Source organism: Mytilus edulis, chromosome 7 (genome assembly GCF_963676685.1).
Source record: "Mytilus edulis chromosome 7, xbMytEdul2.2, whole genome shotgun sequence".
Classification (NCBI taxonomy): domain Eukaryota; kingdom Metazoa; phylum Mollusca; class Bivalvia; order Mytilida; family Mytilidae; genus Mytilus; species Mytilus edulis.
The window spans coordinates 32,002,662-32,146,840 of NC_092350.1; the positions used below are offsets into that span (position 1 = coordinate 32,002,662).

Consider the following 144,179-nt stretch of genomic DNA (forward strand, 5'->3'; position numbering starts at 1 on the left):
TTTATCACTAAAACGAACATAAACATTATAGTCAACACTAACTGCTGGAGTCATTTCTAAGCATACAGTTTTGGAACCTAAAATATATCCTAAACGTAAAATCACAAAAATACTGAACTCTGAGGAAAATTCAGAATGGAAAGTCCCTAATCAAATGGCAAAATAAATCAAATGATAAAACAAATCAAACGAATGGAAAACAACTGTTATATTCCTGACCTGATACAGGAATTTTCAAATGTCGAAAATGGTGGATTGAACCTGGTTTTATATCGCTAAACCTCTCACTTATATGACAATATCATCAAATTCCGTTATTTTTACAACGATTCGTGAACAAAACAGACATATTTGGTAAAATAGTCAAATGATACTGACAAATGAGGGAAACGTGATGAATTATTATGTGACTGATTTGACTTTTCATTTCAACCAACACAGACAGATCTAGGATGTTAAGATAGGCTGATTTCTTTAGGTTTATTTGTCTTTTTTTAAATGTGTTGAATATATCGTTCCCAATTCTTTCTTTCTCTTAAATATAATATCACTTTATTGGGCATGGTTTGTCTGTCTTTGTTTGACCTTGTTGGCCAAAGGCCATAGGTACTCTTTCCATTTTGAATTTTCACCAATAGTGGCGCATATGTTGACAACATATTCTCTTAAGTGTTGGTAAAACCAGCCCCACTATCCCCTTGCGCAAGTGAATAACAGGGGCAGGCCTTGGTCAGATTGTACTCTCTCTAAATAATCAAGATTTCTTTTTCAAATATTAGAAATGTTCTTACTAATATACCAATTTAGGAATATGGCAGTCGTCGGATGTGTTTGAGCTTTTGATTTTGCTATTTGATTATGGACTTTCCATTTTGAAGTTCAGTATTTTGGTTGTTTTACTATATTTTTGTACTTTTCAGATAGTTTGTCTATACTAAACATTAAAAATTAGGATACATTGGAAGTATCTTTTTCTTTCCTGCTGTAAATATTCTTTTCTTGATGGTTATGTGTTTACAGAGATGTCTAATATTTTAATAATCGTAATGTTTGATCATTAACAACATTCACAACAGGAATACGGATATCATAAATTGGTTAAAACCTTTGTTCAATTGTAGCACTAATATCGGAATTTACTGTAAAAGCATGATTTCATTTTCAGAGATTTAACAAATAATCTTTAACGCCGTGAGTGCATGATACGCCCGTTAACAGCAATCGTTACATTTTTTTAAACACTTACGTTCTACAATTCTGGAACAAAAAAATATCAAAACGAATACAGACAATCAGATCAAGATTCCTAATTAGTTGATTACATTTCAAGTAAAAACATCAAAAGCATACCTGAGATCGTGCCCGGCATTTTAAAATTTTCTTATTCTAAGAAAATCAAAGACACAAATAACTGGAACAAAAATAGCGAAGATAGTCAAAAATTTAAATCCCCAACACGCTTGAATTCCTTAAAATTAGGTAAGAGTTGGATTAAAATCATTCAAGGCATAGTTAATGTGTGACATGTTAAAAAGTTGTCAATGTAAATACTTCATGTTAGTTTTCAAATTATAAAACAATAGACATAATACGATTTGGTATAAGTGCTAATGATACAACTCTCCATGCATGTAAAGCTTCATAAATAGAATGAGCATTATCATGTTTCTGTAACTTATGCAGCTAGTTGAAAAATAAATTTAGGTTGGTACGAGAAAAAATAATTCTCATTTACAATCAGACCAAACTGGACATGATGTACATCATAACGGATCTCCTTGCATTGGAACCATTATTATAATATACATTTTGAAGATTACCTGTTCAAGACGCAAAGATAATCCTTTATATTGAAAGTGTCTGTCGGCGTACTCGAAAACTTAGCTGTAGATGGCTGGAAATTGTATCATGCTAAGGAAAAACAAACTGTTTATGTTTGTCTCCTTAATCACACGAATAGTTACGTATCTTTTGTTCTTAATACACCAATGATCCCCGCTTTTAACTTGAATTATCAATTGACATTGGTCGCCGGCCTTATAAACTGGTGTGTTGCGTAGACTGGTAAAGGGCCGACCTGTTTTAATTTATTCAACAGTGAATAGTAAGAGGATGCAAAATTCCACTTATAATTAAAACATATAAAAAAGACGATTGCCAATAAGGCAACTTTCCACAAGAGACCAATATGACTACCAGGAAAATCAAATATACAGAAACGTGTACGTTAACGTTGACGGCTGTTTGTCGATTTACATAACTTGCATTTTATTTTGTGATTGTTGCATTTTCATTGATAAAAAATATTATCTTTTGTAGTTTGCATTTTCTTATTTCAATATATATAAAGTATATTTATTTGAAGTTATCATAAAGATTATATAGAAGGCGTATTAAGATATCAAAGTATTTTACCAGATTATACCAGGATTACAAAGATTACACAGAAAATTAATTAATGTTTCAATGATCGTATGAAAATATTAATAGAAACATTGGAATTTATCATAAGTTTGTCATATTAAAGAATATTAAGGATGAGCAGATCAGGTTTATAAAGGTTCGAGATGGAGAGTCAATGCATTGATTTCAATTAGAATTCATGAAGATTAAACCACAATAAATATATTTCCCTTTAATTGGTCAAAAGATGAGAATTGTAGCATATGTCAAAGCAATTACTTCATCCCCTTAATAATGCCATAAAGCCTTTGATACGATAAGGTAATCCTCAAACCTCGGCAATATGGAACAATAAATAGAATTTGACTATATTCCTGGTTGATTCCTTGCGTTTCGGGAATTTTTCTGTGTACTGAACCAAGAACATACTTTTTTAATTCCATATTTCAACTCGCGAAAGCGTTATGTAAGGAGAACAAAGTCTGTAGCAGAGTATAATATGGTGAATTGATTAAGAAAGACAATGAGGTGTTTTGTTTATGAAACACATAAATTCTACCCGAACATTGAATGTGAATATTATTTCTCAATTCCAAACAATATAGTTTTAAAATTTGTAAATTTTTCATAGTTGAAATAAAAATGTCCATATGGACAAATATCGCCACGCAAGAGATTCAGGCCCTGTTTCTCTCGTGATATTTAAATGGAATTTATGTAACTGTTATTCAAACGTTCTTCAGTTGTGATTTTAATAATTCTTCTGCTTTCTGTATGACAAATTCCGGTATGGTTGCATTTCACCAATATATCACAATGGCAAAGCCGATGATATTTCAAGTCACATGAGAATTTTCACAAGTAAAGAACCGAAAATATCAAAATACCGACATCAAACCATATATTTTGGAGTTGAAATCAGAAAGTCGAAGTTAAGAGGAAAATTCCAATAGGCTAATACACCGACCATTCATCCTTTAGAGGCGGCATAGGTCTTTATCTTCGGACTAATTTTTTTCCGACTTTTATTTTTTTTTAAATCTAAAATAACGATCCTTTTTTTCCTGTCTTTGAAAATGTGTATTATTAAATTAATTGTTTTCGTTTATATTCAATGGAAACTTTTATCACTTCTACTAATAAATATTTTTATTGAAGAAATGTATATTTAAACAATGGATTTTAAACCTCCTTCTTCAACAAAATAAAAGACGTATGATCTGTGCCTAACCAGATATGGATTGACTTATTCGTGATGGTTAACAGTTAAACAATCATTACTTGAGGTTGCATATAAACCTACCCAAACAAAATTCACATCATTAATAAAATTTATCAACCGAGTTCAAAAAAATAGATTGGTTAATAGAAATTGGTGTACCCTTTTGTTCAGAAATAAAACATTTATGAAATTTTACAAAGTGTAACCTGCATGTTCTTGCATTTTGGACGAACCTGTGAGATGTATGCCCTATAAAATGAAGACATTGGTATATCACAGTTTGTAACATTCTATCAACACTGCCTACTTTATAATTAACTGCGAGCTCGTCCAGGACAGTCTCAAAATCATCTATTGGTATTGTCATGTATGTAACTGAAATCAGTAAAGCCATACGGAGCATGTACAAACCGTATTATAACCTATACAAACAATAAACATATTAGTCATTCAGTCTCGATCCATTTCCACTAATATAAAGTGACTGGCCGACATCTACTACAATTTACATTATTTCAGGACAATTAAAACAACAAATTTAAGATGTACGAGTTTCTATCATCCAATTTTGCCGATAATTCTATAAAGCGTGGTTTTTTGAAATCCAATTAATACTTCAAATGGACATAGGTTTTGTAGCTAATTGAACTTTTATAGTGTTAAGTATGTGTAAGGTTTCAATTTGTATTGCCTAACTATATCAATATTAATATAATTTCCCACGCCACACAAAGTCTGTCATGGCAGTTTAATTACTCGTTGAGTTAGTCACATGTCCCAAATGTATATTTCCGTCCAAAGTAAATGCCATATCTGTCGTTTCATTGTGTAAAATTCTATTTCCTTGAAGGTTTAATTCTCAATTTGAGTTTTATATTTTTGCATTTGAAGTTAACGAATTGGAAGTCCCTGGCTAACTGGATTAACCTGTATTTGTGATTTTAAACAGATCCAACACCACTTAATTTCGTATCAATCAACCTGCAATTGATTTCTACGAATCTTGTGTTCGGTTAAAACTGAGGAATGAATATTGCGACAGCTATTATTACCCTTTTTTCAACGCACAATCTTGAAGTATATATTTTTTAGTATACAGATATTTCTATGTATTTTTCTTAACGACAGAAATCGTATACAAGGTTTGAAAAAAAGACATACATCTTATTTCCAAACGAGTATACATTCAATCAGAACTCCCACGTGCGGCATTTAAGTTGTTTTTTTGATTTCAAAGAAAACAAAACCTAGCAAGAAATGATAAAATTCTTACAACATAGAAATCGTTCCTTTTCTGAAAGTTAAAGGTAAAAAGTACAAAATGACATTATTGTTGTTTTTTTCGATTCCTTTCGTATAATAATAAAATTGATTTAGCTGTATGTGTCACGGGAATACCTCTATATATCATATACCTATTATTTACATCAAAAGTTCTAGTTAGAATTAGTAGATCGGTCTGACCAAGAACACATTTTATGAAAAAATAATGAAAATAATCAAAGAGGTTATTACTTCGAGAGCCGAAGAAAAAAACTGTTTTTTAAGTATTTATATCAATGATATAATATAGCTACGTGTTATTTCTCAAAAAGTTTTCTATGCCCAACATGTTTGTAAATGGTTACGAATTTTTTAAAGGTCACTATGATGTTCATCTGTTATATTTAGTTACATATTGAAGTAGACAAAATAGTGAAGTCTTGTTTACTCATTATTAACAATCACAACACTCTTACAAAATTCAATGGAAATTGATTCCCCTACGACGGTACGACAGAATTTCAGCCAAAAAAAAACCAAAGTTATGCAATTATGTGTAAGACCATAAGATATTCTTTGGTGTTGGGTGAGGACTGATGCAGACAGATTTTTTAGCCATGGCATTGTCACTTTGGTATCTTTCGCTTCTCATTTTCAAGTAGTTCTGGAAAGAAACTTTCACTTTTTTGCTAAAATATCTATATTTTACAGGGGGGAAAAAGGGAAAGGCCAAATGATTAAAATAAACTCATCATAAGTGGGAAGTATTTAATGAATTTTTGATATAATTATCTGATACTATATATATGCGTGTTTCAGTAACATGTCCCTTTTAATTAAGATATATATTGAGCTTAAATAATCTATTTTAAATGGTAAGTATGGGTTTGGTCATTGTAATTATTCTACGTTTGATGAAAGTCGGCTGGATAGTATTCATGATCCGATTTACTCCAAACTATTCTTAATTACTAATGGTCACGTAAAGAATGGCGTAAAGATCGTTTATGTGTAGTTTGATGACATAAATTAAGGCGATAGTAGTTTATCGATGTTTAAAAAAAATGATTTAAAAGAGAGAACGTGTGGTTTTTAGATATAAATCTGGACATCTTTATTTACATATTTTGACATTAGAATAAAGTTGATAAATTAAAGACAAATAACACCACATAGAAGTAAGAGCTTGTTCTGTTAAACCATTTTAAAGAGAAACAACCTTTCAGACTGTATAAAAATTTTAATAGTTGCGTAAAGATCAGGCATGTGAAGTTTTTATACATAAATTAATCCGACACTCTCAATTTTTTAATCTCGATATCGATTAAAAAGAGACAAATGAAAAAAAAAAGTGAAATCGCATGAAATTCAAAAGGAGCGCGACCAGGTTCAACATCTGAATAAGCGCCCCCTGCTATGCATGTATCCTCCACAATACAAAATCACAACGTGTATTTTCTGGATATGAATTTGTATCAGAACTTCATTTCTATATTAAGACAATAATATAAAGTTCACAAATTATTAAAAATAACGTAACATAGTAGGGAGAGCTTGTTCTGTGCAACAATGTTAAACCCATAACCTTTCAGATACATAACAATTAAAATAGGTATTCAAAAACTCAAAAAATTACACCTGGTCTTCAGTATTGATTATCAGTATTGAATGTCTTCTTGATAATAACGGTATAACTGAAACAATTTTAGTTGATTGTGAGGGTCTAAGAAGGATTGAGACTTCCAAACAGTGAGGACGTCACTTTATAACCAGCGTCGCGACTATCAGTGAAGACGTAACCCCTGTTACGGAGTATATGACGTTGTGCTTCACGGCAAACACTACTCATTGGTGTTCAATTACACAGTTGATCATTTGAATTCGGACATATTCCTTGCTTAGTCTGACTTCAATATCAAAGTCCAAAAAAATATAAAAAAAAACCAACCTATGATCCTCTTAATTTCAGTCTGGGTTAAAAGTGTTTCATCTACCGGAAATTCATTCCCCTATTATTTCATTTGAAAATATATTTTAATAATAAAAATATACTAAAAACCATTTCATGTCCTTACTGAATGATTTTTTCCAATTAATACAGAAATGTTAAATTTTGTATGAAATTATCATATGGTTATATAGGAAAAAAATACACTAAATTTCAATATTTGCATGAGAACGATTTCTCTGTAATGACATTTAGAACATAAAAAACATTTAAAAAAACTGTCCACATTTGTAAGTTTATCATTATTATTATTTTTTTGTTTGTATCAAAATCGAAGCTTAAAATATATTTGGACAATGTTTAAAAACCAAATGTGTTTTATACAAAATGATAGGGGAATTTGGTACACTTGTGAACAACGACTACAACGACTATGTAGCTTTACGCTGTAATCGAACAAAAGAAATTTTGTAAGTAATATCAATAATAACAATCAAAAATTAAAAAAAATTATTAAAATATATGTGAAGTTAATCTATAATTCTAATATAATGTATGTGAAAATGGGTGCATTCGTATTTTTTCATAATTTTAAATTGTGAAATTCCGTCCAATTAATTAAAAATAAGATGTTTGCTGTAACCATTTTCGTTTTAATGATATGAAAATACTGGAATTCTCTTAATTCATGTTTGCTGTCTAAATTATGTTTGAATGTTGCATGAAGGAACTCCAATAAAAAGATTTTTGACACTTTTCTATATTCTAAAAATAAAGACTTATATATTTATAAATATTGATTTCCCGTATATAATTCTGGTGACATGTAAAAACTTCACACCATTAAACAAAATATTCATTGCAACACCATATCATTTTAAACAAAATTATGTGCAGGTTTTTTTTTTAGAGAAATGACACTTCATGTCAATAAAAATATATTTTTCAATTAATTTTAATACATTCTATATATTTGTAAATCTATTTTCCAACCTTCATTCACTATATATCTTAAAGTGTAAATGCTACATATAACAATTTTGTCGATATCTAGATGCAGTTCAACGAGGCCTAAATGCTTAAAATATTTCATAAAAAATACGAAATGCTGTCCCATTACGTCTACTTCACCTTAAATACAAGATTGATGTTAACTGTTCTGTCTGGACGTTACATCTTTGTTTGGGATTTGTCTGCCATACATCATACTTCGTAAACTACAAATCAAGAAAGATAAGCAGGTGCGTGATCTTGATGTATTTGGTCATGACATTAGGGATGACACGGAAACCACCAATTAAACATCTATATTGAAAACAAACGACTGACCATCGATAGATACTATTATGTTGATAGTGTAAACATCCTCACCGAACTTTGATTTATTGTCTGTATTGTATGTAGCTCCATTTTAATCTAGGTGGAGAACCAATTTATGACCATTTACGTGCTTGGTTAAGATTTGGTATTGAAATGAAAGTTATGCAATGAATGTATTAGGTAATTCGTTAGATAATAACTCATCAAAGATTAAAGGCTACTAATTTGGTATGTCAGACGCGCGTTCCGTCAGAAAGACAAAAGAGCAACAACGAAATTTGTATATATTTATGAAACTGAAATTAGTTGACCAAATTTACGCTCCCTTGTTTTGATATATGTAAAAAGAATGCAATCTCCCCCCTAACCAAAGTTGTCTGAAGTATAACAAGACCAGGATCCAATACTGGAAATACGGTACTTTATATAGTTAGAATGATTGAAAAAGTAAAATCACAAAAATACTGTTCTCCAAGGAAAATTCAAAACGGAAGGTCCCTAATCAAATAGCAAAATCACAATCGAATAGATCACAAGTGTACCTAACTTGGTACAGGCATTTTCTTATGAAGAAAATGGTGGATTGAACCTTTTTTAATAGCTAGCTAGACCTCTCACTTGTATGACAGTCGCGTCAATTTCCATTATATTGACAAACATGCGTGCACAAAACAAACAGACAAAATAGGTTAAAATGTCAAAAATACAGCAGTTAACATTGTGCTATAATTCTGATCACTAAATAAACATATATCTGTTGTTATTTATGTATTATTGTCATTTTGTTAATTTTGTTTGGTTACATCTTCTGACATCAGACTCGGACTTCTCTTGAATTGAATTTTAAATGTGCGTATTGTTATGCATTTATTTTTCTACATTGGCTAGAGGTATAGGGGGAGGGTTGAGATCTCATAAACATGTTTAACCCCGCCGCATTTTTGCGCCTGTCCCAAGTCAGGAGCCTCTGGCCTTTGTTAGTCTTGTATTTTTTTAATTTTAGTTTCTTGTGTACAATTCGGAAATTAGTATGGCGTTCATTATCACTGAACTAGTATATATTTGTTTAGGGGCCAGCTGAAGGACGTCTCCGGATGCGGGAATGTCTCGCTACATTGAAGACCTGTTGGTGACCTTCTGCTGTTGTTTTTTCTATGGTCGGGTTGTTGTCTCTTTGACACATTCCCCATTTCCATTCTCAATTTTATATATAACAATTAAAGAACTGATGTAATGTTACCAGCTAATATTGACAGGTGTTATTTTTAAAAAGGATTGTATAGGACCATTTCCAAATTTTAAAATGAAACAAAAAATCAATAAAACCAAACAAGAAAATTTTAAATACAAGAAAACATTAAAAAAACTCCAAACAAAACAATTATTTAAGTGGTAGATTCCAATTTAATGTCATACCATTTCTCAAATAGCGATTGTGAAACTTTCATACCCCCACAGTAAGGTACTAGTATACAGAATTTATAATAATGTTATACTGTGCACTTTCTGTTTTATAATCTGATGCGAATTATTCTATCTCAATTTAATGAAGCTATACATCATATATTTCCAAACATCCCTATATTTAAATTAAAAGTAAAAACTGAAATAGTTTTGTTGGTATCTGATTATTACCTGTTTTGAAAAAATAAGAGAAAACATTTCACAAACCATAGATGCCACCCCTTAAATAAAGGCAACAATAGTATACCGCTGTTCGAAATTCATAAATCGATTGAAAAAACAAATCCGGGTTACAAACTTAAACCAAATGCAAGAGGAGAACTGTGACACAACAGAAACATAACATTAAAATGTAACACAAACAGAAACGAACTATAATATAACAATTTTTAATTTCCTGATTTGTTACATGACATTTTAAAGAAAAAATGGTGGGTTGAACATGGTTTTGTGGCATGCCCAACCTCCCGCTTTTATTGCAATATTAAATATAACATTAAAATGACAACATTAAATGACAGGACTACAATATAAACAAATAAATGGGAGAACAAAAAGGACAGAGGAACACACGAATAATAGCTAACAAAAGGTACCAGGTTTAAAATATAATACGCAAAGTTAAAGAGCATTGAGGACCCAAAGTTCCAAAAAGTTGTGCCTAATGCGGCTAGGGTTTTCTGCCTGGGATAAGAACATCCTTATTATTCAGAATAATTCATACTTTTGAAAACAGTATTTTTTATAAAATGACTATATAGTAGATATACATGATAAAAACGAAGTGGTAAATAACTACATAATAAAAACGGATACAGAAAACAACATAAACCAGCACATAAAAAATCACAGCCGAGTTAGCCAAACTGACAAAATGACGTCACATTTGACTTTTTGAAAATTTCACAAAAATAGGATAGAATTAGGATAGAATTCAAGATTAGATTTGTAATACTGATATATAACATTTAGAAATGACAATGAAAGTTACAATACTAATTAATATCAAATTGTGGTAGTAATTAGATAATTAATTGCATTATCTAGCTATGTCGGTATTTATTCTAAATCAAACTGTAAACCAAATATATCGTGGTTGACCCGAAAAAATATGCGCTACGTATAACCCTTATATATGTTACGGCGAATTTGTATAATCAGTGATTATGTAGAAACCCCACAATTTTCAGGGATTATGTAGAATTGCTGGTTAGTTAAGGAATCATATATAATCACTAAAAAAATCAGAGATTATGTATAATCACTTGAAAAAATACCAGGGATTGTGCATAATAACTGAAATGAAGAATTAGTTTTATTTATATAAAAAAAAAATGAATAAAATTAAATAATTTGTTCTATAGCATCCTATTAAAACATCATTGTACACATACATATATATATATCAAAATGTTAGGTACTATACGCACTATTTAAGAATGTTAAACATAATATTTAAAGAACAATCATTTATTTTTAAAACTAAATTTGGATGGCATTGACTAATGCACGTTTGCTCTGCTTTCTACAGGCACATCTACTTGATTCACATCTATTGTTTTACCATAACATCCACATTAAAAAAAAACCTTTGTCCTTCACATACCGAATCAGATTTTACAGCACGCCTAAGGAAAATAAAGTTTTTAGTGCACACATTTGAATATACAGGAATCAGCAACTTCGAACTGATTTCTTGTATAAAATCCGAGCAGGATACTATGCATTGTGGCCAAGCGATATCATTTTTTTTTAAATAATGAGGTTCAACAGTTCAATAAAATATCACTAGAAAACTGTTCACTTAAAATTTCAAGGAATAAAAAAATAAAATAATAATAAATTGTCTATATCTTTTTGTATCAAACAAAGGATCTTTTAATTATTGATAATTCCTGTAATCATATTAGGGAATTTGTAGAATAATTATTAAAATGTTCAGTGATTTTGTGAAATCATTGGTCATTTTCAGTGAATATATATAATTACTAATAATTTTAGTGATTCTACATAATCTCTGAAAAATCAGGGATTCTACATAATCCCTGATTATACAAATTCAGTGTAATATATATATAGGATACATCTGGTTAATGGTTAAATCTATTCTTACAGGTGTTAAATATAAGATTTGATCCATTTTAATTTCTGTGTTAATTCAGGATATCGATTATGTAAAACTTTATTCTTAATTCCAATGGTCATTCTAAGTTGGGAAAAAAACACTGAAAAAAAAAAACATTCTCTTAAAGAGATGTACGAAGTTATATGCGCTACGTATAAAAACGAGAAAAAAAAATAACTTATGTATTCTAACAACATGTGATGATTTTCAAAAATGTAGTGAATGATAAAATCCAACACGAATTAAGACATATTTATATGTATCATATCAAATATTTATACATATTAAGAATTATGTATATGTATACATACATAATATCAAATATTATTGGATGTTGAATTGACCAACTGAATGCCAATATTTGTTGATAATTAAACATTTATATGTGTCCCTTTTTTTCCCCTACTACCAAAAGGCTGAAAACAGAACATTAAGACTATAGAATTGCAAGTATGCTTAATCTGCGTTGCACAAATAAGAGAAGTTAGTAAATTTGGATATATAATATAAATTAAAGATGATTTTTGTTTAACGAACTGCAATGAAAGGTGAAACACTTGATATTAAAAAGACAAACAATGGTTTATAAAACACTTCATATATTTGTTATTCTCGTGGGATTTTGTCTGTTGCTTGGTCCGTTTCTGTGTGTGTTACATTGTAGTGTTGTGTCGTTGTTCTCCTCTTATATTTAATGCGTTTCCCTCAGTTTTAGTTTGTTACCCCGATTTTGTTTTTTGTCCATGGATTTATGAGTTTGAACATCGGTATACTACTGTTGCCTTTATTTATTGATAAAAACAAGACTTGAGAAAATTATCGAACAGGCATAGTGATAAAAAATAAAGTGCTTAACATATGTCCGATGATTCTGCCAAAAGCAAAATGATTAATAAAACACAACAAAACACACAGAAATATTGTGGATCATCATTCGAATACATAGGCAACCACACGCAGACGCATTGGATTTTTTTTTGCTATTCTAAATGACGTCATCATGTTACTCATGTTACAAGTCAGTCATTGGTTAGGTTGTAAGTAATGAACTAGATAACAACAGGATTGAGTCTCCAACAATTGTAACAGGGATATTTTATAATCAGAAACAAAAGTCATGATTGCAAATGTAAAACTTTTACCTGATACGCACTTGCTAGTTTTAGACTTAATTTCAAACAGAGCGTATGTACACGTTATAATTATCCTATGTCTACTTACTTTTTGTACTTTTAGGGATACCAATAAAAGGCATTTCAAAACGAAAAGTCCCTAATCAAATGGCAAAATCAAAAGCTCAAACGAATGGATTACAACTGTCATATTCCTGACTTGATACAGACATTTTCTTGTGGATTAAACCGGGTTTTATATCCAGCTTAAACTCTTACTTGTATGACATCAAATTCCATCATATTGACAACGATGTGCGAACAAAACAAACAGACAAAATAGGTAAAAAAGTAATAAATAGGGGTACAGCAGTAAACACTGTGTTAGAATCTTATTCACTATAAAAACAAACGAATATGTAACATAGAAGATCAAAAAGGCATATAGACAAAGCACACCAGCAAAAATGAAAGGCAAGAAACATTTTACAATAGCACAATGACACAATGACGGGATCTATAGGTACAGAGCCATGTCGTATGTATCAAAGAAACACAAAAAGCGATATAGACAAAGCACATTAGCAAAAATGAAAGACAACAATACAAAAATTAGTATACAACAGTAACACAATAACATGATGTATAAGTAAAGAGCCACTCAGCCACTTCATATGTATCAACGAAACACAAAAAGGCAAATAGACAAGGCTTATTAAAAAAAAATGAAAGACAAGAATACAAAAAGTTGTGAGAACAATAACACAATGACGGGATGTAGAAGTACAGAGTCACTTCAAATGGATATGACCAAAACAAACTAAACAGTAAAAGTTATATTCATAAATACAAATTAAAAAAAACTAAAACACATTGAGATGATAATCAACGTCAGTAACCAGAATCTATACTTCAAGACGATCGTGTATTATTTGTGAAGTTTATCCGGACTTTTTATCAACAATGTCTTGGTACCTACCGCCGATGGTTTTTAAAAAAAAAGGATGAGTCGTATTTTGACATACCCCTGGTTCATCAACTTTCTGCTCAGACACTGTTGACGTTTAACAAAATATATGAGTAGCAGTTTTAAGTTATTGAATACAGAAAAAGTTGGGAAATGTATATCCCATGTACAGGGCAAGTTGGTATATTGCTACTAAGGTGGGGGAATATTGATAATTTCACAAGCAAAATCGTCTCGTTTGTCATAGATTCTGGTACTGAGGTGACTGAGTATGTCAAATTCAAAGTAAAAAATCGTTTGTCATAGATTCTGGTACTGAGGTGACTGAGTATGTCAAATTCGAGGTAAAAAAAATAGGCAAAGGAAGACGTGTCTGTGGTTTCTATAATTTTTAGTTCTGGGCAATATATTAATGGAACCCAATCTGAAAAGTTCGGATTGTTAATGGAAAGAACATCATCAATATATCTGAACGTGAAATTAAATAACCTGACTTTTTTTTATCTTTAGGCAGAGGTCGGCAAGGAGAGGCGCACAGTTCCTTCCCATAGGAATGCCGTCATTTGTTCAAAAAGCCAACCTCCAAATTCAACAAATATGTTGCCAATAAGAAACTCCAGCATACTGATCACTTGTTCCTGTGTAGAATGTTTCACCTTTTTGTTCACTATTACCCAAAAGATGCCGTATGGTTTCCAAAGTAATAAATTCATAATGCATGCTAGTTTTTTTTCTGTTAAAAAGCCTGTTGGATTATTTACTTTCGACGATTTTTCAATTTCACATGGGAAATGGTGGTATACAGGGTTGCAAAATCAAAATTTTTGATAGAAATAATTTCAGAAAAAGATTGAGATTTAAAGGAGTAGGTCCGGTAAGACCCCTTTTTGGCCCCAAAATATAGCAGTTTTACAAAATTGTTAAAATGTAAACTTTTAAATATATATTGGACAGTAGAATGCTTCTGCTACATAAATATTGGTTGTTTTTGGCAATACAATGCACATATATCGAGTACTAGCACCATTAAGTCACGCTAAATTACTGAAATCTTCACAATTCTATCATTTTAGCTAAATTTTAGACGGTTTTCATGTAAAACAAAATTGGCCACATTCGTGTTCATCCTTAATATTGAAATGTAAGTTGTATTTTATGATAATACATAACATATATAAAGATTTTGGATGAACACGGATGCGGCCACTTTCATTTTTGACAAAAACTATCTAAAAAGTGACATTTTTCGACATATTTGGTAGATTTTTCATATTTGAGCTTGAATCGGATCGTTTTCAATGACTAAATCAGTTAAAATCTTTCACATAAACTAATTGATTCAAATGAAATAGACACTTAAGTGTTTAAAAAGAGGTCAAATTCATTCGTCAGATGAACTTGAAATTTGAGGCCAAAATTGATCCTTACCGGACCTACTCCTTTAACCAGAAGTTAGTTTGTTAGAATCCACATAGGAAACCAATGCAGTCTTGATAGATGAATTACCCGATCTACTCCCTAAAACTGCTTGAAGGAGAAAAATAATATGGAAAACTCAGATCAGTGCAGTATTTTCAGTCAAATAACTTAACACAGTCATGTTTTGACATCAGATGTTATTTCTGACATTGCAGCTGATTAATAAGATTATAAAATAAATTGCTTTGCGACCCAAGAGGTTCAACCCTGAACAGTTGGGGCAAAAATGGTCACAATATCTGTGCTTGATCCAGGGGGCTGAATTGGGATTGTTATTAAATATTTGACACATAACAGGTTTCTGACAAAGAATAACTGTAGTCAAAGAACATAGAATTGGTTATATGATTTAGGTATAAATGTTTGAATACAAATGGGGCTAAATTTCAAGTTTCAAATTGGTTGGACTTTAACTTCAAAAATTTTCGCTCATTTTTTTTTTACATAAATAAGGCCGTTAGTTTTCTCGTTTGAATTGTTTTACATTGTCTTATCGGGGCCTTTTATAGCTGACTATGCAGTATGGGCTTTGCTCATTGTTGAAGGCCGTACGGTGACCTATAGTTGTTAATGTCTGTGTCATTTTGGTCTTTTGTGGATAGTTGTCTCATTGGCAACCATACCACATCTTCTTTTTTATATTAACCAAATACTTTAACCTGAAGCTGGACAGACGGGTGAATTGCTGGACAAATGAACAAAAGAACACACAGACCAGAAAACTTAAAACTCCTAGATGGGGCATAAAAAATAAATAAAAAAACCTATGCAAGAATGTGAAACTTAATCAAGCTCAGCAATACTGCTGTTAGGAAAATTGGACACTCTCTTCAGTACTGTGTTCTCTTGTTAAATAACCATAAATAGCACTAAAAATATTTGACAAATTTATTCAAATATAAAAATAAACAAATAACAATTAAAAACTATATACTATTATGAGTATCTTATTCTGTTAACTTACATAAGTATAATTATGGACCTAATCTTCATTGTTCTAAACATAACATATTTACAAATAAAAAGCAGCAGATATCAATTTACTAATAAAATTTTAAAAAATATAGTAGTCAACTGTTACCACATAAGAACAAGGCATTAGAAGTAAACACTGTTAGATACACTATAGTTCAGTCTATGTCTATTTTAAAATAGACAGACCTATGTATTTTCAGCTCTATGTGCAATACAAGTATGTCAGGGAGATAGGTAGCAATGTTTTAAGCCTTTATATTGTTTATCACAAGTCCGTTGGGAAGATGTTTAGCAATGGTCTCAGTCTTTTAACACTGGTAGAGACTAGAGATGCCCTCGGTGCCTTTCCTGCCATTTGTATGTTGGTATTATACTTTGATGATGATGTTAACACTTCTCTATTAGTATTCTGGAAAAGAGGCGAATAAAATTATGATACAGCGGTTAACATATTAATAAAGTTTAAAGAAGAAATAGAAATAAAGAAATTTATTCAAAACTTGAAATAATATTACACATCTCATAGTGATCTTATAATTGAATTCAAGAAAAGATAAAAGTAAGCTGACAAAATATGCATAAATTTATTTAGAATAATTAATCCATCCTGTTAAAATGTGTTAGAAAATGACATGCTATCAAATCAAGAACTTAACCTTTATTTTGTAATGTGTATTGAATTTGTAGAAATTTGATGATTTATGAGAAGAAAACATAAACGTAGTAATATGAATAACTTAAAAGGTTATCATCCTTGCTATTTCAATGGAAAATTTGAAGTGATGGCCGTGCGACTCAGTCTTTCATTCCTTCATACTACTTTCTGTTGACCTTGTGCCTTTTTTTAAATTTTGTTTTGTTTGTGGATTTAATTCCCCCCAAAAAAGGAACCACAATCCTTAGAAGTGCAATAAGTCCTTGGTTTAGAGTCTAAACTTTTGGACAGAAAATTGACAAATTTGGAAGCATAAATTTTTCAATTTGTTGTTGGCTTCGATTCCTTCAATCGCGTAGTGGAATTAACTATTTTTGGATTCTTATAAATTCTATATATAACTTTCGGACTAGTTTAAATCTCGGTCTATTTCTGAAATTTATTCTTACATACTTTTGATTTTTTAACCCTGTATGCTAACATTGCCTATGTAAATTTTAAAATTGTTTGTATGCACATTGAACGACCAATTTATGTGATGTATAAAATTTTCTGACGTCAGACACTCAAATCAATGAATGTGTTCGTAGATAGTAGATGTTTTTGTGTTCTGTTAAATTGTTCCTTTTAAAATTGTTATACGATGATGACTGATGTACCCATATTTTGACTATTTTATTTATTGTGTCTGTTTATTTAACGCATCAATGTAAATTTATCGGAATTTGATGAGACTGTCATTAAAGTGAGAGGGTTAGTGCTATAGAACCAGGTTTAATCCACCCTTTTCTACATTTGAAAATGCCTGTACCAAGTCAGGAATATGACAGTTCTTGTCCATTCGTTTTTGATGCGTTTTGTTATTTGATTTTGCCATGTGATTATGGACTTTCCGAATTGATTTTCCTCTAAGTTCAGTGTTTTTGTGATTTTACTTTTTTCTATTATCTATATATGTCAATAAGGTCTTAGTTCCTAAGTGACCAGAGATTTTGGTGCTTGTTGAAAATTTATGTTAAAGACATCAAGTTCAACAGTTAAGAAAAATAAATCTGATTTCTATGACTTTATAATGACCTCACGATATTGTAAGAAAACAGTGGTTTTTGGCAAAATTGGAAAACCTATGAGTTATTTAACCAAAAAGGGAACTAATATGAGTAGCCAAATTCATTGAAAGGTCAACTTTGACAGAGGGAGTAAGAACCTTAGGTTTTCAATAATACTGTTTTCTAGCTAATAAACCCTTTAGGGACTAAAAGTCTACCAGCAGTGGCATCACCCAGCGCTACTGTGCTAATACTTGAAAATAACACTTAGGAAATGTCATGCTATTTAAGGTTTACCTTGAAATGTATAATTATTTGAAAATTATAGTTAATCCTTACATTTTCTGTTTTTCTTTTTTGCTGTTTAGGTTCAGGCTTTTTGTTTTTATTCTTCAAACACTGATATAATCCTGAAGAGGCCATTAGAGGGTTATAACTATCAAATTCTTCTATCTGTAAGTAAAATGTAACATGTGACAAAAATGCATACTTTTGTGAATTGTTTGAAAACAGTTTCATAATCAGGTTTCAAATTTATGATTTCATAACCTGCACAGAATAAAAAAAAGGTTGTACTTTGTTGCATTTATGAATTATAAAAGAAATCAAGCTGGTATCGAATTAAATATTGAATTTTACACATCTTCAATTTACTGTATTTCTTAATGAAGATGTTAATACCTCTTTATTAGTATTCTGGAAACAAGTTGCATACAATTATGATACGACTGTGAACATATTAATAAAGTTTAAATAATGAAAATAAATAAAGAAATGTTATTCCTAACTTGCAATATTAATAGCGATCTAATACTGACTTTTAATACTTAATTCATGAAAAGATTTAAGCAAGATGGCAAATTATGCACATTTCCTAAAATTTCGCAACTTTTTGTTTTTGGTTTCAGACTTTTATTTGATAATATAAAATTATTCATACAGCATATTTGATAATATAAAATTATTCATACAGCAGCTATACCGTTTTCTGTTGTCATTGTTCTCCAAAACCGTAACAAAGTAATATTTTGAATACATCATGCCATTTTTCTTTAAAAGCAAATGTTCATTTAGTGATAGAAAATATTCTTTTTTTTTAATAGCAATTAACATTTTGTAAAGTTATTATTGTAGTCCTTATAAATTGCAGTATAAAAACAATATTTGATCCAAGTCAAAAATTAAATGATATGCTTTAAGTAATTAATATGAAACTGCTGAAGGGCTTGGTAACCTTGGCCTTTCCCAGTTTATTGGCCTCATAACAAAAATGATACTTTAATAACATTGCCCTAATTTATATATTGTATTGTGTACTTGTATTTTCTCCTTAAATATAAAAAAGAAGATGTGGTATGCTTGCTAATGAGACAACCTTTTACAAAAAAATCAAATCACACAGAAATTAACAGCTATAGGTCACCACATTGTCAGCTATAAAAGGCCTGGAAAAGGCCCCGAATTACAAATTAAAAGTAATTGAAACGAGAAACTATAAATTTAATTTTAGGATTATACTTGGTTCTGTTTGCAGACCAACAACTAGATGAAATCAAATACAATTTTTAATGGCTAAGTTTAGTAGAAACCTATAATTCCAACCAGATAATCCAAGAAGCAACAAGAGTTACACCTGATTCTAGTACACTAATTGATCATGTCTATGTCACCAATAAAAATTTGATACTAGAATCACATGTTGCTTAAATTCTCAATAAGTGATCATTATTCAGTTTTTTTAACTAGAAAAGACAAAAAATCCACTTATATCAAAAAAGATATTCATACTTCCATTTCTTACAGAATTTAAAAAAAATTCATTGAGACAAATTTTCTTAGTGACTTAGCTATTGCACCTTTTGATAAAATTGAACATGAAAGTTACCCAAATATATGTATTCAGATGTGGTATGACATATTTAATGGAGTTCTAGATAAACATGCACCAATTTTTACTAAAAGATTAAAAAAGAGAAAGGCAACCTGAATGGTTCAATAATGAAATTACATATGCCAGGAAAATGAGAGAGAAATACCATAGATTAGGAATGTGGTTCGAGTTCAAATTTTGACCAAACAGGAAAAAAACACATAATCGATGAATCCAAAAGAAACTTTTATTCAAAGATGGTAAAAAATTCAAAAGCTTCAAAAGATTAGTGGAAATGTATTCACAGTCTTAACCCATCCCAACAAGAACCAGATGCTCCGCAGGGCATAGCTTTATACGACCGCAGAGGTTGAACCCTGAACGGTTGGGGCAAGTATGGACACAACATTCAAGCTGGATTCAGCTCTAAATTTGGATTGTGATTAAATAGTTGACACAGCATAGGTTTCTGACACAGAATGAATGTGTTCTAATGAACTTAAAATTTTTGTTTTCTCTTAGAGCAATTCACTATGCTGTTGAATATTAATCCTCTCAAAAAAATGTTTGAAGAAATTTTCTTTTTTATTTATGAAATTTCAAATGAGAAAAATTGAACCCAATTTTTTTAATCACATCCCCCTTTCCCTTATTCCAAAACTAATCTCAATTAAAATTTCTAATGGAGTTTGCAACAATAACTACTCATTTAAATACATCATTAAATATTAAGATGTAAAAAAACTGCTTGTTATCACTGAATGGTAAAGATTATTTTAATTTATCAGTTGGTAGTAAAAAGTGAATATACCGGGGTACATTGTATATTGTATATAACAAAGATTTAAGTTGATTCTGGACAAAGAAAGATAACTCCAATTAAAAAAAATACTTGTTATTGCACAATATTTTGCAATTAGATATTTCTTGCTTACTATTCTGGACAAAGAAAGATAACTCTAATTAAAAAAAAATTTGCTATTTCACAATATTGTGCAATTAGATATTTCTTGCCATTGCGCAATACTGTGCAATTGAAAAGACTTGCTATCAAACTCTGCAGTCAAAGGTACAAGAAGATTCACATGGTGTTGAGGAATGGTGCAATGATAACAATTATGTTCATCAATGAAAATAAAACAAAATTTATGATTATTGGAACAAAGCAAAGAGCAATGCCACATTACAATGAGAGTTGTTTGACTATTAACAATCAAGTGGTACAATCTTCCACATGTGAAAGTCTCTTAGGCATTAAAATAGACCCTTCCTTCACATTGACAAACCAAATTGATGTGATCTGCTCAAAAATTTCATCTAGGCTATATCTACTGTTAAAGATTAAGAAATTTCTAAATCTAGACTGCAGAAAATTATTCTATAATGATTATATCTTGCCACTAATTGATTAGTGTTGTATAGTGTGGAGTAGTTGTAGCATTGAGGGTTTAAATAGGATATTAAAATTACAAAAAAGAGCTGCTAGATTAATACACAAAACAGACCCTTTTGCTCCTCACGAGCCCTTATTCAAACACTTAAACTGTTGACAGTTGAACAGAGAATAAAATATAACAAGTTTGTGATGACATTTATGTGCATTAAAAATGATGCCCCATCATATCTTACTGACAAGTTTTATTATGTTTCAGACAGAAATCCATACCCCTTGAGAAATGCTGTTCAAGGAAACCTCATACTCCCTAAACCAACAAGAATGTGTCCCCAGTACACGAATGCCCCACTCACACATTCATTTTCTATGTTCAATGGAACAAGGAATTGGGATAAAAACTCTAATTTGGTATTAAAAATTAGAAAGATCATATCATAAGGAACATGTGTACTAAGTTTCAAGTTGATTGGACTTCAACTTCATCAAAAAGTACCTTGACCAAAAACTTTAACCTAAAGCAGGACGGACGAACGAACGCACAGACCAGAAAACATAATGCCCCTCTACTATCGTAGGTGGGGAATAAAAACAGAATAGTTCAAAAAATCTATTATGTATTTTGGACCATTCTTGTGGAATAATTTGCCAATACTGTTAAGAAATATTACAAATGTAAATTCTTTAAAATACAAAATAACAGATCATTTATTGAATTCAACCTAGCTGTATAAATAATATTGAAAACTGATTATGTCATCATGTTTATTTTTTCATAACATTTTATCAAGTTGTATTGAACTTTATTATCACCCTTTACTTTTTATACTAATGTATGCAAATGTGTATGTTTGCATTTTGTTTGATTTTACATGATGTCAGGGTAAAGTATTGTTGTTGTTTCCAAAAGTATTCAATGACGACAAATTTGAATCTTCGTCAGTTTTATGAGTAGTCCTTGTTAATGTCAATCAGTTTCAAGAAAACAAAATATGAAATGGGGTCTTTCCTGGACTATTACTTTCAAACAAAAATCTAAAACCACTTAAAAGTGATTTTTTATTCTCACCACTGTAACATTTAAGCAGCTGAGTTCCATCCTAATTTCCAATAATTAGTCTAATGAAAATCCCAAGGAAAAGCTGTGACAACTACCAATTGTTTACATGTGATGGAAATATACCAGTACCGTCATGTCACCATCATTTGTTTTGGTTTTATAATAAAGTGACTTTTGTACTTTTAAATGCATTAATTTATATCAACAAAGATGACAATATTGGATAAATTTGAACTATTTTAGTTTATCAAACATTAGAAAGTGATGTTAGTATGGAAACCCTCGAGGGACAAAAGTAATCTAATCTGTATTGTTATTAAAACAAGCAGTGACTTTAATGTAAACAGAGCTTATTTTCACATTATTGACATACTTTGATGATTTAATTATGTTTTACAGCAATAAAGGCTTTGTTATGACATCATAGAAGTGCAAGTGAATGACATCATTGACCAAGCAAATGCTTAAAGCAATATAAAATATAATTAACATCTCTATGATTTCTTTTAATTTCCCTTGTATACCTACATGAAGTTATTTCCTTTCAGAATGATAGGACTTTCTTTTGAAGAAACAACTCGGACAATATCTAGTAACAATGAAATGTGATACAAGCATAAAAAATGACCTATTTAAAGTCATTATTTAACCTGGTTTAAATGCAAATTACAGTATTTTCAATGTTAAATTCATTTAAAACTTATTGTGTTTTGTTGCGATTTGAAGTTATACTACATCAACAAACCTTCTATAATTGCTTTTATCATTGTTAGTTGTCTGATTTTCAATCATACCACATCTCCTTATCTTTATATAAAATGTGTTCAGCAAGAGACTTTATGGTATTCCATCATTATGAGTCCTACAATAGCCATGCATGGAGAAGGTTCCCTCCTCACATATAATCTGTTTTGCATGAGATTTTTTTGTGTATTAATGTGAATAATGGGGTAGGGTTAGTATAACATTAGAAATCACATTCTGATATGTGATACATGCAGATATTTGTGAAATCGCAATTACTAATTTGCATTTTTGTCCATTTTTGAAAAAATTACAATATTAAATGCATGCAATAATTTCTGACTTTACAGAATTACATCAAACGGTTAGGTGTGATAGACCTGGGAATGTATTTTGTATTTTGCAATAGCATCTCTGTATTGTATTTTAAGCTTGGCCTTAGATAAAAAGCTAAAAATAAGGTTTCTTATAAGTCACATTATGCATTATTGTGTTTAAGTCTCTATTTTCTTTATTTGGTTTTAAAAACAATCAGTGAACAAGTGATCTTTTATTTAGGTATAAGCTGAAGTATAAAATTTTACCTTTGTATCAGTGACTTACATTATTTAATCATGAAATACCTTGAAATTAAGTAGAAACTGCAGAATATTTTATAAATTAAGTAGAAACTGCAGAATATTTTCTTAGAATAAATGCAATAAGAAATGTTAACAACTTATCAATATATCTATAGATATACTACTGCAATGATATCAATGCCCACATGGTATATAACTTAAATGTCTAAAAAATAATGTCAAGGATGAAATCTGGAAATGAAGGTGAATCTATAAAGTTGGAAATGAAAATAATACTTTATAAACTTTATGCATCCAAAGGGCTTTTTCTGCATTTATCTTTATCAAACAGAAAAGCTCTAGTGCTAGTATTTGAAAGTCACAGGTGAACAAGGGCCTAAAGACATTTGGATATTTTTTACCAAATTGGTCTGAAAAAGAATAGATTAAAATTTATTTCCTGTCAACTTTTTCTGAAAGAGTCGGAACCTTAGATTCTTAGTAATATCTAAGTCTATAAACCATGTATTGAAGAAAAGGACTTAAAAAGAGGACTAAGACAAAATGTTTCAAAATATAGAATTCTGACATTTTGCTACCTTTTTCAGATGTTGTTTATTAAATTATGACAAACCTGATGTAAGGATGAACTTATAAGGTCTATAGATTCTTCTGTGGCACCGCCTAGTGATGTCCCTGTCTGACATGGAAGTAAATATTGACAAACCTGATGTAAGGACGAACTTATAAGGTCTATAGATTCTTCTGTGGCACCTCCTAGTGATGTCCCTGTCTGACATGGAAGTAAATATTGACAAACCTGATGTAAGGACGAACTTATAAGATCTAAAGATTCTTCTGTGGTACCTTCTAGTGATGTCCCTGTCTGACATGGAAGTAAATATTGACAAACCTGATGTAAGGATGAACTTATAAGGTCTAAAGATTCTTCTGTGGTACCGCCTAGTGATGTCCCTGTCTGACATGGAAGTAAATATTGACAAACCTGATGTAAGGATGAACTTATAAGGTCTAAAGATTCTTCTGTGGTACCGCCTAGTGATGTCCCTGTCTGACATGGAGGTAAATATTGACAAACCTGATGTAAGGATGAACTTATAAGATCTATAGATTCTTCTGTGGCACCTCCTAGTGATGTCCCTGTCTGACATGGAAGTAAATATTGACAAACCTGATGTAAGGACGAACTTATAAGATCTAAAGATTCTTCTGTGGTACCTTCTAGTGATGTCCCTGTCTGACATGGAAGTAAATATTGACAAACCTGATGTAAGGATGAACTTATAAGGTCTAAAGATTCTTCTGTGGTACCGCCTAGTGATGTCCCTGTCTGACATGGAAGTAAATATTGACAAACCTGATGTAAGGATGAACTTATAAGGTCTAAAGATTCTTCTGTGGTACCGCCTAGTGATGTCCCTGTCTGACATGGAAGTAAATATTGACAAACCTGATGTAAGGATGAACTTATAAGATCTAAAGATTCTTCTGTGGCACCTCCTAGTGATGTCCCTGTCTGACATGGAAGTAAATATTGACAAACCTGATGTAAGGATGAACTTATAAGGTCTAATGATTCTTCTGTGGCACTGCCTAGTGATGTCCCTGTCTGACATGGAAGTAAATATTGACAAACCTGATGTAAGGACGAACTTATAAGGTCTAAAGATTCTTCTGTGGCACCATCTAATGATGTCCCTGTCTGACATGGCAGTAACAACTCCTGAACAGCAATAGATTTAACCAACAATGTGCCATTAGGAGCAGGCAAGAATACAAAACTTCCATTGGGTTTTACTTCCTGGTCCGACCTTGATCTGTTTGATACAGGATTCTCTAATTCACCTATTATCACTTGATCCTAATCATAAAAAAATTAGACTTCCCAATTATTTCTACTTTTTTTTCTAGTATATGTCTTACCATTATATTTGTTTTTAATATTATATAATTGCCCAATATTGGTTATGCCAAATGTTTCTTTTGAATTTTCAAATGAGATGAATTTGGTAATTCTTTTAACCCAGTGTGAGCATATAACTCTAGTATCTTCATAAATCAACAGCATAAGTGGACTGAAAATTGAAACAAATTTGCTATGTTTAAAAAAAAAATTGTGGACATTGCAAAAGGTAAGGTTTAGCAAAATAAAACTTTTTTTTTTATCAGCATCATAATAGTATGTAGCATTATAAGAAATTGTCTTATATTTACTTCTTTGTTTAACAATCTGAATAAAAAATGTACACAAACATTACTTCATTCTGAATTAACACTTAGATGCATCATTGTATAGATTATGAAGACATGTAATGTGTAGGAGGATAGTATACATCCTAACCTAATTAAATAATTCTTATAACATTAATTTTTGTAAACAATAACGAAAGTAAAATAATGCGGCCTTAGAAATTAAATCTTACTTGTACTACCAGTTATAACATAATGTGCCATTCACTTTTATAAACCATGACAAAAGTAAAATAATGCGGCCTTGTAAACTTAATCTTACTTCTTTTACCAATTATAACATAATTGCATTAATTTCAGTATACAACGAGAAAAGAAAATAATGTGGCCTTGTAAACTAAATCTTACTTATTTTACCAGCTTATAAAATAACATAGCGCATTATCTATACAATGGCTCTGAATAAGGAAAGAAAAGCCTCTATCTTTTTATACAAGTTATAACTTAATGGGTATTATTATACAATGAAGAGGGGAAATAATGCAGCCTTTTAAAATTAAATCTTACTATTTCTACCAGATTTTGCCATAATGCATTTTTTATAAAGTGGGGAAAAAATTAAGTAGCCTTTTTAAACTAAATCTTACTTTTTCAACCAGCTTATAGCATAATGCTTTAAATAGCTGTTGATTTTTCTCGAGATCATCCCAATCTATTTTCCAACAGTTTGTGGCTAAAGCTATCATTGGCTGCAAAAATAGACACATCATGTTAGATGCAAGCATAATAACATCAACAATTTGATATCTATATGGGATTTTCTAATTAGTTTTTCAATTTTAACTGTTCAGAATAGTATTACTAAATATAACTAAAAACGCTTTAAATTGCCTTCAGCATTAATTTAAAAAACAAAAACATGGTTGAATATATCTTTTGACACATGATTGTAAATGTAGATGGCATTGATTGGTATATATGGAATCCAATTAAGGTTAGGAGGAGGGCTGGATAATCGATAGTTTGTTAACCAGCTACATACCTCATGCTCTTGAGCCTATTAGACAATGGCAGTTGTACTCTTTCCATCAAATTTATTTTTTATTTTACAAATGACCAATATTGGGTTGCAAGTTTCTTTTGAATTTTTAACATCTGGTTTAGATAAACTTTGTGATATTTTTAGGCCCTTGTGATCATTTAACTATTGTTTTTATTTGTTTTAATCAAGAGTGTCACCAAAGTTACATGTAGGAGGAGGTTTGGGCACTGACAATGATATGTTTAACAATGCCACATTCTGTATGTGCCTGTCTCAAGTCAGGAGCCTGTAATTTAGTGGCATTCGTTTGTTGCCTTTAATACATCATACTTATTTTTCTTTTGTTGTTTTGTACATATCTCAGGCTGTTAGTTTTCTTTGAATTTTTATTACATTTGTAAGTTTTGGGGTCTTTTATGTCTTACTTACAGCTTTTAATCATTGTTGAAGGTCATAAGGTGACCTGTAGTTAATTTCTACACCATTTGGTCTTCAGAGGAGATCAGATGTCTTATTGACAATCTCATCACAACAGCACAACTTTTTAATTACCAGTATTAAATATATATAGTTTACTCTAAGTAAGGTGACAATTTTCAACACTAATGATTACCTATATCTATGCTGGTAATCATACCATATGTTGAATTTTTACAGTATAGTCCATGGAAAAAATTTATTATATTATCATTTAATTTTACAAACCATTCCATAAACAATAGAATCACACAAATCTTGAGAAGACAGAAGTCCCAGAATTTTGATCCTGTAGATAGGAATAGACATCCCTAGGGCTTTACTGGTGGATGGGAAGGTCTTCATTGTGGCAGAGTCAGGATGGACAGTCTTAAAAAACCCAATACATATACAGACTAATTCAAACTACAAAACATATGTATTTTTTAACAAATACAAGCAAAAAATACATTAAACAAATAATCATTTTGTATTAACATGGGCTAACCCTTACAATTGACTTCAGAAAAAAACCCCACAAAAACACACAAATTAAAACTGGGAGTAAATGGCTTACACATTTAAAATGTTCAACTTTTCAACAGGAAATATTTATCAGATAAGTGCAGTCTTAACTGATATAACTTACAAAATTTCCATAGAATGGAAGCTGTGCTGGGTTTAGTATTCTCTCTCTTAAATCACACTTAATCACCACACTTTTCTCATCTGAAAAAGAAGAAAAAAACCTACTGTACATCTTCAAAACAAACATTTCTAAAGCACAAAAGTACCTATCATTGATATATTATAAAGCATTCAATCATATCATATTTATTACTACCTGATGAATACTTATAAAGGGAATGTGGTGTGTCACATCAATGAGATCGCAGCAACTCAACAATAAAAATCACAAAAAGACATGTAGTTTTTAATCATATAAATGCAGCAAGACAAAACTAGAGCCTCTAAAGAGCCTGTGTCGCTCACCTTGGTCTATGTACATATTAAACAAAGGACTCTGATGGATTTATAACAAAAATTGTGTTTTGGTGTTGGTGATGTGTTTGTAGGTCTTACTTTACTTGCTGCTTACAATTATCTCTATCTATCTCTATCTATGATGAACTTGGCCCAGAAGTGACAGTGGAAAATATTTTGTGAAAATTGACTATAAAGGGCAATAACTCCTTAAGAGGTCAATTGACCATTTCAATCATGTTGACTTATTTGTAGTTCTTACTTTGCTGTGCATTATTGCTGTTTACAGTTTATCTCTATCTATAACAATATTCGAGATAATAACCAAAAGCTGCAAAATTTTCTTAAAATTACTAATTCAGGGGCAGCAACCCAACAACAGGTTGTCCAATTCATTTGAAAATTTTCAGGGCAGATAAATCTTGACCTAATAAACATTTGTAACTTCATCAGATTTGCTCTAAATGCTTTGGTTTCAGAGATATGAACCAAAAAATGCATTTTACCATATGTTTTATTTTTAGCCATGTTGTCCATCTTGGTTCGTGAGTGGGATCAACGGACAGATTTTTTTTAAACTAGATACCCTAATGATGATTGTGGGCAGGTTTGGTTAAATTTGTCAAATAGTTTCAGAGGAGAAGATTTTTGTACTTTGTTGTAGATCTTACTTTGCTGAACATTATTGCTGTTTACAGTTTATCTCTATCTATAATAATGTTCAAGATAATAACCAAAAACAGTAAAATTTCCTTAAAATTACCACTTCATGGGCAGCAACCCAACAACCAGTTGTCCAATTCATCTGAAAATTTCAGGGCAGATAGATCTTGACCTGACAAAGAATTCTTCCCCATGTCAGATTAAATGCTTTGGTTTCAGAGATAAAAGCCTAAATCTACATTTTACCCCTATGTTCCATTTTTAGCCATGGCAGCCATCTTGGTTAGTTGGCCAGGTCCCCGGACACATTTTTCAAACCAGATACCCCAATGATGATTGTGGCTAAGTTTGGTTAAATTTGGTCCAGTAGAAAAGAAGATTTTTGTAAAAGTTAACGATGACGGACAACAGACAACGGACGACAATGTACAATTGGATGCAAAGTGATGAGAAAAGTTCACATGGCCCTTTGGGCTAGGTGAGCTTAATAAGGCGGAATCTGTTCCTAATAATTTTCATAATTCCTTTTTTCAAAGATTTACGGAAAGTTGATTTCTGTACATGTGTTGTCAACAGGAATGGTCACTTTTTTTGCTGACGTCACAATAGAAAATTTTAGAAATCAAGAATATTTGACACCATATTGGAGCAATCTATTGCTGAGAAAAAAAATTTCACTAGGAAGGAGAAATATTTTTCTCACACCGATCAAGAAATGTCAAAATAGCACAAAAATTAGAAAAACAATGTTTACTCTTCTGGAGCACCTGCTTTCACAGTCATTATTAGAGCTTATATCTCCCATACTCAAATTTAAGATAGATGTCTGCTTTTTACAGAGGTCCTTTAATCTAATTAATGTATTTAAAACTCACCCTTTTGAAAAATTGGTATCTTATGGTGATATTACACTACCATGTTTTAACAGATGCCAAAATTAATCTTAACCCCTTTTTCTTACTTGATTCACAAATGAACTAAAAAATCTTTACCTTTGCTGATTTAACGTAATGGATCCTCCATCATAAAATGTAAACTAGACAAAGTGATGCCCCACTTCCACTCTGAAGTATTATAATAAAGTCAGTCTGAGACAATGCAAATGTAACATTTTATTTTAAAATACACAAAATTGAGCATGAGAGCACATATAGGTTTATTGTCATTTCTGGGCCTTTTATAGCTGACTATGCTGTATGGGCTTTGCTCATTGTTGAAGGCCATACGGTGACCTATAGTTGTTAATTTCTATGTCATTTTGGTCTCTTGTGGACAGTTGTCTCATTGGCAATCATACCACATCTTCTTTTTTATAATTATGGTTCACTGTAGGACTAAACTTTCTCCAAAAAGAGCAATTATTAATAAAAATAAAAAACCTGATCACATGCACATCTTCAATATATGTACAAACAGCAAGCAAAGTGAAAAATAACCTTATATTCAAACTGTAGGAGAAGTTATCCAGAAATGCTATGCAACTCTTATGCAAGTATATATTCCAAAAATGACAAAGTTCAACTATCTCCCAAAAAAGCAAATATTAATAAAAATCAAAACCCTGACCATATGCACACCTTTAATGTATGTACAATCAGACAGCGAAGTGAAATCTTCCTAGGATTCAAACTGTAGGAAGAGTTATGCTAAATTACTATATACCCATAATGGGACGGATGGACAGACAGGGGTAAAACAATATGCTCCCCAACTTTTAGTTGCGGGGGCATAAATATCATGCATAGATGACTTAGTTAAGTTTATATTCATACATTAGTTCAATAATTTCCTTATCATTATCATTACAAGAAAGTCTTTTCATATGATTTTAAGACAGTAAGTTGACATTTAATTATCTTTAAGGAAGTTGATATATTGTGTTGATATTTATTTATGTATTCAAACTCAAAACTTACTAAAGTACAAGCTTTGTACGACGGTCTCATCTGCACGATTCTTATCAACCCAAAATACTATTTCTTAGAAGATTATTTTGTTGCATGTAGAATCTAATTAAAGGTGGTGATTTTTCAATGTACAATCCGTCTTAAGTTAAATATATTGGAAATAGCTTAAGATACCTAAGACATTGTCATGTGGAACTTTAATTATAACGAACATCCTCAAATGATGTCTTTCTTCTACAAAGGAATAATGTATATAAATGAGATCATTTATCTTGGCTTTTTAATATATCTAAATGGATCATTTTTGCCTTTTTACTAGGCTTTTACAGATTTTTGCAATATTGTTTTTCTATAAATTTTGATTTTTCTACGTTTTTTTGTAAATGTTTACTACATATTTGTGAAACAACAAGATTCCCAAACCTTCAAATGATTATGAAAAATAATACCTGCATATATAGCATAAAATTGAAAAAAAACCCAAAAAAACTAGAGGCTCTCAAGAGCCTATGTCGCTCACCTTGGTCTATGTGCATATTAAACAATGGACACAGATAAATTCATGACATAATTGTGTTTTGGTGATGGTGATGTGTTTATAAATCTTACTTTACTGAACATTCTTGTTGCTACAATTATCTCTATCTATAATGAACTTGGCCCAGTAATTACAGTGGAAAATATTTTTTAAAAATTTACAAAAATTTATGAAAAATGTTAAAAATTGTCTATAAGGGGTCAATTGACTATTTTGGTCATGTTGACTTATTTGTAGATCTTACTTTGATGAACATTATTGCTGTTTACAGTTTATCTCTATCTATAATAATATTCAAGATAATAACAAAAAACAGCAAAATTTCCTTAAAATTACCAATTCAGGGGCAGCAACCCAACAACGGGTTGCCCAATTCATCTGAAAATTTCAGGACAGATAGATCTTGACCTGATAAACAATTTTACCACGTCAGATTTGCTCTTAATGCTTTGGTTTTTGAGTTATAAGACAAAAACTGCATTTTACCCCTATGTTCCATTTTTAGCCATGGCGGCCATCTTGGTTGGTTGGCAGGGTCACCAGACACATTTTTTAAACTAGATACCCCAATGATGATTGTGGCCAAGTTTGGTTTAATTTGTCCCAGTAGTTTCAGAGGAGAAGATTTTTGTAAAAGTTAACAACGACGCCGGACGACGCCGGACGCAAAGTGAAGGGAAAAGCTAACTTGGCCCTTCGGGCCAGGTGAGCTAAAAAACAATAAGATTTTCAGACTTAAAATTGCTTTGAAATATAAAACCATTTAGAATATATATTTTTTTGAAAAAATCAATTAAAAGTATTAAATTCTTCAAGATTATATTTCATTGTACTAACATTCATTAATCTTTTCTACTTAAAGATTAAGCTCCCAGGTCCAAATCCATACTGATATGAAAGAATGATTTTCATAACTTCAACAAGTATTGTTTTTAAAAGGTTTACTGCTGAATTCAGTTATGGCATTTATATTTATACTTTTTTATCTTAGTTTTAATTGTGAGAATTACTTTTAGTCATTTATACAATAATTAGCTACTGCATGAATGTTAGTTTTGCTTGTTTTTTGTTCGCTTTATACTCTTTTTTTTTAATTAATTGCCCTTATTTGCTGTGCTTGATATCAGAAAATATGATTTGCATGATATGCTTATTGTTTTATGTTATATATATATATGTTTGTCGGTTAAAAGCTCATCAGAGCTTATGCTGTATTGCTTTAAGTATACCCAACTTTAAATGATTTATCTAGGAGCGAGGAGAATGATTTTGCGGGCTTACACAGGTCTCTCAAAGATGAGGCCAGAAAAATTATATAGTTTCTCTCTATCTGATATAGTTTTCACCATAAACACAAAACTGGGAAATAACTACTATAAGGAGTTGTCAGACAATTTCAGCCTGATGATTTATTTGTAAATCTTGTCTTGTGGGTTTTTAAAAACAAATAAGGCAAAAATTGAATTTTTACCCCTATGTTCTATCTTTAGCCATGTCATCCATGTTGGTTGGAAGGGAGTATCATTGATTACATCTTTAAAACTAGATACCCCTAGTATGATTATGGCCAAGTTTGTTCCAATTGGACCAGTAGATTCAGATGAGTGGATGTTTGTAAATGTTACCGGTCTGCAAGTGAAGAGAATAGCTCACTTAACAGGCCAGGGGAGCTAATAAGTAGTCGATCAAAAAAAGTGAAACTGAGAAATAGTGTTTAGAATACCTTTAGACTTATTTACCTTCATCTTTCCATATAAAAACCAAGTACAACTAATTTAAAAAGTCAATGAGTTTTTCTTTTCTTTTGTATTTTAAACAACATGACAGAAGACTGATAAGGAATTAAGACAGCTTGGTTATTTATAGTTTTATAACAGATTCTCAATAAAGTGTTCAATATCATATCATCATTACAATTCATGAACATCCTATTCATTGAAAGTTCAAAATATCATCATATGTTAAAATATAAAGTTAATAATTGAATAGTTGCTTTGATGGGTTTTGTTTATATATAGTATGAAATTCTAAACAGTGTGGCTGTGGCCATTGATTGACACATTAAATTCATCCATTGACTGAGACAATTTACGTGAACGTTTGTCTGTAACGACCACTGTTCACGACGTACCTAGGATAGACATTTAAACTATGGGGTCACCAAAGGTTTCTTAACGCCTTTAATTATAAAGTAATTTGAAAAAATAATCAGAATAACCTTTATGTTTTGATTTATATAATTGGTATAAATCAAAACATAGTGTTATTTCTGATTAACTTTTTCGAATTACTTTATTGAGGTGTTGAGAACCTTTGGTAATAAAAGTGTCATTAAAAAGTACATAGTGATCAGTGGTCGTTACATACAAACGTTCACCTAAATTGTCACAGTCAATGGATGAATTTAATGTGTCAATCAATGGCCACAGCCACACTGTTTTGAATTTCATTCTAAGTGTCCAATTTTGTACTTGATGTTTCATATATCTAGTTAAAATTTAGGAATTTAGCCAAATATTTATTGCTTTTACTGCTGTCACATAACAAAACTTCTATCCTATGACATGGTTTGATAGACCATCCAATGTAATAGACCAATTAAAAATAAATAAATTTGGTGTATTTACTGTCTTCTGATTGGCTAAAAAATTGGCTTTATTTTCAATGTTATCAATTTTTATGGAGACACGCCCACTCTAACGTTGTGTATTCATACGCAAACATCTGTGTACGTTGTTATTAGTATTAATATATATCTTTGAGCATTATTTTTGATAGAAATTTATTTATAATGAATGGCAATAATTTATTTTGAATTTATTGAACCATAAAATTAATTTTTGACTGTTCACATTTAACATAATCCGCTTTGCGGATTATTCAATGTGAAGAGTCAAAAATTAATTTTATGGTTCAATAAATTCAAAATAAATAAAAGCCATTCATTAAATGTATAACCTTTTCTTGGGCATACAGATATGACCTTGGGTCAAGGTGTTATTGAATTATTAGCAATACATAAGTAAAATATATGAATCCAAAACTGTAGATCACAGATGGAGCATTGTAACACGTTTGTTTTCTTCTTTTGGAGAGCAATTGACTGCCCTTTTTAATCCATAAACTATAATATTTTGACATGGGCAACAACTGTATCAAGTTTGATCAAGACAGCCCACTTTAAGATATGACCAAGTGCCCAATACAACTGCATGTATCAGATTTGACTTTTGTATATGACTTTGGCAAGGTCATAGCCAACAGACCCTTGAAGCATGACTTTGATCCTAATATCTATAAATATACTCAAGACACAAAGCAGGATATGGCAAAAAAGAGTGGACCATCATAGAAATGTTTCCTTAATGTTGTGTTATTCAAAACAATAATACATCAAGTATACATTTGTGTGGGCATATTAAATTACTTTTTCTTATGAAAAAGCCCTTACATTTCAACTAAGTATAGACTGAAACTCTAAAATGTCCACATGTATTTTTACATTGAACTTGAAAAAAGTGGGATTGTAAGTACCAGTATATCTAAATGAAATAAGATTGCAATCGTCATCCCTATATTGTTTCAAATAATTACAAGCTATAAAATTACCATCAACTTCACACCAAAATTTAAGAGACATGACTTGAAAGAAACTTTCATATTGATATTTCAATGAAAGACCAGCTGTAAAGAATCTATCATTACACATAACACCAACAACAATGAATCCCCTGGAACAAAAATTTACCATTTCTGAGATAAAACATTATTATTCTCTCTATAACCTTGATATCTGGGGTACAATAAATAATTAAGTATGAACGTCATCAGTGTTTTGAAGCGGAACCATAAAAAGAACAATGAATTTATGTGATAATCTGTGTCATTAAATCTTTCTTCATGCAAACTGCGCATTAAATTAGAATTATTCTGGATCAAAGGTAATTAATTCTTTGTAGCATCTTAAATTATAAATCAATCTCTTTTGCAATCATTAAATTTCTATTATTTCCTTCCGTTATCACTTTGAGTCTTTTTGTCATGAAGACAGAAAATCTGATGTCACTCGCCATGTGAGCTCTTTAAACATGTTTTGTCTCTTTATTGGGTGGTTCAATATTGTCAATAACTGAATTACTTAAACTAGCCAGAGGACACAAAACTACACTCAAGTGATGTAGATTTTTTTTTTCATCATTTAGTTTATAACAATATCAAGACATGTACATGGAAGTACAAAGAAGAATAACTAGAGGCTCTCAAAAAACAACACTTGGCCAGCACCTCATAAGGAAAGGACTATTCATGCTATGCTTGATTTCATTCAATTCCGTGGTTCTCTCGAAGAAGACTTTTGTATGCATTTCCCATAGGGTCCTATGTTAAACTAAGCCCCCCGCTGGCAGCCATCTTGGATGATGGATCGCAGACAAAGTAACAACACTTGGTCAGCATCTCATAAGGAACATTCATGCTATGTTTGGTTTCATTCCATTCAGTGGTTCTCTAAAAGATGTCATTTGTATGCATTTCCCCTAGGGTCCTATGTTAAACTAAGTCCCACCCATGGCGGCCATCTTGGATGATGGATCAGCTACAAAGTAAAAACACTTGGTCAGCACCTCATAAGGAACAGTTATGCCATGTTTGGTTTCATTCCATTCAGTGGTTCTCTAAAAGGAGTCATTTGTAAGAATTTCCCATAGGGTTCTATGTTAAACTAAGTCCCCCACTGGGGACCATCTTGGATGATGGATCGGCTACAAAGTAACAACACTTGGTCAGCACCTCATAAGGAACATTCATGCCATGTTTGGTTTTATTCCATTCAGTGGTTCTCTAGAAGAAGTTCAAAATGTAAAAAGTTAACGACGACAACGACAGACGACTACGGACGACGGACACCAAGTGATGAGAAAAGCTCACTTGGCCCTATGGGCCAGGTGAGCTAAAAAGGAGAAATCAAAAGGCCAATGCTTTGTCCGTTAAGTTCTAAATTGAAAAGGTACTTTAAAATCTAATAAATAATATTCTTCAGATGTTAGTAAAATCCTTAAGTCTGTCTGATATCATGTATATATATTTAAATTTAGTCTTAAACATTTGCTTTAGACTTCTAGCATTTATAGAAAACCTGGTTAATAAAAGAACAGAGTTCCAATGTCCCAAACGTTGCGTGTATTTTATATTTGCAAGGGGCATAACTCTTTTAAAAGAACACCATTAAAATAGAAATTGTCTGAGATATTGCTGATATTAATCTATAGTATAAGTTTGATAAAAATCTGTCAAGAATTGTACCTGTCAGAGCACTAACAAGACCTGACGGACAGACACACTGATGGACAGACTGATGGACAGATGCCCAGTATTTCCATGTCCCCTGCAAAACGTTACATGGGTACAAAATGCCTTTTTATCATATCTTGTTAAAAAAAAAATTGATAGGATAAATGTATTTATAAAGGTTACTTGGGAACATGTGTATGTGTTTACTTTAAGCATGTGTGTTCAAATCAAAACATGTTTATGTTTAATTTGATTGGACAACAGTAATTTATTACCGGTTTAAGTTAGGGACAACATCAAATGTTCAATGAAGGATAAAAAACTTAATTCACATAGTTTTTTCACTGCAACCCCCCCCGTCTTAACTTAATTTGGGAAAAATTGATTGACCCATATGGATATATGTAAAAATCAATGTCGGATAACCAAATCTTGCATTAGTTCAACCCCCCCACCCCAAAACTATTTGAATTAAGTTTTTTTATCTTACATTGATCTTTTGATGTCTTCCCTTATATCAATCATGATAACTTCATGCTAGAATTTTAGTGCTAAATTATAGTATTATAGTCTAGAATTGTCATTTGAGGTTCGGCTATCCAACAGTACAGTTTTGTTTCCCACCCACCCACCCTTTTAAGACTTCATAGGAATGTACATAGTATGTTATGTAGTAAATAGTTTATATGATACATATATGTATTACTGTAAAGATTTTTTTCTTCAACTTATAGAAAAAAATTCTATTGTAGATTGTGTATCATGGCAGCGGTCGATGACAGCAAATTGGACATTTGTGTCATTATTTGTAATAAAAAAAGTTTTCTGTGCTGTCGAGGCGATCTCATAACAAATAACGGTGTTGAGTTTTACTTTATAAATGCTTTATGTTCGTTTGAAGTATTTAATAAGAACATATGAGGCAACATCATTACCCTCCCCCCCCCTCCCCCCCCCAAAACAAAAAAAAAGCCAACACCAAACAAACAAACAAAACCAAAAAAACTGATAAGAGAAAATATCTTTGGATACCTTTGGATATGGCTTTAACATACATCGTATTTTAACAAAAACCTTCTGCAAACTAGTAATTTAGGTAAAATTTATCAATTTCTATAGTATGTGTTTATGACATCAGAAAAGAAATTTCATTCTAAAGTGACCGGACAGTATCAACTATAAAATTTCTTAATATTATAAACCTATCATATCATCTCATTTAACTATAAAAGATTTTTCTTTACTTCATTGGAAAGCCATTTTTTACTGTGTTTTTTTTTTCAATAAAAAATAGATTTTTGATTTGCTATTGAGAATAAAAACCAACTATAATAGATCAGCAATTTATAGAACAGCAGAGCTATAGCACCATAGAATTTTGTGACATATTTATTTAATCCATATTCAGCTCATTCAGTTTAAGTTTATAAGATGGAGCGTGATGTCAATGTAATTTAAAACACTGATATAACTTGAACAGACTTTATAGTCAAATGAATTTATTTTACAGACTCTGCTTGAAATATTTTCAACTTGATGTTCAGTAAACAATAATCAATCAGTTGTATTACGTACATGGGGGGACATATACTTGCCTCCCCATGCCGCTAAAGTTATATTTGCTTAAGAGCAACAAAAACACATCTATTTCCATAGCACGTTTATTTCAAAGAGACAGATAACATCACATGACAAATATGCATCATCATCATACAAAGGGACACAACTCTCACGACTAAACTACAAAACACATACGACCATACAATACAGATACATAACAGTTGCGGTGTTTGTCAGTTATCTGTTGTTTGGAATCGTAGATCATTTACATAGATTTGTCTTTTCTGAACAACAACTCTCTACTACATTGTTTTTGCATGCACTCAAGGTTTCATAATCACAGTTGTCTCAGAATAAAGTGTCAAATTAATCTGCAATTTTAAGGAAGGTAAGAGATCTAGTCACGGTACCTGCTCAACTTTTTGGTGTACAGAAGGTCTACTGTGGATTCATTTATTTTCGTGGATACCAATTTTCGTGGATTGAGGAAATCGTGAATGTTCATGGATGTTTAATTTCGTGGTATGGGTTAAGTCTGTATATATTCCTTTGGAAAATTTGTAATTCGTTGAACATTTAAATTTGTGGTTTCCCTGTACCCACGAAATCCACGAAAATTGGTATCCAACGAATAATAATGAATCCACAGTATTACATTGTTTAGTAATGACAGATAACATTTTGCCAGGTCATCCTGGAAGAGCAAATCCAATATTAATAATAATAAATTCTTTAAAAATCTTTTAATTTTATAAAACAAGCTAATCTTCTCCGAAGCCCTCACATTCAGTACAAATAATGAGTTATGACTTTTAAAGTCAAGTGCTGAAAAAAATGAAAACAACTGAAGTTGTTAAGTACAGCACTGAAGATGTTAAGTCCAGAGGTGTGGCACTGGAAAAATATTTAAAAAATAGTGCTGGAGATAGATATACAGTAAAGCGCTAGAGATGTAAATGTTTTCAACAAAGAAACATATGTCATTATTTGTAAATATTTCATGAATATTTACCAAAAGGAAAACAATTGTATTAAAACAATTGTGTCTATAGGAGGGAAATGGAACAAGAACTCAAATGGCCAGGTTGCACAGAATGTTTCTTAAAATAGAGAATAGTCAATACAATCCATAAAATAATCTGTTATAATGTGTTTATATTATACAAAACTCACCAGTTTGTAATGCAGGAAGTATAATATGTAAATGTTCGCTTTCAGTACTGCTATCTAATAACCAAGTGTTGAAAAAGTTCTGTAAACTTAAGGCATCTGAAACACAATAAAACTCATGGTTGTAGAAAATATAGTTAATCGAATACATGTATATATGTATGCAATGTGCATTGTTGGTGAGTTATTTAAAGAAATCAGAATGAAGGGTTAAGAATGTATCAGCAAATCATTAAACATAAGACTTCAAGGTTGTGTTTAAAGCTGAACAAATTTCAAAATGTGTTACAATATAATTTTGACCAAAGACAATTTTTCCATTTGCATGAATATAATTCTGGCATCTTTAAATTGTTCTATATTAATTCAGATCCAAGTTTTTGAAATACATTTCATTTCAGTAAATTCAGACAATTAACGATATTTTTCCATGGTTAGAAATAGAACATTTTAAGAGATGAATAATTTTAATTCTGATTACAATTTAAACTTGAATAGCGATGTCAAATATTTTAGTAATTATAAATTTGACCACTCACAATGGCCATGTTTTTGAAGGGGTCATGAAATGTCCATTCAAAACGGTGATATCTCTCATTAATAAATTGTCCCCCAAATAGTTTCATATTATAGAAATGTTATTATCATAGAGATAGTTATGAGTAACATTAGACATATCTTTCAGAAGAGGGGAGATAATACAAAAAAAACTTAAGTTCAAATGATATGGTTGTACTGAAATACAGATTTTGCAACTTTTGAAAATCGCTATGGTTTTTTTTTAGTGTGAGACCAGTATATTTAAAGGTAACAATTTTTGCAGCATTTATGTGTGCACTGTTACTCTTAAAACAGTCTCATATTTCTTTTTTTTCTTTTGGTATACTGATGATGAGCTATTAAGCACTGATTTCTTCTATAAGCATAATTCTTGTACTTATTTTAATTAGCAAAATAACTTAAGAATAGAGAAAAATGGCGTAAAAAATAAAAGTAGAAAAGGAAGATCCCCTCCCTATCTAAAGACCTTCTTATCTTTTCACCATGACTCAAGCAACCTAAACCGTAACTTTTTAAAGTTAGAAGAATGAAGACAGATCTTGAGTTTGTCTATCCATCAGTAATGAGAATATGAATAAAATTTGAGTTATCTTTTAATACAGTATTTATCTTCAGTTAATTATGTTTCTGTCATAAAACTAGGTATTAGTTGCACATTGTTATTGTATGATAAATTGATTAAAATTGAAATACAGACTGACCGATTTTATTTACAAATTAATTAATTTTGAGGATCATTATGACCCATTAGATAAGTAGATTACCTGTAACAGCATTATTTTGCCACCTGTTGTGACCATTGATTAGCTTGGAGTTTTAAACTTGTCATAAATATGTCATAAGGTGAAATTATAGATTGATAGAAATTGTGCAAAAAAACTTCAAAATCGGTAACCTACTATATTTAGTGAAAATCACGAATTTTATTGTTTTACAATACTACTGTTGGGATTCAGGTTGAGGCCTGAAAATTTGGATGATACCACCAAAATAGTGATGGTTGGTACTTGATAGGTCTTGGAAAAAAAAGAATCAGTGCATCAAACAATGTTGTATGTATTTAGTGCAAATATGTTTTCAAATCAAGTTTAAGAAACTCAGAAATAATTGTTTGCAAATATTTGTTGATAATCAGCATTTTAAGTTTTATGTGGTCGACGAGTTCATATTTTTATTTAGGACCCTAAATGAAGTGCGGAGCCTCTGGCCTTAAAGCCCTTTGTTACGGTAGTCTTATATGATTTTTAATTTTAGTTCATTTATATGTTTTTGAGTTAAGAATGATGTCCATATTCACTGAACTAGTACATATTTTTGTTTAGGGGTCAGCTGAAGTCAGCTTTTGTGTGAGGATGTTCTCGTTATGGTGAAGACCCATTGGTGACCTTGTTTTTTTTCTGGTCTTTGGTTTAGGTATTGTCTCTTTTACACATTCCCCGTTTCCATTCTCAATTTTATAGTATCTAACTATGACCATACCTGGATCAAGATTAACAACCTCCACCAGTCCTCCTGATAGACTACTGTTATTGGATATATTAGATAGAAGGCTGTTTTGACTTCCTACAATGTCTGATTCTTCACACATAGGATGGTCTATTCCAACATTAAATACAACCACTTGTATTCTCTGAAGATTTTGAACAAAACATATTATATCAATTAAAAAGTCAAAAGCAATCCATTGGTTTACTGGTGATAAAACACTAAAACAGAAACAAACAGATGAGTAAATGTTAAATTTTGGCATCACACATGATTATGCCTTCATTCACTGTTTGAGACATTTCTCTATAAATTCTACTCCTAAGTCAAGACATTGCTCTATGAATTCTACTCCTAAGTCAAGACATTGCTCTATGAATTCTACTCCTAAGTCAAGACATTGCTCTATGAATTCTACTCCTAAGTCAAGACATTGCTCTATGAATTCTACTCCTAAGTCAAGACATTGCTCTATGAATTCTATTCCTAAGTTAAGCCATTGCTCTATGAATTCTACTCCTAAGTTAAGACATTGCTCAATGAATTCTATTCCTAAGTTAAGACATTGCTCTATGAATTCTATTCCTAAGTCAAGACATTGCTCTATGAATTCTATTCCAAAGTCAAGACATTGCTCTATGAATTATATTCCTAAGTCAAGACATTGCTCTATGAATTCTACTCCTAAGTCAAGGCACTGCTCTCATATGCAACTATTCCAGTCATAATTACGTTCGATCACTCTGCATGTTACTGGTTTCATTAGGATTATGTAAAATTTACTGGTTACCCGATGAATGATTTAAAGAAAATTAAACAATTATATTTATTTCACCTTGGTTATTTAAAAGAGGGACGAAAGATACCAAAGGGACAGTCAAACTCATAAATCTAAAACAAACTGACAACGCCATTTAATATTCATTTGAGGTCTTTTTTTTATAATTATAAAATAATATCGTAATGAATTCGTCGAGAACACTAATTAATCTACATTGGTATTATTATTATTTATTATTTAGGTATTGTCAAAACTTACATCGTGATTTGGTGCCATGTTTATTTTCGATCTTTGATCACGTTGATGTATTGACTTAATTAGTATCTCCTTTATCCAGCTATGCCATTGGCTATCATTATAGTGACTATAACATATCATATTTAATTGCAATGTAAACAGTACATGCATAAATTGAATTATGTGCATGTACAAAATAAGTGTCGAACATCGTCCATGTTTGAAAATTATTTGGTCGCCATTTTTTTTCAAAATTTTATAAAATAAACAGCATGTAACAGCTTTATCAAAAGGAACCAATGTTTGATTCTATGCTGCTTTAAGGTAAGACAATGACTGGAAACACGAGCATCAAACGGTTATTTGATTTTCAATGTAACAATCTTACAAAATATATTTTTACCAAGTCGTCTCACGCTGTCAATGAGGTCGCCATTTTGAAAAAATAATACCAGATTTTCTGAAAATGACTGATTTTCAAATCAATTTGGAAGGGACATAATAAAAAATTAAACTATTGCATATACGATATTTCTAATATTTATGAATATAGTAATAAGCACATATTCCCATAATTATTCCATCTGTTTTGTTTCAATCACAATTTTAGGTTTAACACGACAGAAAATCCAATATTTATCGGAGTTAAATGATTAACAGTGTGAACTTATCGAGGCAACAAGACAAATTTTCAAAAGCATTTGGAAGGGAGAAGACCAAAATTTAAACTTTTTCAAAAGGCATAAATATATTTCTTAATATATGAGGAATTACTATAAATTTCCACACTTTTTGTATCATGAACTTAAAGTACTTTATTTTATCGATTCTTGAAAGCCCCTGTGCATTTCTATACATTTTACTTGGGCTTAATACGGGTGATGTGTGACGTCGTCAAAGTCACGTGATGACTGCTATAGTTGGATATGATGAATTCTACTCCTAAGTCAAGACATTGCTCTATGAATATCATTCCTAAGTTAAAAAATTGCTCTATGAATTCTATTCCTAAGTCAAGACATTACTCTATGAATTCTACTCCTAAGTCAAGACATTGCTCTATGAATTCTACTACTAAGTCAAGACATTGCTCTATGAATTCAACTTCTAAGTTAAGACATTGCTCTATGAATTCTACTCCTAAGTTAAGACATTGCTCTATGAATTTTACTCCTAAGTTAAGACATTGCTTAATGAATTCTATTCCTAAGTCAAGACATTGCTCTATGAATTCTACTCCTAAGTTAAGACATTGCTCTATGAATTCTACTCCTAAGTCAAGACATTGCTCTATGAATTCTATTCCTAAGTCAAGACATTGCTCTATGAATTCTACTCCTAAGTCAAGACATTGCTCTATGAATTCTACTCCTAAGTTAAGACATTGCTCTATGAATTCTACTCCTAAGTTAAGACATTGCTCTATGAATTCTACTCCTAAGTCAAGACATTGCTTAATGAATTCTATTCCTAAGTCAAGACATTGCTCTATGAATTCTACTCCTAAGTTAAGACATTGCTCTATGAATTCTATTCCTAAGTTAAGACATTGCTTAATAAATTCTATTCCTAAGTCAAGACATTGCTCTATGAATTCTACTCCTAAGTTAAGACATTGCTTAATGAATTCTATTCCTAAGTCAAGACATTGCTCTATGAATTCTACTCCTAAGTTAAGACATTGCTCTATGAATTCTATTCCTAAGTTAAGACATTGCTCTATGAATGTGTTAGACTAATTTCTTTACCAGCAGTTTTAGTTCAATGAGTTTGCTTCAAATAGTTTTGAGGATTTTTTTTACAGCATAATAATTCATATTGTTTTACTGGAACCAATGTTTTAGTTGCTCCTTATAAAAATTAAGAGTCAAGTGGTTTCTCTGATCTCATTTTTATAATGACCAAAACAATAGGTATCCCTTTTGGAGCAAGAAACTACCTAACATTATAGAGCACTTGAAATCAAACACAGTTTGCAGGGTTTATGTTGCTCATTGTTTATGCAGTGTAACAGTATTTTGTTTTTATTTGTTTTTGGTTTTTTTAGATAATGTTAACTTTCATTTTTCTACTAATGATTTTTGACAGACATTTTGATATCTACATATTTTATTGACAGATATACCTTTACATTTTCCAGATTCATTAACATTATAGCTTCATCAATCTGCTTTTGAACTTTCTGGCTCTGCTGACATGTCATTAAAATAATTTCTAACTGATTACACAGGCCTCCTGTTTGCTGAAAATAATCAACATATTACACTAAAACCAAACTCAAAACAATCACTTCAAATAATTTACTTTGTACCAAAATTTAGTACTGCATTGTAGTTTTAAATTTTCACCACAATAATGAAGAGATCACATCAAAGCACTTAGGACCTTTAAAACAAAATAATTTAACCAAAGACCCATCTAATTATGCAATCTTTTCACTTGCAATATTTTTCTGATAATTATCTCCCTTACATAAATTCATATTTATTTTGTAAAAGGTGATAATTAACATAAAACAACTCTTTTTTTTGTGAACCTTAAATGTTGAAGACTGTATGTTGACCTCTAAATGTCTTTTGATTATAAGGCTTTTGGGTTACAACAATAAGTTCTTTCAATTCAAAGAGATTAAAGATTTTTTTCAGCATCTCTAAACAAAATTGAAAAAAATCATGAAATCTACAAAAAATAATAAAAAAATTCATTTTTTCAGATCTACAACCCCTTTTGTAATTAAATTAACAATAAAGCACATATCATAGCAATAACTATAAATGGTAAAATGAAGTTGTATGTTTACTTACAGGGACCGTGGTTTTCATCTGTCTGTGAAAATGGGCACATGCCTCTTGTATGCCCTGTACTATAGAACCTCTACCCTCTATCTGACTTTGACCTTTGTCTTGGATACCATCATAAAGGTCAGTGATAGATGTTTGTATTCTGCTGTAGTTATTCTTAACATGTGACAAAGGAAGATGTAACTGAAATATATTTAAATACTTTAAACTGTCAACTTTTAAAATGGAGATCTTAATTGCCATAAGCTTTTTATGCAAGTATATCTAAAATACTGTATATGTACGGGAAATTTTCTGTTGTGTCCACTTTTGCGATATGCAAACAAAAGCTAATATTTCATGTCCATTTTTACCTAAACATCATAGAATTCCCTAGTTCATTATTTAATGCCCCCTTTCTCTAACAGAGAGTCGGTGAAATACTTTTTTCAAAATCCTTATAAAAATATTCTGTTAAAAAATAATCTTGTGAGCACCAGGATCCCTCCGACAAAGTTGACTTGAGATGCTTTTGACCCCTTCATTTGTTGCTCTTTAAGTTTTGATAAACCTCTTTTAAAATCTTTGAGCAATATGTAACAAATTTGAACAATGAAACAAAAATCCTTAATAATAACCACCTAAATACATGTACTTTAAAACTAAAAAACTCAGTACGAAAAAAGTAAAAACACAAAAATACTGAACTCCGAGGAAAATTCAAAAAGGAAAGTCCCAAATCAAATGGCAAAATCAAAAGTTCAAACACATCAAACTAATGGATAACAACTATCATATTCCTGACTTGGTACAGGCATTTTCTAATGTAGAAAATGGTGGATTGAACCTGGTTTTATAGCGCTAAACCTCACACTTGTATGACAGTCGCATCAAATTCCATTATACATGTATTGTCAATGATGCGTGAACAAAACAAACAGGCACAATAGGTAAAAATGTCCAAAAAAAATAAAAACAACAAATGTAACGAAGAAGCACAAAAAGGCATACATCAAATTTAACATTCTCATTTTGCTTATATTATATGATTTTATTTATTTATGTTAAATCCACCCATGAAGGATGGAAGGTTTTAAGTACTGGTGTAAAATTGGGCGTTTGAAAGGAGTAGGTTCAGTAAGACCCCCTTTTTGGCCCCAAAATATAGCAGTTTTACAAAATTGTTAAAATGTAAACCTTTAGTTATTTATTGGACAGTAGAATGCTTCTGCTACATAAATATGGGCTGTTTTTGACAATACAATGCACATATATCCGGTACTAGCACCATTAAGTCATGCTAAATTACTGAAATCCTCATAATTCTAGCATTTTAGTTAAATTTTAGACGGTTTTTGTGTAAAATGAAAGTGGCCGCATTCGTGTTCATCTTTAATATTGAAATGTAAGTTATATTTGATGATAACACATAACATATATAAAGGTTGAGGATGAACACGGATGCGGCCACTTTCATTTTTACCAAAAACCATCTGAAAAGTGACATTTTTCGGCATATTAGGTAGATTTTTCATATTTGAGCTTGAATCGGATCGTTTTTAATGACTAAATCTGTTAAAATCTTTCACACAAACTAATTAATTCAAATAAAATAGACACTTAAGTGTTTAAAATCTTTCGTCAGATGAACCTGAAATTTGAGGCCAAAATCGGTCCTCACCGGACCTACTCCTTTGCACAGGTAGACATAAAATAGTTTTGTCGTTCAAAGTATGACGATATACATAAATACAGAGTCACTTAAAATAGATGTAAAAAAGAACAGACTTAACAGTAAAAGTAATAATGATAAATAAAATAGTTGTGTGGTTCAAAGTATGACAGGATACATAAGTACAGAGTTACATCAAATGTATGTTGTGTACAAGTTGTAATGTTGTACAAATTATAATTTGTACAGAATTTTTGTACAAGTTATCAGTGTTTAATGACCTGCTGAACAAAAATGAATGATGCAAGCTCACAGTCTTTTGCTCCGCATATTTCTGTCAATTTTTCACAACTTCATGATACAGTCTAATACTGAGCATTGATACAAAAACATTATAAGACCTCACAAAGATTTTGTATAGATATGAATATGGTATAAGGAAAAAAATAAAATTAGAATTTAAACCATTCAGGTATCATCATTTTCAGTTTGAAGGCAAGGAGAATAGCACTAAATGTTAGGTTGACGTATATTTTTTTGAATTGAAAACATTACACTGGTACATTTTATAAGTTAAACCTGTATCACCTGTTGCAAGAAGGTAAGTGTCAATAAACTTATAACTTGTACAAAAATCCTGTACAAATTATAATTTGTACAAACTTACATCTTGTACACAACATGTATATCACAAAAAACAGACTTAAAGTCATAAGAAACCTCAAATCCAAAAAAAGTATTGCATATGTTTTTTATAACTCAATGGATAGTTTTCATTGTAAAACTTATGTACATATACTTTTTTCTGAAGAAAATTCTTTAATTTATTCATATTTAGAAGAAGTTTACATTATTTGAATTGCTTCCTTCCAGCAAGCAATTCCCCCGATATATTTTCCGTATGCAAGATGACCTCAGTGTGACCCATCTCGTAAAAATCCGGTGACCACAATACGCCAATCTCATTAAAATCCGATGTTCTGATACGCTACCCTCCACTAACGTGAGGGTAGCGTATCAGAACATCGGATTTTAATGAGATGGTAGCGTATCAGAACATCGGATTTTAATGAGATTGCACAATACGCATGGATGTCCTTAAAATAAACTATTATCTGAATTTACATGTTAAACACGTGCTCAATTTCCATGCTTTTTTGTTTATTTTTCGTCAATTGTTGACAAACAGGTGACAATCGTTAAACTTCGGCTTTAAAACACGAACTTTAATTACCTGCCATATTTTCACAACAACACTGACCGATTGAAAAAAACAATTGACGATTATACGATATTTACACGAAAAAAATGATAAATTCGAGCACAGAAGACTAAGTTTATGATGTTTGTATGTATTGGTTTAAGAATTGGAAGAACAATATTTTTCACCGGTCACTCGTTTCTTATGACTTTAACAGTAAAAGTAGTATTAATAAATAAAATAATTTTGTCATTCAAAGTATTACAAGATACATAAGTAAAAGCAATATTAATAAATAAAATAATTTTGTCATTCAAAGTATGATGGGATACATAAGCACAGAGTCACGTCAAATTGATATCTTAAAAAAACAGACTTAACAGTAAAAGTAATATTGATAAAGACAAATAAAAGAATACTATAACACATTATTAAGATAATAAACAACGTGAATATTTAACATACCTCTGGATACGATCCAAGAGACATAAGACTGAAAAATGGCATCCTTGATGGTCCACCAATGTTTGTAGCAACAGAGAACACATTCTCTAAGGTCTGACATAAATCATTGACCAGTTCTCTAAATGTTAATAGTGGATAGGACGTGTCAACCAACAACATTCTGGCTGAAAAATAAATTATACTGTACTTTTATTTGTGGCATACCAATTTTTGTGATTTTTGTGGGTGGCTTCATCAACATGTCCCAACGAAATATATAGCAACTGTTGTCAAAATACAGACATGGAAAGGTCCCCATGTATACTATAGATTTGACTTGCTACATGGTTATGGGCATACAGTATAGAGAATACATCTAGAATATAAGCAAAATACTATGAACTATATATATACAACTTCAGACAGAATTTTACCAATTTAATCTTTAAAAAAAACAAAAGGATAAAATAAAATCCCATCTTAACACCTCAAAATACCTATCTTAAAAATAAAAATGACCAAAATAAAGAATTATGAACTATGTCATGACATTAAAAATTAGCATTCTTGAACATAACCCTACTCACATCAGATCTGTTAAAGGATAAAAAAAAAACCTCATAATAATCTAATTGGTGAAATTGCAGGTGGCTTCATGTCAAATAAATAATCTGCATTTGTAAAACATACTTACCAGGTTGTTTACCAAGCAGCATCCTTGTACCCTCTATTTTTTTCATGTTGCCTGCCATATCAGCAGATGATGTTTAAGTGACTAGATAATAAAATATCACATCTGTATTGTCTTTACTGCCATCTACAAAATATAACAAATAATAAAAGTTCTCTTAAATATATGGAGAAAGACTACATTTTGGTCTCTTGTGGAGAGTTGTCTCATTGGCAATCATACCACATCATCTTTTTTATATATATATACAGTTATTCAAGCAAAGTGATCATAACAATATATCAGAATAAGAAAATATGATAAGATTGACAATCAGTTAACTATCTATCAAAGACAAGGGATAATGATATTTAAGTCCTCAACAAGTTACCATTCAATGGATAATGATGTGTGATAGGTGTTTAACATCCAGTTGCAAATATTACATGCATATTGGGACCAAGACATGGTTTCTCACCTTGAAAAATAAAAAAAATGATTTCCTGTAAATAGATGAAACTTTGAATATGTTGTTATTTATTTGAACATGTCTTCAAAGTTTAATTGCATTAAATAACTTTTTATGGAAAAGGTAATACTAATATCCCTAGATGATATGAAATAATTTACGGATTGCGAATGTAAGTTGTTACTTGAGAGATGAGTAATAATATCAAATTATACTTAATATCTAATAATTTTGTCATTCATCTTTTCTTAAGTGTAAGTAACAATGAGTAATTTGGGAAGATGTATTAACTGATGTTTGCTAAATGCCCAGTGGCAAATATTTCATGAATGTTCAGAATAAGAATTTGTAAATGAAATACATTAATATAAGTGTACTCAAGTAAAAATGTACAGAGTCATAGATACATCTACTATGGTGCATACTTATACTCTGTAAAATGGGGATACTAATTAAATCAAAATATTATTAAATTTATTTCAAATATCTATGCATTGGATGAAAATGTACATGTAACTAATTTCTGTTATGCATTCATGTGTATCCCCTCTTAGACCCAAATGTTTTTTTTTCTAATTTGGGCACCAATTGTAACTGGGGAGCATGATTATTTGGACTACGGTAGATTTAACTAGATTCAACATACAAAAAATACAAAATCATCTTTGTCTCCTCTGGGAGGCAAACATGGGACCTCTGTGTTACAAGGAAGAGTGTAAACTGACTAAGCAATAGAAGAACTTCTTAAGCTCATCCGCTAAGGTAGAATATACTGCATGTACTAAGGAGAGCAATACACCTTATCGCTAATCCCGGCTTACCCAGCTGCTTGTACTTTTGATGTCATACACAATCACTTTCCATTGTGGAGTAAAATATTTTGTTTTATGACTTCAAAATTTTACATGGAACCTGTGTGATATCCAGTCCTAGCAGACAAATAGCGATAAGGTGTATCCTGTAACACTATCAAGCAATATATATCACTGCATGTGGTCACTAGTGCTTTAAAAAAATCCTGGGGAATGTCACCGTGAGCTCCAATGTTATTAAGATTAAACAAAGACATATATATACACATATCTTTCATATCTGAAAGAGGTGTCAAACAAGGCGATGTTCTAAGCCCTTTACTATTTACTATTTTTATTAATAATATTGTTGAAAATTTAAAAAACAATAGCACAGACCCTGAAACATTGAAAATAGATTTTAAATATTAACATGAAGCAAGTAGCACTAGTAATGTGTTCATATATGTCTTTTGAAATATATTGTGCAAAATAAAGAAAATAAAGATTGGTTTCCTGTCACGTAAACGGTGAATCAAAATGTATTAATTTTTTCTTAAAAAACTCAATTGTTCCATTAATACTATTCTAACACCAACACAACCCACAGAATAAAAGTTAAAGTTTTAGAACTTATAAAAAAAGGATACAAAAAGAAACCAAAGTCTGAATACTAAATTATGGTCCATATATCTGTATATCAAACTATTACTTAATAACAAGTGTAGAAAAACACTTAGATTAATATCATCTTTTATTAATCAATCATTTGAATTAAGGAAAAATGTACTTATAAATGAGTAATATGAACAATTTGAAGCTATAACATACAATATACTTATGTCAGTAGTCTATTAACCTATATATATTGATATTTATAACTGCACATTTCATTGTTCATAATGTGCACAATGATATACTATGTAATATTGTTTAATTGCTGCATCATTACTATTAGTATAATAGTTGTATGGGCCGTTGCCAATTATTGTAATTGAGTTTGTGCCAATACAATATTTGTATGTCTCTGGATTAAAATTGGGGATTGAGACTGCATGCATGCTTCTCAAAACATGGAATAAGTATTGCTGACTGGCATTAGGCACCACCAATCATTTACTTTGTAGAAATAATGTTTTAGTATCAACTCAATCTTTACTTGGCTAGTGCTTAACTAAATGCAGGTGTATCAATCTATTTTTGTTTTGCAGACGAAAAATTACAAACAGGAAGTTCATAAACTAATTTGAGAAATGCTTACTGAAACGGTCAAGATATTCCGGAAACATTTTTTATGAATTTTTAAAAATGCTATGGCACCACACGACCAAGTAGGGACCAAGTACACTATTGGTATTTGAGTAACAAAATATATAAATGTAAAAAACTCTTCAAGCCGCAACATTGTGGTGAATGACAAATTCAGTGAAATTGTGTTGAGAATATTCGATTTGTCGTATCCGATATGTTTCGCCTCCATCTCCGAAGTCGGTTTATTACCGGAAGCACGTGTTGAAAAAGCAAAACACAAATGTTTACCACTGTACTTCGTTTTTGTGAACATCGAGGCTCGAACATCTACATACTGCGTGACAAGTAAGACAGTATCTCACTGTAAAACATATTTTATATGTAAAACAATGTAAGTTATTCATACAAACCAGGTTTTAAAACAAAAACGTTTGATCTCAGAAAAACACCAGTTAACAGGTCAGGAATAACCACCAATTGGTGGATTATACCTCAATTGACGTATAATCCACCAATTGAAGTATATTGGTATAGACCAATTGACGTATAATGCAATTTTTTTGTAATAGAATGCTAGTGTGAGATAGGAGCATGATTTTGCAACTTGCAACCTATTTTATGGCCCTTATTGAGTCCTCTGAAAGTTTCAGTTTTGTCAAAGCCTGCTGCATCTCTTGTTACATCCCAGCTCCTTTGTTCTAACAGGGGTGATCTGAACCGGATCACCCCTGCCAGATCACCCTAGTTTGAGTTTCTTTGTTATGCATGCTTTCCTTTGTTCTGTAACATTTTGGCGGGAATGTCAAATCCACTATAAAACTTATAATTAATTTTACGGAAAAGACTATCTATCAAAATTCACGTAGAAAAATCCAGTAGATATGCTGGGATTCGAACTCAAGACCTTTAGCATATCAAGCCACGACACATACCACTACACCAGGACGACTTGATACGAAATAATAGTAATTTGACATACTTAAAGGAAGCAAGATATTTTTATTAGTGGGGCGAGTTGTCAAACCTTTATTCAGTGGGGTTTTAACCTTTTACGTTAATTTGTGAGTTTTCAGACTGATTGTTCAATTTGATTTTACACTTTTTCAAAGTGGGGCAAGTCGGTAAACAAGATTGGGAGGATATTTTTATAAAGTGGCGATAAAGCGTGGGCCGATTGGCAAGTGGGTCGAGTTGACATTGTTTGATATCTACTCATCGTGTTTGGGGGTCAAAAAGGGTATACATCATATAGTAATATATAAAGTATATTGTTATGGTTGTGTGGCGTTCTAAACTAGATTTTATGAATTGTAAATGGTTTTTCGTCTAATCTAAAACAGCTGGGATGTAAAATAGTTATCCCAGTCGGACTTGGTGTGTCAGTGTTAGATCACCCTCTGGCCTCCGGCCATCGGGGTGATCTTACACTGACACACCGCGTCCTTATGGGATAACTATTAAAGAATGCATGTGTACAACAATTCTTTTGTTGAAACATTTGTACTATTGACCATGATTGACTTTTGATAATGAAAGTCAAGTATTAACAAAGAGCTCCATTCACCTGTGGAGTTGTACTCATGATCGCATGACTGCAGACAGTAATGATGTCCATTGACAGGTGATTACAGGTAAATTTGCCAATCAAGAATTGACAAGATAACAATAGAAGAAACTGCAAATACAATTATTGATTAAATGCAATATGTTATGTCACTATACTAAACTAGGAATGTTTGACAAGTTTTCATACCATAATATGGTTTTAAGAAAACAATGCTCCATTTTGATAGAATAATTTCTTTTGAAAAACAAAGAATTATACACCAATTGGTCTATACCATTATACGTCAATTGAGGTATAATCCACCAATTGGTGGTTATTCCTGACCTGGTTAAGACAGTTTTCTCACAAATTCACAAATGTAGCCTAATCTTTCTTAATACTCAAGTATATAACCAAAACTCACACTGTTGCTTCTGTGTCGGTCTGAATAACTAGAAATATGAATTTGAATTCAGTATTAGTCGAAATAATTTTGACGTCTGGCAAGGCAAAATTAAAATAGCCTTGCCGTCATAATTAGTTGGACTAGTTCAGTATGTGACCGGAGAGCATAAATTTCATTACAAAATTGCTCGTCACCCAATGTCTGAACCTAGGTCTCTGTGTTATAAGTCTTTTTTTTCTTTTATTCAACAACAGTATTGCTCGCTGTTAACAATTACTACACTACTGTGTTACAAGTCAGTGTGTATACCCACTGAACTAATAAAAGTAATTCCTTAGCTCCACTGCTTACGGCTAACTTTGCATCTACCACATTTTACTATTTATGGAAGCAATCCTGTTACATGTCCCCACCTCAAGAGTGATTATACTCTACAATGATGATATATTCATTTTTATATATATTATTCCCGGGCTAGGTAATATTCCTCTAACCGTTGGTTTTATTGTTGGGTGCCAAATGTAATGGGAGAGCATGATTCTTGTTACAAAATCATTTGGGACTCAAACCAGGGAAGTCTGTTATAAGGCAGTGCGACAGATATGTGCCAACTGAGCTAAAGAAGTACTTCCTTAGCTGAACCGCTTACGGCTGACTAAGTATCTATTTTCTGCAACAAGTTAGATTTACAGTTTTACATGCCCAGGGAGAAGTGCTAACAACAGAATTGCAATGTTTCCCACTCCTGAGAAAGATATTATATAAAAATGTAAAAAGATGTCCGCAAATATCAAAAATCATCAAAAGGACCTTGTATTAAGAGCTACGTTTTCGCAGCTATGTGTATGGATGAAGTTACTCAAATCTTTTCATGTTGATAAATTGAGTGTAGTTTGCTTAACATCTAGTGACATCTTTTAATGCTGATTGACTTGAGTGAAGTTTACTTATTGACTACTGTGGATTCATTTATTTTCGTGGGTACCAATTTTCGTGGTTTGAGAAAAATTTGCATATTTGTGGATATTTGATTTCGTGGTTTTGCCAAAGTCTGCACACATTCCTTCAGGATATTTGTAATTCGTTGAATATTTGAATTCGTGGTTCTCATGTACCCACGAAAATTAGTATCCAACGAATATTAATAAATTCACAGTACATTGTACATAGTCTTGATGCATCTTTTAACACAAATATGTCCACACAAATCATAATATAAAGGCAAAACCATTGAGATGATGGTTCTCAACATATTTTATCACTGTCAGTTAACATTGATGCAATTTTAAATGACAGATTTAATGCAATTTGCTGTAGACAGGTTTGATCTACATGTATGGTATACAGAAATGATATTCAATCTAGAATAATCTAATTGTATTTGATTGTATACTTTCAGATAAAAGATGGTGAGAAAAAAGATAGATAACAGACTGAGAATATTGATTGAAAATGGTGTTGCAGAGAAGCACAGGAGTATGTTTGTTGTTGTTGGAGATCACGGTCGTGATCAGGTAAGATTACAGAGTATGTTTGTTGTTGTTGGAGATCACGGTCGTGATCAGGTAAGATTAGAGAGTATGTTTGTTGTTGTTGGAGATCACGGTCGTGATCAGGTAAGATTACAGAGTATGTTTGTTGTTGTTGGAGATCACGGTCGTGATCAGGTAAGATTAGAGAGTATGTTTGTTGTTGTTGGAGATCACGGTCGTGATCAGGTAAGATTACAGAGTATGTTTGTTGTTGTTGGAGATCACGGTCGTGATCAGGTAAGATTAGAGAGTATGTTTGTTGTTGTTGGAGATCACGGTCGTGATCAGGTAAGATTACAGAGTATGTTTGTTGTTGTTGGAGATCACGGCCGTGATCAGGTAAGATTACAGAGTATGTTTGTTGTTGTTGGAGATCACGGTCGTGATCAGGTAAGATTACAGAGTATGTTTGTTGTTGTTGGAGATCACGGTCGTGATCAGGTAAGATTAGAGAGTATGTTTGTTGTTGTTGGAGATCACGGTCGTGATCAGGTAAGATTACAGAGTATGTTTGTTGTTGTTGGAGATCACGGTCGTGATCAGGTAAGATTACAGAGTATGTTTGTTGTTGTTGGAGATCACGGTCGGGATCAGGTAAGATTACAGAGTATGTTTGTTGTTGTTGGAGATCACGGTCGTGATCAGGTAAGATTACAGAGTATGTTTGTTGTTGTTGGAGATCACGGTCGTGATCAGGTAAGATTACAGAGTATGTTTGTTGTTGTTGGAGATCACGGTCGTGATCAGGTAAGATTACAGAGTATGTTTGTTGTTGTTGGAGATCACGGTCGGGATCAGGTAAGATTACAGAGTATGTTTGTTGTTGTTGGAGATCACGGTCGGGATCAGGTAAGATTACAGAGTATGTTTGTTGTTGTTGGAGATCACGGTCGTGATCAGGTAAGATTACAGAGTATGTTTGTTGTTGTTGGAGATCATGGTCGTGATCAGGTAAGATTAGATAAATTGACATAATTTGTATGAAAAATTTAAAGCTTTAGGTAGGTTAAAAATAGTTTTGCAAAGAAATTGCTATTAGGCCAAATAAAATAATATGTGTGTTTCCTGTTTCATCTTTGAAAAAAATAGGGTAGGTAGGTAGGGATTTTTTTTATTTTACCATTTTTTTTTACATTGAGTCTATGGGAGAGAAATCCTGACTTTAACCATGTTAACAGTGCTTATTGAAAAATGACCAAAAAAAACTTTAGGGTAGGCTATTTCTAAGCTTAAAATATAGGGTAGGTAGGGAAACAGGAAACACACATGCTTTTTTATTTGGCCTTAAGGGAACTTAGTATAATACAAAATAATATAAGTAAAAGTAGACATGAGTTAGCACCTCTGAAAGTGCTGAACCAGTAACCAAACAACACAGTAAAATCAGCATGATCAGAAGAACGTTACTAAGTAGAAAAACTTTTGTCTCATCCATCTGTCTTTTTTGAACAATAAAATATGTTTAAACTAAACAGTAAAATCAAAAACATTTAAGTTATCAGCATACTGTGATTGACTAATATCCATACTAGTCAAAATATTAACCGAGAAAAACAGTTGTAGATTCAATAAAGTCGACAAGAAATCTGCCTTCAAAACGCATAGTTAATGTTGAAAGTAAGACTTTATAGTATTAGCATATATTTGAATTATCTATACCTTTTCTATATTTTTTACCCAACAGGTTGTTATATTACATCACATGTTATCTAAAGCTACCGTAAGAGCTAGGCCATCTGTATTATGGTGTTACAAGAAAGAACTTGGATTTAGCAGGTCAGATGCAGTGTGCATATATATATATTGGGATTAATTTACATTGTCATACTTATTACAAATTAAGTTGAATCTGTTAAACAAACAGTATACGAAAGTTAAACTTGGTGAACATGATGAAGCTGTTTGGAATGTATTTATAAGATGAACACGATTATATGTATAATGTGGTTTTATTATTATTTATTGGATACCAATTTTCTTGGAAACAGGTGAACCACTAATTTAAATGTTTAACAATATATTAATAACACATAGCTGAGAGGGTGATAGAGCAGATTGTTACCCGAGAAAACATTGTCAACCGTGTTGATGCCAATGTTGACAATGCTTTTACAAGGGGTACCAATCTACTCTATCATCCTCTCAGCTATTTGTTATGTAATTTATTATACTGAATATCCTATCATTATTATCTTTTGGAGATGAATTTTATTTAAAAGTATTTTCTATGGCAACCCTTACATAACAAGGTTAAGGGTATTAGATTCTTAAATCAACAGAAGTGAAGCAAGATGGGTTTTATTAATTTATTTTGACAGTAAAGTAATAAAATCTGAGCAAAAATGTAAAACTTAACTATTGTCGTTAATTACGTGTTGTAACTTCAATTGTCCTTTAAATAATCTTTTTATACGACCGCAAAATTTTTAATTTTTTGGTCGTATATTGCTATCACGTTGGCGTCGTCGTCCTGCGTCGTCGTCGTCCGAATACTTCTAGTTTTCGCACTCTAACTTTAGTACAAGTGAATAGAAATCAATGAAATTTTAACACAAGGTTTATGACTACAAAAGGAAGGTTGGGATTGATTTTGGGAGTTTTGGTCCCAACATTTTAGGAATTAGGGGCCAAAAAGGGCCCAAATAAGCATTTTCTTGGTTTTCGCACTATAACTTTAGTTTAAGTGAATAGAAATCTATGAAATTTTGACACAAGGTTTATGACCACAAAAGGAAGGTTGGGATTGATTTTGGGAGTTTTGGTTCCAACAGTTTAGGAATTTTAAAAGGGCCAAAAAAGGGCCCAAATAAGCATTATTCTTGGTTTTCGCACAATAACTTTAGTATAAGTAAATAGAAATCAATGAAATTTTAACACAAGGTTTATGGCCACAAAAGGAAGGTTGGGATTGATTTTTGGAGTTGAGGTCAGAACAGTTTATGAATTAGGGGCCAAAAAGGGGCCCAAATAAGCATTATTTTTGGTCCTAACAGTTTAGGAATAAGGGGCCCAAAGGGTCCAAAATTGAACTTTGTGTGATTTCATCAAAAATTGAATAATTGGGGTTCTTTGATATATGCAGAGGGAAACGGAGATGTGAAAAAAAGGGGGGGGGTTAAATTTTTCTCATTTCAGATTTCATAAATAAAAAGAAAATTTCTTCAAACATTTTTGAGAGGATTAATATTCAACAGCATAGTGAATTGCTCAAAGGCAAAAAAAATATTTAAGTTCATTAGACCACATTCATTCTGTGTCAGAAACCTATGCTGTGTCAACTATTTAATTTTAGATTTAAAAAGTTTGAAGAAGAAATCTTTAATTGATTTGTAAAATCTTGACATTTGTTTTGTGTAAAAAAAAACATGCAATGTCAAAAATTTGATCACAATCCAAATTCAGAGCTGTATCACGCTTGAATGTTTTGTCCATACTTGCCCCAACTGTTCAGGGTTCGACCTCTGCGGTCGTATAAAGCTGCTCATTGCGGAGCACCTGTTTTTTTATTGGTCTGGACAAAGGTTGCCTTTTAAAAAAATTGTTTTCCACTCAGCCATTGGATAGCGTAAATTGTCTCCCTCATATTAACCAATCAAAATATGGCATTTTAATGTAGCGTATAATAAATGATAAATATTCTTTTGCCTTGTACACAGACATTAGCAAAACCATGAAATCAAATATCCATAATAATTAATGCAAGTTTTCTTCTATCCATAAAAATTTGTACCCACGAAAAAAAAATGCATCCAAAGTAGTTTTGAGTAATTTAAAAAACATAGATTTAATTATCCAAATTTTCTTGCCTGAAAAGTATGACATATGAACATAATTCCATTTTTTTTATTTATTACTATTTCTATATAAAACGAGTAGTGACTTTTTATTTGATGTTTATTGATATGAAATTTAATGTGTGATTTTTTGTCTTTCAAGTCATCGGAAAAAAAGAATGAAACAGTTGCAGAAGAAGATAAAGAGTGGAAAATTAGATGTAAAAGAAGATGATCCTTTTGAGTTATTTGTAGCCTCCACAAATATTAGATACTGTTATTATGCAGAAACACATAAAATACTTGGACAGACATTTGGCATGTGTATTCTACAGGTATGGAATAAAAATTAAGAAATGGATCAAGATGTGGAATATACATCAAGGATAAAGTAATCCAAAGACAAGAACTTAAATATATGTGTAAACATATTGTCTTCACTGATGGAAAAGTTTTTTTTTCAATATGTCAAGCTTAAAAAACTAACTTCTTAAAGTTCTTTTGGAGGAAGATATGATTATGGTAACTGCAGCTATTATTACAGTTTACATAAAGAATAGAAAATGTGATGCTATTTTTCACATCATGTATAAATAAAGGCAACAGTAGTATACCGCTGTTCGAAGTTCATAAAATAGAGAAAAAACAAATCTGGGTTACAAACTAAAACCGAGAGAAACGTATCAAATATGGGAGAACTACGACACAACACTAAAATGTAACGCACACAGAAACATACTATTATGTAACAATGGCAATTTTCCTGACTTGGTACAGGGCATTTTATGAAATGGTGGGTTGAACCTGGTTTTGTGGCATGCCAAACCTCTGCTTTAATGGCATTGTTAATTATAACATTAAAATGACAACATTACACGACAGGGCTACAATAAATAAATGGGAGAAAATATAGGACAGAGAAACAAAAGAATAATAGCCATCAAAAGGTACCAGGTTAAAATATTTTTTTTAGCTGAGGACCAAAAGTTCCAAAAAGTTGTGAGCAATATAGCCAGGGTTATCCGTCTGGGACAAAAACATCATTATTATCAAGAATAATACATAGTTTTGCAAACAGTAAATTTAATAAAATGACTATATAATAAATATACATGATTAAACTGAAGTGGTGAGTAGCTATAGAATAAAAAACGAATACAGTACAAAATCACGGCTGTGTGAGCCAAAGCCATTGGAACGCCCAAAGTGACGTCACATTTGAATTTCTAAAACGTGTTCCGAAAAATAAGAAAGAATTTGGATGAAATTCAAGATTAGATTTTTATGACTTATCTAACTTATATTAATAACAGTGAAAATTATAATACTAATTAATGTATTAAATGCTGTCAGCCTAATTTCCAACAGTTTGGTTGTAAGGGCTTTTCATGTGAGATATATTTTTGATTATTTCAAATAAAGGCACATAATAAACAATATTTGTTAACATGGAGTCTTGTATCCCTTAAGAAATTCACGTTTATATTTCATTCTATACATGTACTAGAAAACTTAAACTGGAAGGATTTCTTTTTTATGTTTATGATGTCAAGATTAATATTAAATTGGTTGTTGGTTTTTAATGTTCATCTGCAATCATTTCTGTAATATTGAGGATGTAAATAATTTAAAACTTATTATTACTTTATGAGAACTATGGTCAAATTTCTCCATATGAAAAAAAAAATGGGTTGCAGAAATTTTAGTTATATTATTTTATAGGATTTTGAGGCATTAACACCTAACTTGCTAGCAAGAACAATTGAGACAGTAGAAGGAGGAGGTGTTGTTGTTATCCTTCTTAAGACAATGGCTTCTCTGAAACAGCTGTATACAATGTCTATGGTATGTATTATAAGAAAGGAATATTACTTTTGTACTAACAATCTTATTATGTTTATTGTCAATAAATTTTTAAAGAAGTTAATTTTTCTGTGCAGAATTTTATTCAAAATACTGGTATTACAATACTAATAATTCTTGTCAATAGAAATTATATGTACATGTATACAATATCATAGTTATCAAACAAAAATAATTTAAGCACAAAGTTAAATCATATCACAATTAAATTGCAGCCTTATCGTTTCAAAATTTAATAAGTATATTTGACAGTTTGAAAATAATATATAATGTTGCCTCATAAATGATATATTTTCATAAAGGTTTACTGTCAAAATTGTTAAATATGATAAAAATGGTGTTACATTTATAAGTTAGATTTTTTTTTTATTTAGGATGTGCATGCAAGATATCGAACAGAGTCACATCAGGATGTTGTTGGAAGATTTAATGAAAGGTATATTCTATACTGATTGAATTTATGATGCTGTCCATCATTTATTGTAGAAATGAAAAAGAAGAACTACACTACGTGGACAGTATTTTAATAGTTGAAAAGAAATAAAGAAAAACCAAACAATGATAAAGTTGTGAGGGAAATTATCTGGATGAAAACAAACAACTATGTTTTGTTTATTGCTCAATAATGTTAAATACAAAATCAACATATTTTGGAGAAGAAAAAAAACGTGAAATATACATCATTTATAGAAAGTATACTTTATGATTTCCACTGAAAACATGTTTATATATACTTGAATAAATATTGTCATGGTTAACTTAAAGAAGAAGGAATATGTAGTAAAATTTGAACTGTTGCCATATTACTTAAACAAATTTTCAACTACAAAAAAACTTTTGTATTATCAGTATATGAATGAGGCTTCTACACTGTATCATTGAGCTTCATTCTCTCTTAAATAGAAATTAAAACAGTCAGTGTTATTTCTTATGATTTATTTTAATTTGAAACATTTGAATCTGAGTTGTTATCATTAAACTTTTCATTTAACTTTTCATTACCATATGATTATTTGTTATTGTTTATTACAGGTTTCTTTTATCATTGACGTCCTGTAAGAACTGTATGGTAATTGATGACCAGTTTAATATGCTTCCAGTTTCTTCTCACATTCTTAATATACAGCCAGTACCAGCAAAATCTATGGTAAGAATAAAAATTTAACAATTAATTTTATTTTTGGGGGAAAATTTTACATGGAACTAATTTAATTTAAAGAAAACTTTGTCTTCAGAAATACAGTCAGAATAAAATTAAACAATTTAAACTTACTTATGTGTCTTCACCGAGATGGTGGGGGCATTACAGCAGAATGCTTTGAGTGTGTAGGTAAAATTAGAATCTTTGATTAGCTTGCTTGTTAGCTGAACCATGAAGTCATTATTAGGATATATATACTTATTGTTGTGTGTTTGATTTTTATACGACCGCAAACATTTATTGCCTGAAAAAAAAGTTAAGATAAAATGTTTACACAATGCATTTTACCACAAACACAGAGCTTGTTTGAATTTGGGTGTGTCACCTTGCTGCCTTAACTTTGCTTAAGAGAATTTTTTTCAGTGTTAAAAATTATTTTCCAAGGTGTAGTTCAATTTTTCTACTGCTCACATGTCTTATTTTTCTTGACAGGAAGATGCTTTATCCCCACAAGAACAAGAGTTACGGGACCTGAAAGATTCCTTACAGGACACACAACCAGTTGGATCTATTGTCAACTGTTGTAAAACACTTGATCAGGTAGGAAGTAATTAACAAAAAGTGGATTTCTGTAAATGTAAAGAGATGAATTTTTATGATAAGATGCTCATACAAAAGAAGAATACATACTTTATTTAAAAAAAAAAAAATTTTTTTAGTATTATTTATTCAAGTTATACACAGGATGTGAATATTATGTCAACCAAAAGTTTCACAAATCTAAAAGCAACAGGAACAAAACATATTAAGAAAATGTAAAGACTAAACTATAAAATGATAGGAGAAATCTTGAATCGATTTTAAAGTTCTCAATTAGATATTAATGATCTTTTTATGGCCATTTTGTGTGGAAATATGCCCTTGGAAACTGGGCAGAAAAGTTTTCCAAGCTGTTATATAGTTTTCATCAATGAGTATGAAATTTTTTTAGTAAATATGAAATTCTTTCCAGGCAAAAGCAGTTCTGAAATTTGTAGAAGCTATATCAGAGAAGACTTTACGCAGCACTGCTGTTATGACAGCAGCAAGAGGGCGTGGCAAGTCAGCAGCTCTGGGACTTGCAATAGCTACTGCAGTATCATTTGGGTATATACATAATTCTTTCTTTTTTGTATTTAATCTATAATATAATTATAGGCTTTTTCTTAGTTAAATAATCATTATTTAGTTCTTGTTGAAAAATATAAAGAAATTATAAGTTGTGCCAATGATTTAGTTACCTACGAACAATCTCTTTGAAAGTGAGTAAGTTCAGATCAGCTTTTGTTTGAATATACACCATATTGCAAAATCTAAAAACACGTCCCTCTGACAAGGGAGGTGGTTTCAGAAGAAGTAAATAAATATGAAAAAATTCTTAATTAACAATATGAAATTGCTTTAAGTTTATTTCATATTTGTGATGGATCAACAAATAAAATTCATTTATAGCAATACAGTTGAAGAGGTTATTGAATGAAATATATATTTTGTTGCACAAAACAGTACTTCTTGAACAAATTATATTAATAGCTAAACTTGTAGGTATTCCAATATTTTTGTGACAGCACCAAGTCCTGAGAATTTAAAGACAGTATTTGAGTTTGTATTTAAAGGATTTGACACCTTAGAATATCAGGTACATTAACATATATAATATAAGATGTATATGGCATAATAGTTGCATTACATGTTTATCTTTAGTTAGCTATCTTCTTTATTAAAGCCCTTTGAACAACAGAGCTTTATTCAGTATAGGGATATGTGTATCTATGACAGTTTCCCATGCAGTTTAAGATTGAAATGAATTGACAATGTGAAAATGAAGACCTACAATAAATTGTCATTATATTACCCATCTGTGCATTCATCCTTCAATCCAGTTTCAGGTTAAAGTTTGATGATATAAAGCGAACTGGTCAATGTAAATGCCAAATTAAGATTTTGAACAAGATTTTTTCCCAAAATGAAACTATGAGAAGGTATTTTGTATTTCTATAACTGTATCTTTTACTTTAAGTATTGCCAGATGTAACAACAACTTTAACAGTTATTCTATAATATTTCAATTGATAATGTATTTAAGATTCTTAACTTTTGATGAAAAAACAGGTTTAATAAATAGTTATAACCATTTCACAACATTTATTTATTTACTGTTTAAAATTTTATTATAGAGGAATGTTTTAGCAGTATAGTATAAAAAAGAAGATGTGGTATGATTGCCAATGAGACAACTATCCACAAGACAAAAATGACACAGACATTAACAACTATAGGTCACCGTACGGCCTTCAACAATGAGCAAAGCCCATACCGCATAGTGAGCTATAAAAGGCCCCGATAAGATAATATAAAACAATTCAAACGAGAAAACTAATGGCCTTTTTTATGTAAAAAAAATTAACGAAAAACAAATATGTAACACATAAACAAACGACAACCACTGAATTACAGGCTCCTGACTTGGGACAGGCACATGCATAAATAATGTGGCGGGGTTAAACATGTTAGCGGGATCCCAACCCTCCCCCTAACCTGGGACAGTGGTATAACAGTACAACATAAGAACGAACTATAAAAATCAGTTGAAAAAGTCTTAACTCATCAGATGGACAAAAATACAAGTAGATGTGGCCCGGTACTTATACATCCCGACACAAAAAGACACATTGAACAGATCTGAGAGTACTCGCAGTTATCTGACAGCTAGTTCAGTTTTGAGAGAATTATGATTTTTTTTTTAGGAACATTTAGATTATGAGATAATACAGTCAACTAATCCAGATTTTAACAAAGCCATAGTCAGAGCAAACATCTTCAGAGAACACAGACAGACAATTCAGGTACAAACTGCAATTATATAACTTTGGATCTTTACTGTTGTGGATTTATTTTTTTCAGATACCAATTTTTGTGGATTTCATATATAGGTACAGGGGAAGCACAAGTTAAGGAGGTAGACCTAGGTTAAGGGAAATAACTCTTAAAATCATCAGTACGTTTCTGTCAACCATTTTCAAAAATATATTCTAAGCTTCTAGGTTAAGCTGGGGTCACACATTCAAGATTTTTACTGCCGTCCTTGACAGGACCATTCCCGATTAAAATTTGTCAAAAGTCTGATCAAGATCCTGTGAATCGTGGATGGAAATTCGATTTGTATCTTTCTGTTATTGTCGGGACTTCTCCAGATCATTCCCGTTCCACAGGACACCATCCCGAATACACAGAACATTGTTAGGAATTCGATCCAATACAGCAGAATCTGTCACGACAAAGGCAGGATTGTAATCCGACTAGACAAAATCAGCTGAGTTTCCCGAATGTTACGGGACGCCCCCAACTGTCGGGGTGCTTTGCCGAACTATTCGGACCCTTCCCGACCAGTAGGAATCTGTTACGAAATAAAACGACTGCGTTCAGACAATAATAGGACATTCCAGATAATTGAGGATACTAATCCGACTTTTTTACTTTTCGTGTCGTATCGCTGTCTGATCTCAAACGGGAGCAATAATCGGCAATGTGTGAACCCGCCAGGGACTAAACTTAACTGTTTTTGTCTAGGGGCCAGCTGGGCCCCTAAAATATTTTTTTCAGGGGCCCAGTTGAAATTTTAGGAGCCCAACCAATCTTTATACAAAAAGACTAAATGAAAATAAAACTGAAAATAACTTTTTATATACTTACTAACAGTGTTCCAGCTTGAATCGCAGGGCAGAAGGGTGCTAGTGCTCCTAAGTAAGGAGTTTTATAAGTAAAACAGGTGAGATGGGAGAGGATTATATTATTTTGATGCAACAATACATTGCATATATTGCAAAAGCTTAGAACTGTTGCTTTTTTCTCCATAATTGTTAAAATTAAAAGCATTTTATAGGTGCCCCCATGTAAGGAGGATCATAAATACAAGAAGTAAAACAGGAAGTACAGTCTTGTTTATGTTAAAATACAAATTTCTCTGATTCTTCTTTAAATGTATGTTCATGGTATGAAACAAATCAGTTTTATTAATAAAGCTTATAATATTTAAATTATTGCCACCAGAAATGTATTATAAGATTTGACAATAGTTATTTCCTGCCAAAATTGCCTCCCTTCAATTTTTTTTCCAACTTCCTGTTGACCTGACGATATGGCTGGTTTTTTTTTTTTAAATAAATACTATTTCAATCCAAGCCATCCTCTAATAGTGTTGATCAAAATATATTTTGCAATAAGTTTAAATTGAAGATGGGATATCAAACTTGATATTGGGATATTTATTTACGAGACTTTGCGTTTCGTTTTTACATCATTAAGTATTTTTTTGTAAATAGCGATTCAGGGACAAGTTACCGTCTAACACAGGCTTGTAATGACTCCGAGGACAATTAGAAAACATCCCTTTCGTGATGCTTATTGAATAGTTTAAAAGAAAACACTATTCAATAATGAAATAATCGTAGAAAATTTAGCAGAGTTTAGAAAAACATGCTGATTGAAGGAGGTATATGAAATATCGTCACTTCTGATTGAAAACATAGCTGTTCGACTGGGTTTAGGTTATTAGAAAGAACCTACTGGTTTTCGGAGGTTTTCGGAAATATTTTATATTACTATATCGCTTTGAAAAGACAAAACAGGTTCCTTTTGGGAACAGTCTTCGTTAATATCGCGGGGGAAAGGGTACAAATGGGATTTACTTCAATTTTTTTTACAGTCGCCAGCTGGGCGATCAGGATGTCTAAATATATTCGCCCAGTCGAAAATCTGGTCGCCATGGGCGACTGGGCGAGCGTTAAGTTTAGTCCCTGCCCGCATTACATAGATTATTTTCAATCTGTTTCAGGTAAATGCTTAAAATACATTGATGAACTTGACTTTTACAAACACTTAACTGATTTAAAGAGTTATCTCCCTGAACCAAGGTCTACCCCCTTAAAATGTTCAACAAAATATAAATTCTCTATCGAATATGTGTAGATTTTGGCAAAACCTAAAATCATTTTTTTCAAGTTTTTCTCAATACATGAAAATTGGAACCCACAAAATTAAATGGATCAACAGTATTATATACTCAACTGATAGATATACATTAACGTAAATCTTGTAATTTTAAAGTTTAAAACATTTCTATGAAATAGCAAAAAAAGGTGCTCATCGCTTTAAGTTTATAAAAGGTTTTTTTTCGTTTACTTAAGATATATGTAATTAAGATACCAACAAATATATACAAATGAGGAGATGTGATATGATTGCCAGTTAGACAATTACTTATGAGATTTAAGGATAAGGACGTAAACAGGTCACTGTTCTGTCTTCAAAAGTAAGCAATGAGTAGAGAAAACCAGCATCCTGATTCATGCTAAAGACAACAACCGTTGAGGACAGTTAAATTACAGTCTTTGGACTTGGGACAGAAACTTAAAGAATATAGAAGTGCTTTACACTCCCAATCCTGGACAGTCAGAAAGAGCTGGACTAAAAAAAACCTGCATGAACACAAAAAACCTAAGCAAAAAGTAAAGCTCTAAGGATCTCACAATTACTGAAAGCTAGTTCAAAGTCAATTTCAACTAACAGATAAACCACATTTTCTCATACATAAATATCAATCAGTACACATCTAAGTGATTTAGTACATTTATCTGATTAGATTTATTCAACTCAATTTTATCAAGCAAGAAAAGTGGTTATTTTTTACATCAGTACTGACTATTCTGATTCTTATATTTCAGTATATTCATCCATCAGATTCACACAAGCTTGGTCAGGCAGAGTTAGTATGTATAGATGAAGCTGCTGCTATCCCATTACCACTTGTGAAAAATCTTCTTGGACCATATCTTGTGTTTATGTCCTCTACTATTAATGGGTATGTTATACTTGTGTTTGATCAACATGTTCTTATGTTCCTGCTTCTATATCACCCTGCTTAGTTTATTATACACTGATTAAAAAAAAAAGATAAATAATTTTATAGATATGGATATCATTATATCAATAATGAAAATAAAATAAAATAACTTAAAAGAAAACTTATTTTTAAATCAGGTCATACATACTGCTCTTTGCAACTGTATCTTAAAAAAAAATCTGGTTTGTAAAAATGATTTTATTATTGAAATCAATTGAATTTTAGAAGTAAATAGTTAAAAAAAACAAACAAAAAACGATCAAGTTAAAAAAAACTAAACAAAAACGATCATTTAAGTATAAAGTATCATATAAAAATGTTTCAGGTATGAGGGGACAGGAAGATCCTTGTCTTTGAAGTTAGTACAACAGTTAAGACAACAATCTGCAACATTTGGTGGTTCATCTGAAGTCCAGAAAGCAATCAGTATGGCCACTAAATCAGATTCTGTATCTTCTGCTACAGGTATGGTTTGGTAATAATTAAAAAAACTGATTTACTGTAGACAAGATGTTATCATGTCCCTTTGACTGGTTTAATGTTCCTGTTTTCACATGACTCATTGGACTCAAATTGTGATGTTTAGATATTTGTTTGAAACAGAAGTGTTGATCTGACCTGTAGTATCAAACATGCAAAAATTATATGTATGCAGAAGTCATATGCTAAATAAGATATTTGTTTTATCCAATGATTATAAATAGTGTTTTAGTTTAAACACATATTGTTAATTGATATTCCAAAAGTATAATATATTCTGATTGAGCTACTTGTTTGTATATTTACTAAGTATTATTGATAATTCGTAGGCAATAAACCTTTTTGAGTGTGAAGGAATTGAAAGGAGATTTTTCTAAAAACTAAAAAAATGTATTAAGCATTGAATTATAAATGTATCATCATCCCTTCTGTTTAAAATAGATGGAAAGAATATAAGTGAGTCTAACTAATGTCTTTTTGTGGATTTTAGGTAGAGCTTTACATGAAATAGTATTAAATGACTCCATCAGATATGCTAACGGTGATCCTGTAGAGAAATGGCTGAATGATTTACTGTGTCTGGATGCCACAAATGTATCAAGAATTACCTCAGGTTGTCCTGTGCCTGAGTCATGTGACTTATATTATGTTAACAGAGACACTTTATTTTCTTACCACAAAGCTTCGGAAGGATTTCTACACAGAATTATGGCATTATATGTTTCATCACATTATAAGGTAAAATATATAGATCCTTTACGACCCATGATGGCCATTGAAATTCAAAACATGCAAAATCAAAAAGGACATTTGTCATTATGGTAAAGGTTTCTGTAACGCACATTTATTCATTCAATGACTACGAAAATTGAAATGTGATTATTTTTTCTGAATACATCTAACATAAAAATGAATAATAGGAGAAAAATTGAAAAAAAATGATAGAATTTAGATTTAAAAGAAATGGCTAATGTTTCTATATACGACCGAAAATTATTAATGTTTAATGTATATAAAATCCTTGTGATTTGTGCAAGATCAACACACTGATCAGGATTCATAAAGTGCTAGTTTGGGGCCTCGATGGCCAAGTGGTCTAAGAAGTTCTACTACTGTAATCACTATCTAGTCAACACTGAGGATACGAGTTCAAACCCCGCTCGTGCGGGTGCACTTGACCCAATCTTAATTGACTAGGATTGTCAGTTTACCTATCGAAGGTTGGTGGTTTTCTCTGAGTACTCAGGATTCCTCCACCAATAAAAACTAGTTGCCATGAAATACCCCAAAATAGTGCTTAAAAGTTGCGTAAAAACACAGAAAATCAAATTAAATCACAAGGTACTGGTCTGAAGGAAAAAAACATACCAGAACCTCTTTAACTTGGCAAAAAGCAAGAGACCATCTATGGGGTAAGGTTAAAAGGAAAAGAGAGTAATAATATTCATTTTGTTATCTCTGTTTTACAAATCTGATATAAAAGGAGACTCCTGGTGAGTTGTTTTTTTTAGATACCCTTAATTTCAGATCTATTGTTTATGAAATTTGTCTTAATGTTTCTAGATTCCAGATTACATTTCTTTTTTTCTAAATTTAGAATACCCCCAATGATTTACAGTTATTATCTGATGCTCCTGCACATCATATATTTGCACTGCTTGGCCCTGTTGACCCAAACCAGTCTTCATTACCAGAAGTTCTATGTATTTTACAAGTAAGTAATACTCTTATATTTTTATGCCCCACCTATGATAGTAGAGGGGCATTATGTTTTCTGGTCTGTGGGTCTTATGCCCCACCTACGATAGTAGAGGGGCATTATGTTTTCTGGTCTGTGGGTCCGTTCGTTTGTTCGTCCGTTCGTTCGTCCGTTCGTTCGTCTGTTCATTCGTCCCAGTTCAGGTTAAAGTTTTTGGTCAAGGTAGTTTTTGATGAAGTTGAAGTCCAATCAACTTGAAACTTAGTACACATGTTTCCCTATATGATATGATCTTTCTAATTTCAATGCCAAATTAGAGTTTTTACCTCAATTTCACGGTCCGAAGAACGTAGAAAATGATAGTGCGAATGGGGCATCCGTGTACTTGGGACACATTCTTGTTAAAGTATGGTACTGTAAATTCAGAAATTATTTTGTGCACTTATTATTGTGATATTTTGAAAATGGACAAAAATGTGAGATTTATTTTTGCAATTTAAGGAAAATTTGCATACAGATATATGTAAGTTCTTATTTTTGCTATATTCCCCCAGCTGCATTATTCGCATTAATTAAAACCTTGCAATAATTTCTGAATTTACGCTAATAGAAATAGGACTATTTATTAATGTTTGTACCATAAGTTCCATTATATTGCATCTTTTAACAAACAATATCTATATAAACATAAGCATCTCATTCGTAGGAGACACCTTTTATCCTTTTCATTTCAACATAATATCTTAATATGAAAGTAAAACCTCCATGTAACTTTAATTTGATGTCCTGACCAATAATCCTTTCTGTCATGAGGAAATGATCTTGAAATAATATATGATTATGGGGAAAGAATAGACCTTTCTTTTATAGAATTCTAATTTTGTTTCAGATATGTTTAGAGGGAGATTTATTTATTTAAATATTTCACCTATTGACAGTTATACAGCTATTCGTAGGAACTATTTTGTTCAAAATATGTATTACTTTCTTGAATGTTTTTTCCCATTCAGATATGTTTAGAGGGAGATATTTCTAGTTCAACGATAATGAATAGTTTATCAAGAGGAAAGAGAGCTTCAGGTGATTTGATTCCATGGACCATATCACAACAGGTATAAGATTTATTTTAAAAATATTACTTTGCTTTAAAGGATTTGTTCAAAGTTTTCAAATGGAATGTAAAAAATATACAATTATGTAACTATTTACACATCAATACAAATTGTAATTATGCTCAATGAAATTAAGATGTCAAATAGGTATCTGATAACTGTGAATTCTTTTGACTTGACATTTTGTTATTATTTAAAAAGATAATTTATATAACACAAAATACATCGAAATTGTTTTATTTACCAGTTTCAGGATCAAGATTTTGCAGGATTATCCGGTGCAAGAGTTGTGAGGATAGCTACACATCCTGACTATCAAAGTGTAAGAAATTTATATAACATATGCAGGTTTTTTTTTACATAACAACTTTTTTGCCATACTGCATGTATCTAATTTTAATTTTGTGAAATATAACTTTTATCACAATTATTTTCTGGTTAAATCTTCAATTGCCATGCCTTGTACAGTATGAGACATAATACACAGGTTTTTTTCTATGTAAGGAAAAAGACAATAATTCTAGGGGACAAGTGAGTTTTAAAAAAAATCTATTATTTTATTTTACAAAAAACCTTTTCTTGATTATGTGTATGAATTAATAATATGTTATTTTGTATACCATTTGAAGGTACTAGATACTTACTATAAACAGTTATATGCAACAAATATATTTTACTATCAAATTTCATGTATTTGTAAAATGATAATTATATTTTCAGATGGGTTATGGAACAAGAGCAATGAATTTATTACAACAGTATTACAAAGGTGAAATGATCAGTTTATCAGAAACTAAAGACATAGATGACAATGTTACACCAGTGGATGAACAGGTAGGATTTATATCTTGTGCATGAACATTATTGTATTGATATCTTTTCACCATCTTACTTTTGTTGTTAAAAAGACTAAAATAGGAACACACAAAGGATTGTTCAAGACACCATTTAGACATGAATGATGCTATATATTTTTCTGATAAGACTTATTTTAATTTGAGATAATCTCTAATTTTATCCATCGCAAGCTTTATAATGAAGTGTGTTTTCTCAATAGTTAGAGTGAGAATCAGATGAGACCATGAACTAAAGTCATTATCTTTAAGTTGAAAAAAGAGGGTTTCTAAGCTACATCTTGTCTATTAAGTGCTACTGCAGCAAAGGAACAGGTCTTTATTATATCAGCTTTCTATCAGTGGAATATTTGATGGCATGCAATCTTTCTTTTTTCATATCAATGTTTATTTTATTTACAGGATGTAAGTTTAGTTGATGAAAGATTAACACCCAGAAAAAATCTTCCACCATTACTCATGAAACTGACGGAGAGAAAACCAGAGAAGTTAGATTATCTTGGTGTATCTTTTGGTCTTACAGCTGGATTACTCAAGTAAGGATTGAATTATATCTATAATATATTTCAATACAAGACATCATTGTTAATTTCTGTGTCATTTGGTCTCTTGTGGAGAGTTGTCTCATTGGCAATCATACCACATCTTCTTTCTTTATATCATATCTATTTAGACAAGGTTTTCCTAAAATTTATATTCAATTCTGAAATTGTATTTCTTATCGGAGAAGAAGTTTCTCGCCTTAAAAAACAAGCCAGAGACTCTTTTCACAAAAAATCTTACAATTAGAATTGATCGTAAGTTATGCTGAAATGTTCATGACTTACGCATATTTAAACATTGAACTTTTCTCAAATAAGATAAAATGTTATGAAGTCCTGATAGTACAGAATGTTGACTTTTAAGTGGCTAAAGTCTGAACATTGACACAATACAAGAAAGCTTTCTACTTTTTTGTAAACTCAGAAATATGTCTCCATGCTAACAGCAGTCATCTGATGAATCACATTTCAATGTCCTTGGTTTAAACCTCGAATATATTGATTTATCAAAATTTTTTCATTCTTTATATTTTATAGATTTTGGAAGAAATCCAAATTTACCCCAGTGTATCTACGCCAGACTCCTGTAAGTATTGGTTGTTTATAAAGTATGTATAGTTTTATAATTCTACTGCTTCTGCAATAGACCATAAGAGTAGTTCTAAATTTCTGGATAATTTCTGAAAGTGTATCATATTTGTTTTTTCCTAAAATTGATATGTGGAGATGTGGGATAAAAGTCAGTAAGATAGCACACAACAAAACAAATAAACTGAAAAAAAAGAGTTGACCTTGTTCTTCAAAATGTTTGAATCAAGTCTTTTCATTATTATTTTAGCCCTGACAAGATAAATAAAGTAACTTATAATTTGCATAAGCCTGGATTTGCATTGAGCAAAAACATAATGGAAGGTAGAAACAAAAATTAAAAATAATGAGTTATACTTTCAAAGTAATGACTTATGTTAACTTATGAGTAGCCTTGAATTGTATTTCCAAGTTTTCTATAAATATCTACTTTCTTTTCTGTGGTATTTCAGAATGACCTTACAGGTGAACACTCCTGTATCATGTTAAAGATGTTACATACAGAAGATAATCCTGAAGATAGAAGTGAACCATGGCTGGCAGCTTTCTGGAAAGGTTATTATTAAATTATTATTGAACTTTATTGGATCAAATGGTTTGAGTATCTAAGTTTTTAAGTAGAATTGTTAAAAGTTCAGATCATTGTAGTCTGTCAAATCTATAAATACACAGAAAATTACTCTAAGCACACCAATTTCACTAACGTATCAGTAAAAAAATCATACAAAAACATTATATTCATACCAAAAAAATGTAAGATATCAAACATAATATCCACACTTAAAAGTTAAATACAGCCCAAGTTATATAAGTTATAAAAGTTAAATACAGCCCAAGTTATATAAGTTATAAAAGTTAAATACAGCCCAAGTTATATAAGTTATAGAAGTTAAATACAGCCCAAGTTATATAAGTTATAAAAGTTAAATACAGCCCAAGTTATATAAGTTATAATGCATATTTTAAGAAAAGGATTAAGAATTAGATTGCCAAAGTTTTTGGGGTATCCACTCTGAATTGAAAGTTGATCATATTTTGAAAATGTTTATTGAAACTGCTAATTTTATAATTACTAGTACCAAATGTGTTGATTTGCTTTTGATCAAGATTTTTTTATCACTCCTCTGACATCATAACAAACACATACAAAAAAATAAAGTTTCTTCAATTTTCTAATTTAATTACTTTGAATAATATACAAGTTTTTGGATTAGTTTTATGACAAAAAAATTGAATTGTATCTTACTGTATAAATTGTTTTTCTTTAGATTTCCGAAGGAGATTTGTGTCTTTGTTGTCGTACCAGTTCAGGACATTTAAACCTTCCATGGCACTGAATATTCTGCAAGAGAAAACATTCAAATCAACTGGAAAAAGTAAGACTGTGATACTTGGACAAAAAAATAAGTTTTTATGGAGATTTACTCTTTTTTTTAAATCTGTACTGCCTATAAACATGTGTCCTTATTTTAGGGAAAAGTTCTACACTGATGAGTATATATTATTCTACACAATTTTTAATGGCACAGTATTTGTAAGAAGTGAAAGGAAACTGATCTGATGATTTTGGTTGAAGGCTTATTTAAGGATCAAGTTTGAGTATATAGGTTAGGGTTTATAGTTTAATATACTGTAAATTCAGAAATTATTGCAGACATTTATTATTGTGATTTTGTCATTTGAGACTGAAATGAGATTTTAACTTTTGCAATATTGAGAAAAACCCTGTTTTATTCAGATACTAAATTTCAAAATGCGAGTTCAAATTAATGGGATAATAATCCTGTCGCATTTTTCGCAATAATAAAAACATCACAATAATTTCTGAATTTACAGTACTTTTTTATGGACTGGTAAGTAAAGTCCAAGTCTTAATATAAATAAAAAGATTTTTTTTTTTTAAGTATACTTTATTGTTTAAAATGCATTATAGCAGTTCACAGTTTAATTTATTAATTTGATAACTGTTAAATCATTTATTTCAGAAAAAATGAGTTTAGCAGAACTGGAAGCTCATTTTACAAAGTATGATGTGAAACGTCTAGAGCTGTATGCTCAGAACATGGTTGATTATCACTTAGTGATAGACTTGTTACCAGCCATTAGTCGACTGTTCTTCCTTGGTCTAATTGATACACACCTCAGTGTAGTACAGTCTGTAAGTTTTAATTGGGGTAAAGATTGCATTCATGCGATCAAAACCATTAAGGGGATAGTTAGATTTCAATTTTCAAGATTTTATCGCTATTTTTGAGATAACAAAACAATCACTTTGAGCACAACATTCTATAATACTGTCCATGAAGATTTCAAGAAATCTATCAAGGAAATATATACTAAGATGTTCAAGTAAAAAATAATGTGTATTGTGTATCCATCTTTGAATCTGTTCTAAAAACATCAATGATCTCATTGTTGGAGTAATATTTATAATCAGAGTTATCTTTCTTTGCATGTTCAACTGTGATGGAAAAAATCTGTATTGCCTTTACAGCTGATTTCATTGAGTGTGTAGCCAAAGGTAATATCTTTGGTTAGCTTGCTTGTTAGCTGAATCATGAAGTCAGTAATAGGTCAGGTATACTATCCTTCTTTCGAAGTAGCCTAGTCCAACAGAGAGATAGATTGATTATCTGTTGGACTAGCCTACTCTTAAAGTAGTGTAGTTTACCTTACCTAACAATGACTTCACGGTTCAGCTAACAAGCAAGCTAACCTTAGATATTACCTTTGGCTACACACTCAATAAAATCAGCTGTAAAAGTTTTAATACTTTGCATTGTTTGATTGTTAGTTCTCACTGCTAAATTAGTGCAATCTTTATCCTTCATTGATCACAAGCATTGTGGTAGTGATTTTCTCTTGATCAGTTGATTTCATTTTCTGTTGAAGTATTCTTACAAAAAAAAATTATTGTCACATATAACATGTATAATTCATTGTTGAAAGAAATAACTGTTATTTTTAAGGTGTAGAAAAACATAGGACTTATACCTCAAAGAAATAACTAATTTGTTGTATTCAAAGTTATAAAAGGGTTCAGGTCTAGTTTTATACTTAAATAGTAAAGATATTGTAATTAATTTTTTCTAAAAACTCAAAAGGTACTATGCTTATAAGTATGGTTAGCCAGCCAGGCACACATTTTGTCTATCGCAGTCTCATTAGCTTAGCTGTAATCAAACCATTTGCTAAATGATCAGAAAGATAATTATATATTTTGATAGAAAAAGAATGAATACCGGTACTTAAATGTAATTTCAATTAACATTGTTTTATCTACATGACAGGGTCTGTTGTTAGGCTTAGGACTACAGCACAGAACAGTTGATGAGTTAGAAAAGGAGCTGGACTTGCCATCTAGTCAGTTACTGGGATTGTTTAACAGAATTATCAGGAAAATTGTACAGGTGAATATAATTTAAATTTTTTGTTATCCTTTCTGATAAACTCATTTACTACTTGAATAGACTCAAGGTAATTTGGGCCATACATCATAATTTATTTTATTTGTTACAAAATAAATTATTTAATTTGCACCTATAAATAGGTTAGTTAAATGATAAAAAAAAAATGAAATATTTTACTAATCAGTTAATATTATTTACTTTTACTTATCTCCTCTGTTTGCCAGCATTACATGCTTCCCCTTGTAACTAAAGTAGGATATTGGCAGGATGAGTTACTAAATATTTTATTATTATTCATTAATATAGTATAGTAAATATGTAGTTTGATATTTTATGACAAGACCTAAAGGAATTTAAATGGCTTTAATTCATAAAACTACTGAATTACTCTTTTTTTTTTTTTTTTTGGAACAATTTACTTGAATAATCGCAGGATATCTGACTTCATAAATCATGACACATCAAATATTGATACATATATGATATAAAATAAATTTCAACCTATCACCATGATACTTTATTTTCCCTTATCTTAAAACAGCAGCAATTATAAGCAGTTTTTTTTAATAGATCTTACAATCTATAGTATTTATAAATATGTTTTATAGATTTGATGTAAAATAAAAAGAAGAAAAAAAATTATGGAATTTTTATTTACAGAATTTGAATGAAATATTGGAAGCTGATGTAGAAAAGGATATGGTAGCTAGAAAGGAGATAACATTAGAACCTGTTAAACAAACTATGGATGAAGAATTGGTAGGGATATTTTACATTGTCAATTTGTTACATTATCAAAATTTATACTAAAGATTAAGAATGTGAATTTCATTTGTATAATCTTCATATACAAGCCAAAGCATTTTATATATGTCTTTTTATAGTTAAATAATGTACTAAAGTAGTTGATCAATAGCTAATTGAATATTAATTGTGTTCGTTTATTTGATATTTTTTTTAAATGTTTGCGTTTTAAGGATACTTTTGACAGTTAAGAGATTCAGATTTCAGTTGCAGGTTTTGAAAAATATGAATTTTATGCCCCACCTAGTAAAGGGGCATTATGTTTTTTGTCTGTGCGTCTGTTCTTCTGTCTGTTCGTTCCCTCGTCTGTTTGTCTGTTCATCCAGATTCAGGTTAAACTTTTTGGTCAAGGTAGTTTTTGATGAAGTTGAAGTCCAATCAACTTCAAACTTAGTACACATGTTCCTTATTATATGATCTTTCTAATTTAAATGCCAAATTAGATTTTTGACCCCAATTTCAGGGTCTACTGAACATAGAAAATGATAATGCAAGTTTCAGGTTAAAGTTTTTGGTCAAGGTACTTTTTGATGAAGTTGAAATCCAATCAACCTGAAACTTATTTCACATGTTCCCTATGATATGATCTTTCTTATTTAAATGCCAAAATAGATTTTTACTCTAATTTTAAGGTCCACTGAACATGGAAAATGATAGTGCCTGTGGGGCATCTGTGTACTTTGGACACATTCTTGCTTCCTAGACATGTTTAGTTCAAAAACAGAATGTGTTTTAAGATTTCATTTTTCAGTTTGCTGAATTTATGTTTTGTCAAAGACTGAGATTTCTTCCCAATTAAGCAGTAAATTATTATTTTGATTGCAGAATGAAGCAGCCAATGAGGTGTTACAGAAACAGAGACAGGAAGCAGCAGTGTTGTCTGGGATAGATCTGACAAATTATGCAATAAGAGGATCAGAACATGACTGGCAAAAAGCCTTGTCAGGGTCTAATGAGAAGAAAGGATTAGTTAGTGTTAAAAGGTAAAATACATACAAGGCATAGATTTAGATTGTGAGTCCTAATTTATAAGAGGACTATCGAGCAAAATAATATATGATTAATCAACCTCCAAATATTAAGCTTCTTACAAAAAATAAATGCTATAAAGTGTAATTTGATTTGATTTTTTTTTTACTTTTACTGCTCAATAGTTGCTTGGTAATGAAACTTTTTATGATTTCTATGCAATTGTTTTAAAATCATTAAACCTATCATTACTAAATTGAATATATGGTATCTTATAAAAGTCTTATAAAAAATAAAATTCTATTGCTTTATAGTTTTTTTCTTTTCATAATTTATGAAAGTTTTTAGATTTGTTTATTTTCAAAACAGAAATGATTCATTAGAAAGACTTCAGTTTTATTATATGAGTTAGATTTGTCACTGTGTGTTACATTATCTAGCAGTCATTCCAAATTGTATCTTTGTAAAGTTTTTCTTCACTGAAAACAACATCCAATATCTGCTCAACATATAGTTTTTATGCAAAGCAGGGTTCTTTTCACATAAACACTGTCTAATGGGGAATGTGCATTTGATATTTGGTGCTTGATATTACAAATCCATACATGATTCCATAAGATCAGGGAATTATTAAACAATGATAGAGTATATTTTAGTATTTGTACTAATTACTGACTTTTTTTTCAGCAACAAAGAAAAGAAGCGAAAACCAGAATCAAATTTATTGGAGGAATTTTCAACAAGTGCAAAAAAGAAAAAAGACAAAAAGAAACACAAACACTGATTTTAAATAGATATTTATAATACACACATATTTGTTGAAAGTTTATTGTTGTTTTTACATGTATGTTTGATATCATAATCATGTAAGCAGTTATTGAAATGGAAAGATTGTGGGGTTTATTTAATCGTAAGTTCATTTATAAAACCAACACCTGGCTCATAACCAGTATCATCCAAAGAACCTGATTGGTCTATTGTCATCTCATTCCATGATGTTCCAATTGTCTATTAAATTTCCACATTTTTTTAGGTAAAAATTGCATAAAATGAAATCAAAACCCTTATGTAATGCCTGAGTTTAAATAACATAGTGCAATGAGATGAACATTCTTTGGATCATATCAAGTCAATGTCATGCAATTTTTAAGTCCATATGAAAACATTTTTATAGTTCCAAAAATCTCAAAATAGAGGAAGCATAATCTATGCAGGTATAATTGGTTCGTTTACCTTAATACCATAGTCTTTTTGATGCAGATCGTCAAGATGTCAGTATAGTACATTAGTCATAACACAGAAGCTAGATGAGCAATACAAGCTCTTCAACAATTATGTTAACTTGTATTTGCAGACTAACGAGACTGATATTCTACCACGTTGTTGGTAACAAAAGTAAATAATAAGGGTAAAATAAAATAAAATCATAAACATATATTGAAGAATCTGAAATATCATTAGGCCAAATTAATTTCATACAAAATTTGTCAGAAATTGATGAAATATATGATTCTTATCACATTAAAAAACTCAAGGTTGATTGTTGTCCCCCTATGTAAGGCAATGGGGAGAATATTGAAATACCAGTCATCCATCCATTGGTCCAACTGTCTGTCTATGTAAGGCAATGGGGAGAATATTGAAATATCAGTCATCCATCCATTGGTCCAACTGTCTGTCTATGTAAGGCAATGGGGAGAATATTGAAATATCAGTCATCTATCCATTGCCCCAACTGTCTGTCTATGTAAGGCAATGGGGAGAATATTGAAATATCAGTCATCAATCTGTTGCTCCAACTGTCTGTCTATGTAAGGCAATGGGGAGAATATTGAAATATCAGTCATCCATCCATTGCTCCAACTGTCTGTCTATGTAAGGCAATGGGGAGAATATTGAAATATCAGTCATCCATCCATTGGTCCAACTGTCTGTCTATGTAAGGCAATGGAGAGAATATTGAAATATCAGTCATCCATCCATTGCTCCAACTGTCGGTCTATGTAAGGCAATGGGGAGAATATTGAAATATCAGTCATTCATCCATTGGTCCAACTGTCTGTCTATGTAAGGCAACGGGGAGACTATTGAAATATCAGTCATCCATCCATTGGTCCAATTGTCTGTCTTGTCTTGTTAGCTTTCTCACATGTTATTTTCTTGACAGATTTTTAGCTCACCTGACCTGAAAGGTCAAGTGAGCTTTTCTCATCACTTGGCGTCCGTCGTCCGTAAACTTTTACAAAAATCTTCTCCTCTGAAACTACTGGGCCAAATTCTACCAAACTTGGCCACAATCATCCTTGGGATATCTAGTTTAAAAAATGTGTGGCTTGACCCGTCAAACCAACCAAGATGGCCGCCATGGCTAAAAATAGAACATAGGGGTAAAATGCAGTTTTTGGCTTATAACTCAAAAACCAAAGCATTTAGAACAAATCTGACATGGGGTAAAATTGTTAATCAGGTGAAGATCTATCTGCCCTGAAATTTTCAGACGAATCGGACAACCTGTTGTTGGGTTGCTGCCCCTGAAATTTTAAGGAAATTTTGCAGTTTTTGGTTATTATCTTGAATACTATTATAGATAGAGATAAACTGTAAACAGCAATAATGTTCAGCAGAGTAAGACCTACAAATAAGTCAACATGACTAAAATTGCCAGTCGACCCCTTAAGGAGTTATTGCCCTTTATAGTCAATTTTTAACAACTTTTCATCATTTTTTGTAACTTTTCTAAAAATTTTCTTCTCTAAAACTACTTTGCCAAATTTAATCAAACTTGGCGACAATTATCATTGTGGTTTATAGTTTAAAAAATGTGTCCGATGACCCAGCCTACCAAACAAAATGGCCGACATGGCTAAAATTAGAACATAGTGGTAAAATGCAGTTTTTGCTTTATATCTTTGAAACCAAGACATTTAGGGCAATTTTTCAAGATTTTAATGTCCATCAGAATAAGATATATCCCCTCACAAATTTTCAGTTGAATCGGACAACCTGTTGTTGGGTTGCTGCCCTTAAATTGGTTATTTTAAGAAAATTTTGCAGTTTTTGGTTATTATCTTGAATACAATTATAGATAGAGATAAACTGTAAACAGCAATAATGTTCAGCAAAGTAAGATCTACAAATAAGTCAGCATGATCAAAATTGTTAGAGGACCCCCTAAGGAGTTATTGCCCTTTAGAGTCAATATTAAATAACTTTTCCTCATTTTTGTAACTTGTATAAAAATCTTTTCTAAAACTACTTGGCCAATTTAAACAAACTTGGCCACAATCATAATACTAGGGTATCTATTTTTAAAAAGAGTGTCTGATGACCCCGCCTACCAACAAAGATGGCCGACATCAGTAAACACATTAACAGGTGAGCGACACAGGCTCTTGAGAGCCTCTAGTTATGAAACTTGTCTCATTTATTTATATCAGCAATGTCTTGCACGAGTTGGATAAATCAGTGCTGATCACTTATTTTCAAAATAGTTATGCCCCTTGGAAATATGCATTATAATGGATGTCACATTGCATTTACTCTGAAAACTACATTTCTGTAAGATATAAACTAAAAAGTCTTATAGAACAAAATAGGGCGCTTTCTTTTAGTAATTGCCCTTGTTTCTTGAATGGATAAAATATGTTCAACATGTTAGACATCGGAACTGTTCTTTTATATTGTCCTTTATGACATGCTATTTAGACTGTGTTCCTGTGTTCATTTTGGGCTTGCTTTTGAACAGAAAACTTTCTTTCTTTTTATGCTGCTGTCGTAGTGGAGGGGGCATTACGTGTTACCCTTGTCAAAGGTACGTCTGTATGTCCAAAGTATGTTTATCTGGAAATTGTTTTTTTCGGTTCTCTTACTTTAATTTGGCTTAACCAAATGTTATCAAACTTATACACAATGCTTATAAGTAAAAAAAATACAGATCGAATATGAATTTTGCTGGTGTCACTTTTGCAGTTCTAGAGTTACAAACGGAAAAAAAGCTGTTTCTCACGAATAGCTTGATCTGAAAACATGGCTGAGTGATATTGATATTCTATGCTTTCAGGATGTTTGAAATATGCTTGCTTATAAGATACTTTAGTGTTTACAATGTACTAATGTTAATCAGTCTGGTCTGTAATTGTCAGCGGCGTGAATGCCTCTCTTTTTTGAAAACACAAGAATGTTTTAAATGAGTCAGCATTCAGGTAGTTTTGGGTCCTCAATGCTCTTCAACTTTGTACTTGTTTAGGTTTATAACTATTTTGATCTGAGTGTCACTGATGAGTCTTGTGTAGACGAAACGCGCATCTGGCGTACTAAATTATGATCCTGGTACCTTTGATAACTATTTACACTACTGGGTCGATACCACTGCTGGTGGACGTATCGTATCGTCCCCGAGAGTATCACCATCCCAGTAGTCAGCACTTCGGTGTTGACATGAATATCAATTACATGTATATGGTCATTTGTTTAAAAAATTCCTGTTACAAAACTTTGAATTTTTCGAAAAACTAAGGATTTTCTTATCCCAGGAATAGATTACCTTAGCCGTATTTGGCACAACTTTTTAGAATTTTGGGTCCTCAATGCTCTTCAACTTTGTATTTGTTTAGGTTTATAACTATTTTGATCTGAGCGTCACTGATGAGTCTTATGTAGACGAAACGCGCGTCTGGAGTACTAAATTATAATCCTGGTACCTTTGATAACTATTCCAGTGTCTTGATGTTTAGAAGATAACTGTTGGGATTGGTGCTATTTTTGTTCTACTGATATGACCACCACACCCAACAAATCGTTCCCCTGTCGTTTCTATAGGTGGTACAATCATTTAGGAATACTTCGCTCGATTTAATTGCATCTTTAATAATGGTTTTCACCTATTTTTTATCCTTTGAGCCATGATTCTGTACCACAGATGAGGTCACGTTTGATTTAGCTTACGGTTGCTTTCAATTTTGAGGTCTTGGACTGCTGTAGAACTATACTATATACGCCTTGTGACGCTGATACGAACGTGAGTTCATGTGTAAGTGGTTTGTAGGAATTTAATGTACTGTATTCATTGATATTTGTTCGATATCAGTTTTCGTGGATTTTATTAGTACAGATTAACCACGAAATTAAATGTTCAACGAATCACAAAGTTCACATAGGCTTGTATGCAGAGTTCTTCAAAACTATTGAATTAAATATCAACGAACATGAAAGTTTTCCTTAAACCACGAAAATAAATGAATATCACAGTACCGGTATTTAGTTCTGTGACATGTAAATGATGACACAATTACCTTTCGCATTTCCAATTCATACAGTATTCAAGTCTAAGATTAAATCTGCTACTCGGTCTTTATAAAACGTTACCAGTGTCTGAGCAGAGAGTTTATGAACTGGGTTTATGTCAAAGAATGTCGTTATTTTCTAAAAGAAAATCATCGAAATATACAAAGACCTTGTTGATAATTATTTAACTTCTCAAAAAAATTTCATGATGTCTTGACATAGATTCTAGGTATTGATTTTGTTTTTCATCTTGATAACGTGTAACAGTGTCCTTTTTATTTGTCTTTGTATCTTTTTAACCTTTACTGTTTATTCCATTTTGGGTAATATCCTTCTGCCACTATGTTATTGTGCTATGGTAATTTTTGTATTCTTGATTTTATGTTTGGCTTAGGTGCTTTGTCAATTGTCTACATGCTTATTTTGTTTTTCTTTGTTGACATAGTTGCTTGTTTTTATAGTGATTTTAAAGATTATAACATAATATTTACTCCTGTACCCTACTTGATATTTTTACCTATTATGTCTGATGATTTTGCTCACGCATTGTTGTCAATATAACTGAATGTATGCGACTGTCATACAAAAAAGTAAAATCACAAAAATACTGAACTCTGAGGAAAATTCAAAACAGAGAGTCTAATCAAATTGCAAAATCAAAAGTGAAAACACATCAAACGAATGGAGAACAACCGTCATATCCCTGATTTTGTACAGGCATTTTCTTATGTAGAAAATGGTGGATTAAACCTGGTTTTATAGCTAGCTAAGCATCTCACTTGTATGACAGTCGCATCATTCCATTATATTAACAACGATTTGTGAACAAAACAAACCGACATAAGAGTATAGACATATATAGATAGCTATAAAACCATATATATAATCCTTCATTATCGCCAAAAGGAAATGTCTGTACCAAGTCTATGAAAGTTGTTTGATGTGTTTTGAGATTTTGGTTCTGCAATTTGTTTAGGGACTTTCTAATTTGAATTTTCATTGGAGTTCGGTACATTTGGTATTTTACTTTTTACAGCAGAGCCATTGTATGTTATTCTTTGAAAAAGTTCATAATGAACTGGCCATAGTTCCATACTAGTACAAGATCTATGGTGCCATATACCAAATTCCTCAAAATAAACCCAATCGCACTTCCATGTTTCTCGATAGTCGCATAATCTACATGGGTATATGCTTTGCTGGTTCTCTGTAGGCCACGGTTGTGTTCTATTTCGCCTCTCAGTATAAGTAATGGTATTGTGAGGTGTTGTTTCACATTTGATATCGTTGGTAATGTAATCGGTTTTATCCCTGTTATTTACATATTTTTATTTGGTACACAGGTGAGTTTGTGTGGTCACTCCTATGATTTGGTTGTTAAGTTTGTTTCAATGCAGTAAAGCAAACATGAAAGCAGTATGCTGTTGATTACATTCATATTTAGATGTATGGTATTCTTTTCTTGTTGTTGATGTTTAAGATGTTCGTATTATCAGTCCTGGTTAGCGCTAAAGAGTTATTGCTTAACAGGGAATAAAAATCTCTTTATAAATTATTTATAGTCTGTTACTTAAGAATTCTCAACGTCACACGACGAAGCAAAGAGTATGTTTCTGTCAAAAAAACAATTTTTTCATACATTCTAGTCTATAGTCGTCCATCTGCGTCAATATCGAGAAAAAGATCAAAATATGTTTAAGACCATCTTCATTTAGTATATATACGTATTAAAGCTATGGTTGACTATGGTGTACGAGACATAAACACTCCTGTTAATGTGGTTTATTGAGTGATTAAACATCAATAAGTATATTTACAAGTTAATTTTTATTTTGTCGTAACGACAAAATAAAAATTAACTTGTAAAAACGACGTTGAAAAGGTTCTGTATGAATTCTGCTTTATATTCGGATAAAATAAATTGTTAAGGAGTGGTGTACAATTCGTACAAACTCTGCTGAAATATCAGTCCACTGTACTCAACAAAATTTGTTGTCGATAAAAAAAAGTCGTTATATAGGTTCATAACTATTTCATTGATTGATAAAAGATCACAGTCATGCTCATATCTGTTGAATATTCAACACCTGTAGCAGACAGTTTGGACCGTTGAATCAATGAAAAAATTATGTTCCTTTTTTCTTATCTTGATTGCACCCAACACTGTTTCTTAAGATGAAAATAACTGTCATTTCTTGCTTCCTTGTATTTGTTTTTTTCCTTATTAATGTTTGTTTTTTTTTAGATGTTTTCCCATTTGATGGGGGCGTGGTTAACACTTAATTTATCAAAGAGGTTGTCTTCTTTTGTTGATTAATATTTTGAGTGAAAATCAGGAAGCAATTATTTCCATGTGTTTAATTTGAATAGCTGTCATTTAAGTTGTTGGGTACTGACTTTGAATCCTAGGTTGATTGCACTGAACACTTACTTTAGCTGAAGAAAACTGTCATTTCTGGCTTCTGTGTATTCGTATTTTTTGTTATTTTATCCCAATTTTTTTTGTTGTAATTATCAGTGTATGTTTTGTAAGCGCATCTTTTATGGTATTGTTTTTATTTGCCTTTGAGTGAATATTACATTTTCTTGGTTTGCTACGCTGATAACGATGCTTGGTGTTTAAGTCTGTAGGTATCATGTTTTGGTCTGATATGCCAGGTTTGATTTTTGGATGTTTTGACAAGGGATGGATTTTATTTTTAAATTTGATAAAGGACTTTTCGTTTTGAATGTTCCTCAAAGTTCGGTATTTTTGTGATTTTTTCTTTTTGTGGTTAACACTATTTCACGGAGGTTTTCCTTTTTTGTTGATGATCATTATCTTGAGTGAAAAGAAGGGAGGCAGTTTTATCCTTGTCACGTGAGTTGTTCGATGCCGACTTTGATTCCCGCGTTCATTGCATCAAACTCTTACTATAGCTGAAAAAGCTGTCATTTCTGGTTTCCTGAGTATTATTTTTTTTTGGTTGTTATTCTACCACATTATTTTTGTTGACATTAATTGATATATCTAACTATTTTGTCACTGTCAGATTTTCTTATGCCAATAAGCTAATTCTATCACCAACAAAAGAAAATGAGACCAAACATGACACTTTTCTTCATAGCAGTCGTACAGTTTCGTTGCGAAGTTTTCATTAATTAATATCTTATTTCTTCTTTTGGAGATTCTTAACAAACTCAAACAGAATATATCTGGTGCAAGAAAGTTGGTAACGTTTATTTTATTACTACCACTGGGTCGATGCCTCTGCTGGTGGACTATTAGTCCCCTAGGGTATCACCAGCCCAGTAGCCCGTACTTCGGTACTGGCATGAAAATACGGATTTTGTGGGGATAAGCCCTAGTAATTAATGGAGTGCCATCTGGTGCAAGAAAATTGGTACCGTTTATTTTATTACTACCACTGGGTCGATGCCTCTGCTAGTGGACTATTAGTCCCCGAGGGTATCACCAGCCCAGTAGCCAGTACTTCCGTACTTGCATGAAAATACGGATTTTGTGGATAAGCCCTAGTAATTAATGGAGTGCCATCTGGTGCAAGAAAATTGGTACCGTTAATTTTATTACAAAACAATATTTTTATGCTGTTGAAGATTATTCTTACTTGAGACTTGTCACAGGAAAGGTACTTTTAATGTACTCATTAAGTCTTGTCACTTTTGGTGCCAATCAACCTTACATGTTTAATGTATAATTTTGAGGCTTGTTTCTCTAATGAGGTTGCAAATACGTTTCACCTAAGGAATGATATTTGGCTTTAAGTACGATGTATAGATGAATATATGTTTTCGTTTGAATGGTCAAGGTTCGGAAAACATGAGGTTGTGACAGTTTCTGCTTTCATGTTTTCACATCTCACTAATCGAATATTCCATATCAAGGAGTTCTCAATCAAATATTTTCAGTTTACTTTCAGAAGGATATATTGTTTCTCAGTCTTAAGTTTTCTGTGAGGTGTTTTCTGTGTCGGTTTTCTTTTCTTTTCTTTTTGCCACGTGTATGTTCGAATTGTGGGTTTTGTTTTTCTCTCTTAGTATATTGTTTTTTCTTTTTTATAACACAAGTGCACTTGGGCCTTATGTGCACTATTTATCGGAATAATAAGTCCTTCGCGCATGTTTGTTTTAGTTCATGTTACTACATAAACTATCATCAAAATAGCTAATTAAAAAAAACAAGGACTTTATAGTAGTAAACACTTACAAATTGTTGAACAAATCTTTTTTAAACAATTTATTGCGTAAATCTTGAAATATAAAGTGTAAAATATATTACATTGCGTGCATATATATTGCTTGGATTTGTAAAAATAAAGGACGGATTTCAAACCGTTAACACAATAGTGATTCTTAAATTATTTCAGTACTAAAACAAAAATAAAATTTTAAAGAAAATGCTTTAAATTGAACGATAAACTTGGAAATTGAAATAAATTAAGGAACACTGCTTTTAATGCTGAACGACATCTTGACGGCGTAAGGTGGTCAACGTCCGTAAAACATCGCAGTATCATTATAAAAGATATTTGAAGGACACATCTGTCATTTACAGTAATATTTGTGTGTATATATTACCCGTTAAATATGTTTTCCATTAGAAAAAACTAAATAATTTGAAGCATTTCAGATCATGCAAAAGCTAACACGTGTCGTTGACATATAACTTAACGATACATGTAATAATATCACAGATAATATTGTAGCACCAATTAGTGTATACAAGTAGATAAAAAAAACTACACATGTTTCTTATTGGTACAATTTCTGACTATATACAATATAACTTCCAACTGAATGAACGAAGAAAAATTATCTTATAACCGTATCATACTTCGTATGGACAATATTATAAGAACATACGCCTACTACATACATCAAAGAAAAAAAGGATTGTCAATGGTGAAATTTATAATTTCCTAAATGTTAGGTTCAGTAAAAAGTGTGAAACTTCTATCTGATAATAACAATAATTATTTGATATTTAATTTGTTGTAAATATTACTTCAAATGTCATTTAACTACAAATCGTTATTTAATCTTAGTAGAAGGTGTAAATATTGAAAACAATACTTGCTAAACGAGTTAAAGTTTTTGCGAAATGCATAAAATCCTTTGTAATAACCATTTGAAATAGTTGAGCGTGTTACATAACATCCTTTCCATAACATTAATTTGTAATAACCATAAAAATATCCAAATGATAGGCAATTCTTTTTTAAGAACACAAAGCAATAACAAAATAATCATTATTCACAACAAATTCAACATGAAATATTATTAGAAAAAAGGTGGCATGTTGAAGGCAATTATTTGGTACTGATAATATTTTATTTCCCAAATATCAAATGAAAGCGATAGCCAATCGTCGGAACAAGGTGTGGATATAGTTGCGTTTAAATCATACTCTACTTGTTTTACACTAAATACAAAATTATAGTAGAAATAAGCTACGAGATCACATAGGGAGTTGAAGAATGGAAGTTGCGACTATAAACTTAATTAAAAAAGATATTTCAAATTATTTTCCCATGGGATGTGGTATCAAACCTTCGTAATGAAATGTTATTCAACTGTCATTCCTACCAATCTCATGCCGGGCATACAAAAACGAAGGACTAAATAAAGGCAACAGTAGTATACTGCTTTTCAAAAGTAACAATTTGATAAAGCAAATACCAATCCGGGTAACAAACTAAAACAGAGAGAGACCGAATACAAGTTTTATACAAAAGAATTATTACTGAATAACGATCACTTTACTATGTGTCTACATAATTATGATTGAGTGAGGCTGACAATATAAATAAAAAAAATATTGGACAAGTTGATAACACAAAAAAAATAACAAAATAATAATTAGAACATAACAGTATTCAATACTGACAACTAAGATGTCAACACAGTTCCTGTGTCAATACTGAATCGGGATTTTTAACGATTAATGAAAAGACATATATTCTGGCAATGATGACTTCATCATTAAAAGATGTCAACAACAAAACTTCAAACGTCTCGTCTCTTCGTCTCGTCTCATGCAATACTGACGACATGGATGAAATGAAAGACAAATTGCACGATACGTTTTTCATAGAATTGTGTGACATTTCTACAGATAATTTTATAAAAAGTGACATTTTGTCAATGAACAATGACAAGCTGGTACAAAAGTATAAAATGAAAAAAACAACATTAAAAATATTATGCACATGAAGGAAGAAGGTATGATACAGTCACATTTTTCTTGTTGCTTTGAATTTAAAAATCAAACTGAATAATGAGAGTATCAAATATCATCATTCAGATCGATGTTCACAAGTATACCAGATATCAATAAATTATTTTCCATGAAACTTGCGTAGGTCTGCCTAAAAACTTTAGTAAAAAGAGTAAAATCTGCAAAATTGACATAAAATTTGATCCTAAGTTCAGGATTATTATAGGCAACAAAAAAAAAAACCAATCACATACTAAGAAAAAAATTTGAAATTTCAATCTATTTAGCAATTTTAAAGCACAGCTAATGACTCATACCTTCTCCTTTTATATTATGAACGAATTAACATTTTATGTTTTGGGATTTTACCGTTTCTCTTGTTTGGAATTGGACACCAGCATCCAACTAAACAATACCAAATGTGTGCTTACTAGTCATAATCTTCTTCGTCTTCTTCCTCTTCTGATGACTCATCTGGGGCTTCACCGAACATATCTTCCCCACCCTGTTCTAACATTGTCAATGTGTTCTTTGACGTGAGTTTAAGAGTAACAACATCAGGGACTTCTTGTAGACCAAATGTTATAAGCTGACCATTCAGTGCTATGTTTACACAGTTTATACGCATGTCTGGTGTGAAAATGGCTATGACAGATGCCTTTTCAATATCCCAAATAGAAATATCTCCAGCATATACTACAGCTCGCTTTCCTTCGTTTATAACGAATATTTTACTCTCAGTGCTAAACTCTAACCCACGGTAACCTTTTATCTTTTGCAGAGACCTAGAATACATAGGATCCCAGATATGCAGTTCATTCTTTCCTCTGCCTATGATGACACGTGACGCATTGTCTGTGATGCCCAATGCCATGACGTCACTTTCATTTTTTAATCTTTTTTTTACATTTCCGGTCGTGCAGTCCCACAATGTGACAAAACTCATCTTATTTTCCTCGTCGTAATTTGCATGAACTAGATAATCGCCCTCGTGTGTGATTGCAGACACATGTAAAAACAACATTGAAGTGTCACTCACCATAGTCTGTGTATGTTTTTTGTCAACAATGTCAAATACGCACATATGATGAGCAAAGAAAGACGCTACAATAATACGATGGTTTCCGCTAATAACGTATTGATCAATGTTATTGTCTTTTTCATTTTTCAGTTCATCTATTCTTTTCTTTTCTACTTCCATTTCCTTTTGCTGTCTCCTCTTTTTCGCCGACAATGTTTCGGATCTACGATCCCATGGCGTCATTGTTACTCCAAGACCTGGTTTGATAAGGGAGGAATTTTCCCTAACTCCAATTCCCCTTTTCTTTTCTATTTCTGCAAAGTTTGGTCTAATTCTGTCGTCTGGGTTTCTTGTATTCATGTTCCAAATAACAAAATGATTTCTAGAATCAGATAAACTGAGGAGACGGTCATCATCGAGGAGAACATATTCATGCGCTGGTAATGGCGGGATGAAACAACTGTCTAGTTTACGTATGAAGCGTTTTGACTGAAGATCATATGTAAGAAGGGTTTTGAAGACCGGTCTAGATGAATCTGTATTGGCAGAGAATCCCTTGTCAGTTAATATGATAACTCTTGTATTCCGAATTAGGACGACATCGGATGAATCCGAGAGTCCCCTTTCTATTCGGACAGCTTTGTCCAAACATTTTGCTTTTGCAACATTCCATATGCTCACAGGACCATTGTTCATTTGTCGGGCAACCACATATCTTGGATTGTCAACCATTGGCACGATCTGATTCACGCCAAGATTTTTCTTTAACTTGGGTTGACTCTGATTTATTTTTGCACTTATGTTCCATATGTGCAAAGAACGTTCATTTTTACCTGCCGTTAGACAGAATCTAAAATCTGAACAAGCCCCCATTGTAGATACACCCGAGTGACGGGCTAAATGCTTGTGGTCTTCGGTTTCCACGTTCCAAATTGCTATATCTGTGGTACTTGTTTGTTCGTTTGCATTTATACAAATGGCATGAGATCCGATATAATTCAAATGCATCTCAGTAATGCGATCATGTATACATCCACGGACACTACGGAGGTATCGACCTTTTTTCTGGTCAAACAATTCCAGCTGAAATATTTCATGAAGTTTCATAAAATTTTGCCTGCATGCCATTATATAGTAGTCTCTCGTAATACCAAGACTTGTAACGGAGGAGGAATCTTCGCTGCAATTAAGTGTATGCATATGTTTTCCTGTTCTTGCATGATGAACTGCTCCCACGTTTGCTCCCCTAAAGGCAACAAGTATTCTTTCGTCGAACGAGTTAGGCGCAATTAGAACAGATCTCTCTTGAAATACTTTATGATTGTCAATAGTCACAGAAGACAGCATAGGATAATTACTTTTACTTAAGTTCCAAGTGCGCAACATGTTACTGCCATCAAACAATGCACACAAATATTTCCCTTCTCCAGCTATGCCAATTTCTGGTGGATCAACATATTTATCTATTACTAGTACAAGTTCATTGTAGCGAATATTCCAAACTTTTATAACACTACCCTCCACGGTTACTATTAAGGCATTGTTCATAGCAGGACGAATCATCCGAACATTTGTTCCAACGTTATCAATGGTTCGCATTACTTTTCCAGTTCTTAGATCCCACAACTTCATTGTATTATCCTTTGAGCATGTGAGCGCCTTTAATCCATCAGTTGTTAAGGTCACTGCTGTAATGGGATCGGTATGTCCAGAAAGAAGGTCAAACAGTACACCTCCAGGTTGTGTCAAGCATCCAATTGATGGAATTAAAGATAACACAGACGGCACTTTTGCTTGGTTCATAAAAGTATGCAAGAATGGATATTTTCGAGGGTCTCCTGGTGAAGTTGGAACATCTTTGGCTAGAACTCCCTGTAATCGACCTACCATTTGAGACGCTAGCTGTCTCGGATCTTTAGTTAGTGCTTCTCCAGATAGTTGTATGGCATCTGATAGTGTTCTTAGGTCCATATCACCTGGTTCAGTCAAAAGAGCTGTTTGATACTCCTCTACCAGTTCTCTAAGAGATGTTCCACACAACTTGGCAAGAACCCATTCAAAATTGCATAACGTATGACTTTTGAAATTTTCCATTTGCTGTGAATTCAAAAGATGATATGGTAGTTCATTAGTTTTCCTTACATTGTAGAAAATTTCCTCACCCTCGGCATTTGACTCAAAATACATTTGCTGAGAAGAAACATATCGAAGACTTCCTCGTGTGTTTCCTCCGAACGGTTTTGGTTTCTCTGCCCATTCTCCCATGAAGTATTCTGCCATTGCCTTGTGGTAAGATGGTGCTTTATCTTTGTTTTTAAGATATCGGTCTATTGCAGCTTCGTTAAACTGACTATGCGACCATCTTATCGTATTGATATTGTAGGTCTTACTTTCAGTCAGGTAATAACTAAGCTCCTCTCTTATTTTGACCCATATGATTTGTGGAAAATGGCGACGTGGAGGTGTATAACGAACCATAACTTCATCCATCACAGCATCATCAAGTGATAGGAGGTCTTCCATCTCATTATCCGTGACCCCACTCCTGGAAGCAGCAATGTAACCTAACGCACGTTTAATGGTAGCTTCGCCATATTTTAATTCCATTTTAGAAAATTTGAAACCGGCCATTTTCTTGACAGTATCCATCAGTTTACATTGCTCAGGATCCATGTATGACGTCCACGACAACGCTTCATCATATGCTACTTTCAAAAATAATGGAAGAGGACATGTAGTGAACTTGTCAATAATCAAATCAAATTGGTATTGTTGAAGAGCACGGTTGTCTTTCATCAACCAGTGATTTAATATTTCAACTGCATCTTCAACCGGTAAATCTGGTAATCCAATAAAGGCATCATCACGCAATATCTTCTTTAGTTGTGGGAGACATTCATATTTTTCATCTGGACTAGTTGATATGATGACGTGTGCATAACGTGGTAATTTCTTCGGCAACCAGCTCATCTTTCGTCCATCATGCTCATCTGAAAAGATTGAAGCAGATAATGAAATAAATTAGTATTAAAATTCATTAAATGTTGTGCGAAGACTTTGGTTAACGTTCTTAAATTTGATATAATGTCCTTTCAATATGGTGATTACTTACAAAAGATATATGTTCATTATCACTGTACTAGTATACATATTTTTGAAGGGGCCAGCTGAAGGACGCCTACGGGAGCGGGAGCTTCTCGCTACATTGAAGACCCATTGGTGGCCTTCGGCTGTTGTCTGCTATATGGTCGAGTTGTTGTCGCTTTGAGACATTCCCCATTTCCTTTCTCAATTTTATTATAGTCCATCTGACAATCCTTAGACATACATACACAACTTAATGTATAAAAGATCCAAATAGCAGGGCAGAGCGGGGCTGATAAATTACTTTACAAACCTATCTATTCTTTCGGTTATTTTGAATATCATTTATGTATCAACTTTTCAAATCCGATTATGCTCTTAGTTTTTGTTTATTTTGAATATAATTTATGTACCAACTTTTTTTCATTTTTTTCTCACGGTTACCAGTAACGAAGAGAACAGCAATCATAATGATAAATAGACTTTATCGTTTGTCCAACGAATATTACATTTTATAACTAAACTGAAGAGAAATGATAAAACACACATTCGTCTCTTAACCCATTAACGTAAGGTTTATAAAACTTAAAATACTGTTATTTTAACATTGACGTAAGGTTTATAAAACTTAAAATACTGTTATTTTACCATTGACGTAAGGTTTATAAAACTTAAAATACTGTTATTTTAACATTGACGTAAGGTTTATAAAACTTAAAATACTGTTATTGTAACATTGACGTAAGGTTTATAAAACTTAAAATACTGTTATTGTAACATTGACGTAAGGTTTATAAAACTTAAAATACTGTTATTGTAACATTGAGTCCGAACTCCGAGTAACATAGGAAAACTCCAAAGTATAGACCGAACACACAACTGACGTAGAATATGTTGTAAGCACTTTTCTATTTGAATGTATACATTCGAACAGGTTAAGCTTTAAAAAAACACCATATTGGATGAGATATATATGTAAAACATATTAGCTTCATTGAATTTACCTGTAAGCTGGTCTAGAGAGTCAATAAGTATTACTAAATGACTCTGTTCTGTCGCTTGTGACAATAGTTGATTGAAGAAGTTCATAAGTCCTTTGTACTCCTGTTTAGAAGAAAAACATGATGTTAAAACAAATACTTCTATAAACTGGCAATTTTTACGAATCAAGATGACATAGAATTTAATATGACACTACATTTGTTCTTTTGACATTATTAATGAAACACAGGCCAAATACTAAAATGAGAAAAACGCGGTTGAGATTATGTAGTTTGTATGTGTAAAAGTTAAACCTCAGGTTTAAAACAAATGGCAATTGCTACTACAATTAATAAAAATTGGTATGTAGAATTACCGTTGGCATGTCTTCGTCATCTGCATCCAGTATCAAACATAGTTGTTGACAAATATCTCTCAGAAGGGTTCGCACATTCACTGACGATGTTGTTTTACCAATGGATCGTATTACTATTCTCGTATCCACACTAAAATGTAAAGATTAAAATAACAAACATACTAAGGAAAATTCAAAACGGAAAGTCCCTTACCAAATGTAAAAATTAAAAACCCAAACTCATCAAACGAATGGAAAACAAGTGTCATATACTTTACTTGGTACAGGCCTTTTCTTATGTAGAAAATAATAATAGATCAGTAAAAACCAATTTCAATTCTTGTTCATATTTATTTATATTTTCTTACAAATACTTCTTCGCTTGTGTGCTTCCTCAAATGTTTAGAGGCATTTTAAGTGAGAGAATGGAACTGTTTTAAAAAGAAGTATTTCAATAGCAAAATTAATTGCATGGGACTGACAGAAAATTTCTAACATCCTCTTGAAGTGATACATGATTATGTCATTTTAGTAAAAGCTGGAATAATAAAAGTTCATCAAAGTTATAAAACCAGTAAAACTCACGTCTTGAACCACGTCTTTGTATCCCTTGCTACTTTCGACAGTAGAGCAGTTTTCCCACTACCACCAGGGCCGTAGACTACCAATGGAGATCGACAATTTGATAAAAGATAGGATTTAATCAGCTGTAGTTGCTCTTGTCGACCTTGGAAACTTCTTGCTCTGAAGAAAAGGTACATTCATGAAAATATAAAATATTTTCAGCAAACAATGATTGTTTATAAACTATTTTTAGCAAACAATGATTGTTTATAAACTATTTTCAGCAAACAATGATTGTTTATAAACTATTTTCAGCAAACAATGATTGTTTTTGAAAAATGCAAACAAGAATATTTTCGACATTATAAAATATTTATAGCATAACTGATCTTGCTAAATATATATGTGTATTAGGCCTGACTCAATCAATCAGTGAACTCTTTTGCAAATAGTATTTAAAATAGTTTCAACTGCATGCTTACAAATAATATCCATAAAGTTTATGTTTAAAAAAAGTACCTCTGTTGACAGAAGCTGACATGATGTGATACTTCGTCAAATAATTTCATCTTGTTATCTTGATTTTTCATAGCTTCTAGATCCTGGTATAGACGATTTTGTATTGTATCCTGAAGCTGTTTACACATTTTGTCGAGGTAAACTTGCTGATGACGACCACCACTCGTTTTGATTCCCCCAGCAACCCATTCAATCTCATAAAGCAACACATTGGCACCAGAAACCTGTGAAGAGTAATGTAAGTATGTTATTATTTCCAAACGAATTTATAAAACAGTTTTCAAGGAATAAACTTAATTTTCTAAATTCTTTTGAATTAATTAATCTTTATTCATATGAATAACATGTCTCCTCTTACTTATAGTTTAAGCGATGGTAGATAGTTCGCATGTGGCTTTCGGTGAAAATTATCAAAATGTCTGCATCAATCCTATATCATTTCTAGCTGAACACTTGGATTTATTCATTCGTTTGATGTGTTTGAGCTTTTGATTTTTTAACCGGATTTTTGTGACAAAAATGTCGGTTATTGATTTGGGGATGTACGGCGGGCGGTCGGGCGGGCGGCAACCAAATGTTGTCCGTGCATTTACTCATGAACCGTTCATCCAAAGCTTTTAAAATTTTAATATGTTGTTACTGACAACAAAATGAAGGTCAAGTTCATTTGACGATTTTGACTTTTACCGTTCAGGAGTTATGGTTCTTGAAAGATTGAAAAATGGCGTTTCCAGTCGTGTCCGTGCATTTACGCATGAACTGTTCAACCAAAGCTTCCAAAATTTTAATATGTTGTTACTGATGACAAAATGGAGGTCAAGTTCAAGAATGTCGATTTTGACTTTTACCGTTCAGGAGTTATGGTTCTTGAAAGATTGAAAAATGGCGTTTCCAGTCATGTCCGTGCATTTATTCATTAACTGTTCAACCAAATCTTTTCAAATTTTAATATGTTGTTACTGATGACAAAATGGAGGTCAAGTTTAATAATGTCGATTTTGACTTTTACCGTTCAGGAGTTATGGTTCTTGAAAGATAAAAAATGGCGTTTCCATTCATGTTGTTGCATTTACTCATGAACCAATCAACCTAAGCTCTTTCAAATTTTAATATGTTGATACTGATGACAAAATGCAGGTCAAATTTGATATTGACGATTTTCACTTTCACCGTTCATCAGTTATGGTTCTTGTGATATTGCCAGGACACAAATAAATGTTAATAAATCCGGTTTGCTGTCGTTGTGACAGCCTCTTGTTTGTCATTTCATTATGGACTTTCCGTTTTGATTTTTCCTCGGGGCTCAGCTTTTTTGTGATTTTCTTTTTTTGTTGTTTTTTTCTTCCGTACATTATCAAAATTACTAACAGTAGTTATAAAAGGTTTGATATTTATTTTTGTGTCCAACATGTGTTTCTGTAATAACTTTTATTGGATGTGCTTAAAACGAAAAAAGTTTAAAGAGCATAAAAAATAGATTTATTTTAAAGAAAAAAAAACCACCTTCTCGGGTAAAGTTTAATAAAAGAATATTGAGAAGCGAAAGAGATAATCAAACTGATGAGTCAAAAGCAAACCGATAACACTATTTAAAAAAATACGAAAACGACCAAAAGAAACACTATGGCAAAAAAATACGAAAAAGACCAAAAGAAAAACAACAGTTTACAAAACACAAAACAGAAAATTAGACTGAGCAACACGAACCCCCCATATACCTAGGGATGATTAGACTGAGCAACATGAACCCACCACATACCTACGGATGATTGCATGTGCTCTTGACGGATAGAAAATCAAAATGACAATCAACACAAGAATTTATTACTTATGCATATTAAACATGACCTACCATTGTGTGTATATTGTCACGGTACTCTGTGATCCGACTTTGTTTCGTGTCTTCAAGACGTCTATTGACAACATCAATGTAGTCAGAGTTCGACTCTTGACCAATCCCAGAGATGATGTGTTCTAGTGTTCGGTGAATGACTACACAATGATCACATGCTGAATCAGAGTTCACAATACCATACTCAATTTCAAGATCCAATACTGAAGAAAAAAAAAATACACATAAAATATATTTGTGCAGATAAATTTGTCTAATCTTATCATAAAAATGTCTTTTACTGGCGTATATACTAAATTTAGTCCTGGTATCTATGATGAGTTTATTTACTTTGTATCTGGTATTATTTGATCATTAGTTGAGTTAAGTTTAAAAAAAAAAGTTAAGTAACTAAATTACCGAACTCCATGGAAAATTCAAAACGGAACGTCCCTCGTTAAATAGCAATATCAAAAGCTCACACACATCAATCGAATGCTATTGCCTTGGTGCAGGCATTATCTTGTTTTATAGCTAGTTAAACCTCACATTCAATTGAGTTTGTTTCACCTAGCTTAGTAACATCTAACGTTCAATGTCCAGTTGTTACTAATTTTGTTTTTGATCATTGTTCTCAATGTTCTCAAAATCTATATCAGTAGATTATGCTTTTATTTTTGGTGATTATCAGAAATCTCATTTTATCGTACAATATCCCAAATTCAATTTAAAAAAATTAAAACCATTAACCAATGTGTCACAACATAAACTTCCTGAAAATTCAGGAAACATCTTTAAGAGGAATACTTACATGAACTCGAAAATTTTCTCCTAGATTTCTCATCGGGGAAGACCTCTGGTACAATCTGCATAAGAACTGACTGAATTTTAGCTTCCACCTCTTTCCACGATGTTCGTCCAGCTTCACGTCTAGAAAAATCACCTTTGACAAAATCTGAGTACTCCGAGCTAAAATAATAAATGAATAACATATAATTTTATTTTCTTGAAGATTAATTTTACAAAATAACGGATGGAATTTTAATTATTCTGCCCACAAAAAAATAATTTTGAACAAGTGCGAGGACTCCGAGGTAAATAAATGAAAATGTGAGGTTCTTAAAGATTCGTTTTTCTTCAGACCTATTTCATGATTATTTTAGTTTAGACTATAAGTAGATATAATATGTTTTCTATGTAAAGGATAAGCTTAACCCGGTCATTGACGCACGTGTCCTCATTCCAAATTCTAAGATCATGAGACCCCAAAGTTTTTTTTACATTGATTTGCGAGATTTTCAGATCGGTAAACTACTGTTGCCTATAATTTCTTAATTGATAAACGAGATTTGCAGATCGGTAAACTACTGTTGCCTATAATTTCTTAATTGATAAACGAGATTTGCAGATCGGTAAACTGCTTTTGCCTATAATTTCTTAATCGATAAACGATATTTGCAGATCGGTAAACTACTGTTACCTATAATTTCTTAATTGATAAACGAGATTTGCAGATCGGGAAACTACTATTGCCTCTAATTACTGAATAGATAAAATAGATTAAAAGATCGGTAAACTACTGTTGCCTATAATTTCTCAATTGATAAAAGAGATTAAAAGATCGGGAAACTACTGTTGCCTATAATTTCTGAATAGATAAAAGAGATTAAAAGATCGGGAAACTACTGTTGCCTCTAATTTTTAACGGATTTACGAAATTTGCAGATTGGTAAATTTCTGTTGCCATTAATCTCTCACAATACCATTCTTTCATTCTTGTTTTGGCTTTTGATTATATTCCAAGTCATTAATTATTTTGTTTTACAGAATTTAATATATACCTCAATGGTAAAAGAAATGTATATTTTATATTGATAGTTTGCTTTATCAATTTGAACATTTCCTATGCATTGAGAACTGTCTGATTTTCAATAGGCTATAATTTATTGAGATGAATTTAAATTGTTCTTTTGAAAATAATAATGAAATGACTGTCAATATGCTCACGCATCATGACTTTTTAAAATCTAACATTAACATGATAGGAAAGAAAAGATATGGGTTCTCCATCCATGTATAAATATTTCAATAATAAAATATAACGAGACGAGGTGAAATGGGAGTGATTAGCTTCCAATATCTTTTGGAATATATGTTTAAGATTGAAAGATAGCACTGACTAACTTTTAGGCTATAAAGCTTTACAAAATCTTGGTTTCCATACTTTTTTGTTCGTCTCTGAGACTTTGAACATACCTTATTTTTTGCAATCTATAAATAGGTGGGACATGATTTTCATCCAGTTTATACCAATGCATCAATAAGGCAGGACTAGGAAGTGAATCTTGTTTCTCCTGTAACATCTTAACTACCGCTGCTTCTCGTTTGATTGTTTCAGCGTGAGATCTGAACTTGTTGATGTCGTTTGCAGAGTTTATTTGATGAGACATATCCGCTGATGATGGCTCTTTGTCATTTAAATCACTTGCAGTATTTTCCGAAGTAACTCCACTTTCTTCCCTTTCACGTTCTTCCTTGACTTCGTCTATTTCTTTTAAACGTTTACGTATCTTTTCAACCTCATTTTCTGTATGACTTCTTGTTTTTTGTATGATTTTCTCGAAGTCATCTTGTGAAATTGTTGCTGGTAATAAGCTAGGTCCATATTTTTCACCGAGGAAAAGCTGTAAGATAAAGATTGAAAATTAAAGCTCGTAAACAAAATTTATTTTCGAGTTTTTACTGATATCAATTTCAAGTTGTGGACATAAAATAATATGTGGTATGACTGCCAACGAGACAACTCCCCATCCAAGTCGCAATGTACAAAAAAGTTAACAATTATAGGTCGAAGTACAGCCTTTAACACGGAGACTTTGGTCACACCGAACATAAAGCTGTAAAGGGCCCAAAAGTGTTTAGTGTAGAACAATGCCAACAGGAAAACCAAAACTAAATTTTATGGGAGTACAGTTCATTATACTTTATTTCTGGCCTGCTTATGGGCTACAAATAATCTCGCAGTTCAGAGGTTTTTATTGACCATTTTAAACACTGCTTTTTTTGTAAACACGATGTTGATCATGTTCTGTGTTAATCTACTTGCAATCACCTATGTTTTTGTTATTTGTTATTTCATTTGATTAATATTCCATCGTTCTTCGTTTTCAATAAGAAATATTAAAATATTTACGGAAAAAATGTTTTAACATATTCTCTATCTTTTCAGATACTTACCATCATATTGATCTCATACTGAGAGCTCAGACAAGAATGAAGTGTATTGAGACATGTCTCAGGTAATGAGTGGTCATCAAAAGTACAGTCTTTTAAACCCCAATGGAGATCATACACGTCTAATTCAAAGCCTTTGGCTGCACAAAAGTTACGGAGCTGGGGAAATACTTTTTCCATTAAAACTGACCTCTCTGTTACTGAATCTGCAATTTAAAAAGTACAGTTCCAAATTAACCAATTAATACCAATTTGAATAAATATCGCGGGAATGCAAAAGGTAGACAGACAAGAACTAAGCAGAGTCAGGTCATAGTATAATGTAGGTCGCTATCCAACATTCCTGATATAGGGTTCTCTCAAATGTAAAAAAAAGGTTAAATAAAAACATCATTGGTAAATACAAAAAAAAATTGTTATTGTTATAACTGAAGACATTTTTTCACTTGCAAACAAGGTTTATAAAAGAAAATCGCATTTTCTTAAGCTAAATTCTTAATATTAATGTTATTTCTCTTACCTGAAAATCCAGAAGACAGGTAAATCCTAATTGTTTTACTATTAGCAGAACAATATCTATTTACATTTCCATTTAAAATATCAGAAACCTTGTCCTCGTGTGATATCCGGGTTTGTTCTCTTGTCATTGGCCTTTGTAATACCGGAGTCGGCACAGGGCTGACCTGACATTGTCTAAAATCTCCATAGTCACTTGAATCATCTTCAAGATTAAATGGTGGTATATCAAGGATTTCGTCCTCTTCTGCACTCAAATTACTGTTGGTGACGTCATTGCTTCCTGCTTTGTCGTCTGTTTCATCGGCTGCTGAATCAGTATTAGTAACGTTAACAGTTACTGTAGCGTGGCCATTTTTGTGTCCATGTTCACTCTTGATACCAGGTAAAGCCCTTCCGTTTTCCACCTTTCCATTTGTGTCCTCTTTAGGTGTTTGTTTCTTTGGTTTGATGACTTCTATATCGTTATAGCGATTAAATATATCTGGTCTTTTAGTCTTTAAATAGAAATAACATGATTGACATAACTTAAACGAAAAATACTATATTTAATATACAATATGATCATTACTTAAACGAAAAAACTATATTTAATGTAAAATATGATAACTATTTTAAAAGCTATTCATTTTTTTTTGGTGAGTTGTACCTGAGCCTTAATTAGAAATCTAAATGTTGAAGAGCAATACATACAAAATAACCTTAGGATCTATTAGTTTTCTTACTAATTTGACTTACCGATTGTTTTCAAGCCGCGACTTTCTATGGTTATCATTTGTTAATAGTGGCGTTCGGACTTGCTTGACTTAATTTTTGTTTTCTTTGGGCATTCTATTTTACTCGACTTACCTGGTATTTTCTAGGGGTGTTCGGACTTACTTGACTTATCGGTTGTTTTCTATGGGCATTCGGACTTATTTGACTTACAGGTTGTTTTCTATGGGCGGTCTGTTTTACTTGACTTACCCGCTGTTTTCTAATGTTATTTATTACTGGGGTTACCTGTTCTTTTCTAGGGGCACTCTGACTGGTTCAACTATCGGGCGTTTCTTTGTCTTCCGACTCTGTTAGGCTGTTCATGTCATCATCTAATCGTTTATATATAACTATCTTCAAATATACTTTCTATAGTTATCATTTTTTAATAGTAGCATTCTGACTTACATGACTTATCGGTTGTTTTCTACGCCATTCTTACTTACTGGAGTGACTGGTTGTTTTCTAGTGACACGTTGTTTTCTAGGTGCATTCTGACTTACATGACTTACCGGTTGTTTTCTATGCCATTCTTACTTACTGGAGTGACTGGTTGTTTTCTATTGGCATTCTGACTTACATGACTTACCGGTTGTTTTCTAGTGCCTTTTTAAATTAAAAGGGTTACTGGCTGTTTTCTAGTGACACGTTGTTTTCTATGTGCATTCTGCCTTACTTGACTTACCGATTGTTTTCTAGGGGCATTTTGACTGGATGAACTGTCGGGTGTTTCTTTGTCTTCCGACTCGGTTAGACTGTTCATGTGGTCATCTATTCGTTTATTTAAAACTCTCTACAAATAGATTGGTCTTAGTTAGAATACTGTGCATGAGTAGCTAAATCTATTATAAGATTAGAATAAGAGTGTTCATATAAAACCACAAAGGGAGTAACGTATATCATACATGATACTAAACCATCAAACTTGTACTAGTACATTAAGATATTTTCAAAAGCCATATACAAGGAAGTATTTTTTTTAAATTAAAATCCAGTGTCTGATCGTTTGTAAAAGGTTTTTTTGGGCAATTATGCTTTATTCAATTTGGAATGTGGGTATTCATGTACATCGTTTCTATATTTTTGAACAGTACATGAAGTTCTCAGTTAGTTCTGTAGCACATCATTATAAGACATATGAGAGATCAACTGTTCAATAATACTACTTACTCTGAGATGATTGACAACTCTTTTATCAACATCGACGGTATACTTTTTGTACTGTTTATTCCAGTGGGCATCACCAGCCTGAAATATTAATGATATTGTATAAATGGGCTATATATTCATTTAAATATAGGTAGTTCTGTTTATGGAATCAATATGAACCTTTTTCTATTTTTGGTGTGCTAAAAAACTTAAATGCAAGGCTTATCAAATTGTATTGTTTTTATTTGGTGTAAAGCATTCAATTTTAAAAAGAGCAACTGCATAGAGAGTTATTATCTCCAAGCTACTATTTTGATGAACTAGTATATAATATTGTTTATGGACCAGCTGAAGCCAGCCTACGGGTAAGATATTTTATTGCTGCATTGAAGACCCAATGACATATACATATATAAAGACAACAGTAGTATACCGCTGTTCGAAAGTCATAAATCGATTAAGAGAAAACGAATCCGGGTTACAAACTAAAACCGAGGAAAACACATCAATTATATAAGAGGAAAACAACTAAACAACAGAAACACCTAAGTGAAACAAAAAACCAAACGGCAATGTAACACACACAGAAACGAAATATAAGATAACAACTGCAATTTGCCTGACTTGGTACAGGAAATTTTTTAGAAAAAATTGTGGGTTGAACCTGGGGTTTTTTTTGCTAGCCAAACCTTGCGCTTTTATGACAATGTTCAATATAACACTAAATTGACAACATTACATGACAGGACTATAAATTTATATAATGTATATCTTAATTTTCGTTTCATAAAAACTCTCAGACAACACGATGTTTGGTTGGTTTTACTCTTTGTTTAAAGATTTAAGATAGGCCAACTAGAACTAACAAAAGACACTATCCGTCAAAGCATTATATAGTGTCTTAACATAGAGGTATGTCAAATGTTTCTTGGGTAAATGCCATATTTATTTAGTATTGGTATAATCATAGAGTAAGTTTAAGGAAGGCTTTCCCATGAATATGTTTCTTTTTAGTTAAATAAGTCTTTATCTGCGATGTCATAGACATTTAACAGATTCATATTTTAGAACTTTCTGATGATCATTTAATTAAGTATTAAAAAGAGTGTCGTGTTTTACCAAAAAAAAGAGAAGATACATTTACGAGTTTTTTTGCGGATACATCTAGTATCTGGAGTTAGCATTCAAATTAAATATTCAAATATTCATTGCAACAAATCTATTTAAATGCCTGTTGCCATCACTGCATGTGGTAACACATCGATAACTATATTAAATATTAAAGTCGTCTTACAAACAATGTCATATATAGCATCAACAAAGAGCGTCGAGTTACTCTACAGAGAAACTTCCATTGAAAAAGAATTATCGCAAGAAAGACTGGACTCAATAATCTTATAAATGGAAAATAATACCAGGTTTATAATTTTGAACGTCTGGCGCCCGTTTCTTCTTCTTCTTCAAAAGACTTACCAAGTGAAGATCAAATAAAAATAGTTAAAAGCTGATAACGAGCATTGAGTGCCAAAAATTTCTAAAGGTTTTGAAAAATACAGCCGTCTATTAAGGTGTGTGCAACGACATTGACTACCCATGGGGGTATCGCAGTGTCGGTTATAAAGCTAAGGTGGTGTATTCCTTGGGAAGATAATCCTTAGTCTTTCGAACAATTCAAAATCTTGTAAACAGATAACTTATTGATATGACACAAATGACAAAATATCGTGGTCTTTTCACAATCAATCATATATACATCATAAGTGAAAAGTAAAACCACAAAGATACTAAACTCCGAGGAAAATTCAAACAGGAAATTCCGTAATCAAATTTCAAAATCAAAAGCTCAAACACATCAAACGAATGGATATAAACAATTGTCATACTCCTTACTTGGTACAGGCATTTTCTTATGTAGAAAATGGTAGATTGAACCTGGTTTTAAAGCTAGGCAAACCTCTCACTTGTATGACAGTTTCATCAAATTCCATTAAATTGACAACAATGTGTGAACAAAACAAACAGACACAATAGCTTAGAAAAATAGCATACATTTTTTTTTAACATTTTAAGCGCTGGAAAATTCATTTTTGACATGGAACCTGCAATGTTAATTCCTATTATGCTTTTTGATTTACTCTTAAATTTATGGTTATCAGATTAAAATCATGATTATAGCAAGACAATGAATCTTAATAAATAAAAACATCCACCAAGAAATATCAGATACACAAGTACAATTTTCTTTTTCTTTCAGATTATTTAGGTGATCTTACCTTCTTTTCCAGCCTATAAGCCGATGCCTTTCTCATCTTTGAATTGTAAAAATCAAAGCACTCTAATGATATATACCAATCTTAAAATAATTACACCGTTAATTCATTCCAACACCATGTATCTCAATACAACTTTCCTTCCAGAATTCTTAAATATTTCGATATATGTATCCAAGTTAAAAATCACTTCGACTTAGTGCTTAGTTATATAAATCAAGCACAGTCAAGTGTTATACATATATTAAATACGACCCGGAGTATTACATAAATGGGATAATTTGCTATATTCAATATTGATACAAAATATGAGCCGACCATTAAATAAATGACTAATTTGCTGGTTTATAGATCGTATGTCTTCTCAAATACAAGTTTCTGTTCTATTGTAATACGGTATTCAGACGCATTGTAAATATTAAGTACGTTAGCATGTCTGAAGTTGTTTATTACATATAATTTCAAATCAATAATATCGAAAAATATTAATTTGACCTATTAGCAAGGTTATGTAAAGTTAAACAAACTATTAAAGCTAATAGAATAACAAAAAAATAGAATCAAATTGCAACGGAAAATGAATTCCAATAATGATTTTGTTGTAAGGTGAGGCTTTAATGGGACATTAAAAGACAATTACATTTTAGGGCAATAATTTATCAAACATTAGTTCTGCAATTGTTGAAAAATAAGTCCACTTTCACCACCCCAAAAAAATTAGTCAATATGAATTGCTTTCAGAGACCTAAAACATAATAGTTTTATAAAGCATTGAAGGATCATTAACTTGTTATACGTTATTACATGTTTCCGTTATAATGTATAGCTGTTAAATTTATTAGAAAATAACTTATCTTTGTTATACATTATACATGTTTTAATAGCAAAAAGAGTATCAGTCATAAAAAAAAACAAAAAAAAAACACGTGTTATAGACGAGTTGAAATGAATAAAACGTAATGATAAATCTGAACATTACCATACAACTTGTATATGATAATGATGTTATATGGGTTAACAAACTCTAGTACACCAGTCCTTACTGGCTTTAGACATTTAAAATAGACAGGATAATATTGACTATCTGTTTGATTTATTCACAAATTTTCTAAACTAATGGTAATTTTGAGTTTGACAGTGTATATAAACTAGCAATAGATACCAGGATTATTATTTTTTTTATTTAAGCCAGACGCGCGTTTCGTCTACAAAAGACTCATCATTGACGCTCAAATCCAAAAAAGTTTAAAAGGCCAAATAAAGTATGAAGTTAAAGAGCATTGAGTACCAAAATTCCTAAAAGTTTTGCCAAATACAGATAAGGTAATCTATTCCTGAGGTAGAAAGGCCTTAATATTTCAAAAATTCAAAAGTTTTGTAAACAGTTAATTTATAAATAATCATATCAATGACAATTCATGTCAGTCAGAAGTGCTGACTACTGGGCTGGTGATAGTACCCTGAGGGAATTAAATCTCCACCAGCAGTGGCATCGACCCAATGGTTGTATCATTGATACGATTGTTATAATGATCTTATGTTGAAACTTTATGTTATATACTAATGTATGGCTATCTTATTTAAAGGTTGTGTGATATCATCATACATTGTACATATGATGTTGCTAGAGAGTCCAAAGTACAAACATAGACAAAATTCCAGTTTTATTATCCTGCCATCACAAGTCACTCGGAGCTCCTCGCGATGTTAGTGATATTACTCTGCTACCTAATGACGCTCAAAAGACAGTGGACAAATGATTGCCAAGCTATAAGCCACAATGTCTCTCCAACGAAAATGAGGAAAAGGCAGAGCAAAGATTTTCAAATTGACATTGGAAGATTCAATATATAGATTATAAACAATCGAAGCATCTCAAATACGTATTAAGCAACCAAAGCACATAAACATATGTATACTCTGGTACACATTATTTGAAAATCACAAGTGAAAAATTGATACTGAATTACAGGATGTTTTGTTTCTCGTGATATAATGTCAAAAAGATAAGTGTGCATTTATTCATGATACAGAGAATTATTTCATGTTACTGAAAAGTCCTAGACCAATGTTTTGATCTTTTTTAAGCTGTCACGGAAACGTATTTGTTACATTTGTTCCTTTCATAGGCGAATCCAGGGAGGGCCTGGGGGTCCGCCCCCCCCCCTTTCGTGGGAAAAATTTGGTTGATTATATAGGGAATCATTGAAGCATGACTGAACCCCTCCCCTTTAGGTCAGTCAGCGCCCCCCCCCCCCCCCCCCCTTTAGGGAAAGTTCTGGATCCGCCACTGCCTTTGTCCTTTATATCTAACATATTCTATAATGTGCTTACCTCCTCTGGGTTAGACAAAGTTGTATTGCCCTTTGGTTGTCTGTGGAAAGTTGGTTCTCGTTTGACTTGTAATGGAGGCAGTACGCCTGCTCTTCTTCTCCCATCATCAGCATGCTGAAATAAAAGAAGAATTTAGTATTTTATCATTTATAGAAAAAAAATGATATTCTTCTCTGACAACGCTATCTTTTTCTACAATATTTCCTGTTGGAAATTTTTATGGGGTAGTTGATTAACCAATGCCTAACTATATTAGACATATGAAATGGAAAAATAATGATAATGAAATAAAGAATGTAAACAGGGAATGTGTGAAAGAGACAACAATCAGACCAAAAAGCAGTAAACAGCCAAAGTCCACCAATGTGTCTTCAACACAACGAACAAAATCCTGCACTGGAGGTGGTTTCAGCTGGTTCCTTAAAATTTATACTAATCTGTATGTATGTATGTTTGTATGTTTGTTTGTGTGTTTGTTTTTGAATTTTAATGCCACTGTCAATACACTTTGCTATATCATGGCGGCTAGGTTTTGTGGAGGATGCCTGAGTACCCTGAGAAAACCACCGACCTTCGACAGGAAAACGTTAATTGAGATCGGAGTCGAACATACCTCATAGAGAGCGAAGTTCGAACTCACAGCATGAGTGTTGATCGGCTATTGATCAATATAGCTGTAGACAAACAATAATGCATATCTATAAGTAATTTCAATTTGATTGTATGATCATTTAAGAGCATTCTTAAATAATGCCACGTTTAATTGTCTGGTGATTTTAGAGCATTCATCGTTAATATAGAAATACTTTCGTCATATGTCAACACCGACATTATAATTTCGTTTGAAATTTTACTCAATGAACAAACACGTTTCAGGATTAAAGAGTACGTTTAACCTTTATAAAAAATATACAAGTTCAGGTTAAACTTTTTAATTGCCACATTTATAACAAGATAATTAAATCTAGTAATGCTTTAAAGAAACAGATGGAATGTTGTCTTATGGTTAGATTGTTCCTAGGGTGAAACTAGATTTAAAGCCATCATGATCATTCACGGACAGTTCTTATTTTTAACCTGAAATCTTATATTCAAATAAATCTAGCAATCGTTGGATTTTTAAATGCCTAAATGTTTAAATAATAATTGTAGCTTTATAGATCTGTTTAATGCACTGTAAGTGAAATGATAATTGTAACCTACAATATTTGTTCTCGGTTTTAACTGTAAAATCAAAAAGAAAATGATTTTTTTTCTGTATAAACTAAATAAATTTCCACAACGTAAAAAATACAATTTTTTAAACATTTTTGTTATGTCTATAATACGAAAAGGAAGTTTAAAAAGTAAAAAAGTGTCACTGAATTCCTTTTTATTAGATGTGGCCTACAGATATTTGATAAAAACAGACTGCAATGATTTAAGACTAAAATAAAAAAAATATGATTGCTGTGGTAGGCCTACATAAGTGATGCTGTGTCCCATGTAAGGATTCCCTTTAATATTTTTCCTTCTGTTAGTATTGAGCAAGCTTATTTACAAAAATTTGATGTCTCAAAAATACTTCGATCTCTTTCGTTCTCTTTTGACTCTGGTAAGAACTAGCAAAGATTTTAAATCTATTATACGCTGTATACTTTCACGAAGAATAGAAGACCTGAACTTTAAATTTCATTTTCTAGATAATTACAGACCTAGTGTATGCTCATATTACATCATTAGAGAGCAATTTTAATATTACTTTCTGATTTAAGAAGTTTAAATTTGTTATTGGTTTTATTTATATTGTTATGCAGTTAAATCTTAGGGGAATTTTGGAGTACACGTACTTCTTAACGAAAGTGCCATTGACATTTACTACACCGTATATTTAAATATTTGTTTTTAATTTCATGTCACTCTCACGACCAACTTCACGATGAATTACAACGCTTATTACTAAGCACTCCTGTACAATTTAAAGCTTTAACATGTTTTAGAACATATAAATTATAAAATATTAAAGATTCTTTTAAAATTAATATGTAATGAATATAAAGGGAAAACCCACCACAATATTGTTTGTTGCATCTGAGATTTGTTGAGTGGTAATCCTAACTTTGTATAGAAATACCCTTTCAACTTCAAATAATAATTGTGAATTTTAATAATTAAAAAAAATAGAATAGATGTTTTTCATTAAAAATATGCATTGTATAGATAAGAGTCATTATATAACAATCTTTGAATCAAAGTCATATAGATCAAAGATAACAATTTTATGTACAGGTATTCCCTCATCGATGCACTATGCAACGAGTGCAATGTTGCTTTATCTATATGTTTTTCTTCATTGCTATGATGTAGAATAGTTATCAAATGAAAGTATGAATTGTAACCAACAAATTATAATTATTACTGGTACAAATCTGAAAGGCTGTTTTTTTTTACTGTTACAACGGTCGTGTTCCTCAGATTGTCTTTTCAGCAATATTGAAATGTAATAATTATGTTTCTCATCATTGCTCTGATCTGGTATATGAGATTATTTTAAATTATTTTAAGTTATTTTCGATTAATCACAGATGTCTTTGTGAAGCATGGTATTAAAGGTTGTCCAAGTCATCGACTTGTACTTATGTCAGTATACAATTTTGTCATATATTAAATTTCTATCATAACATTCATTACAACTCTTTCGCTGTTCAGTTTTTGTCCCCATCTATGAAAAGTCCATAGAAAAACACATTTCCAATGAGATGTTATCTATATTCTAAAGTATGTTCATCGTACAATATTGTACTATTAAATCTTGATATACCGATATACCGGTAATCCACTGTCAAATTATATTATTCAAGATTTACCAAAAGTAAAAGATCTTAAATTTAATTGACAAATTAAATCAATTTGAGTAATGCATCGGATGATCCTGTACACTATATCTTTTGAAACCGATTTATTTTTAGTTGTTTTGTATTTCATAGTAGTTTTTATTATGATATTGCAAATTTGGAATTTATATGCTGTATGTACATCATATTGAAATCTGATATGCATTTTTGAGACCCTTTATAGCTTGTTGTTTGGTGTGAGCCAAGTACGGCCTTCAACATGTTTGTGAGCCCCAACTCTCCCATAACCTGAGACAGTGGTATAACAGCACAACATGAAAACAAACTGAAAAAATCTGTTAGAAGAGCTAAAACAGATCCGCACTGTCGACAAAATATGTGTCTAGACTCTCAAGTTTTACAATAATGTCTGGAAAGAGACCAATAATAAAGTAAATATTCAGGTATTCAGACTGACATTAAAACAACAAAAAAAAACCAACGTTCAGTCTGAAACAGTCATCTAATGAATAATTTGCTGAAGAGTTTGAACAATAAAGGTTTAGTATACTTTCAACGTTCTCTACCGTAGATATCGATGACATTTTTCAGTCTTCAAAGTTTAAACTTTAATTTTATTCAGTTTATTTATGGTATTTTAGTTTGAACGAAAGCTACAAATGATTTAATAACAAAACATCTCCCATGACTTCAGGATTTAAACTCGTCGTTTAGTAGAACTACAAATTAAAATTCAACCGATGTAAAGATAAATGCATCAATTTCCAACGTGTTAGGTCTTGAAATGAATGAATAATTTTAAAATATAGATGTAGTATGTAAAATTATTCGCATGTAAAACGATATTAGCATTCATGTTTAATTGAAGTGAAAAATATTTAAAATGTTGATTCGGTATAAATTTATTGATGTGGAAGGGTCCTTTAAAGCCACTCCCTGTAATTTGTAATGTGTAGTGTTCAAAAATATGCTTCAACGAGACAAAGAAACTCTAAAAAATTCGTTTTGAGTGTTTATACGATTTTATGGATGTTATAACTTTGAATATGTACATATGTATGTACTTCAATTATACATTTTAAACTACTTTATATGTATAAAAATATTAAATATACTTTTCAAATAGCATTTTAAATTTAAATATTTTTGACGAACTAAGGTCACTATTTGTAATGTTAAAAATCTGATGTCTTCTTATTTTTTTCATCAAAACAGTAAACAAAACAATTACATAATTTTGAATTGCAACATTGGTAAAATACGAAAGACTATAATAAAATTGAGAATGGAAATTGTGAATGTGTCAAAGAGGCGACAAGAGCCCGGCCAAAGAGCATAATGGTATACAGCAGACAACAGCCGAAGGCCACCTATGGGATTTCAATGCAGCGAGAAACTCCCACACCCGAAAGCATGCTTCAGCTGGTCCCTAAACAAAAATGTATATTACTTCATTCATAATGGGCTACTTTTATAATATAGATTACACAGTTTAAAAAAAAAACAAGCTGATATGATTTGTTTCTATATACTGCACGACAGAATTATAGAAAATATTTCTTGTGTTTTAAATTTTTCGCAAACCATAGAAATCCATGAGAATGCACGGACTACAAAGTACATAAAATAGGTAGATAATTTTAGGGCTTTAACAAGTTTAAAGGACATAAGTGTACAAACAATACACTAAGCAAGATGACTTAATATTAAAATTCAAGTAGGCTCGTATCAAGACGAGAATATGATAAACTATGAAAATGTTATATAAAAACCAGCGGGTAGAGGAGGATATGACGTCTGCATTTCAGTTGACACGGAAAAGTTTGAAAAGCCTCCTGACATTAATTGCATAGGTTTAGACATACCCAGTTATCCCCGACTTGACTTGTACATTGTTTTTTTTTTAGGTTCCTCTTCGATTTATCGGTTTTTGGTTGTTGCTTTGGTATCTTCTGTCTTTTTTTACTGACGTAATCCATTTTTTTTAATCATGGTGAATGCATACATGGTTATATAATCTTTTATTCTCAAAATGTATATAATACATTTAATTTAAAAATATCTACATAATTTGCCTTATATTTCAATTATACGAGCTTTAACTTTTGGTTACGATCTTACATGTATATGACGTTACGCACGGTAATGCGTTCGGATTAAAATTACGTTATTATATGATTTTAGAACAGCAACCATTTGCCTATAAAAAAAATAAAATCACCAACATCCATATATCTACAGAAAGGCCCCGACATTTTTTTCTTATTCTGAGTTAATTCTGTAAATTTTTGCACCATACATTTATTTTATTGAACTCACAAATCTTACTTTTGCGTTAAAAATTGCATGTCCTGCGTAACATTTCAGATTAAATTAAATGCAATTCTCTATGTTCCGCTGTAATTTCGCACATGAAATCTGCGAAATTTAGTATATCCGCTTCCTACTAGATTTATATTATAACATCATACCCGTTTTTTGGTATTGGCTGAACTTTGAACCAAGCCTTCAACGAAATATTCAGCAAAGGAACCTGTCTTAACGAGTTTTGAGGAAAGTTTATTAAAATTTCAGTTTTATTATTATCCCTATAAAATAATCAAATCATATTAAAACTATACTCAATAGAAAGTTCAGAAAAAGATAAACATTTTAAAAGTTTCAAATGTAAAACAAATCTTTTTCTTGAAGCAGATTTTTTAAAAATCGAATGTCTAGCCACTATGTCCAAACGTTATTTGTGTCCTTTCCTTAGGTGAAACATGATGTATAAATACTAAATGTGCATTTATAATACAAAACTAACATATTTACAAGATACAAACTATAAGTTCATACAAATGGTTAAATGAGTGGGGTGTTTTCACCAACATTATGACCTTACATTTTTTTTCGGAAAGTATTCCCTATGTCTAGCCATTATGTCCAAGGGTGTCATTTTGACGTTTCTGCACAGTGGTGTGGCGTCTTTTATACAAATACACACTATCAACGAACTGTTTAGGCAGTTTTAAAAAATGATGCCGGGAAATGTTCATTCCAAAATGGTCTGCTGAATCAAAATAACACTCAGATTAGAAAAAGATACACACATAAGGAATAAACCCTTTATAGATACAGGGGAAAAGGGGAGATGGGCCGAGGGATAATTTGTTATGGACAAAAGTTTTCACGCAAATCTAAAACACCTTTATAGATTAAAAACCGATTAGAATCCGAGTTACAAAGGTCTTATAAATTTTAAACAACTATATAAATACGTATTTTTAAAATTAAACCATCAGTGCTAAAAAGATCGAGAAATAGTCTGAAAACTCGCACAGATATTGGACAAAATGAAGTTCAATCTAAAAAAAAATTATTTCATAAAAAGAAATATTGCTGAATTATTATATGACCGATTTTTATGAAATAAATACCATAAATTTGTATGATCAATTTGTCAAAAAAATGTTCAGGCTAAATTTATCTTCTCATGTGTCCCTCCGGAAGCAAGATTTTTTTAAAAGGTTGCTATGTATTCTATCCAAAATAAAATTGGAAACATTTGCATTTGTTTTCATCTAATCACAGATCAGAAAATAATAACTATCCTAATACGTAATTAATTGCTTTAAACAAGATAAATTTTGAAACATTTCTTCAGCTTATGGTATTTATTTGATAAAAGTCGATCGAGTAGGTACTCCGCTCTTGATAACAAAATGTCAAAGTTAGTATATGGCGTCAAATTTGTCAATTATACATGTTACGTCTTGCGACGCAATACCGTGCGTTACGTCATATGATGAAGGTTGTTCCAGCAACACGTACTGTGCGCGTGGAATTACCAGTAAAATTTGTTTTGTATACCACGGCGTGTGTTCAGTACCAATGCCGGTGCACTCACAGGGTACCATCCGTGCGCCCGGTAGCCAGCGTTAATGTACAAACATGCAGAGTATTTGTCAGTAAATTTCCGTTCATAGAATAAGAATTGTTCCAAAAGTAAGATAACAACTTACTCAGGTAAACTTGACATTAGGGTGGGAGGGGAAGGGATGTCTGTTCTATCCCTTCGGTATGTATTCTCTTAATCATTTTCTATGTTTTGCTTTCTTATCTTGTGATCACCAGTAAACCTGATGAATGTTGTTTCATTAAAAAAAGACGAAAAGAACAGTCTGTATATATCTCGATTTAGATTTGAGACAAGGAAAAGAAATTTTATTTCTTGATGATATTTTTCATTCTCTAAAATGACTTTCAGAGATAAGTAGGCCATGTTTATTTCAATTATATTTAAAGTTTAGATGTAATATATATCTACTATACATGCCAAATAGTTTTCTTAAACCATTTTATAAATAGTAAACAACCTGTTCTTTGACAAGTACCTGCTAGGGAAACAAAACTTCTCGTCCTTAAGTATGCAAAATCTTTAAATATCATTACACTTTGTGTTAATGATATGATAACAACAGTAAAGCTATTTTAAAAGCAATCGGTCTAATTTAAATTCACTTCAGAATATTGAAGTACCAAACATATTTTTCTTCATTTATTTCTATTGAAAATTGACAGTATGTTATATAATCGACACTAAATATATCCAAATAAAAGTAACTTTTTATGATCGTACAATTTTCGGTCATATTCTTTCTAATAAACTTTTTTTAATGAGAAGGCAAGTTTAAATTCCGTAGTCACTTATACAAAATTACTCTACGCTACAGAGAGAAAGGGTGTGTGTCAAAAAACTGTCAACTCCCATAGACAGTTTTTGTCTAAAAAGGTTTTTCTCATTCTTTCTATGATATTGTTTTTCCTCTAGCTAGCTATTTTATGCAACTTTTCAAATTTTGTGGTAGTTATATATCTTATGGAAACGAAATTAAAATACATTGCACCGACAAAACAAATTCCAATGACAAAGCAGAATGATTTGTCAGGTATTAACCTTAAAGTATGTTTAAGTATACTTAAGGTAAAAAGTCACTAACCACAATGATTAATATAAAATCAATGAACTATAGTAAGTCTTCCCAATATCTTATCCAAACTACTCCGGTATGTAAGATACGGTCCTTTATTCTGAAGGACGAGGAGATAATACAATAAGATCAGTATAAATTGTATTTTAAGACTTAAATTATAGTGATCAATTACTAAATGACCATATCTCCCCCCCCCCCTCTTTTCCAGTGAAAACATCATCTTATTTTATAATGGAGAGTGAGTAGAGCTTTCCTATCTGAACGTGTTTTTACTATACAAATATTTTAACTCTGGTGCTACTATAGGTTTAAATCAAATCGGACAAAACTTGAGACAAATAAATGCTATCGTTGTTGTGCTGAATGGGTTCTTGATCGTGTAAGCGTTGTACTACTATTTCGTGAAGACAATGAGGTCAAAGAAACTCTTGCAAGAAAAATTTCGATGGCACATTGCAAATGAAAGTGTTTATCTAACATATTCGTAAATTTAAAATGCTTGTTTTTCACTTCCCTTTTTTAATTTGTTAATGGTCCATCAAATGCTAAAGAATGTTGTTTGCTTATTTCGATTTCTTTTCCATATATGTGATAAATAATATTAGAAATTTTTATCGAGAAGAATACTATACGTAAGAATACTTATATACAGAAGGATTATTGTTTTTCATCGTATTGACTGCTTTTGTTGTTTTCATTGATTATGGCTTAAAAGTGCTGGAGTCTTAAGCAGAGCAATTATTAGTCCTGTCATATTCTATTGAACGTGTTTTTCTTAAAAATAAAAGTTCAATATATGTTAGTGCAATAGAAAACGAGTTTATATTTTTTTAAACTACCGCAAAGACTTTAAAATCAATTAATCGTTCTGCATTTGATTAAATCAAGAAAAAAAATAATGCTTTGTATGTTAATGTACACTTATGACACGTTATTAGTGATTATTTGGTATTAAAGGAACCCTGTTTCAATAGTTTTTACAAAGCAATTAATTTTTTTTTATATATTAAACAAGTATTTGAGCAAACGGTCTTTATTTAACGTGACTGTAATTAAAACGCAAAAGTAATTATTCATTTTCATTTCATATTGTATACATTTACTTATAAAAGACCTTGATATGAGATATTGATTTCAGGTTTATATGCTAGTAACATGGTTTGTGATTAGTATACACAGATAACATTCCAGAACCATGAAGAATATTCCTGTAAATTGAATTTAATTAAGGTTTCCAACGGTATTTTTAATTGATTTAGACTTCAAACACAATACTGGTTCTTTTGTAACTTAAAGTATTACAATAATAGTTGAAAGTTTTGATATTTTCCATGTTTTTCTCGGATACAACTGGACCATAAAATACGTTCTAATAGAATCGTTATGGCATTGCCTTTTTTTCTAGATCTGTAATACTATAATAGCGTAAATAACAGGAAGTATAATAATAATGACTTAAAATGACAGTTTCTCTATTTCAAAAGATCCGATAAGATTACACAACCGTAAAATGGGGAATATGTTTCACTTTAAAGTTTTAGTGAAACGAATTTTATGGAATTTTCTCTATTAAACAAATGAAATAAAAAAAGTAATTGACAGTTATCTGATTTTTCACAAATCACTGCCTGGACACATTGTAATAAAAATTTAATCTTAAATTTTAATTAAGTCGAGACGACAAAATCTAAGATAAGGGTTTAATGTTGATTTCTTACGGAATATCAAATGAAAGGCAATATACTTGTCAAAAACACTAAAATAAAACTAAGAAACATGCTTCAGTTTTTACAAAGTGTTTTGGTGGATTTTGTCATTACTAAGTGGGGAGTTTATACATAATATGTACATTTCGTTATAATATCTTTAAACATTTCTCTGTTTCTGAAATAGTCTAAGGTTTGATTTTAAGTTAGAAACCAAACACACTCATTAATACTATGACGTTAGTTTTTCATCCATAGGTAGCATTTTCATTGAACGGTCAGCCGTGATCTTTATTGGCCGAGGATTCTAATATAAAAAAAAACCGCAACAGTAACTTGTCTGTGTATGAGGCAAATATGATCGTATGGTCACTGTATCAAAATGTTCTAAAAGTTCAATAATCTTTTTGACTTTAGACGAAGTATAGCTTTTCATACGGGACGTCTATTGTTGAAAACTTCAACGGTCCCGATGTAAAAAGGGGTCAAGGAGGGATTAAGAGGATGTTTCCTTCGGGCCCCAATTTTCCACGGTGTTTTTGTTCTCATTTCATATTTTTTCGTGCCTTTCTTTTTTGTTAGTGGACCTCATCTCTCCTATTTAAAAAAAAATAGTGAACCCGAGATTGTCGATGAACACAGTCTTCACGTAAATTGTTTATATCATACAAAATAGGTTATTAAAAAGTATACATAAGTCATTTGTGTCATAAACATAGAAAACAAAGCAATTTTAGTTTGGACCAATTTACTTATAATTATGATCTTGGACAATTGTTATATGTTAGAAAATGACGAGAAGATTTATGTTGATTATAGAAAGTTGTATGTACACAGTATCATATTACAAGTCATGCAGATGTCAAATTAAAATATTTTAGAATAAACTTTAAATAATAGCATTTGATTTTTAACAATAGGGGTAACAATGCCTTTTAAGAGTTTCAATATATGTATGTTAAGAAATAGATATAGCATATAATTGTTCCATATCTACTCATTCAAAAGTTTTTGATTTGATGCACGCACCAAGTAGTTCTTTAATCGCTTCAAGATGATAATTTATCATGAACTTGTAAAGACATATGGAGATGTGGTAGAATGCCAATGAGACTATCCGCTAGTCAAAATGACCTTGATGAGAGCAACTTAATGTCACTATATGGCTACCTCAACACTGAGCAAAATGCATACCGTAAATATATAGTAAGCTATAAAAGGCCTCGACATGAACAAACGTGATATAATTTAAACAAGAAAAACCAACGACCTTACTTTTGACAAAACAACAAAAGAAAAACAAATATTACAGACAGCAACCAACGAAAATCACTGAATTATAGCCATCATAACAGGGACAAGCACACAAGCGATGTACCGGGTTGAATATGAATGTGAGCACTTTAACCTCCCCTAACAAAGGACAGCGTTGTAACAGCACAACATAAGAACAAACTATCAAATCAGTTGTAAAGGGCCTAGATTAACAGAATTGGTTCGAATCATAAAACAATTATACTTTTGTCATTTGGACTTTTGTTATATGAGGTAATAGCATGATTTATAGCCTTTAGCAACACAAACATATATATATATATATTGTATTTCTATAAAATACAAATTGTATATCTTTAGGCTATTAAACCGGACTTTGTTACAATCATGTGCAACACAGACCAGTTAGATCTGTATATATTCTATACGAAGAAGCAACGTAGCGAGTAAAGTCATCGTTGTTATAATAAATTTTCGTTTTTCCATAATAAAGACAGATTCTTGAGACCAACACACGTAAAAATCTAGAACTTGTTGGTTGAAGTTAAGAAACTTCCAATTCCCAAAATATCAGTCTATATTCAAGGATTATTTCAAACACATATTTATTTAGCCGCAGTTTTTACATTTATAAGTCCTATTACTGAAGATCGAGTTATCATGCCATTTTCCCTTCATTTCCCCTTATTTTCATATTTGTTATTTTTTCTCAAGCAGTTGCTATCAATATTACCTTAATAAGTTCCCGGATTCTCCTGTTGGTATCTCTCAAGTTAACTTCCCTCAATCGTTTCAATTTAACAACCTTTTTCGCATTAGGAATGTGAAAACGTTCAGTCTGTAGCACCATCGTGGGGGCAAAATGAAGTTTTCTAGTTTCCACACTTGTCATTATACTTTTAATACATTAACCATGTACTTTAAAAATCCACTTTCATTATATATATTCCAATCCGTTTTTATATACATACACTTGTTTAGCATGTGAAAGGTTCTGTCAACTGTATTGTCCACTAAAATCGACGTCTCCATACAATTTTAAAGATGTCTTCTCAATTAGACGTTTAAATTTACTCTTTAAAGTGTGCTATTTAACTAATTTCAGTTCGTTTGCAAATATATCAAGCTTAAAATATTTAATGTATTTTTATTTATATATCTACTTTCCGTTGCTTATTTTATCGATAGAAGTAATTATGCTTTCCAGTCCGAGCGAAAATATATAATAAGCAAGGGATATTAAAGTTCAATATTTTCATTGCAAAGTAGATTTTATTTGTATTGTATTGATACCATATTAAGGTTTCACCTCCTTTATTTCACAGTTGTCGTAAAAGCACGTGCATTTTCATTCCACAGAGGTAAATATCACTTCCATTTGAGGTATTTCTTTAATATATTAGTATTAAAGTATCCTTTTTATAACAATATACTATTTTCTTTTCGTTCTTATTAAAATTTACATGCTTTGTTTTTTGACTTATTGAAGTCTCGTGAGTCCGTTGTTTCTCGATAAACTCCGATGTTTCCAATTGAGAACTAACACCTATAATTCACGTTGTGCTTTCATAAATTAAGTTTGATGTATAATTCCATTGAACGTAAGAAGGAGTTAGTCATGTTCCAAGCAGAGAATTCAATGCACAAACATTCCAAGAGTTTTCAGAAATAAAATGTAAAAACGACAGTTTTCATTGTCGTGAAAAAGTATACCGGTTTTAGACAGATAGACGTATTTTGATTTAAACCCTGTTGGAGATGTACTTCGAAATCAGTGGAAGTCTATTAGATCAAAACAACATAGCGGAGTTATCGTATAGATCAAAGCCTCGTGACAGTACGTGTCGCCAACATTTACTGGTAGAATAACACGGATTACTTCTCAAATTTTCCTCATTATAAGCAAATAATACTACCAAATGATATATTCGGTGAATATCTATGTATAGATCGCTCATCAATTTAAGTAAGTTTTTGTGTCATAAATGGACGCAGTTTGAATTTAATCACGATAGTTGTTAAGTATAATTCAAGTATACGCGTTGTTAGATAGAATAGGCGTTCTATAAATCGAGTGGAAAGTATGCGGATTTAAGATTTAAAATGTTGAAAAGATATATTCATTCGAATAACATTTTCCTTTTCAATAAATATCTAATTTTAGACTTTTCAATTTAAACGGTATTTGGAATATAACATTGCGAAGGAAAGGATTTCTAATGTGTTGACTTATATTTTTTCACACAAACGGTTCGGATGAAAGAAGTTTTCAAATGTAAAGATTTCTGCTTCGATTAGTATGACATGTAATGAGTTTTGATTCGATGAAAATTTAACCGATTGTATTTAAGGAGAAAATTATGTCAGTTCTACTGATGACTTACATAGATTTACTATCAATTAATCACTTAATTATGTTGCTCCCGAATAGAAAAAAACCCTGACAAAGACGTCAACGTGACAACTGTATATCAATTAAAGATTCACGCTTTTAAAACGTGCAACTGTACTTATAATTTGTCTCTAAGGAATAGGTATAAAAAAAGATGTGGTAGGATTTCCAAAAAGCCAAGTCTCCCACAGAGACCAAATTACGTAGAAAGTAACAACTATAGGTCATCGTACGGCCTTTAACAATGAGCAAAACAAATACAGCACAGCAAGCTATTTCAAAAGGCCCCGAAATGACAAATGTAAAACAATTCATACGAGAAACCTAACCGACTGATTTATATACATATTCCAATTCTAATCGCAATGAAACTTTCGTTGGCATATCGTAAGCCGTGAGAAAAAGAATTTATTTTTAGAAGATCTAGAATACATGAGACCTAAAACCAGTTTTGTCACTAACTCATGAATTTAAGAAATACAAGTGTATAAAGCTAAACCAGAATAGAGTAAAATTGGAATACTTAGGGTACAATCAAAAGCCGCAATTCGAGTTCAGACAAAAAAACAACATGGCCAAAAGGAAAAAGACGCCCAATCAAATTACACAAAACGACACGAAGAAAATAAAGAGGGATAAGCAGTTCCTTCCCCTGATAATGGTTCTAGTCGCGTTTGTGGCTAAAAAACATCCTTTTGATTACAAAAACGAAAAGTACGAAGATATTTTTTATACAGTTCAAAAATAAGCATACGACTAATTAAAAAAATAGTATTAACTATAGGAATCAGAATTTGAAAGAAAAACTCCAAAATCATCATATAATATTAGACCTTGCACAGCATGTTAAAAATAGTACTTCAATTAACAACAAATAGTAAAGTACATGAACACATTCTTTATCAAATCTCAAAATAGATTCCATGCTGAGTTGAAAGTATACTCTGGCTTAGCAACATATAAACATTGACATTACTATTATTATAACACCAGCTTACCTAAAATTAAGTTTTATTATTTGACAAAGATCAATGTTTGCATGTGTATTTACTGATTAAATCTATAGTTTGATATAGGACATACAACGTATAGAAAATCAAACAAAATCAATGTAATCATTGATTATTGAGAACTAGGTGTCACCACCTTTTACGCTTCTTAATGATCACAGGTTTTTCAATAGTCTTAATTTCACAGAAAGTCACATAGTTCGTTGAAAAAAAAAATATATATTTACGGTTCCGGCTCAAGCGAGAAAATCAATCGAGTTGAGAAAACCAATGATAATATGTTTATCGCTATTTTACCTATGATCGTGTTTTCATGTCAATTTCATAGGCAACGCCACGTGCCTCCTTAGTTTCTGGCGATAATTATCCATCTCAAGCGAGTAGCATGATATGAAAAATTATAACAAAAAATGACCAAAGAAAAAATGAAAAAAAGCGATAATATATAATATAATAATCTCTAGATAAATAGTGCAGTGCACTTCTACATCACTGAAATGTTTGCACCAAATCGGGAATATGGCAGTTGTTTTATATTCGTTTGAGCTAATGATTTTTCCATTTGTTAAGGGACTTTCCGTTTTAAAATTTTCTTGGAGTTTGGTATTTTTGTTCATTATTTTTTCACGTTACGATGCTACAATTTTTATAACTAAAATTAAAGCGTTCCAAACAGAGACTTAAATTCAATGACATCCTCTTGTATTGGTGATGGCCACTCATATCTTAAGTCTTACTCATGAAACCAGCAGTAGTTTCTTAATAGCTATACTATAACCGTAGAATGCCAGTTTCAGAGTACATAACACGATTTCCATAACCTTTATAAGGTTTACTCAACATCCAGTGTAGAAGTCAAACTTGTAAAGGATTTCAGAGCAACAACAAAAGCTTAAAAAACACACAAACAGCACATAAGCATCTCATTTGTTTCAAAGTAATTCACCTAAGATCAAAAGATTGGAAGCAGAAACATCAAACCCAAAAAAGAGTAAATAACGTTCTGAAAAGTAAAGACAACAAAATAAGATACAACACATACAGAGTTAACCAACTGTCTAAGTACAACATCTGCAATGGAAAAAAGCAAATCCTTGAGTTATACCAGAGATTTATAATGTTATATTTTTCTGGTTATACCATTCCATTATTATGAGAAAAAAATATATTACTTATTATCACAAAAGAATAATGGAGTGCAGGAAATTGAAAATATAAAAAAAAACCAGAACGATATAATGAAGGCGGTTATATACAAGCATGCAATAACAAATGTTATTCTGATTTCACAACTCGGGTAACCATAGTGCGATATCCCCATCCAACAAAACGGATGTTTGTTACTTCCGGAGGTCAAAAACTTTTACCATTACAACGTAGATTCTTTTTCTAAAAGCTAAGGCTCCGAAGGTTAGAGTAAAGCCAATTGAAAAAGTCGTCACGTGCAATTATAGCTGAATTGAAAAATTGTAGATTTGAAAGTATTTTGATCCGTATGAAGAAAGTAAAAGCTCGGTTTTTGATCTTTTAAACTTAATATCTGATATAATTGATTTGATAATCATTGTACAAGGTTTCAGAACGGCAATTAAAAATAATATGAAAGTCTGTAACACTATTTGCATCGTTGACAATATTAAAAAGTTTAAAAGTTCATGTTGAGTACAAGACTAAGTAGATAATTAGTTTACCAAACGTCAATATTTAATATTCTATAAATTATTCGATCTCTAATATGATGTATACAAATTTGATTTTTCCCATATTGGAATTTACCTATTAACCAAGAAATGACCTTAATTAATGTCTTGACAACATATATAGCAGGCCAAATTAAGACAGAATGCTAGATATATAACTACAAGGTGTGGGGTTTGTTCATTGTGGAAGGCCGTACATTGATCTATAGTCCTTACATTTTCGTCATTTGTTCTCTGGTGGATAGTTATCTCATTTACAATCATGCCACATTATCTTCTTCTATGACCCTATCTATGTAAACTACAATTCAACAAAAGCGAATAAGTGTTTTTTTACTCAAATAAAACGCTTTATTTTGCATACAGTTTAGCATTTGCTTTTATATATATATATAAATAACTAATGACCTAATATAGAAAAAACTGTTGAACTAAAACTAGTAATAAGCATGATAAAGAGGTGATATTTAGAATTCTAAATCTTAACCTTGACCAGGAAGTTGTTAACCTACTTGATATTCTATCCATAAGATTTTAAACAAAGCGTATTCTGTTTGATATATCTTTATATAGAATGATGGCGGAAGCGATATCAGAAATAAGTATATTTAAAGATGTATTGTTCACGCATCGTTGTCAATATAATAGAATTTGATGCGACTGCCATACAAGTGCGAGATTTAGCTAGCTATAAAACCAGGTTCAATCCTGCTTGGTACAGCCATTTTCTACATTTACCAAGTCAGGAGCATGACAGTTATTATTTATTCGTTTGATGTGTTTGAGCTAATGATTTTGCCATTTGATTAGGGACTCCGTTTTGATTTTTCCTCAGAGTTCATTTTTCTTTGTGATTTTACTTTTTGAAAAGTTTATACAGATAACAAGAGATATCAAGAATCAACTTAAAGCTTAAACTAATAATACAGTACCACGAAAATAACTCCTGAAACTAACTAAAACTAAAAGTCATGAACAATATCTGAAAAAGAGGATAAAAAATACCATTGTAATGACCGTAGTTAGCCAAATGTAAGTGAACTTGTAAAAAACACAGGCTAGCCTTAAATTTGTCTATGATCAATCATTACATTAATAACCTTATTATTTGTACAAAAGCTAAAGTGTGGCTTAAATTGAAATAGAAGAAAAACATATTCTGCATCCATGCAAAGGTCGGAAGTGATCCCGAAAAGTCATCACAAACAAAGGTTTGTACTTCTTATGAATTAAAACGGGGAATGTGTCATAGGGACAAAATCCCGACCAAAGAGCAGGAAAACAACCAAGGCCACCAATATGTCTTCAACACAGCGAGATAATCCCGTACTCGGATATTTTCGTCATGTAAACACCAAGCACAATTCCTTTTGTTAAGTGCTTAGTATCATACCATCATAAAATATACGAGAAGAACATAACCCGTATCGTGCCAACAACTAATGAATTTATTTCCAATACATAGACTCTATGAGTGAATAAATATTGATATTAATTCCAAAAAGTGTCAAAATTCATCCAATTTCATTGGATCATACTTTCGGAACTGGTAAAGTGGGATACATCAATTTCTGTACCAGTTTTCCATCAGTTACTAAATGAATTATATTTTTCCGACAATCAATTATTACTTATTTTATAATCACTTGTTTCGAAATTATAGTTTGCGTTGAAATGAAGTTTTTGACACTTTGTTAACAAAATAAATATATTTGACATTTCAAGACCTCCTTATTTTCTTGAGTCTGACATTTTCCGGCGATTAAAAATCTAATTATTCGTATAATCCATTTAATTTTAAAATGAAAACATTTAAAAAATTTGTGTATTGTTTGTCTTTCCTCATTATGATCATTCTTAGTTCGTATTCCAAAATAGAAATAAGGAGATGAGGTATGATTGCCAATGAAACAACTACAAAATGTATCCATCGAAATTCAAATAAAGTGGTAAGCAATTATATGCAACCATATGGCCTTGAAAAATGTGAACAACCATACCATATAGTCGGTCATAAAAGGCTTCGACATGTTCTATTTTACAACAAAACAATTACAAATATAACAGACATTAACCAACGACATTGGCAATCATACAACCTGATAACGTCTAAATATGAATCTAAAATGAGTACGAAATCATAGTCAAAGCAGCTTTTTTATCATCAAAGTCTCCAGAACTAAACATAATGACGTTTTCTTGGATTTGACACATGAATAGAGGTATTCTTAGTCGTAGTTAGGAATTTCACAAAACTGGCCAGCTGAAAGATGCATGTAGTGCTATAGAATATTCATATGTCCGAGATAAGTATAGACGATATTTGTCTGCAAAACCAGTATAAGGTATCTTGTCTTATACGTTGACATGAAGAAACGTTTCGATTAGAGGTGAGATTGATTCGGAGTTACACTCTCAGTAAATGTTTCACCACATGATAGTTTATAAAAATTACAAAATAAAAAGGTTTTCGTTACGACACTGAATTGATTTGTTCTAGAGATTACAAAAAAAGTTCAAAGATACCTAGGAGCAATAATAATCATAGGTTGTTGAAAGAACATCGTGGATAAAAACAAACAGTTGAAATACAAGCTACAGTCAATAAAAATATAAAAAAATCCTGGTGAATTACAATCCTTACAAAAATAAGGTTGAACTCTGGTACTCTAAAATGGTTCGTGTTCTTCTAGCGACATTCATGTTGTGAAACATTCATATCACAAGTAACATTCGGTGATATTGGAACAAATATCCCTAGTCTACAACTTTTTCAAAGCGGTCAACCATAGCATGTTTCTAAATGAAAAGATGCAGATACTTGTCCCAATGACAATAGCTAACATAGAATAGGTACACACTTGTCTGTATATGTGTATAGTCAGGAATCTGATGTACAGTAGTTGTCGTTTGTTTATGTAATATATACGTGTTTCTCGTTTCTCGTTTTCTTTATATAGATTAGACTGTTGGTTTTCCCGTTTGAATGGTTTTACACTAGTAATTTTGGGGCCCTTTATAGCTTGTTGTTCGGTGTGAGCCAAGGCTCCGTGTTGAAGGCCGTCCGTACTTTAACCTATAATGGTTTACTTTTTAAATTGTTATTTGTATGGAGAGTTGTCTCATTGGCACTCACACCACATCTTCCTATATCTATATACAGTCATATAGAACAAGTCAACAAACATATTTTAAGGATTCGATCAAATTTACATATGTAAAATTTTCAAAATATGTTCGCCTCTAGGGTGCAGCTATTTTACTTCATATGATATCCGTTGCTACTAAGGAAAATGAGAAATTAATTTGCATTTTCAATAGATACCATTCTACTGAAAACTTTCTTTGTAAAATGCGTGCAATTCGATTTTAATGACAACGTTTTTTATTTTTTTATAATCATGACTTAGGGAAATATAAAATTTTAATGTATTTTGTCTTTTCAATAAAAGTCTTTTGTGCTGGTATTATAGATTTATGTTTTAATAGCTAACAGACCAGAATATGAGGTTGTATAGGCCAATAAGACAGTGTTTTGCCTTCATTGATTTTAATCTGTATCTTTTGTTATTTGATAAAAAAAAATAGTGAAGAGTATCGGGAACTACTTAATAAATTAAAATGGTTAAAATTTCTTGTCTAACGATGGACCAGTCCAAATTCTGGAACTTCGAAGATGGTGTTTGTTTATATCACTGAGTTTTGTTTTCAAAGAAACTTGATGGCAGCTCTTCGGAATTGAACAAAGCCTCGGAGTATTTAGCTTGTTAAAGGGTTTACACACTTGTTCATTGTTGAAGAACTTATCGAAACATGGAAATATATCTTTGGTTTTTAAGGTATTACTGGATTACTTTCCTATTCACGAAACTTATAAACTTCTTAAATGCATACCCTGATATGTTTTTTTTTATTGATATTAGTTCCATTGTAAAATCATAGCTTATCAAAATATGTATCAAAACCCAATATAATGTAAAACAGCAACAAAAGAAAATTTCTGTACTATAAGTGCTCTGTTGTTTAAACATATAAATGTTTATCTACAAATCTAAATGTTCTCTTTCCACCAAACAAGTATAAGGCTCCGTATTGAAGGCCGTACTTTAACCTATAATGGTTTACTTTGTAAATTGTTATTTGTATGGAGAGTTGTCTCATTGGCACTCACACCACATCTTCCTATATCTAATAAGTAATATAATAAGAACGGTTTTCAATCCTACCTTTTTCTTTTTTGGTTCCCATCCACGTGGAACTGATGTAGTAACTTTTACTTTTGATCTTGCTTTTATAAAATACGGAAATTCCTCCATCTTTGAAAAATAAAAATTTGTGATCCTATTGCGTGTTCATCATTTCATCCACCGATCACATCAGTTTTAAATGGTGTCCTCAATATGTATTGATATACTTTACAAATTGTTTACTTAATTATAATATACTTATTGTTCAAATTTGTCGGATCAGTGCTATTAGATTTAAATCGATGGTCAACGTTTTGTTTTTAATGTTTTCCACTTTTTATACGAGTGATGTGCATATAAATGTTCTTTGATGTAAGTTAAATGTTTACACACTTTAAAAATTTGCATCAAATTACAGATTATTTTAACATATTCTGATATATTATACCACAGCGTATGTAGTCAATACCGAGACACGTAACTAAACTCTAATGTTCTTTAGATGGGACTGTCTTCTTACACTTTTTGATACTAATGACACGATATGTTTTACATGTCTTTTGTATATGTTTACTACTAATTTCTCGAGTGTTTTGCAACAAATAGAAATACGAACTTCTGTTTGTTGAAGCGCGAAGTAAAATGTTGTTAGCTTCCAATCTTATTTCTTTGTATTCCACGAGTAGATCTGTATAAGGTGCTTATCACATGGCATTCAGTTCAAAGACTTAAGTCAATTCAACAATATCTATGTTAGAGAATATATTTCCAAGACGTTTAAAAGAAAACAGATGATAACAATCCGGTTTCACTGCTAACACTGTTCAGTTCCATATGAATCTTTCAGTTATTAGTCAAACCTATATACAGACTCTGATGATAAAAAGTGTCATGTAGTAGTTTTAAAAAAAGAACAGTGTTTTAATCCAAATCTATAGAATCAATGTCATAACATGAAATTGTCTATACAGTGTACACACGACCACTTGACTCTTCACCGATCCCTCAATTAGACAAATTAACTCCACGATTCTAAAAGAAGATAACACAGAAGATGACCCTAAAGCGGATTATGGCCTGGAAGATGTTCAACAAACAATCGTGTTTTATATAGAAACCATACGGTTAGACAATGAAGTTAGTAAAGAGTCCATAAAACAGTCAATATATTGTTTATCTTACACTTGACATCCGGGGTACTCTATAAATAAACTAACTTCAATGACAAACATTTACCCAGTATTAGAAAACTGTTGTCTTGATTAAATATTTTAATCTGTGTGCAGTAGTTCTTTTTCCAACAAAGTGAGTGATGTCAACAGGGTATCTCTTCTCCTGTGTGGAGATAAAATTGGTGGTACAATAAATTCTTTTCGGGTATTAGAAGAAGTAAACTATCATTCACAAGACTAATCCTTTTTATAACTTTACTGCATAGTTATGTCAAAAAGATTCGATTCCTGTTCATCAATAAAACTATCGTGCCGTTTCTAATGATTTAGTTTCGTGCGATTCCGGAAGAAATTATTCCGTTGCTAGCTTCTTTTTGGCGACTGTCATGTCTTCTTTTCAAACTGTATTTTTAATATTAAATCCGTTTGTTAAATCATATATTGCACGTTACAAAATAACAACTATTAAAGAGATTTATCAATTTTCTTTTGTCCTGACTATATTAATGTGAACAAATGACTTTGTCAACTTAGTATCTAGAGTCCAAATAACTTTTATATATTATTAATTAATAACTTTCGTGGGTGTATTCTCCAATGTGTAACGAATTCCAAAATATAATCTCATATATTACTTTATCTTTTTCTCCATAATAATCAGTATATACTTCTTAGTCAAGCTATGCAATTCGAGCTTCTTAGATGCTGCATGGATGCTATTTCCTTTGTCTGAATAGTTCGTTAGCAACTGTAAGTTCACGATAACAACATTTAATGTTTTGAAATAATTGATGAATGCCTCTGTCATATATTATGGGAAGCTAAATGATCAGACAATTATTAACCAAAGCTCCACATGTGGCTTTCAATACATTTTTAAGAAACTGCAAGCTTCCGTATAATACTTGATCAACAAATAGGCGGAACGGACTTGATGGAATTACTTCTCCTTTTTAGTAATGTCAACATTTACAGTGACTCCATGTGTGCGTGTTTATAACAAATACGTATGACTACGAACAATAGGGGCATAGAAAAAACCGTCAAAATTTTATATGAACGAAATAAACATTGAACAACGATGTTTTTGTGATGAGAGAAAGTATATTGAGTAATTTATACATTAAATTAAACATTTTCTTCAAGGACCTTTAAATTTCAAATTTCCCCACATTAATATCCAATGAAATTTAATAGATTATATACAAAACTTCATAATTTCATTTCATGATACGATGATTATGAAGTTTTCCACCGTCCTGATCACAACCAAAGTTATATATTTATATCTCGTTATACAATAGACTTAATATCATCGGATAACCTATTAGTTTAATTGATTTCTATTTGATTTCCATATGATTGCTAACGAGATAACCGTTTGTGGTACAATTAAGACTATTATAGTGCATGATGGTTTAGTCTGAATGAATGAATGAATGATTTTATTCTCATAAACTAGTACATAGCTACAGAGATAATAACAGTTCATATATAATACATATCTTTGTTTCGCATGTGTGAAAATAAATAAGATTATAATAATATTACAGTTCCTCTAACCAGAAGGACAGACTTTCAATGATATATATCGTATAAATCTACACAATTTTTCTAGTTCTACAACATTTTCAGATGAGAATACATTTTTAAATTTAATAATGTTTGCATTTTTGTTACAATAGTGTGGTAAATATTTTTCTCTTTCTATGTTAAAACAATTGCATGACATAATGTAGTGAAATTCATCGCCAATATCTTTAGAGCTACAGAGATTACAAGACCTTTCCGATCTCGGAATAGTTTGCCACCTTCCTGTCTCAACTGGCAAACGATGATTTCCGCATCTAAATTTACACAAAGTATATAAAAAATTAAAAGGCAAAGTCGACAAATACTTTTCAAATTTAAATTCAGTCTTGAAAATTCTATAACATAAACCTTTTGAAGATTGGTGTAAATCTACACACCACTCTTGTCGAAATTGGTCTTTAAGCTTTTGCTCAATACTTAATTTTATCCATTTTTTGTTAAAATAATCTTGGCAATGCCATACATTTGACATGCCACATTCATCAAAAATTTTCTTAATACATAAAATCCATTTATTTCCAATACCATAATTGTTATAATTAATGTATAGTAATTTATATAGTATACAGGATAATTTATTTTCATTTGTATTATCAAGAAGGCGACACCAAAAATTGATCATTCGTAATTTTGCATATAAAGAAATGGGGTATCTCCCAAGTTCTCCATAAATCATAAAATTTGGAGTCGAGTTTTTAAGTTTTAAAATGTGCTTACAGAATTTCAAATGAACTCGCTCAAGTATATCAAAATTTTCGTATCCCCAAATTTCAGCCCCGTATAGAAGAATGGGTACAACAGCTTTATCAAACATTTCTAGTTGGCATTCAATCGATAAGTGATTCAATCTGCTCTTCTTGATAACACTATACATAGCCTTAGTTGCTTGGTCTCGTAAATATTTTCTAGTTTCGAAAAAAGATGAATTTCTAGAAAAAATAACACCAAGGTATTTATAATGTTTAACTATCTCTATTTCTTCTTTTTCAATACAAAATTTCAAATTATTGGATATTCTTCCTCTTGTAAAAACCATCACTTTGGTTTTGCTAACATTGATTCTTAATTTCCAATTATTACAATACTGTGAAAAATTATTTAAAAGTAACTGTAAATCTGAACTTGATTCAGCAAGTAAAATAGTATCATCAGCATATAATAATACAAACAGTTTTAGGTATATATTAAGTTCATTTTCCATATCTAATGTTAAAGATTGTACACCAGTTATGTTAACATTTTCTAAATACTGCTGTAAATCGTTCAAATATAGAGAAAATAACAGAGGAGAAAGATTTTCCCCTTGTCTAACACCAATTTCACTAGCAAACATGTCAGATAAATTATTATTATGTACAATACGTGATTTAACATCATCATACATATTTTTAACAACTCTAAGAAACTTTCCTTTTACATTATTCAAAAGGAGTTTATATAATAAAGAATTTCGGTGTACAAAATCAAACGCCTTTTCAAAATCTACAAAAGCGCAAAAAAGCTTTTTCTTTTTAACACTGAGAAGTTCAAAAAGTGCATATAAAGAAAAAATATGATCTGTTGTAGAGTAACCATGTCGGAAGCCGGCTTGATTTTCATTTAATATATTCAATTCATCAACGAAAAACCCCAACCTGTCGTTAAGAATAGATGTAAATATTTTCCCTAAGCACGACAATAAAGTTATCGGTCTATAATTTTTTGGATCTAATTTACACCCCTTGTTCTTAAATATTGGTATCACATTACCAATAAGCCAGGCTTCCGGCAATATACCCGTATCAAAAATAAGATTAAACAATTGTGTGTATATATCAATCATACTGTCTAGAGATGAAGCAATGTATTCATTAATGATTTGATCTGCCCCAGGCGATTTATTATTCTTCGCCTTTTTAACAGCTTTTGAAATTTCTTCTCGTGTAATTACACAATTAAGTGTGTCATCGTCACAAGATGAGCTCACATCGTTTTCAATAATAAATTCATCTTCAAACTTGTTCTTATTCAAATCTTTAAAAAAATCAAATAATGTTCCAATAGATATATTGCTTTTTTCTCTTTGACGTCCCTTATTAAATAATTTCCAAAATTCTTTTGGATTTTTATTTTTTAGTTTTTTCATGTTGTCACTCATATCTGCATTTAATTTCTTAATATTTCCATCCATCACTTTCTTATAATATATCTCACTCTGTCGTAATCTTTCTTTAAAAATATTTGACCCATACTTTTTATAAAGTCTTTGTGATTTTCTTAATTCTTTCTTTGCTTTGTTACAATCTTTATCATACCATTGTTTATTGTTTTGTTTCTTAGAATTACTCAACATATTTTTAGCATACACATTTGTACCAAAAGTAAGTTTTGCAGAATCAATCAATATATCAGAAACTTCATGTACCAAATTATTCATATCATTTTTTGAGATATTTTCTTTATCATTATAAGTATTCAGCTTGCTTATAACACAATCAACTTTATCGGTATCAATATTTTTTCTATATTCATTTATTTTTTCCATTTTCCATTTTCCAATCATATTTTGTTGTACAGAATGGTTTTCAATTTCATTATTTTTAATCAATGATTGACAATCTATATGTAATGATAAGGGTGAGTGCACATCAGAAAAAAGTTTGGAAAACTCACCAATTTCAAAATTACTTACAAATTGTAAAACATGTGAGGTACATACAATATAATCAATAACACTATTGTTTCTACTTGTAGGTTTTGCATTAACATCTTGACCTACTCTTCCATTTAGTATAAAAACTTTGTTAGATTTACAAAAGTCTAACAATTTTCTACCAAAGCCATTAACTACATTATCTGGAGAGTTTCTTTCTCTAGGTATTTTCAAATTATCTAGTATATGCACATCAGTATAATCAAATTGATCAGTAAAATGTTGAACAATAAACTCATCGTCAGAATTTTCATCATAAAAATCGGACAAATTAGCAGTGCGACTATTGAAGTCACCAAGTAGTACAATATATTTACTATTTTGAGAAAATCTTTGAAATTCAACATCAATCTCGTTAAAAGCTTCTTCTGATGTGTAATTTGTATTAACAGGTGGTATGTAAACAATGCCAAATACAATATTTTCATCAAGATCAAAAACTTTTTTGTCAACAGAAAACCAATACACAAATTTGCATTCGGTATCAAAAGTTTTAATACATTTATCCAAGCACTTCCGGTAGCCTAGAGCAATACCACCAGACCTATGGCTTGTAAATTTATGTCTATTTTTAAAACTAAAAATAAATTCGTCACAGTTTATAACATCACAATCATCTAATTTAGTTTCTGTAAAACAGACAATATCATAGGTGTTCAGCAGTGATTTAAATTCAGGGTATAGTAATCGATTTTTTATACCACAAACATTTAAGGATAATAGTTTAATACAATTGCTAGAGGGTTTATCTACAGAAAAACTATTACAATTTGATTGAAAGTCACAAGTGTCAAATAATTCGTCTGATATAACGGTTTCGTGTTCTATTCCTCCACGGTTATCCTAATGCGGTGAACTGCGTCTTTGTCGTCGTCCGGGGTCGTTTAACTTTTTTGGTCGGGCTCCTTGTTTGTTGTACTGTCGTCGAGGTACATCATCATCTCTCTTCTCTTCATCTTTCTTGGATGGGCAATATTCAACTCCGTCGATGAATAGGCGGTCCCGTTTGAAAAAAGCCTTTTTCCGTTGTCTACGGGCTTCTTGAAAGTGTGGCCAAAGTTCTTTGCGCTTATCGTTAACTTCTTTAGGAAATTGCTCACTGATACCGAAGTGTGTATTGGAAGAGCACCTGCTATCAATTATACATAATTTACTTTATAATTGGTATTGCTGTCATTTGACAAATATGCAAACAAATGCAACTAAAGACTTGATTAGAAAATACTACTAGATATAAAACCCTTTATGTTATATACTTTGCCATTATGACATTCTGATTACAATATATCAGATACTTATTAAAAGCAAATAATAACCAAACTGAGGACAATTGGTATTTATATTTGTCAAAATGTGAATATGAATTCAAAGGACTGAATATTGAGTTGTTGTGCGGTTAACAGTGAAACTGGTATATACAAAAACTCAAGGACAAAACTGTGTTGATTAATTAATAAGAACTTGCTATGGCAATTTGGAAATGAAACGATATACATTCATTGGGCCGCATACACTACCAAAACGGATTTGGGAATGTTCTATCATTTATGAAAATTAAATAATTTCTCACTGAAAGGATAATGTTAATTATAATTAAGTGTTTTGTTAAAGAAGTTAATAGTTCTCAAAGCCAAACATGCTACAGCTTTATTGCAGAATGTTAATGTAGCCGTTAAAGCCAGTTTTTATAATGACTGACTCTTCTGGCTACATCCAAGTTATTGAATGTGCATAAAACGCGATTTGGGGTCTAAAAAGCAAGAACGAATCTGAAGTAGAGAGGCCGGCGACGTCAAAATACGGCCGCCATTTTGTTTTCTTGGAGAAAAAATACACAAATCATGTCATCTTTGAATTGAAAATTTACTACTTTTGCGTAATTTTTCTTCAAATACAATTGTAAAACTGTCTTGTTTAAAACATAAATATTCTAAGGAGATTGTTTTCTTTGAAGTACATGTATACTACTTTGTGTTGAACGGTTATTGAAGAAAATCAGAAGATATCCAGAGGCTAATGACCGTCTTTCAAACACAAAACCCCAAGAGATTCTGATTTTTTTTTTTATGTTCTTTATTTCATTTTTCGGAAATAACAAATTGATTGATTAGTAAACAGTTGAAGATCAATAAATTAGAAGTTCTTCTTGCCTATAGGCAACTTTCCAGGTTTTTTTTTTTAATGTTTTTTCAGATGATTTGTATATCGAATGAATTCAAAGTGACGGTTATTTCTCTGTCACCATTGCATTGCGCATATCGACAAATGACGTCTGTACAGTGATGCTCGGAAGGCAATATATTTGAAATGATCGACTTTGGTCAGACTATTAGCACTGCAAAATTTCATTACAGCGGATTCCATTGAGTATGTAGCGAAACGTAATATCTTTGGTTAGCTTTCTTGTTAGCTGAACCGTGAAGTCATCATTAGGTCAGGTATACTACCCTCTTTCCAATTCCAACAGGCATATCGATTGGTTTTATGTCGGACTAGTCTATTCTTAAAGTAGGATAGTTAACCTAACATAACAATGACTTCACGGTTCAGCTAACAAGCAAGCTAACCAAAGATGTTACCTTCGGCTACACACTCAATGGAATCAGCTGTAATACTTTATCCATACTGCCATGTGCGTATTGCAGCACTGCACTATTGGCTGAGTGATACTTATCCGCCAGTAAGGGTATCAATATCATATGAGCATTTCAACAAATGATGTCTCTTCGGTAATGCACATATTTGAAAACGAAAAACCGTTCAGGAGGTTATATAACCGAATTATGTATATAACACAACCCGGACAAGAAAGTATAGTGATACATGAGGGAGTCGTATTATTTATAGAATAAATTCCTTGTAAAGACACCTACTATATACTACTCCTCAATGCTCACAATTAAGTGATATCCGGGTGTAAACAATTTTATTAAAGTCTAGGAAATTTAAACAAGAATAGACACGATTCTGTAACGTCATTGTGTTTCTCAATAGTATGAAAAATAGTATAACAAAAGAAATGTGTATACGATGCAATCCCATACTTTTCTAAAAAATAGAAATATGAAAAGGCATGATGCATTTGATAATCAAATTTAAACATGTCGTAATGTTTTCAGATCCAAAGAATTGAAAATACCGTTAAAAATACAAGAAACGAGAAGATAAAGAATAGAATAAAAAAACCAAAAAGAAAAACCCCAGTCAAATGAAATAACATGAAAAGAAAATCTGTTCGATTAATAGAAAGGTTGAACACAGATATCCACACATGATATGCAAACGGAGAAAGGATATCGATGCATACTTAATGCTCGTTTGTGGTTTCTAAGATTTAATAAAATTATTAGCAAAGGGTGGAGAACACTCCCTCCAGAGCTTTCTTGATTTCTGATGCAATAAATGGAAAAGGTAGACATTGTTGAAATTGCAATGAACACAACGATCGCCATCTAAAGGCATCGATAATTCAGTCGAAGGTTTTCAATATTGAAAAGCTTCATTGTTATTTGTCAATTTCTTACTCGTACCTATTCATTAAAAGTTGTAAGTGAATTCATAATAGGCTAATTCTAAAAATATTACTTTACATGAACAAAAATAGTTTTGTAAGTGGTTTTATTATGCAAAACAAAAACACATATGCTTGGTAAACAAATGAAACATGTTTCAGTATCTATGAATGGAAGTTAATAAGAGCGATCCAGAGGCAGTGCCCTGGTTTAAACTTTGATACCGGCTTCTGTAGTGATTTTTCAAAAAATTGCTGAGTATGATAACCTTGTGTAAGGCCAAAGTAACAAATTATGATTACAGACATGAATGACCAAGTGTATGCCCATAATAGCACAGAAAAGGTGGACTTGTGTATGTCCATATTAACACAAAAAACGATAACCTAGTGTATACCCATTAAAACGCAGACACATATGACATTGTGAATGCCAACTGAAAAAATGTGCACACAATCATGATACAGAAATGAAAACTTAAAAAACGAATTGATATTATTAGTGTGCTAGTTATTAAACCTTACATGGCATAATCATTTGAACTTGATTCGAACAAAAGTGATAAGCATGTCTAATATTTATCAGTTGCCTATGCCAAAGGAATGAATGCAATATTAAAAATAAAACACGAGACGCAGCAGCATTATGACAAATTTATTTTCAGCATGAACTATATTTATAGAAAGAAAGGGACATGGTGGTTTTTTTTTTACATGAAACTCTTTAAGGTTCGATTGTTGAGTTTGAAATGAATAAAACAGAAAAATATATTACCAATATTTAGTAGAGCGGGAGTAAAATGTCATATTCAAGTGACTGAATTTAAGACCATTTTACAAAAGAGTTAATGAAATGAGTCGAATAAGGTCACAACTAAAACTAACTGAATTCTACAAAACAAAATGTTCTAGAAAAGGACAACGACCTCTTTCATTGGTATATTAAAATAGTTTTATGGTAATAAATAATATTTTAATAACTAGAATAATTTTGATTCAGTCTAGTTAATTTTAGCGAGGAACACATTTCAAATTACAGATGGACAGTTGGACTGAATGAGAATATAAATTACTTGACGATAAACCTGTATCACCAAAACAAACTAAAACATTATCAATCATACGACTGATGGCTATAATCGATGCTTTAAATGTCAAAGTAGTGAAATTTAGTAATTTTATCAACGGAAAAAGTATTATCACGATTACATGTCACAGTTCTAGCCAAAACATCTCAAGTTAAAAAAAAAAATCAAATTTAAGAAAAGTCTCAAATTTTTCGTGCTTTTAGCATTAATATGAGACTTTAAGTAAAATGGTTTTTTTTTTTAAATTTTTTTATCAAATCATGTACACAAATTTATCAATATTTTTTGCCAGTGATTTAAAGTAAACAATGATTTACTGAATAAAGGGAAGTAATTCAAATAGTCAAATCCTACATTTTCTTAAATTCTGTCTTTAAAGCATAGGATTTGTATAAGAAATAACCACACAGCTGTCGAAGTCTGTGGAACGCATCTATCCCATCGAATTGGAGATAAAGGATACTACAGATACAGTTAAGTCGGCTTCATATCTTGACTTACATCTAGAAATTGACAATGAGGGTCGGTTGAAAACAAAACTTTACGACAAAAGAGATGATTTCAGCTTTCCAATTGTGAACTTTCCATTTCTAAGTAGCAACATTCCAGCAGCACCTGCATACGGGGTATATATCTCCCAATTGATACGATATTCCCGTGCTTGCATTTCCTATCATGATTTTCTTGATAGAGGGTTACTGCTCACAAGGAAGCTATTAAACCAAGAGTTCCAAATGGTGAAGTTGAAATCATCCCTTCGTAAATTTTACGGACGCCATCACGAGTTGGTTGACCGTTATGGAATAACCGTTTCACAAATGATATCGGATATGTTCCTTACGTCGTAACTACAATCCCCTTCCCTTTCATGAATGTGACCTACCGAATTAGACTATTTACCGGATTTGTAATCACATAAGCAACACGACGGGTGCCACATGTGGAGCAGGATCTGCTTACCCTTCCGGTGCACATGAGATCACCCCTAGTTTTTGGTGGAGGTCGTGTTGTTTATTCTTTAGTTTTCTATGTTGTGTCATGTGTACTATTGTTTTTCTGTTTGTCTTTTTCATTTTTAGCCATGGCGTTGTCAGTTTGTTTTAGATTTATGAGTTTGACTGTCCCTTTGGTATCTTTCGTCCCTCTTTCATATGCATGATAATGTTTATCCCAAGAAAATAACCGGGTGGTGAAAAAGTCCCTTCATACACGTATGCATGATTTCCTAAAAAATAATAATTTATCAACTTATTTATCATGTTTATGAACTTATTGATCAAGCATTCGAATGAGTGTGAACAGTTGCCAAAATATCTCGGTTACTAGTGCACCTCGGTTTTTTTTTCTTCTTTTATTCCCCTCCCAAATGCTGTAAAAATCGTAAACTAATTTCGTAGAATATGGTTTGTTTCCACAGTCGGGAAAACAAACTAGTAAACAAATGGGATATCAGGGTATATATATAGCTGTTTAAAGTTTTGAGAATAGCTTTAAATATATTTCAAGCTAGTTACTATATTCACTTTACAAAATTTCAATTCAATCGTTTTGTAAAACATTTGAAACAAAGTTTTAAACCTGCAGATACAAGGTTAATCAAGAAGAAAACTGATAAACTATGTAGACTTTATCAGTTCGCCCAATAATCAAGTTTTGCAATAAAGCTCAGTTGCATAGGTTATATGTTAAGAAAACAACAAAGGAAATTTATACATATTTGATGGTTACACCCAGATAAAGGGAAATAAGCCGACCTCTTCACATTAAATCACCTGCATTTGATAATTTTTTTTAATGAGTATGACATTTTGGCAAATTTACAACATATATATTTTAATTTTGAAAAATTTAAATCTTTGAAAAGAATTGTTTTTCTTTTTGAAAAATCATTAAAAAATATCTTAACTTCAAATGTGAACAAATGAGCTATGAAATATATACTTGGTTTTCGGATTCCTGTTTGAATTGTTTTACACTATCTATAATACTAAAATTACGAGGTCCAATTTGTCAGCCGTCATCACGTAAAAACGACGAATCAAAGAATTCAGCTTTATATATAACTAATATAGTACAAAGGTGTAGATTAAAAATTACAACACTCCAGGCCCTTTTGTTTTCCACGTAATTAATATTGCCAATAACTAAGAAGTTCCGGGTCAGGTCCGATACCGATACCAATAGTATATTCACCTTTTACCTATTACCTTATCTGTACGTTCCGCATCTAACAGGTGCACCACCAAACGGTGTATTTAGGATTATGCTATATACACGGATCATAATCACAGGGTTGACACTACTAAATTCAATCATTGTCAAATTGTTACCTATTGTAGTATTTTAATCAGTAAGACTTTCTAAGATAACAATACGAATACTAAAAATCTGGACTAAAAATAAGGTGTATATATAGGAACCGCTTTCAATTTGTTAGCGGGCATGACATAAAACAGTGAATCAAAGAATTCAACTTTATTTATAACTAACATAGGACAATGCTGTTGATTAAAAAATACTCCATTCCAGGACCTTTTGTTATCCAAATATTTAATATTACCAATAATTGATAAGTTCCAGTTCGACAGGTTCAAACAGAAAGATTTGAAAGCAGAGAAAACTGTGTATCTTATAATCGGCATGACTTTATCAGATAAAAAATAATACTAAAATAAGGCTTGCGCATAGTTATAGACTTTAATTCAGTCACGGACCCGCGATATCACGGGTGTGTTCTAGTAATAGTTATTTTGGTGTCCTTAATAGCTTACTGTTCGGTTTGAGCCTATGATCTGTGTTTAATTTGGCATTAGATTTGAAAGATCAAACATATCATAAGGAACATGTGTACCAAGTTTCAAATTGATTAGACTTTGACTATCGGCCCAAACTATGTCGCCACTTGATAAAGTTCCAATCCCAGCATATACACTGCATTTTTTCTACGTGAGTTTTGATAGATAGTCTTTTCCGTATAATTAATTATAAGTTTTATAGTGGATTTGACATTCCCACCAAAATGTAACAAAACAAAGGAAAGCACGCATAACAAAGAAACTCAAACTAGGGTGATCTGGTAGGGACGATCCGGCTCAGATCACCCCTGTTAGAACAAAGGAGCTGGGATGTAATTATAATGACTGACTCTTCTGGCTATATCCAAGTTATTGAATATGCATAAAACGCGATTTGGGGTCTAAAAAGCAAGAACGAATCTAAAGGAAATCAGAAGACATCCAGAGGCTAATGACCGTCTTTCAAACACAAAAACCCAAGAGATTCTTATTTTTTTTATGTTCTTTATATCATTTTTTCGGAAATAACAAATTGATTGATAAGTAAACAGTTGAAGATCAATAAATTAGAAGTTCTTCTTGCCTTTATGCAACTTTCCAGGTTTCTGATGTTTTTTCAGAAGATTTGTATATCGAATGAATTCATATGTGACGATGATCAACCATATTAGAATAAACAGTACCAATTTATCTATCACCATTGCATTGCGCATATCGACAAATGTCGTCTCTACAATGATGCTCAATGGAAATATATTTGAAAATGGTCTAATGTAACTGCTAATAAATGACGAAGATACATATATAAGCAATGGCAAAATACATTTTGGCATAACTAATAGCAATTGTTGCAAGGTTTCTTTGATAATTTATCCATACTACTATGTGTATCGAAGCACTGTACTATTGGCTGGTGATACTTATCCGCCAGTAAAGGTATCAATATCATATGAGCATTTCAACAAATGAATTCTCTTTAGTTAAGCAAATAATTCATATCGAAAAAAAAAAGAAACCGTTGGAATATCATATAAACGAAGTAGTTAGTATATATATAATATATAGACTTGTATATACAATATATATATAGCCCAAACCGGAGAAGATGTTGGTTTATTTTTCACAATTAAGTGATATCCGGGTGTAAACAATTATATTAAAGGAAATTCTAGGAAATTTTAAAAAGAATAGACATGATTCTTTAAGTTATTGTATTCTCAATAGTATGGAAAATAGTATAACAAAAGATATTTGTATAAGATGCAAACAACATCCATTTCTAAGATACAGATATATGAAAAGGCATGATGCATCGGTATTATCAAATTTAAACATATCGTAAAGTTTACAGATCCAACGAATTGAGAGAAAAAAAAGAAGAGGAAAAATACTAAGTAATAGAAAACAAAACAAAAAAAAACAGTCCCATGAAATAACATGAAAAAAAAAAATGTTTAATTAATCAAGAGGTTGAATATAGAAATACAGACTTGAGAATGCAAACGGAGAAAGCGTCAGGCTATCGATGCCTACTTTATAGCAATAGCTCATAGAAAATGTACAAGAAATTCATAAGAACTATTCTAAAACTTGTTTTCCTTATATATGGCATTACCAATCAAAAAGGAGACAGCGCCTCGAACTGAGTATATACTGGAATTCTTTCTAAAGTGATAAGCTTTATCAGTTGTCGATGCCATGGGTATCAATGCAAAACTAAAAACGAGACGAAACAGCTTTTGAAGAAAAAAAAATTCAGCATGAACTAAAGTTATATAAAAGGACATGGTGTATTTTCACAGTTGATGTGTTTCTTTCGGTTTATGGTTTATGACCCTGATTTGTTTTCGCTTAATCGATTTTTGACCAATGAACAGCGGTATACTACTGTTGCCTTTATTGACATGACCACTTTAACGTTAGATTGTTGCATTTAAAATGAATAAAGCAGAAAAATAGTATAGCCAATCCTTGGTAAAGGGAGTTATCTGTCATATTAAAGTGTCTGATATTGAAGACCATTTTACAAAAAGACTTATAATGAAATGTGTCGAAAAAGATCAAAACTGAAACTTACTGAATTCTGCAAAACAAAATGTTTAATAGAAAAGGACAACGATCCTTTTATTGTTTAATTAGTGTAGCGAATTTAAAAAAGGAACACATTTCAAATTATAGATGGACAGTTGGCCTGAATGAGAATACAAATCTATACTTGACGATAAACCTGTATCCCCAAAACAAACTAAAACAGTATTTATCATACAACTGATGGATATAATCGATGCTTAAAATGTCCAACTACTGAATTAGTAACGTTATATACATATCAACGGAAAACGAATTATTAAGTTTACATTTCACACTTCTAGCCATTTTTAAAAAACATCTCAAATTTATGTGATTTTAATATTTTAGTATTAATATGACACCCTTAGAGTAAAATGTTTTTTTATTATCAAACCATGTAACTATATTTTTTACCAGTGGTACTAAAGTATAACAATTTTTACCGAATAAAGGGAAGTAATGCAAATATCAAAATCCTACATTTTCTTTAATTCTGTATATATATTACAGACATTTTCTAAACTTAGGCATTTTGTAAAATGACTGAATTTTCAGGCAATTTAGAAAATGCCTAACCTTGCCAGGCATTATACAAAATGACCAAAAAAAGGAGGACATCATTGAGATGCGCAT

The 144,179-nt window shown here is 31.4% G+C and overlaps 3 protein-coding genes across 12 annotated transcripts in view; 1 reads left to right on the top strand and 2 right to left on the bottom strand.

The window, feature by feature from the left end:
• Positions 1 to 16,373: 16,373 nt before the first annotated feature.
• Positions 16,374 to 51,793, bottom strand: LOC139482635 (meiosis 1 arrest protein-like). 2 transcript variants are annotated; one of them, XM_071266563.1, is made up of 14 exons: positions 51,680 to 51,793; positions 49,285 to 49,407; positions 48,612 to 48,775; positions 45,298 to 45,477; positions 44,619 to 44,735; positions 41,470 to 41,620; positions 39,433 to 39,528; positions 27,968 to 28,047; positions 27,568 to 27,708; positions 26,468 to 26,569; positions 25,314 to 25,491; positions 25,081 to 25,127; positions 18,322 to 18,435; positions 16,374 to 16,687 (listed from the first exon to the last, which is right to left on the bottom strand). In XM_071266563.1, the coding sequence occupies exons 2-14, from the start codon at positions 49,340 to 49,342 to the stop codon at positions 16,544 to 16,546; spliced, it is 1,572 nt and encodes a 523-aa protein (XP_071122664.1). In that variant the 5' UTR covers positions 49,343 to 49,407; positions 51,680 to 51,793; the 3' UTR covers positions 16,374 to 16,543. The 2 variants fall into 2 exon arrangements, with proteins under 2 accessions (XP_071122664.1, XP_071122663.1); XM_071266562.1 differs by lacking the exon at positions 25,081 to 25,127 and having other exon boundaries at positions 25,267 to 25,491.
• Positions 51,794 to 51,826: 33 nt separating this feature from the next.
• LOC139482636 (RNA cytidine acetyltransferase-like) lies at positions 51,827 to 79,255 on the top strand. Of its 5 annotated transcripts, none has more exons than XM_071266566.1 (27): positions 51,827 to 52,116; positions 55,123 to 55,237; positions 56,940 to 57,031; positions 59,192 to 59,363; positions 60,751 to 60,873; positions 61,266 to 61,327; positions 61,924 to 62,038; positions 62,525 to 62,632; positions 63,045 to 63,178; positions 63,617 to 63,710; positions 64,819 to 64,917; positions 67,795 to 67,931; positions 68,299 to 68,438; positions 68,944 to 69,191; positions 70,051 to 70,167; positions 71,163 to 71,264; positions 71,512 to 71,586; positions 71,985 to 72,098; positions 72,521 to 72,654; positions 73,198 to 73,246; positions 73,701 to 73,803; positions 74,517 to 74,624; positions 75,234 to 75,406; positions 76,539 to 76,658; positions 77,319 to 77,417; positions 78,288 to 78,445; positions 79,119 to 79,255. In XM_071266566.1, exons 2-27 carry the CDS (start codon positions 55,130 to 55,132, stop codon positions 79,213 to 79,215), a joined length of 3,081 nt encoding a protein of 1,026 aa, XP_071122667.1. In that variant the 5' UTR covers positions 51,827 to 52,116; positions 55,123 to 55,129; the 3' UTR covers positions 79,216 to 79,255. The 5 variants fall into 5 exon arrangements, with proteins under 5 accessions (XP_071122667.1, XP_071122666.1, XP_071122670.1 ...); XM_071266565.1 differs by having other exon boundaries at positions 51,986 to 52,162; XM_071266569.1 differs by lacking the exon at positions 51,827 to 52,116 and having other exon boundaries at positions 55,230 to 56,294; positions 56,545 to 57,031.
• An 8,763-nt stretch (positions 79,256 to 88,018) lies between these two features.
• Positions 88,019 to 144,179, bottom strand: part of LOC139482637 (uncharacterized) — a 63,791-nt gene continuing 7,630 nt past the window's right edge. For 2 of the 5 annotated variants that reach the window (XM_071266570.1, XM_071266571.1), the window contains exons 3-15: positions 108,546 to 108,659; positions 103,963 to 104,040; positions 103,478 to 103,585; positions 102,041 to 102,533; positions 101,524 to 101,726; positions 100,543 to 100,970; positions 99,098 to 99,255; positions 98,308 to 98,510; positions 96,456 to 96,679; positions 95,958 to 96,116; positions 95,394 to 95,523; positions 95,041 to 95,140; positions 88,019 to 93,942 (exon numbers count right to left, since the gene is read on the bottom strand). In XM_071266570.1, the coding sequence (XP_071122671.1) occupies positions 90,362 to 93,942; positions 95,041 to 95,140; positions 95,394 to 95,523; positions 95,958 to 96,116; positions 96,456 to 96,679; positions 98,308 to 98,510; positions 99,098 to 99,255; positions 100,543 to 100,970; positions 101,524 to 101,726; positions 102,041 to 102,533; positions 103,478 to 103,585; positions 103,963 to 104,040; positions 108,546 to 108,659 (5,979 nt within the window). In that variant the 3' untranslated portion in view covers positions 88,019 to 90,361. Of the gene's footprint in view, positions 93,943 to 95,040; positions 95,141 to 95,393; positions 95,524 to 95,957; positions 96,117 to 96,455; positions 96,680 to 98,307; positions 98,511 to 99,097; positions 99,256 to 100,542; positions 100,971 to 101,523; positions 101,727 to 102,040; positions 102,534 to 103,477; positions 103,586 to 103,962; positions 104,041 to 106,214; positions 106,669 to 108,545; positions 108,660 to 120,069; positions 121,361 to 128,664; positions 131,056 to 144,179 lie in introns of those variants that run through there. The other 3 variants (XM_071266573.1, XM_071266572.1, XM_071266574.1) reach the window with 3 other exon arrangements.

Coding starts and splice junctions, on each gene's coding strand:
- LOC139482635 (XM_071266563.1), bottom strand. CDS start 49,342: ATGGCAGGCAACATGAAAAAAATAGAGGGTACAAGGATGCTGCTTGGT. Junction 28,048..39,432: donor ACTTCCTGCATTACAAACTG/GTGAGTTTTGTA, acceptor CTTCTTTTTCAG/ATGAGAAAAGTGTGGTGATT. Junction 27,709..27,967: donor TTCCATTCTATGGAAATTTT/GTAAGTTATATC, acceptor GGGTTTTTTAAG/ACTGTCCATCCTGACTCTGC.
- LOC139482636 (XM_071266566.1), top strand. CDS start 55,130: ATGGTGAGAAAAAAGATAGATAACAGACTGAGAATATTGATTGAAAAT. Junction 67,932..68,298: donor ATGTCCTCTACTATTAATGG/GTATGTTATACT, acceptor AAAATGTTTCAG/GTATGAGGGGACAGGAAGAT. Junction 69,192..70,050: donor ATGTTTCATCACATTATAAG/GTAAAATATATA, acceptor TTCTAAATTTAG/AATACCCCCAATGATTTACA.